Source organism: Ovis aries, chromosome 4 (genome assembly GCF_016772045.2).
Source record: "Ovis aries strain OAR_USU_Benz2616 breed Rambouillet chromosome 4, ARS-UI_Ramb_v3.0, whole genome shotgun sequence".
NCBI lineage: Eukaryota > Metazoa > Chordata > Mammalia > Artiodactyla > Bovidae > Ovis > Ovis aries.
In genome coordinates, this window is record NC_056057.1 from 42,279,453 (window position 1) to 42,423,631 (window position 144,179).

Consider the following 144,179-nt stretch of genomic DNA (forward strand, 5'->3'; position numbering starts at 1 on the left):
GCTTGGAGAATTTTGAGCATTATTTTACTAGCATGTGAGATGAATGCAATTGTGCAGTAGTTTGAGCATTCTTTGGAATTGCCTTTCTTTGGGATTGGATTGAAAATGGACCTGTTCCATTTTGTTCCATTGATCTATATGTCTGTCTTTGTGCCAGTACCATACTGTCTTGATGACCGTGGCTTTGTAGTAGAGCCTGAAGTCAGGCAAGTTGATTCCTCCAGTTCCATTCTTCTTTCTCAAGATTGCTTTGGCTATTCGAGGTTTTTTGTATTTCCATACAAATCTTGAAATTATTTGTTCTAGTTCTGTGAAAAATGTGGCTGGTAGCTTGATAGGGATTGCATTGAATTTGTAAATTGCTTTGGGTAGTATACTCATTTTCACTATATTGATTCTTCCAATCCATGAACATGGTATATTTCTCCATCTATTAGTGTCCTCTTTGATTTCTTTCATCAGTGTTTTATAGTTTTCTATATATAGGTCTTTAGTTTCTTTAGGTAGATATATTCCTAAGTATTTTATTCTTTTCGTTGCAATGGTGAATGGAATTGTTTCCTTAATTTCTTTTTCTACTTTCTCATTATTCGTGTATAGGAATGCAAGGGATTTCTGTGTGTTGATTTTATATCCTGCAACTTTACTATATTCATTGATTAGCTCTAGTAATTTTCTGGTGGAGTCTTTAGGGTTTTCCATGTAGAGGATCATGTCATCTGCAAACAGTGAGAGTTTTACTTCTTCTTTTCCAATTTGGATTCCTTTTATTTCTTTTTCTGCTCTGATTGCTGTGGCCAAAACTTCCAGAACTATGTTGAATAGTAGCGGTGAAAGTGGACACCCTTGTCTTGTTCCTGACTTTAGGGGAAATGCTTTCAATTTTTCACCATTGAGGATAATGTTTGCTGTGGGTTTGTCATAGATAGCTTTTATTATGTTGAGGTATGTTCCTTCTATTCCTACGACCCTGTATGCAAGACAGGGAAAGAGACACAGATGTGTATAACGGACTTTTGGACTCGGAGGGAGAGGGAGAGGGTGGGATGATTTGAGAGAATGACATTCTAACATGTATACTATCATGTGAATTGAATCGCCAGTCTATGTCTGACGCAGGATGCAGCATGCTTGGGGCTGGTTCATGGGGATGACCCAGAAAGATGTTATGGGGAGGGAGGTGGGAGGGGGGTTCATGTTTGGGAATGCATGTAAGAATTAAAGATTTTAAAATTTAAAAAAAAAAAAAATAAAAAAAAAAAACAACTAAAAAAAAAAAAAAAAAGAACAAAAAAAAAAAAAAAGAAAATGGACCTGTTCCAGTCCTGTGGCCACTGCTTACTTTTCCAAATTTGCTGGCATATTGAGTGCAGCACTTTCACAGCATCATCTTTCAGGATTTGAAAGAGCTCAACTGGAATTCCAATACCTCCACTAGCTTTGTTCGTAGTGATGCTTTCTAAGGTCCACTTGACTTCACATTCCAGGATGCCTGGCTCTAGATGAGTGATCACACCATCGTGATTATCTGGGTGGTGAAGATATTTTTTGTACAGTTCTTCTGTGTATTCTTGCCACCTCTTCTTAATATCTTCTGCTTCTGTTAGGTCCATACCATTTCTGTCCTTTATCGAGCCCATGTTTGCAAGACCATCCCCATGGAAAAGAAATGCAAAAAAGCAAAATGGCTGTCTGGGGAGGCCTTACAAATAGCTGTGAAAAGAGGAGAGGTGAAAAGCAAAGAAAAAAAGGAAAGATATAAGCATCTGAATGCAGAGTTCCAAAGAATAGCAAGGAAAGATAAGAAAGCCTTCTTCAGTGATCAATGCAAAGAAATAGAGGAAAAGAACTGATTGGGAAAGACTAGAGATCTCTTCAAAATTCAGAGTTACTCTCCTTGAATCTATTGCTGCTGCTAAGTCACTTCTGTCGTGTCCGACTCTGTGCGACCCCATAGACAGCAGCCCACCAGGCTCCGACGTCCCCTGGATTCTCCAGGCAAGAACACTGGAGTGGGTTGCCATTTCCTTCTCCAATGCATGAAAGTGAAAAGTGAAAGTGAAGTCGCTCAGCTGTGTCCGACTCTTCGCGACCCCATGGACTGCAGCCCACCAGGCTCCTCCCTCCATGGGCTTTTCCAGGCAAGAGCACTGGAGTGGGTGCCATTGCCTTCTCCGCTCCTTTAATCTTCTCCACTGTGTATGCAGGTATCACCCAGCCCTCCTTTCATTGTCCTGTGGGATTTGTGTCTGGCGGAACCAATGCAAATGTTTGTTCTCTAACTTTTCCTGTTGCTGTAAATAATAAAGTCCTTCATCGCTGACCCAGGAGTTTGATGTCTTTTACCAGCTCCTATAGAACAGAGGGATGCTTCCCTGGTGGTTCAGTAGGTAAAGAATCTGCCTGCAATGCAGGAGATGTAAGAGATGTGAATTCGATCCCTGGGTCAGAAAGATCCCCTGGGGAAAAAAAAATGGCAACCCACTCCAGTATTCTTGCCTGGGAAATCCCATGGACAAAGGAGCCTGGCAGGCTACAGTCCATGGGCTCCAAGAAGTGGACATGGCTTAACGATTAAAGTACCATGCATAAAACAAAGGCAGGCTAATTTGTTAACGTGCAAGTAGGGAAAATTTCAGATCTTTTCAGTTTTTGATACCAAAGGTCATATCTCATAGGAGGATCTTTGTTTCTACAAAACAGGTGGCGGGGGGGTGGGGGGCTGGGGGGGTGGGAAACAAGCAAAGATAAATAAACTTGCTAAAAAAAATCATCTAACAGCTTTTTAAAAAATACAAGTATTAAAAAGGATATTTCAGGTTTTTGGTTCATTTTTTTTTCATACCTCATTAATTTTGCCTGGAGAATCCCAGGGATGGGGGAGCCTGGTGGGCTGCCGTCTCTGGGGTCGCACAGAGTCAGACATGACTGCAGTGACTTAGCAACAGCAGCATTAATTTTATCTTTTGGTGTTGGTTTAGTCCCTAAGTCCTGTCTGATTCTTGTGACTGCATGGACTGTAGCCTACCAGGCTCTGCTGTCCATGGTATCTCCCAGGCAAGAATATTGGAGTGGGCTGCCATTTCCTTCCAGACCTAGGGATCAAGGGATTGAACCCGTCTCTCCTGCAATGCAGAAAGATTTTTTTACTGACAGAGCCACCAGAGAAGCTTATTTTACCTTTCATCTTTATTAAATCCTCACTTATATATTCTCAATCACAATGTACAATTTATAGACTCATTGAACAACGAAATTCTTATGCTCTATTAGGCTTTGAGTTTAAAATTATGAGCAAAAATATACATTGACTCTACTCCACTGGAATTTTTCTTTATTGTTTTTTCCTAACTCCTTAAGTTGAATGCTTTAGATATTTTAAAACTGCTGCTGCTGCTAAGTCACATCAGTCGTGCCTGACTCTGTGTGACCCCAAAGACGGCAGCCCACCAGGCTCCCTCGTCCCTGGGATTCTCCAGGCAAGAACACTGGAGTGGGTTGCCATTTCCTTCTCCAATGCATGAAAGTGAAGTCGCTCCGTCATGTCCAACTCTTAGTGACCCCATGGACTGCAGCCTTCTAGGCTCCTCCATCCATGGGATTTTCCAGGCAAGATTACTGGAGTGGGGTGCCATTGCCTTCTCCGATTTTAAAACTAATTATGACTTTAGTTACATTGCACATTTATTTGAAATATCCTTATTTTCATAAATTTCTTAGTTGTCTTCTATAATTTTATTTCTTCTTCTAAGCAACATTTTTAGAAAACTGTTTTTGTGATTCTCCTTTCATTTCTTAAATGTGAAAGATATTTGCACAAACTGCTTGTCATGCTAAATGTAAAGGAGTAGGGAACAGATTCTCTGAAATAACTGAAAACTTTTTTGAGTTTGAGTAAAAATGAATTTTTTCAAAGAAGTACACATCAAAATATACAATATTTCAAGAATGGATTTTTTTTTTTACCTTTTCCTTGCCCTAGAGTGGTAGAATTTCTTGTTTCCATTCTCCCAGCATACTTCTGATTTTAAATTCATATAGACTTTATGCTGGGACATTTAGCAACATAAACAAAAAGTCAACATTTTCACATTGTTTAACCAAGAAATTCTAATTCTAATACTATAAAGAAATAATTGTACATGTTGGCAAATATGTGTGTGTGTGTGTGTGTGTGTGTGTGTGTGTGTGTGTATATATTCAGGATAATGGCCACTGTTGAGTTATTAGTGAAAAATCAGGCAGAACCCTAAAAATGCCCATTAACAGATATTGAGTAAAAATGAATAAATATACATATTGAAATTATATGTATCATTGAGAATGAAGATAAACGTGTTAACAGGGAATGGCACAGTCTTCATGGTAGAGGATTGTTAGTAGTAGGTAATGAAAGGAGGTTTAGTTCCAATATCCAATTTAAAATGTATATATTTTTTGTAATTATATATATATATGAATTATGAAGTCTTTACACCAAAATGGTATTAGTTATTTTTCTGAGTGTTTAGAAAATAGGTGATTTTTCCTCTTAGTTTATTTTCTACTTTTTTCTAAATATATATATACCTCCCATTGGCTATATATATATATATATATATATATATACACACACACACACACACACACACACATATATATCTCCCAGGTGGCACTAATGGTAAAAACCCACCTGCCAGTGCAGGAGATATAAGAGACATGGGTTTGATCCCTGGGTTGGGCAGATCCTCTGGAGGAGGAAATGGCAACCTACTCCAGCATTCTTACCTGGAAAATCCCATGGGCAGAGGAGCCTGGCTGGCTATAGTCCATAGGGTTACAAAGAATCAGACACAAATGAAGGAACTTTGCACCCACATGCACACATATATTTTCAGTTAAGTTCAGTCGCTCAGTCATGTCCAACTCTTTGTGACCCCCTGAACTGCAGCACTCCAGGCTTCCCTAACCATCACTAACTCCCAGAGATTGCTCAAACACATATCCATCAAGTCAGTGATGCCATCCAACCATATCATCCTCTGCCATCCCCTTATCTTACTGCCTTCAATCTTTCCCAGCCTCAGGGTCTTTTCAAAGTTTTCAATGAGTCAGTTTGCATCAGGTGGCCAACGTATTGGAGTTTCATCTTCAGCATCAGTCCTTCCAATGAATATTCAGGACTCATTTCCTTTAGGATGGACTGGTTGGATCTCCTTGCAGTCCAAGGGACTCTCAAGAGTCTTCTCCAGCACCACATTCAAAAGCATCAGTTCTTCAGTGCTCAGCTTTCTTAACAGTCCAACTCTCACATCCATACACGAGTACTGGAAAAACCATAGATGTTACTAATCATGGTGTAAAACATCACTTTTGAGACCTGTTCTACTCCAGAATTGATAATGAAAAAGGTCAGAACACAGTACAGACATCTCTTTATAAGATAACTCAAAGAAGCCAAAAGATATCGCCAGAGTGTACTATAATCTTAAGTCCCAGTCATGTATATTGTTTTGCTGACCACAGGAAGCCTAAGGAAACCCTAAAAATGTCTGGCTAAAACCCTAAAGTTGTTTGGCTATAGGTGGGTAATGACACCATCATGGTTATCTGGGTCGCTAAGACCGCTTTTGTATAGTTCTTCTGTGTATTCTTGCTACTTCTTAATATCTTCTGCTTCTGATAGGTCCATACCATTTCTGTCGTTTATTGAGCCCATCTTTACATGAAATGTTCCCTTGGTATCTCTAATTTTCTTGAAGTGTTCTCTAGTCTTTCCCATTCTGTTGCTTTCCTCTATGTCTCTGTACTGATGACTGAAGAAGGCTTTCTTATCTCTCCTTGCTATTCTTTGGACATTCAAATGGGTATATCTTTCCTTTTCTCCTTTCCCTTTCACTTCTCTTCTTTTCTCAGCTATTTGTAAGGCCTCTTCAGACCACCATTTTGCCTTTTTACATTTATTTTTCTTGGGGATGGTCTTGATCACTGCCTCCTGTACAATGTCACGAACCTCTGTCCATAGTTCTTCAGGCACTCTTATCAGATCTAATCCCTTGAATCTATTTGTCACTTCCACTGTATAATTGTAAGGGATTTGATTTAGCTCATACCTGAGTGTTCTGTTACATATATTTATATATTATTTGTATGATATAAGCAACATTAACAACAAAATTCCTCTGTATGGTGTTGTGTTTTCAGTATGTGTAGGACATTCCCAGCTGTTGCACATGCGGAGGTAAAGGAGATAGAGTGTACTGATTAGTGAAAGTGAAAGTCACTCAGTGGTGCCCAGCTCTTTGCAACCCCATGGACTGTATAGTCCCTGGAATTTTCCACGCCAGAATACTAGAGTGGGTAGGCTATCCCTTCTCCAGCAGATCTTCCTGACCCAGGAATCAAATAGGGGTCTCCTGCATTGCAGGCAGATTCTTTACCAACTGAGCAATGAAGGAAGCCTGTAGATGCCTCACTAGATGAAGATTTTATTCTAAAAACAACAATAACACTTTGTCCAAGCAATCTACACGATCACAAACAAGATTTTCTTGTGTTAAGCAAGACCTACTCTCTGTGTTAAGCAATCTAAAATTCTTTGAAGATGCTAAAGCAATTGTATTAAAGAATACTTTACTTCTAACTTAGTTAATACTAGATTTTAAGAATGGGGGTGGTAGGAGTTGGGTCAGGGCACTTCTCAGTTCCAAGCCTGAGGGGAAGAGTTGCACAATTTGGGAAATAGAATCTAATTCTTCTCTGCTTTCTTTTATATGAGTTAATTAAAAAATATAGTAATCTGAAAAGGGTTCCATTACTAAGTGAATGCTGCTGATCTAGGATATTCAGCGTCGAAACAGCACGGCTGTTGTTCTCCCTGAAAGGTAGATTTCCTGTTTTCAGAAAATTTAGGCATGATTCTCAAGCCTCCTTTGTAGATGAGAGCACCTAATTGTCTAAGCTTTTACCTTGTGCTTTCATCTTTCTGAAGCATCATTTCCTAGGATATTGGTCTTGATTCCTGCTGAGTCAAATTCCACTGGCACCAACCCATACATCAGAGGCATTATAAACTTGCACACGAATTCAGGATTCTCTTCATACTTCCTTCATGGGATCACTCTCATTTTCTCCACAGCCTTTGGATACTGGCAAACTGCCTGTGACTTTCTTTTAATTACATGTCCTTTGCCACCCATTCATAAACTAGTTTCTGTGTTACAATTAATCACAGATTACTATCAATAAGATCTCCCTCAATATCATTAGCATCACACAATCTTTTATTGGCTTAGAGATTATTCTTGGCTGCTGAGAATAAAAAAAAAAAAAACAATGAAAAGAAACAAACAACAATGGCAACAAAAACCCTTAATCTCTTTTCATTCTGTTTCTCCTTCATAGAATACAGTAGTTGAATTAATTTTACAACATAATTTCAGAAATAAAAAGTTATATAATACATTTCTTTTGATGCTGACCCCAGTGATCAACCAAATATAAGACAATAGAATATGTAATAGCAATTATCTTTCTTAAAGTCAAAAATGTAAAAAAAATTTCTGAAAGAGAAACTAGACCCTTCCCACAGGCTTAACTTTTCACCAATGAAATAATTTCTTCCAAGCAGTCCTGTGGAATCTCTTTCCTTAGTTTTGGTAGACAGATGGCTCCCTTTGTCAAAGAAAAACCAGAGTCTGATAGTAGTGAAGATGATAATAATAAAAACAAAGATTTCACTCCAGAACCATTGCAATAGGAGAAAAGAAACCTCAGTATAGCACTAGGCTCAATTCTGAATACAAGAAAAAGTGGGACTTTCCAGCCAAAGAGAAGATGGATGGAAGGTAGTGGGGGTGGACACTTACTAAGAGGAAACAGGACAGGCAAAAGGGATTCTGGTTAAACCCATCTAACAAGGATTCTCAGTGAAGTCAGCCAGCAGCCAGGGTGACCAGACATCAACTATCGAGGGTGATCAGATACCAAGGGTCAGTGGGTTCTGGGTAAAACTGGGCTGTTGGGCAACATGCCCAAGAATGGGGCTTTGTCTGGCTCAGAAGAACTAGACTAAAGTTTGGTGAAGGAGTGAATCCTTGTCAGTCTCTCCTCTTGTTCACGGAAAGAAGAATGTCTCTTCTAACTTAAGACCATTTCTCATTGGTTGAATTTTATCCATAAAGATCAAATGAAGCATCTGCTGGCATTTGTTAGCAGAGGATATTTGCTGGGTGATACTACCAGTCAAGCATTTAATGAAGGCATTTTCTATACAAATAGAAGAAGAGCAAACATTAATAATTGGAAAGCCAGTTTCTGAGTCCAGAGCACAGTCAGTTGAGATTTCTGGATGCTGGACTCAGAGACAGCAGTGGCCAGCCAGTGGATCTCCTGGTTTGCAGTTTGAATGTCTTTGGTGATGGCATTGGTTGTTCCGCTAAACTTTCTGAGTTGCCCACATAGTAGCAGGCCTGAGGGTTGTTCATATATGATCTGTTGTGATTAATTTGAAGTTTATATCAAGTGCTCCAGCTTCAGCCTCCAGGTTTCAGGGGAAACGGCAGGAAAAAGGGCAATTTTTGTTCTCAGTTCTGCCAAGTAATGACAGTAGATGAAGAAATAGAAACTTTAATTTGGAAAGTTGTCACCAGATAGCAGAGAAAACTAGAAGAATTGAGAACCCACAGATGAAGGAAGGAGATGATCCAAAATTTTGAGTGAAAACACTGAGCATGTGTGTGGGATTTTTGAACTTTAAAATTTGACTAGGTGAATGAATCACAAGTATTAGAGCCTTTATTCCTTTCCTTTTGAGCTGGTCACCTTCCCCAGAGTGTTCTCTTCATCTCCTACTTGGTGGGTAAAGTTCTAGCTCTAAGAATTCTGGGAGTTCAGCAGAAAAAAAAGCTGGGGACTTTACCCAGCCTGAAGATGCCTCTAGTCACTGCATCTCCTACTGTCTATGTGATACCAACATTTTCATTCAATGCACTTGATGCTCATTCCGAAGATCCTCAGTCTTACCTTTTCCAGGGAAATGAGTCCTTTGTCTTCTATCCAGTGGGATAGCAGGGAAGAGGGACTAGAGTTCCAACTACTTTGTAGTTTCCCCCAGTTTTCTTCATTTTAGCTTCTCTCGCTTCACTTTTATTTCTGGAGGCATGTGGTGTTACCTGCTCCTAACTGTTTTGATAATTCTCTGCTTTAAATCAGGAGGCTTCTCAGGCCTCAGAACACCGCTTCCTTAGGATTCCTCTTTTTCAGGTATGCTCAGCCAGTCCATCTGTTTTCCAGCTTGCAAATTTTGTTGCTGTTGGCTTGGTAAATGTCACGAATTGCTGAGGCTATAAGTCTTACTTCCTTTATCCCAGTTAAACTGCTTAAGATCTGCATATTTCCCTGAGATCCTTTATTGGTCATCTGAGAATATACTCCTGGAAGTATATCCCTGAGCTACCCAATTTGTATGCAGCACAGCATGGGTTGCCACAAAAGAGTTCTGGGTGTGCCGTGAAATATAGATCACTGAAGTCCTTTCTCCCTGAGTTTCTCAGACAATGGTCCAGGCAGAGCAAACAAGCCAGAAAGTGTGCCCAAGGTCGCTGTGAACAGTGAACACATAAAACCTCCAGTAGGTACTGCTCTATAATAAGAATGCAAATCCTCTACCACTGGGACATCTACATCAGCAGCCACTCTGGGTGTGCAGTCCATTGAGCTGCTGCATGTTGTATGTTCCAGGCACACAAAAGAGCATGATATATAGGCCAAGGTCAGGGCTAGTACGGAGAAGGCAATAGCACCCCACTCCAGTACTCTTGCCTGGAAAATCCCATTGACGGAGAAGCCTGGTAGGCTACAGTCCATGGGGTCGCTGAGTCAGACACAACTGAGCGACTTCTCTTTGACTTCTCACTTTCATGCATTGGAGAAGGAAATGGCAACCCACTCCAGTGTTCTTGCCTGGAGAATCCCAGGGATGGGGGAGCCTGGTGGGCTGCTGTCTATGGGGTCGCACAGAGTCGGACACGACTGAAGTGACTTAGCAGCAGCAGCAGCAGCAGCAGGGCTAGTATCTTAAACTGTCTTTACATACATTATGTTCCTCTTGCAATCCAAGTGCAATTTTAGAGTCATCTAAGCTAGCAGCCGGGTTACAGTCCTAGCAATGTATTTGTATTCTATATTTGAAATATTCACCTTATTTTGAAATTATTGATTTGAAAAAGTTTGAATGAATTTGAAATCTACTACAGTTATTATAAAAAATTTTATCATTAAAGTATTAATGAAGGAAACAATCTATTTAATAGCTTTAAACATAATTTCAATAGTTTTGAATTTTTAAACAGTTTTTAAATATATTTAAATGGTATCTCATATACCTGTATGAACAAAGGTTTTCCTTAATGGTGACTATCAGTAATTTGAAAAGATCATCATTAAAAGGTCTTGATAAGGAGTTGTAGATAGCCCTTTCAAGCATAAAGAAAAAAAATTTAAGTACTTCTTTAAACAGACATGAGCCCAAGTTTCTAAGTTTTCAGTGAATGTTATTTGCATGTGTCATATTTCTTCAGTATCAAAATTTACCCCCAAATTTTGTACTTATTTCCTTTCATATAAAAACTTTACTTAAGAAATAATTGTAAGTGGAAAGTAACCTTAAAATTGCATAAAATTTAAAATTTTTAATTAAAAATAAATGTTTTTAAAACGAGAGTGAAACAACTCAATAAAAATTGGGCAGAAGACCTAAACAGACATTTCTCCAAACACATACAGATGACCAATAAACATGAAAAACTGCTCATTGTCATTATTAGAGAAATACAAATCAAAACAACAAAGAGGTATCATCTCACACCAGTCAGAATGGCCATGGTCAAAAAATCTACAAACAATAATGGTGGCAAGGATATGGAGAAAAGGAAACACTCTTGCACTGTTGGTGGGGATGTAAATTGATACAGCCACTATGGAGAACAGTATGGAAGTTCCTTAAAAAGCTAAGATTAAAACTAACATATGATGTAGCAATTCCACTCCCAGGCATATACACTGAGAAAATCATAATTGAAAATAGATACGTGTACTCCAAAGTTCATTGCAGCACTATTTACAATAGCCAGGATGCCAAAGCAATCTAGACGTCCATCGACAGATGAATGGATAATGAAGATGTAGTACATATATACAACAGAATACTACTCAACCATAAAAGGGACGAATTTGAGTCAGTTCTAGTGAAGTGAATAAACCTAGAGCCTCTTATACCAAGTGAAGTAAGTTCAGAAAGAGAAAAAAAATATTGTATATTAATCTATATATGGAATCTAAAAAAAATGGTACTGATGAATCTATTTGCAGGGCAGGAATAGAGACACAGACATAGAGAACAGACTGTGGACACAGTGGGGGAAGGATAGGGTGGGACGAGTTGAGAGAGTACCATCAAAACATATATATCACCATATGTACAACAGATCACAGGAAGTTGCTGTATAACACAAGGAGCTCAAGCTAATGCTCTGTGACAGCCTAGAGGGGTGGGCTGGGGTGGGAGTGAGGTTAAGAGGTAAGGGGACATTGTATACTTATGGCTGATTCACACTGTTGTATGATAGAAACCAATACAGCACTGAAAACCAATAATCCTCCAATTAAAAATCAAATTTTTTTAAAAGTGAAAAGACAACCCACATAATGAGAAAAAATATCTGCCAATCATGTACCTCAAAAGGAATTTTTGCCCAAAATATATAAAGAAATCTTGCAACTCAATAATAAAAAAAAAATAGAGAGAGAGAATCCAATTTTAAAAATGGACAGAGAATCTAAATAGATGTTTCTCCAAAGAAGATATACAAATAGCCAATTAGCACATGAAGAAAAAAAGTCTGCACTTAATTTTCACCAAGCTTCTTAGGTAATCACTCGACTTCCTTCAGTATATCTGTGTTAGACTGGATCCCTGGAAATGCATTACAAGATGGAGAATTTCGGGCAGAATGTTTGCCAGGAAAGGTCGTCAGGAGACACACCTGTAAGGAATTAAGGGTGGAGGCAACAAGGGGCAGGAGCTGACCAATCGCGCATTTACAGCCAAGGCCTCAGGTGATCTCACTTGGAGGTATGGAGTTGTGATGGCCTTTCAGAGTTGTCTCTATTTGATGTGAAGGGCTGGGCCTATGTGTTCTCTCTTCAGTCATTCATTGCACCTGCTCCGAGGATATATAACATTGAGTGAGACACACTGTGAGTCGGTGGAATTTTGTTTCTCTACCAACTTGGAGAGGGGTAAGTCAGCCCTGGGCAGGGAGCTGCAGAATTTGCCACACTGTGAGTTATCACAGATACTGACTTAATTTCTTTAACTTCCTTGGGATTCTCCTGGCGACATTCATTTGGGTTATTTACATTCAGCCTACTTTTCCAGGTTATTTACATTGGGCCTACTCTGTACCTCCTGAGATTTCATTAACATTGTGGATATTGGTACTCTATACTTTTTATAGCATTTACTACTATCTAATATTATAAATTAATTTATGTGCAGTCACATCTTTGTGGGCTTCCCAGGTAGCAGAGTGATAAATAACTCAGCTGCTAATGCAGGAGACACAAGAGACATGGGTTTGATCCCTGGGTCAGGAAGGTCCCCTAGAACAGGAAATTGCAACCCACTGCAGTATTCTCACCTGGATAATCCTATGGACAGAGGAGGCTACAGTCCATGGGGTTGCCAAGAGTCAGACATGATTGAACATGCCTGCACATCTTCATTGCTACTATAAAACCTGAGAGGATGACAGCTTCATTAATTATTGTATCACCAGCACCTAGAGCACTGACTGGAATATAAGCAGGCACTCGGTAAACATTTACTAAATTAGTGATAAAAATAAATGAATGAGTGAGAGGGTTCCTGAATCCAATTCCGACATGTGTGTTTGGAGGCTTCCACACCAACAAGCAATTCTCAGATGCCAGCAGGATGTTGGAGAACTCATTGTTGACACTGTACTTAGCGATGGAGTCAGACTCCATAGCTAGATGCCTCAATTCCACAAAACCACTCTTCACTTCAGATGCTAGTTGCAAGCCCAGGTTTTTACCTGTGCTTCTGAGATACCGGCTCTAGGTCAGTAGTCTCCTCGACCCTCTCCTTGGGTTCAATTAATTTGCTAGAATGGCTCACTCAGAAACTTAAAATCTGTTTACTCATACAGTAACCAATTTATTGTAAAAGGGTATTAAATTATACAAATCAACAACCAGGTAAAGAGATACATAGGTCCCAAACAAAGAATCGTGCATCCTTGTGGAAGCTGGGGCTCAGCATAGTGGCAAGTGGAAGTGTTCTGGCTCCCTAGTGTGGAAACTCTCTGAAAAGGGCCAAAGAGCTGTCCTTTTGGGTTTTATAGAGGCTACACTATATAGTCGCATGCATGTGCGTGCTCAGTCATGTCCAACTCTTTGCAACCCATGGATTGTAGCCTGCCAGGCTCCTCTGTCCATGGAATTTTCCAGACAAGAATACTGGAATGGATTGATATTTTATGCTTATATAGTTATGATTGACTAAGTCATTGATTGAACCTCAAGCCTTGCTTTCCCCTCCTGGAAAATCAGGTGATGGGACTGAAAGTTCCAATTCTCTATTCACATGATTGGTTCTCCTGGCAACCGGCCCCCCCTGGGGTGGGATCCAAAAGTCACCTTCGTTAACTAAACCCAATTGTGATGGGAGAAAACCCAAGGGTTTGGGGAGCTGTGTGGCAAGAACTATGAATGAAGACCAAATATATCTGAGAAATGTATTTTGGTCATCTGATGAGTATCACAATTGATGAATTCATTAATTTCTCTTTCTTCCCCTCCCTGCCCCCTTTACTTCTTCTTACTTATTTTCTGCTTCTTAGTATCTCATTCTGCTATGAAATGTATTTGAGTGGCAATGTCATAAGGTCAATCAATCCTGGTAACTCCTGTGGACATCAAAGGAGTTTACACATTCTTGAAATATCACCTGATGAGATGTCCTGTCTAAGAATTTACTGTTTACATTTTAAGGAACATCATTTTCTTAATTTCAATCTTTTAAGTGATTTTTTTCTATTATAATTTATATGTAAGAAGAGAATTGTCAGTTCTACAGAAAATGAAGTCCCATGTCCAAACATTTTTCAACAAATTGCTATTGTCTGTGAGTATATTTAGAACTTAGGCACATAGACTCAATAATATTTTCCGTCTCTTATCTTTTTCAGGATGTTGTCTTACTCTGATAATTCTCTAACTCTCTTAGTAGGGTTATAAATTTCCCTTGGGTGTTGATAACTTATCTGAAAAAGTTACGGTACATTTTATACCTTCTGTGTGGACTTTTGCTATTAATCTGTTCAGAAATTACTTCAACTACTTCTGTATCACTGGAGACAAATGGTCACAGCACTGTTTTTTGTTTTGTTTCTTCCGGTTTTTAATCAGGCCATAAGTTTAAAATAAGTTCCAATTTTTCCATTTCTTTCCTATAATTATCTGATTGGTTAGTAACTTAGGACCTCTTTTTTCTGCAGTCCATAATGCATGTTTCACCTCAAATGTTATGGAACTTGTGATATGTCTTGGGGACAAATTTAATGATATAGCTTACACTTTCCCAATACAAAAAACAAATTTCTTTAGATTGAGGATATTTCTGTTGTCAAATGAATTTCTTTGTTTTCTGAACTTGTCTCTGTCTTGATGTTCTTGGGTGTATGTCCAAAATGACCGCTTCCCTATACTTTGTCTCCCTTATACACAGTTGGTGATCTTTCATATATACACCTTTTTGTTCCTATTATTTTTAGGGCTGGCCTTTGTTTCAAACAAATGTAATCAGTTACATTTCCAGTTTCAAACAGCTTAATTCAAACAAAGTTCTAGAGTCAAGCACCATTTAAAAGAAGACCTATCTTTTATAAGATTAAATGTTTCAATGTTTATCTTTCTATGAATATATTAAATTCCTTAGAAAGGATCAGTTAGAGTTGTCCCTGTCCTGATTCTGTTTAGATCTGCCTTTTCTTGTCTGTGAGTTGTTTTTCCTATGTTTTTATAACCCGTAACAGTGATTTGTTGATGTCCTAGTATTAGGAGTTTCTATTTGCTTAAAAATTTCTCATTAATTGTGATGCATAATTATTAACATTTATTAGTACTGTGTTTCAAGTGCTTCTAGTTTGTAGATTACTTCATTATGTCCTTTGATCTTTTTTACATTCCTTACAAAATATTTTTTGAATGAAGAAACTAAAATCAGATTGGCTCAGGAACTGTTTCAAATCTTTGTTTATCTGTGATACTTGACTGCCTCATAAATGTGACATTTTAAAAAATATCGATTTCTTTCCTCCATTGAAGACCTCAAATCGTAATTCCATTGGTCTTGTAATTCCTATGAAAGCATGCAATGCCATAACTGCTAGAGATATGAGTCTTGCTTGTAACTTTGTTCAGTGCAAATATTCTATACCATGTTAGTGTGATCGCAAGCAAATTTCCCCAGGTAAAGAAATTTCTTGCTCTTGGGGCTAAGAATACTTAAATTAGTAATACATCTGAACTTACCAGTTAAACATTTCATGTCTTCCCAGTATAAGATATTAATTCTTTATTGCTACCACTCTTGCTTTAAAGAAAAAATCTGTATTCAATTGTCCATTTTTCAAGTTGCATGAACTCAGAACAACTTTTGCAATGTCTTTCTGAACTCCTGCCCAATGTTAACTCTTATTCATCTAAGGTGCTCTGTACAAACAGTTCTATAATTTCTCAGTCCAGTATGTACTATTTCTGGCAACATAATGACTTCTTACAAGTTGGAGATAAATGTTAAAAATAAGGCAGAACAAATAAAGTAAATAGAAATGAAACAGGAAAAAACATTGGGAATATTGATGGGGGGTGAGGATTTATTGAGCTTATCTGGAAAAATTAAATGAGACTTGTGAATCATGTTAAGGAAGGAATTATGCTATTGGATTATAAACTTTATTTTGAAGATGCAATAAGTAATACAGTCAGGTAGTGTCTTAAAGAAGTGAGAGACAGATACTAGAGAAACCCTAGGGTAAATACTAGAATCTCAATATAGGGTTTAAAATGTCACAGATCCATAAGAAAAGGATGTATTATACTTAACATTGTGTTGGAAAAACTATTTTGAAAACAAAAGCCAATTCTCAGTTGGCATTACATCTAAAACATATTGAAATGATGAAAAGTTTAAAAGTAGCATCTAAAACTATAAAATACATGCAGATTTTTCAGTGTGGAAGATAAGAACCTTCTAAGAATGAAATCATTATAATATGTATGAAGACAAAATAGATTTGCCTATTACATACAATTTAAACCTTTAATATATCAAATATTAACATTTTCTATTCTATTAAAATGTTTAATTCCTTTTACATCTAAATCCTTAATATAAATCGGTAAGCAAAATGGCCAAACGCGACTAATTATTTTGTCATATATCTAATAGATATATAAAAATCCAACTCATTATAATCAGAGAAATACAAATAAAAGCTTCACAGTTCAGTTCAGTTCCTCAGTTGTGTCCAACTCTTTGCAACCCCAGGTATTACAGCATGCCAGGCCTCCCTGTCTACCACCAACTCCCGGAGTTTACTCAAACTCAATGCCGTCTACCCATCTCATCCTCTCTCGTCCCCTTCTCCTGCCTTCAATCTTTTCCAAATGAGTCAACTGTTTGCATCAGGTGGCCAAAGTATTGGAATTTCAGCTTCAACATCAGTCCTTCCAACACATATTCAGGATTGATTTCCCTTAGGATGGACTGATTGGATCTCCCTGCAGTCCAAGGGACTCTCAAGAGTCTTCTCCAACACCACAGTTCAAAAGCATCAATTCTTCAGCACTCAGCCTTCTTCACAGTCCAACTCTCACATCCATACATGACCACAGGAAAACCATAGCCTTGACTAGACGGACCTTAGTCGGCAAAGTAATGTCTCTGCTTCTGAATATGCTATCTAGGCTGGTCATAACTTTTATTCCAAGGAGTAAGCGTCTTTTAATTTCATAACTTTTCTTAGAAGGAGCAAGCGTCTTTTAATTTCATGGCTGCAGTCACTATATACAATGATTTTGGAGCTCAAAAATTAGTCTGTCATTGTTTCTACTGTTTCCCATCTATTTGCCGTGAAGTGTTGGGACTGGATGCCAAGATGTTAGTTTTCTGAATGTTGAGCTTTAAGCCAACTTTTTCACTTTCCCTCTTTCACTTTCATCAAGAGCCTCTTTAGTTCTTTGCCTTTTGCCATAAGGGTGGTGTCATCTGCATGTCTGAGGTTATTGATATTTCTCCCGGCAATCTTGATTCCAATTGTGCATCATCAAGCCCAGTGTTTCTCATGATGTACTCTGCATATAAGTTAAATATGCAGGGCAACAATATACAGCCTCGATGTACTCATTTCCTTATTGGGAAACAGTCTGTGGTTCCATGTCTGGTTCGAACTATTGCTTCTTGACCTGCATACAGATTTCTCAGGATGCAGGTAGGAGGTGTGATACTCCCATCTCTTTCAGAATTTTCCACAGTTTGTTGTGATCCACACAGTCAAAGACTTTGGCATAGTCAATAAAGCAGAAATAGACATTTTTCTGGAACTCTCTTGCTTTTTCCATGATCCAGCAGATGTTGGCATTTTGCTTCTTGTTCCTCTGCCTTTTCCAAAACCAGCTTGAACATCTGGAATTTTACAGTTCACGTACTATTGAAGCCTGGCTTGGAGAATTTTGAGCATTACTGTACTAGCATGTGAGATGAGTGCAATTGGACGGTAGTTTGAGCATTTTTTGGCATTCTGTTCTTTGGGATTGGGTTGAAAACTTACCTCTTCCAGTCCTGTGGCCACTGCTGAGTTTTCCAAATCTACTGGTATATTGAGTGCAGCACTTTCACAGCATCATCTTTCAGGGTTTGAAATAGCTCAATAGGAATTCCATCACCTCCAATAACTTTGTTCATAGTGATGCTTCCTAAGGCCCACTTGACTTCCATCCAGGATGTCTGGCTCTAGGTGAGTGATCATACCATCATCATTATCTGGGTCATGAAGATCTTTTTTATATAGTTTTTCTGTGTATTATTGCCACCTCTTCTAAATGTATTCTGCTTCTGTTAGGTTGATAACATTTCTGTCGTTTATTGAGCCCATCTTTGCATGAAATGTTCCCTTGGTATCTCTAATTTTCTTGAAGAAATCGTTAGTCTTTCCCATTCTATTGTTTTCCTAGGTTTCTTTGCACTGTTCACTCAGGAAGGCTTTCTTATCTCTCCTTGCTGTTCTTTGGAACTCTGCATTCAAATGATCATATCTTTTTTTCCTTTTTGCTTTTCACTTCTCTTCTTTGCACAGATATTTGTAAGGCCTTCTCAGACAACCATTTTGCTTTTTTGCATTTATTTTTCTTGGGGATGGTCTTGATCCCTGTCTCCTGTACAATGTCATGAACCTCTGTCCATGGTTCATTAGGCACTCAATCAGATCTAATCCCTTAAATCTATTTCTCACTTCCACTCTATAATCCTAAGGGATTTGATTTAGGTCATACCTGAATGGTCTTTCTTCAATTTAATCTGAATTTGGCAATAAGGAGTTCATGATCTGAGCTACAGTCTTGTTTTTGCTGACTGTATAGAGCTTCTCCATCTTTTGCTGCAAAGAATATAATCAATATGATTTCGGTGTTGACCATCTGGTGATGTCCATGTGTAGAGTCTTCTCTTGTATTGTTGGAAGAGGGTGTTTGCTATGACCAGCGCATTCTCTTGGCAAAACTCTATTAGCCTTTGCCCTGCTTCATTCTGTATGCCAAGGCCCAATTTGCCTATTACTCCAGGTGTTTCTTGACTTCCTACTTTTGCATTCCAGTCTCTATAATGAACATCTTTTTTTGGTGTTACTTCCAGAAGGTCTTGTAGGCCTTCATAGAACCGTTCAACCTCAGCTGCTTCAGCCTTACTGGCCAGGGCATAGACTTGGATTACTGTAATATTGAATGGTTTGCCTTGGAAACAGAGATCAGTCTGTTTTTGAGATTGCATCCAGGTACTGCATTTCAGACTCTTTTTTTGACTATAAGGGCGACTCCATTTCTTCTAAGGGATTCTTGCCCACAGTAGTAGATATAGTTTTCACCTGAATTAAATTCACCCATTCCAGTCTATTTTAGTTTGCTGATTCCTATAATGTCAACGTTCACTCTTGCCTTCTGTTTGACCACTTCCAATTTACCTTGATTCATGGACCTAACATTCAGGTTCCTATGCAATATTGCTCTTTACAGCATCAGCCTTTGCTTCCACCACGTGTCACAGCCACAACTGGGTGTTGTTTTTGCTTTGGCTCTGTCTCTCCTTCTGTCTGGAGTTATTTCTCCACTGATCTCCAGTAGCATACCTACTGACCTGGGGAGTTTCTCTTTCAGTCTCCTATCTTTTTGCCTTTGCATACTGTTCATGGGGTTCTCAAGAATACTGAAGTGGTTTGCCATTCCCTTCTCCCGTGGACCACATTTTGTCAGAACTCTCCACTGTGACCAGTCCATCTTGGCCCTACCGAGCATGGCTCACGGTTTCATTGAGTTAGACAAGGCTGTGGTCCATGTGATCAGATTGTTTAGTTTTCTGTGTTTGTGGTTTTCAGTCTGTCTGAAAGGAGACTGAAGGAGAAGGATAAAAGGGTTATGGAAGCTTCCTGATGGGAGAGACTGACTGAGGGAGAAACTGGGTCTTTTTCTGATGGGTGGGACCGTTCTCAGTAAATCCTTAATCCAGTTTTCAGTTGAAGGGTGGGGCTGGGTTTCCTCCCTGCTATATACCTGTAGGGCTTTAAGGAGATACCCCTTGCCCAATGGCAAAGGAGAAGCCCCAGCAAGAAGGTAGGACAGGCGAATTTGAATTTAGAATCAAACCCCATTCTAGAGATGCTCAGAGGGCTCTAACTGACCTTGTGCGCACCAGGACCCAGGGACCCCACAGAGACTGAGACGGAACTGTGTTTGAGCATCTCCTGTGGAGGTACAGGTCAGCAGTGGACTGCCACAGGGACAAGGGGCTCTGGGTGCAGCAGACTTGGGTATGGCATAAGCTCTCTTAGAGGACATCGCCATTAATCCCACCATAGAGCTGCCAGAACTTAGCGGGACTGGGAAATAGACTCTTGGAGGGCACAAACAGAACCTTATGTGCACCAGGACCCAGGAGAAAGAAGCAGTGACCCCACAAGAGACTGACCCAAACTTGCCCAGGAGTGTCCAGGAGTCCCCAGCAGAGGTGTGAGTCAGTGGGGGCCTGCTGCAGGGCTGGGGGCACTGAGTGTAGCAGTGCACGCATGGGATCTTTTGAAGGAGGTCGCCATTATCTTCATTACCTCCACTATAACTTGGCCGCAGATAAAAGCTTGACAATTTCCTAGAATAGCCTATAAATTGGCACCAAGAAATACATAGTACTGACTGACTGTTTACCACCTCAACCAAAGTTGGCATCAGAAGGTAGCAAGTAAGAGGCCCAAGAAATGAGAATACAAGGGTTTGCCTGAAAGCAGTGAATGCAGGAAAAAGTAAATACTATTGGTCCATATAATTTATGGATCCACTTCTCCACTAGTTTGAGGGGTAGAACAGGGGCAATTTCAAAACAATTAAATCACGCTTAAGACAGAGTGCTCTGGCATTCGAAACACGAATATCAAGCTTTGGAGCACGTGTAGGTGGTGTCTTAGTCTTTCCAGGCTGCTTCTAACACTACTGTAGACTGAGTGGCTTATAAATAATCGAAATTTATTTCTCATAGTTTGGGAGGCTGGGCCGTTCAAGATCAAGGCGCCAGCAGATTATGCATCTGGAGAGGTCCTCCTTCCTGGTTCACACACTATAGTCTTTTCTCTTTGTCCACACATGCTAAAAGGGGAAAGGGATCTCTCTGGGGTCTCTTCTTAACAGAACACTAATCCCATTTATGAAGGTTCCATCTTCATGACCTCACTAACTCCCAAAGGCCCCATCTTCATATATCATTACATTGGGGGTTAGATTTTAATATATGAATTCTGAGGAACACAAATAGTCTATAGCAGGTGGTAACTATTTATAGATATTATAAATATTATATGCCTATATGTAATATATATTTATATTTAAGTCTGTACAGATATAAAAGCAATGACTACTCTTTTAAGATTCATTGATGCCTATAAACGCCAGTATTTCACAAATGTATGTCAAGTTTAAAAATGCATAGCCTGGTCAGAACACAGACATACTAAATATCTTTATATATTATTTAAATTGAAAAACAATCATAGTTAAACTAATGCATGGCTTTCCTTTTCAATTTTAATATAAACATTATGCCAGCTCATTAATTTTTCTTCCATAGCTTCAACATTTTAGTTGAGCCACAGAAATACAAAGTGAATACTACGTATATATTTTTAAATAGAATATTTTTTCCAGGTTGTGTTTCTACCAGAATCTTTTGTTCCAAGTCATTGAATACATTTCATAAGAATGAGTCACTTCAAAATGAGATTTCTTGGGTTATAAGCATAATGTGCATGCATTTGGAAAAAAATAAGAAGGAAAAAAAAATTTTTTTTAAGCCAGATGAGTAAGTTAGCATAGCCAAAGGGCAGCAACATCTGATGTGGTGACAAGCTTTGCATGCTTCATGTATTAATGCAGTTTCCATAGCAGCCACCATATCACATGATAGTTCAAAATAATTTATAATTGCCAAGAATCCTTAAAGGGAAACATATCCAACTCTGACATAATTTAAAAAGATCAACTAAGTGTTTCTGAATCTAGATCCTGACTCAGGCCCCAAAATGAAACTTGATGGGTACCGCAACCTCCAAGTGTCTACCTCTCTATCCATAAAAAAATAAAGATAAAAATATATGCCATGCCTGTCCCAAATAGGATCAATGATTAACAGTTACGAACATGCTTTGAACAGTGGAACCTGATGGACAAATACTAGGCACAGTCAATTTGCAGAATCATAGTCTTACAACCGGTAGAAACATTAGAGGTCGCCTGGTCCCAGCCCTCACTTCACAAGCGTAGTAAAGGCACTAAACTTGTCTGCAAGGTCACATTAGATGAGCAGCACAGTCATCACTAGCACTCGGTAGGTCATTTGTTTCCAGGTCCAGTGCTCTTGGCCTTTGCCCCTCTCTGTCTCTGTGGCCAGCTGCTGCTGTTTGAGAGCCACCACCCCCGCCTCCCCGAGTCTCCACACTGATTACTATGGTGGAAAGTAATTGCTCTAATCTTCAGAGGACACAGTCTGCTCGCATCTGGTCGTATAGAACTTCAGTATGTATTGAGATCTTTTTGCACAGCTGAAATCTTCCTATTAATTCCACACTGAGTCCTTAGCATACTCTTATCCTAAGCTCTTTCAACTGTCTGAGTGTTTATGAATGACCTTTTGCTATAACAGGGATTTTTAATAGGACTTTGAAGATTCTAGCTAACTTTCAAGTGTCTAGGCATCATGTAAATCAGAAAGGGAAGAGACTCCATCTCCTGAAAGAGTTCTTGTCTGAGTTGTCAGTTGAAATGTAGCATTCATAGCCGATTTTCATTGTGTGTGGTATATTTTAGTTTGGGGGCAATTTCATTTACAGATCTAATGTAATACTTAAACTCTCTTGGAGGAAGGTTACCCCCATTTTGCTGTTGGAAAAAAAACTGCTTTTCGGAGAAATTAACCTTTTATTGTGACAGTGATGTTGGAGCCAGGATTTGAACTTAGGTTTTTGTTTTGCTTTGTTTTTAATCAGATGCTTTTTCTATTTCTCAGCAGTGGGTGCTTTTGATCAGACTTGCTCACTGACTTGGTGTCCGCAGACTGTAGGGCCTAGAAGGAATGAAGCCTGACACAGCGACCAAATACTTACACAGGATCTGATATTTACTAACCCATTTGAACTTGAAGTCTTAGTCCATATCTTCTGCCTTAGCTGCTAGCCTTGCCTTTTCAACTTGACCCGTAGTCTCTCAACTCTTGGCTGTAACACTGATTACAACAATCTTAATTTGATCCCATAAACTGTCTTCACCTACCCTGTCCAGACACCTGATAGATAAAAACTGCTAAGGATGAATTGACATGCCAACTGTGATCAGCTAGGGCATGATCAAACATAAACTGCAGTGTCAGACTCAGCAGCTTGGCATCCCTAGACTACTAATATAATTTTCTAATGACTTCATTTACTTTATAAATTGCCTTTTCATTGTATGTCCATATCCACAAACTATCACCACCATCCTTCTCAATCCTCCCAATCTTTCTTTACAATATACCTCTTATTTATAAAGAACTTAAATATTAGAAATAGTCTCTTCTATAGATCATTGAACCCAACCCCACCATTATACATAATTCTGGATTTTAAATATTACAGGAAATGTAAGGTCATCCAGATTATTGGTGGTAAAGTCCCTGACAATCAGCTATCAGTCTACTCTCTTTCTGAAATGTAGGTGTTTAATTTATTCATTCCTGTTGTTAGCTTCTCCCCTTTCTACAAAGAATACATCAAGAATACCATGTTGAACAAAGTTCACAGGTAAATTTTCCTAGTTAATGTGATGTCATCTTCCTGCCCAGAATGTAATCACTGAGAGAAATAGTAACAACTCTACCAATTTACAAGACAGGGATAGTTACTCATATAAGGTTGGCATGTCTTGGCATACTCAAACATTAATAATAGTCCAAGAATGCTTTGGCAGAGAGTGCAGGATTCACATCTGCAGCTAGTCAGAATACATGGGAAAGAACTTATCATCTGATAGTCAATCTCCATGGGCTTTAGATGGTCCTAATTAATGGTGCTCCCTGGACTTCATGCTTCATGGTATCAGACAAACTCTACATCCCAAGGGGACAGTAATAACATCTCAAGGGGGAGATATCCTTCAGTTTAACTCTAAACTTCACGTGTTAGTTGCTCAGTTGTGTCCAACTCTGCGACCCTATGGACTGTCGCCCATCTAGCTCCTTTGTCCGTGGAATTCTCCAGGCAAGAATTGTGAAATGGATAGCCATCCCCTCTCCAGGGGGTCTTCCCAACCCAGGAATGGGAACCTGGATCTCCTGCATTGCAAGCACTCTGAGCTGAGTGTTCAGTAAATATGGGTGGTTGACTAACTCACCGAATATGGAAAGTAATGGTAAAGGATATGAACCCTGGAATCTAACTACCTGAATCCTGTGTTTCTCTCACTTTTTGTAATTTAGACAAGTTATTCGTTTTCTGATCCTCAGTTTCCTTGTCTTTAAAACAGAGCTAATAATACCTCAAAGGATTATTGCAGCCAATAGTGAGATATTTCAGCAAAGAGCTTAAAAGTTCCCTGACACAGAGGGAGCACTTGATAAATGTCAGCTATTACGTTTAAATCACCAAAAATTTCTTTTTCATAGACATGAGACAAATGACAGATTCTGTTCTTTTTCAGAAAAAGGAATCCATTCATCTTCAGGAAAAAAAAGTGACTGATTTTACAAGCACAGCCCAGGTCTGAGTTCTAGCCACCGCCCGGTTGTGTGATCTTAGCCAAGTAAGTTAACCTTCCTGTTTCTGTTTTATTATATTTAATATCAATATCATAGTGCTGGCTACTTTGTGGTGTTATGAGGTTTATATGAGTCACCACATATGAAAGACTGAATTACTAAATTGGCCTATGGTTAACACATTGAAAACATTTGCTGTTATTCTGGATCTTACGCATAAGAGGATATGGTTAGATTAGGATTATTCCAATCCACAGATTTACTTGAATGTGAATAGGTTTTCCAGCCATTTTCATCATTCTTTGAATCAAAATATTTTGGTTCTTATTGTACCCAGTAGCTATTACTCTCTTTGACAGGAAATGGTGTGAGATGAGAATGCCTATAAATCACACTTATTTATTTATTTATTTTTGAGTCTGCTGTTGAATTACTGATTTGGCCTTTCAGGATTGTGTTAGATTAGTAGAATAACACGCCACTACCAACCAGACCACCACCCAATTTCCACTCAGGTTTTCTGTGGATTTGTGTGTTGGTGAGTAGAAGAGATTAATTAAATTACAGAAGAGTACAGATGTCAAAAGTGTTATGCAAGCAGTATTTCTGCTAGGTGGACTATATCAGGCATCCCAGTTCAGGAACCCTTAGAAACAAAGGTTACCATATTCTGGGCCACAAGAAGGGACAAAGAGCTATTGCTGTAATGCAGGTTAGATGAGTGAGAAAAAAACATAATGCCGCCAAAAGTCTAGATTTCCCCTCCCCTTACTGCCAGGATACCTTGATCTTTGGTGTTTTAGGCTCTATCAGATATCATGTATGTGTGTGTGTGTGTGTGTGTACAAAAAATAAATAATTATACATCTATATCTTTTTTAAGAAGTTTAAAAGAAAAACTTTTACAGCTCCATCATGCAAGACATTTTTCTCTTTGTCTTCCTGTTTGCTTATGTATACTTTGTTATAGTAGTGAAATTATATATGTGTGTGTGTGTATATCATGATTTTTACTGTTAAAATACTGTATTTTCACATGACATAATTTGACAAATACCAGGAATGCTGTCCCTTGCCTGTGTGCAAAGCATGGTCCTTTAAGTCTATTTGATTAATTTTCTGTCATAACTATTCCCAAGAGGATGAATGAGCTATTCTTTTAAATATATTGAGTTCCTAACACCTTACACACTATCCAAACACTTTGCTCTAGCAGTGACAGGAAATTTGGGGCCTCACATTCACACCCTTTACAAGCAGGCAAGGAAGAAAAATTAAAGGAAGAAAATAAGACTAGCAAGCAGGCAACACAAATTATAAGTCTTTCCTACTTCCATAGCTGCTCAAGCTGTGTTCTAAATAGGATATTTCTCTGGAAGTCCAAAGAAATAAGAACTTTATTTTCTCTTCCAAAATGGAAACAAAATACTTCCATAGCTTGGAATAACTAACCGTAAATTACACATAGTCTATACTTACCCTACTCCACTGCCTATTCATTTGCCTGTCATGGGGTGACCTAAACACATCACTGGGGCCATCTTATTTTATAACATTGCTCTCTCTTTTTCTTAATCCAGAGAAGCATAACAAAAGAATCTTTACTTCCATGACCAATCAAGAAACCATCTCTCTATATAGTATTTTCCCTGGAGAAGGGATAGGCTACCCACTCCAGTATTCTTGGACTTCCCTTGTGGCTCAGCTGGCAAAAAATTCACCTGCAGTGCGGCAGACCTGGGTTTGATCCCTGGGTTGGGAAGATCCCCTGAAGAAGGGAAAGGCTACCCACTGCAGTATTATGGCCTGGTATATTCCACGGACTATCCATGGAGTCGCGAAGAATCGGACACGACTGAGCGACTTTCACTCACTCATATAGTATTTCCACAGGTTACTCTTCAAAAACAAAGAATCTGCTATAAAAACAGTCATGAGTTAATTCTGTTTGGGAACACAGTGTTGACTGTGCACTTGGCTGAATTAGTGCTAATGGAAATGAGGTCATGAGTTTAAGTCTCATGAGGCTTCTCTTTGTTCTGTGGTTGTCCTAACCTCACCTGGTTTGCTGGCTTGCAAAACGAAAAGGAACCTCACAAGCTCCTCTCCATATGAATGGAGCTCTGCTAGACCTAGACTTTTGAGAGTGTCGGGATGGATAAAACTTGTGAGTCTCCTTGGGATCCCCAAAGACCTACACATGCCTTGGCAAAGTGTAACGTGTGACTTTAGGAGGTCAGAGCTGCCCAGCCCAGGGACCTGGAAAAGTTTCCCAAAGCAAAATACATCTCAACTGCCATCCAAAAGGGGCCCTCGAGGTCAGCTTTTCCTTAAAGCTGGAGTTTGGCCACCTTTAGGAGCCCATAAGGCTGCTGCTTCCTCCTCTCTATGAGAGGAACATTTAGGCAGGCTCCATGGAAACAGAAACTTCTGCTTGTTTCTCTGAGTCAAAAGAGCCAGTGCATTTTGATCTTCTCTAAAGACTTTTCAAGATTCCTTTTCATTTCTTCTATTTGACATTGGTTACAGAAGTTTCTGGAATATGCAGACAGTCCTTTTCTCCCTGTGTCCTTGTGAGACAAAAGGACTCTTTCCAGCAAGAAGGAGAGACCAGAGGCTCTCATGGAGGGAGCGTACCACATGTGAAGCCCCTCTGAGGATGACTAGGTAGTGATTTTCTCCTGTAGGTGGCCCTTCCCCTCCAACAGTCTGAGATGGTTGACTCATCATCTGAGAGTCAATAAACTGCTGGAGCACAAAAAGCCCTCTCCCTCCCTACCATAGCACTCGACATCTAGACGAAGCCCATTCTGACTATAACATGGAGTGATAGTCTCTACTCTTTTCCTTTGGGAGGTGGAAGGACACAGTCGTGTACATCTTATGGGATGGAGAATTTAAAATTGCTATGAAAAGTACAAATATAAATGAGGTTATACACTAACCTATGAATATGAATAGCATCATAGGAAACAGTTATTATTTATAGTTGGTCATATTCTGTGGGGGATTTTCCACTCTGGGAAAATTACCATACCAAGATTGTACATCCATTTGTTTCTGAGTAAAGAGTAGTGAATAAACTTGAGGGAAACCTCAAAAAATGCAAAACAATAGCAACAAATTGTTATACAATTATCATTGGACATTTTATACAGTGTGATCCAGATACTAGCAGATATTCTGGTATAGGTTTGTGAGCTTACTCATATGTAGAATGAAACACGCACATGCTCTGATCAACCTCCTGAGACAGTCTGTGAAGGAGCCTTGCCCATGAGACTGAGTTAAACCATCTGGTCTCTAACTTCATACACGTCCAAGGTGGGCCAGCTTTGTTCAGTGAGTGTGTACTATGGTCATCCCTTCCTTTAAGGCTGAGAACAAGCAATGGGAAAACCTGAAATATGTGCCCTTAGACACCAAATTATCCAAAGTGTAATTATGTTTATTACAGCTGAACCAGCATGAAGAAAGAATAGTTAGGTGTCCTATTTCTCTCTCTTCAAACTCACAGCAGCCTTAGATATAAATGAGAGTAGCTGAGTGTTAAAAGAGAAGGTCAGGTCATGGAAGGTTTAAAATGCCCACTGGAATGTCCCATCTCTACAATCCAAATTTTACCATGTATTACACAGCAAAGATCCCAAAGCCAGAACATGTTGAACAAAATTGCTGAGAAATAAAAGTTTAGATAGCTAAAAAAAAATGACCTTGAGTAGAAGGTGTGGTGAGTAGGAGTGTTACGAGGGCTCTTCAAAATGTTTAGGAAAATGATAAATTGATAAATAAGGGGTTAAAAGTTAAAACAAAAGACAAATTGATAAAAGGACCATCTTCTATCATATTTGTTTAAATTTTCAGAGATGAAAATGACAATTCCAACCCCCCAGATAATTTAAGCAAGCCAAATCCCAAAGCTGTGAAATAATGTATCCATGTTGATACTGCAGGCATAGCTCATCTCTTTGGACTCTTAGTCCAGGGCTCTTAAACTCATCTTAAACTCATCTCTTGAACTCTTAGTCTAGTGTTCTTTCCATCATCCTCTACTGACAGTAAAGAACAGCACTTTATCATGACTTTTGGAAAAAATCTTATGAAGTTTCCAGTATAGTACCCACAATTTCCATATTAGCCTGTCTTGAGACACAGATCTTATCACAACCAGTGTGTGCTTTCTGAGGGCTCCAAAAATTCAGAGGGTGAATTTGAAGATGATATACTTCTGAAGATGATATTATCACCAGACAATAACAAAGACATAAGTAGACTTTCCTCACTAGAATTTTGTAAAAGCTATGACTAAGTGACTAATCTAAGCATGCATAAAACTCTCTGGCAAAAACGGGTGATACATAATTTGCTAGTGAATGTTCCTTGAGATGAGAAAGGGAAATTAAAAAGAGAGTTCAAATAGGTATTTAAGAGAGATGGTTTGATATAAGTGCTGTATTTACATCTTTTAGGAATCCTGTTTTCACATTTCTGTAAAACATGATTGATAATAGAAAAGGAACATTGTAGTGCCTAGTGAATACAGAGCCTGAAAAGAATCACTTGTTTTCTTCAAACTGGATTGGTATCTTTTGTATATCTAATTTGTTCTGCTTCATGACTTGGAGCTGGAGGTTCTGTTAGTAAGCAAAAACAATTTTTGAATAACTTAAGATGAACATTTTTTATTTCTCATCAAAGAATTCAGCATGAGAATTATGCTTAAAACATATTTTTAACATGTTTTTTTAGAATAGATTTGCATTCCATGCATACTACAAATTTCCTACATTTTCCCCTAGTCCCACTTTCATCAAATAGAGAAATGACCCACTTTCCTTCTATAGAGGGTCATTTGTCAGGCTAGGAGATGTGAGAGTGCAAGAATCCTGGGGTCAGCTTCAGTCAACTGTTCACTTGAATTCCCCTGGAGAATGTGAGCTATGATTTGTGGAAATGTAAGGGTCAAAATCAAAATTATATCAAGTTTCAATAATAAATTTGGAGCTGGAAATGAATTTATTGCTTAGCAAGTGTTTGGGAAGAAGTAGAAGGGGAAAAGCAAGATGAGCAGATCAGGTATAATTGCCCCAGCTGGGAGATGATTTGTCTGACAACCATCTTTAATGACTAGTGACTCACCATATATGAATAGCTGAGATTGACTTAATGGTACACCACTCCCTTTTTCCATGTCTCACAACTAGGCACAGTTTTTCCAAGACTTCCATCAGCAACTTCCGAAAATTTACTATATCCTCTAGTGTTTTCTAGAGATAGGAAAGTAGCTCTCACACATTGTGTCTGAATGCATCTTGGCTTTATGAGTACTTTGGGTAGCAATTTTAGCACACTTAATCTGAAAAGTAGGGCTAATAATACCTATTCTACACAGCTGTTTTGAAGATTAATAAGATAATGTACATGCTACTACTATAGGGTTTGGCCTTGAGTAAGTCTAGCCAAAGCTATGGTTTTTCCTGTGGTCATGTATGGATGTGAGAGTTGGACTGTGAAGAAGGCTGAGCACTGAAGAATTGATGCTTTTGAACTGTGGTGTTGGAGAAGGCTCTTGAGAGTCCCTTGGACTGTAAGGAGATCCAACCAGTCCATTCTGAAGGAGATCGTCCCTGGGATTTCTTAGGAAGGAATGATGCTAAAGCTGAAACTCCAGTACCTTGGCCACCTCATGCGAAGAGTTGACTCATTGGAAAAGACTCTGATGCTGGGAGGGATTGGGGGCAGGAGGAGAAGGGGATGACAGAGGATGAGATGGCTGGATGGCATCACCGACTCGATGGACATGAGTCTGAGTGAACTCCGGGAGTTGGTGATGGACAGGGAGGTCTGGCGTGCTGTGATTCATGGGGTTGCAGAGTCGGATAGGACTGAGCGGCTGAACTGAACTGAAGTAGTCGATGAATGATGGATGCTGTTACAAACTACTGCCATTATACTTTTTATACCTTTATGCTGAGACTTCAGAATAAAGTATAATGGTAGTAGTTGGTAGTAGCATCTATCATTGACTGAGCACTTATTCAAGGCTACGCCCTTGGTAGTGACCTGTATGTTATCTTAGCCACCGGACCACCAGGAAATTCCTTCATTCTATATCTTAAAACCTGACTTCCTCTCTGGGATTTCTGGTAGAGATGGCAAGGGCATAAAGCAGACATTATGCTCCCCAGGAATAAGAGGAATTATCAGAAGTCTGAGTTGACGGATGTTCACAATCTCTATGATTTTGAAGGGGGAGATAAAGTGGCTTCCAAGTTATCCAGGGAAATTTTAAATAGTCTGTGGCTGGGAAAAGATCACCCAAACCTTCAAAATTTACAATATTATATTGTCATCTTATTTCATGCTTACTAGATTCTCTACCAAGAAACTTAACTACTTGACATATGGTAGAGATTCAGGAAATATTTGCTAAAAGGTAGACATTTTCAAAGAAATTAAGTTATATTTATTTGCAGGGAAAGCAAAACCACTATAGTAAGCTGCTGTGTCTACTGTGCTTCCTCTGATGGTCCATTGCTCTCTGTGATCAAACTGACTCATAAAATTATGCTTATCATGTTTAGTTCTGTTTTGAATGTTGATTGGTGTTCGAAACGTTTCTGGAGTTGGGTAGGTCTGGTCTCAAAACAGTGCTGTTACTTCTCAGTTGTCTCTAAATAATAATATCATTATCAAGAACACATACACTTCCCTGACCTAATAAATGCACCGAGTGTGTCTGTATTACTATGAAAAGCAAGCAGAGCTGCAGAGTATAGGCATGTATTTTACTAGCCTACTATAGCTTTCATTTGGGGAATTCTTTCATTCGTCTTATCCTTTCAATTGTGTCTCAACATTTGATTGAACTTTTGCACAACCACCATGTCCTTTGACCACGATCACATTTATATTCTGTAGGGACGTTTCTAATAATGCCGAGCATGAAAGCATCTTGAAAAAGCTTGATGCTTCATGGTCAGACCTTAACACAGTCACCTGACAGATATCACACTTCCTTTACTAAGCTGTAAACTCTTATGAAGCCTGGCTTACTTCACTGTTTGGTTTCTATTGTTAAAAAGCAAAATAACCGAGTAAATTGTAAAGATCTAACTGGCTTTACTCAATGATTCATGAATAGAGCAGCATCCCACCTAGGAAATGAAAAGAACTCCAGAGAGCTCTACAAAATGATGGACTTTCATAGGCAGAGGCAGGTGCGACAAGGAAATTGCTAACAAAGAGTAGATTGTTTCAGGCAAGGTCACTTTCTTTTGGGAGAACAGCAGGGTCTATCAGGCAGATTACTTCACTAGTGTTGATCAGGAAATGTCAGACTGACTGGTTAAGATTTCACTCCTGGGAGAGGCTGACACTGCTGTTACATTATATATTAAGCCTGGGTTTGGTGAGGTGAGCTTAGCACAAGTGACACAATTGAGGCCTGTTATCTATTTTTTAATGTTTAAGGAATATATTTATGAAATCATGGCATTTTATTTTGGTTGTTAATGTGTGCCAACCAAAGGTACTTATTTGCTATATTTTCCCTGTGGTACTTGAATATCACTATAGTGTACATGTCTCATTGTCAAATTAAGAAAATTGGCAAGACTATGGGATTTTCATGTTCTTTGTGGTCATGATTGCAAGTATGGAATGCCCTACCTGTTCATGGATAATAGCTGGGTTTCTCTCCAGTTTGGGTTGCATGATGCACTAGAAAAATCATGTCTCGAACACCAAGTATTTGTCTTTATAAAGATCAAATGATTCTGAACCAACATTAATTTTCTAAAGTCAAATTTATTTCAAAGATAAATTAATAGATACTGTAATCAGCATTATAATAAGAAGCAAGTAAGATATATTCTAGCCCTATACAGAAAGATAATATGGCATGATCCCACTTATATGTGGAATATAAAAAATTTGAATTCATATTAATAGAGAATAGAATGATTGTTACCAGGGGAAGAGGGAATAGTGAAGTATAGGGGAAATGAGATGTTGATTAAAGGGTACAGATTTTCAATCTCAGAATAAATAAGTTCTGAAGGCATAATTTATAGGATGGGGACTATGGTTAATAATAATGTACTATATACTTGATATTTGGTAACAAAGAAGATCCCAGTGTTCTCACCACCCACACACAAAATGGTGACTATATGCTGTGAGGAGTATGCTGATATCTTGATTGTGGTAATCATTTCACATTACATACATTTATCAAAACATCACATTATATACCTTCAGTAAATACAATTATTATCAGTCGTGTCTTAATTAAGCTGGGAAAGTGATATACTTATTTCTGCTGAAATTATCCTACTTTGTCCTTCAAAATGCCCAAATAATGATGAATAAACAAAATATATCTACAGTATAAATTTTATATTAGCAAAGACCATATACATAAATTTCTACAAAACAATAACATTATCTACTATTTCAATATTGGGCTTCCCTGATTGCCCAAATAGTAAAGAATCTGCCTGCAATGCAGGAGACCTGGTTTCAATCCCTGGGTCAGGAAGATCCCCTGGAGAAGGGCATGGCAACCCACTCCAGTATTCTTGCCTGCAGAATCCCATGGACAGAGGAGCCTGGCGGGCTATAGTCCATAGGATCGGGACATGACTGAAGCAGCTTAGAGTGCACTGAGGCACACACTCATTATGATAAGTATCCCAGAGATATCTCGACAGCTCAGTAGTAAACTCCTTGGCGGTGGCAGCACCTACAAGTTTGAGAGTGATGTATCTGTTGGGCACCTTAGGAGGATCCCAGCTTCCGTTTACTTCAGGTAATATCTAGTTTCCCTTTTTCTCCAAGGCAAGAACTTAATTGGTTTTATCTGGTAGAGATGATAGAGTAAAATGATAGGGGAACGACTGAGAAAAGGGGAGATACAGTTATGAAAACTATTTCAGAAAGCTCCTTCGAGAGATCAGGGAAAGACGGAGGGACAGAAGGATGGAAAGAAAGAAGGAAGGAAGCTTCTCACTTGCCACAGTGAAAAGACCATTGCTATTCCACTTCACATAGATATGAGTAAGGTAAAAAAAAAAAAATCTGTATTTGTCTTTGTTTTCTAGTTTTGTTTGTACAAACTGATGGCACAAACTCATGGGCTCTTATGCTAATCTTTCAGGGAACCACTTTTTTTGTTTCACAAAAGCATAGTAGTTGATATGCACAAAAAAGAAAAAAAATATTCTCATTTTCTCCTGAGGGCAATCTGCTTGGTTCCTCATGTATGAGCCCTAGGAAAAACAACATTAAGCCCTAGAAAAAGCTTCTAAAACCCAAACTCATTCAAGACTGACTTGTGACTGAAAACTAATTTCACCATTTAAACTAAAATTACATCATTTTAAAGAAAAATTGAACACAGTTGCTCATATGATTTAGTTACACATAATTAGTAAAACTTCCAAATTTCTGCTCAAAATTCAATATTACCTCAGGAATAAAGCTTCAGTTAGATGTTAATCTCACTTGTGATACCTGTAATCTAAGCACTTTCTATTTACCACATAAATCAGTTCAACATATCCTGCTACAAGTTGTCCCCTGCCCCTTCTTTTTAAATTAAATGCCTTGTTAATAGTGGTTTGAGCATTGTCTCAACTGAAATCTTTGATAGTTGTTGCCGTAAGCAGAAAGTCATGGATCAGATATTAATTTTAGAACTGAATATATTTATATAGGCTTATTAATTTAATAGCCAACATGTGTTTAATGTGGAAAAGGAAATGGCAACCCACTCCAGTATCCTTGCCTGGAGAATCCTATGGATAGAGGAACCCTGCAGACTGCAGTCCATGGGGTCGCAAGAGCTGGACACGACTGAGTGACGTTGACTATGTGTTTAATGAACATCTGTTATGTGTAAGAAATTATTTCTGTAAATTATTTTGTCTTACTACCAGTAAGAAAGGTAAAAATTCATATTATTCTAATATTAATTCATATATTGGGCTTAAAAAATGGAGGCCACTCCAATGACCTCATGTTTAGCCCATTGTCAGAAATCTGAAACTAAATCAGTCTGCACTGACAGGAAACAGCTGTCAAAGAATCCTAATGGACATCTTTCACCATCCTCCAACTCAGCTAAGGTAGCTCACCTTACCCGAGAAAATAGGACCTGCTAGTCTCAAAGGGTGGAGAAGGCAATGGCACCCCACTCCAGCACTCTTGCCTGGAAAATCCCATGGATGGAAGAGCCTGGAAGGCTGCAGTCCATGGGGTCGCTGAGTCGGACACGACTGAGCGACTTCACTTTGACTTCTCACTTTCATACATTGGAGAAGGAAATGGCAACCCACTCCAGCGTTCTTGTCTTGAGAATCCCAGGGATGGGGGAGCCTGGTGGGCTGCCGTCTATGGGGTCGCACAGAGTCCGACACGACTGAAGTGACTTAGTAGTAGTAGTAGTAGTAGTCTTAAAGGGAAATGCCTGAACTCTTGACCAATCATGCCCTGTCTCCAGTCTGCCTCTTCTGAGGGATTCTTCTGTAGAATTTTCTCTTGCTCAAAATCCCCAGATAAAAGCACTCCACTGTTTGTGAGGCTCTGTAGTCCTCTATCCATGGGCTGTTTTCCACTGAATAAAAGACATCAAACTCATTACTAAATGTGTTAACTTTGTCATTTGACAATCCCAAGTATCATAACTAATAAGATAGTAAATGAAATGATTCATCTATTTCATTTAAGTACCCATTGTGCTTAATACCCAGAGACATCTCAACAGCTCAGTAATAACAGTAAAATATCCAAATTTCTGCTCAGAATTTCTGAGGAATTCTGTATTACCTCAAGAATAAAGCTTCAGTTAGATGTTAATCTCTTGTGATACCTATCACCTAAGCACTTGACTCTATTTACCATGTAAATCAGTTCAACATATCCTGCTACAATGTGTCCCCTGTCCTAATAAAATAGATAAATTTAAAAGTCTTCAAATATGTTTTAAACTGATTGCCAAAGTTTTTATAACTGTTTCTCTTGAGTTTTCCCTTGGCTGACTTGCTAGTATTTGAGCTCTTTGTCTGTTAAGCACCCCTTTCAAGAGAAAGCCTTCCCACCTTCCTTCCTTCTCCTGATTTATTGAAGGAACTTTCTGAAACGGTTTTCATGGTTGTTTATCCCCTTCCTCCATCATTCTCCTATCATTTTGCTCCACAATCTCTGTCAGATATAACCAACTAAGTTCTTGCTTTGGAGAAAGAGGGAAAATAGGTATTGCCTGAAGTGAGTGGAAGCTGAGGTCCTCCTAAGGTGCCCAATAGAGACATCACTGCAAAGCTCGTAGGTTCTGTTGCTAATGAGATTATTACTGAGCTGTTCAGATGTCTCTGGGAAACTTATCACCATGGATATTTAAATGTAATAGATGAATCATTTCATTTGCTTTCTTAAAAGCATATGAATATTAGGATACCCTAATATTGAAATAGACAATATTGTTATTGTTTTCTAGAAGTTTATATAAATGGTTATGGTCAATATTTTGCTTCTGTATATATTAAATGATAGCAATTTTACTTATGAAATTTTAAGCTAAGAAAACATAAAATCTTGAAACCTGAAATACACTTGCTTTTGAACTTTTCCAAAGAATGAATTATGTTATGTCTTTTTAGTACTCTTTTGATGAATATTTATTGTGATTTTAAAAGTAATCCATGCTCAGGGTAAACAAAAATAATTGATTAATAATGAGAAAAGTAAAAGGCTTCATCTCCATAACTCCTTGGTCTCTAAGAATAGCCAGTGTTGACTGTTCCATGGGTACCCTTAAGAAAATATCAGTGAGTTGACAAGCATATACGTATGTGTATTGTAGAGGAAGATACACTGTTCAACAGTCTTAGGATATCTGGCTGGGTCTGAAAATTAAACTGACACAAACAGATTGACAGCAGAAAAGTATACTAATTTATTTATTTTATGTGACATGAGAGCCTGCATGAGGAAATGAAGTCCCAAAGGAATAGTTATACCTGAGCATTTTATGCCAGGTTTGGTGAAGTGCAAGGCAGTGGAGGAATCTGATAACTTACAAAACGTGAGGCTATTGCAGTAAATGGGGAAACAACAAGACCTGTTGGTTAGGATTCTTCTCAGCATCCCTTTGTCTTCAGAGATAAGGATGCTGCTTCCCTCTGGGTATAGGTAGAGTTCCTCACACATGACTGTTTCTTTGCCTGACTCAGGGAAGAAGTATGATGGACTGGAGGTCACAATGACTTTCCTACTTCTGCCATTTTGTCAAAGTCCTTCAACTTAAGGTATTTAATATGTCAAAGTGTCATATTTTGGAGCCCCATCAATATATATGTATGTGGGCTTATCCATCATAGTCACCTGTCCTTAGTAGCACACAGACAACTACCTCATGAATTGGTCTTCCCTGTAGCTCAAATGGTAAAGAATCTGCCTGCAATGCAGGAGGCCCGGGTTTGATCCCTGGGTCAGGAAGATCCTCTGGAGAAGGGAATGGCAGTCCACTCCAGTACTCTTGCCTGGAGAATCCCATGGACAGAGGAGCCTGGCGGGCTACAGTCTGTGAGATCACAGCGCGTCGGACACGACTGAGCGACTACCACTACTAACCATTCCTCTACAAGTGAACATTTAGTTTGGTTTCATTGTTTGGTTAGCACCATCAATACTGCAGTAAACCACCTGGTACCGTTGAATACTTGTGCAAATTGCTAGCAGTGGATTTTCTGGGCTAAGTTTTATATGCACTTAAAAATTTGATAAGATTATTAAATAAGATCTGAAAGGCTGAAACAATTTACATGTCTACCAGGACTGTCTGAGCATACCTCACCAACGCTGGGTATGATCAAGCTAAGTTTTACCTCCGTCCTGAATTTAAAAAAATAAAAAGATTCTGCGCTGTTGTGGTGTTCTCTTTTCCTTATATGCCACTGTTAAGGAAAGGTTAAGTAGCTAAAATCAATGGTCAAATGTTGGATAAGGAAATTAGACTAGTCCTGATGGTTTTCTGTGTTGTTAATCTGGAAGAGTGAAGTAAACAGAGGAAGGAGAAACACTCAATTACATTTGACTGCACTAGGTTGGAAAATATTCAAGGCACATAGAATGTGAAGACAAGCTCTAAAAACTAAGCCTGTCTTTTGTTCCACAAATGTACTATAATATGCACTAGTCAAAATAAAATCTGTCTTGGAGCGCATTGAAATTTTCAGCAGCATTAATTATCTCTGTGTATTTCATTTTCTACTTTAGGAAAAGCTTATGATGCATGCAGAGTGCACATCTGAGTTTTACAGATGTGATCTAAATTACTCAGATGTCAAGCCCTTTTATCTGGCTACTGCTGGGTCAATTGCCAGACATAGAAAAGAACAGAGTGACATGAGTTTTCAAAGAGTTTGAAACTGAATTGAGCTTACAGTCTAGCTTTGCCTTTGAAGACACTATGTAATGCAGTGAAACTCTACTCAAAGCGAAAGGGAGAATGTTTACTACTTCCTATTCTGTGTCTTTACCAAAGAAAATAAACAGCAAAAATGCTCTGACAAACATTAGGCTCAACTAACTAATAATCAAAGTAACTGACCTATTGTCATTACTTAAAAAAAAAATAATAGAAGAATTCTAACACAAAAATATTTGTACCTACATAACTAGAGAACAGCAACTATAAAAGAAACATAATTCTTCATTGATGTACAATTATTGCCATGTATAGGTACTCTACAAAAGAATACTTGAGTTAAAAGAAACCGTCAGGATTCAGATTTTGTTCAAGTTTTATCAAGTGTAACTGACATATAAAAAATTATATTACTTTGGCCATGTAACTATTACATTAAATTATTTATCAAATAACTATGGATTTCCACATTTTTGCATTCTAAATTTTTTCACTTACATATTATTCTGATTTTGAAAATCCAAAATTCTTGGGATAATTTTGGGGAAAATTATTTTTGATAAAATTGAGAAATTCAAGTTACTTTTACCACACTCTGGTAAAAGTAAAAACAGATACCTTCTCAAGTACCTGTGTCCAATTTAACAAAATTCATGGTCAATTTGCTCAAATTATTGGTTAATTAAAGCAAAATTTGGTTGATTTGTTTGAAGGCCCTTTTAGTGAATATAACTGACTGGTTCATCCAAAACTGAAAAATCAACTTAAATTATACCATTCTACAGTCTCCTCCCTATGACTTCCATGACTCCAAACTGGGTCATAAAGTTAGTTGGTTCTTCAGTTTATTTAATATAATTGTAACTTTTGTTCCATTATTATCTCTTTCTGAGTGTGATCTGTCTCGTGTTTAGACTTTCACTGCTTTCCACATTTATCTCCCTGATTCTTAGTCTTACAAATTGTGTACTGCATACTAATATAAGATTAATATATTTTTTAAAAAGACTGTTTTTTAGAGCAGTTTTAGGTTTACAACAAAATTGAGAAGGTGATATAGAGATTTCACATATACTCCTTGCCCCACACATACACAACCTCCTCTGTTATCAACATCACATTAAAAAATGGTATATTTGCGATCAAGGCTGAACCTGCATTCACATATCACTATCATCCAAGTCCGTTTGGGCTCACTCTTGGTGCTGTACATTCTGAGTCTGAGCAACTGTCTAATGACATACATCCATCGTTATGCATATTTTACAGAGTGTTTTCATTGTCCCAAAATCCTCTGTTCTTCTATTCATCCCTCCCTTCCTTTGTGTCAACCACGAATCTTTATTATCTGCACAGTTTCACCTCTTACAGAATGTCATATGAAATTGTATGGAATTCCATATGGAATCCATACATTGCATATGGAATCCATTCCATATGGAATCACACAATATGTAGCCTTTTCAGATAGGCCTCCTTCACTTAGTCATGCTTAAATGTCTTTTAATTTAATAGCTTGATAGCTCATTTCTTTTTAGCACTGAATAATATTTCATTATCTGGGTATAACACAGCTTATTCATCCATTCACCTACTTAAAGACACTTTGGTGTCTTTACTTCCAAGTTTTCTGGGCTTCCCAGGTAGTGCACAGTGGTAAAGAATCTGCCTGCCAATGCAGGAGACACAAGAGATGTGGGTTCTATCCCCAAGTTGGGAAGATCCCCTGGAAAAAAAAGGCACCCCACACCAGCATTTCTTGCCTGGGAAATCGCATGGACAGAGGAGCCTGGCAGGCTACAGTCCATGGGGTCACAGAAGAGTTGGACACAACTTAACAGCTAAACGACAACAACATCTGAGCTCTTTACTCTGTTCTCTTAATCTCCGTTCTTTCATCAATCCATGCTTCTTGAATAGAAATAGCTTTATAGAAAGTTTTAAAGGTGGATAATATCAGTTTTCCAACTTGGTTTTTCTCCTTTAATATTGAACTGGCTATTCTGGGTCTTTGCCTCTCTACATAAATCCTAGAATCAGCTTTTCAATATTCATAAAATAAATCACTGAAATTTTTATTGGATTTGCAACTTGATCTATAGATCAGTTTGGGGAAAGCTGATATCTTGAAAATATGAGTCTTATATCCATGAATATTCTCCAATTATTTTTTATTTATCCAATAATTATCCAATTATTTAGTTCTTTGCTGATCTCAAGTTTTTCAGTTTTTCTCATCTTATATAGATTTCCTTATACATATCTTCTCATATAGATTCTCATATCTATTTTGTTAGATATCTAATTATTTCAATTTTGAGGTGCTAATGTAAATGACATTGTATTTTTAATTTCAAATTATATTTGTTTATTATTAGAATATAGGAAAGCAACTGCTGTTTGTGTATTAACCTTGTATCCTACTACCTGGATATAATTGCTTATCTCTTACATCTTATTGGAGAACTGAGCCCTTTGTCTACTTCTTTGTCCCTGATAACTTTTGAAGTTCTGTCTGAAATTAATGTAACTAATTCTGCTTTATGTTCTTTAGGGATAGTGTGGTATATTTCTCTCCATCTATTTATCTTTAATCCATAATTTCTTTATATCTAAAGTGAGTTACTTGTAGACAACAGGTATTAGAGTTAGTCCACTCTGATTTGAAAAGACCCTGATGCTGGGAAAGATTGAGGGCAGGAGGAGAAGGGGATGACAGAGGATAAGATGGTTGGATGGCATCACCAACTCAGTGGACATGGGTTTGGATAGACTCTGGCAGTTGGTGATGGACAGGGAGGCCTAGCATGCTATGGTTCATGGGATCGCAAAGAGTCAGACACAACTGAGCGACTGAACTAAATTGAACCACTCTGATAAACTGGCTTTTAAATGATACATTTAGAAACTGACATTCTAAGTAATCATTGCTCTAGTTGAATTATAGCTACCATATTTGTTCCCGTTTTCCATCTGATGCTCCTGTTTTTTGTCCCTATGTGTCTTCCACTCTTTTTCTGCCTTATCGTCTTGCATACTGCTATGCTATTCATTAGAGTCTTTAGCATATTAATCATAGTTGTTTTAAATTCCCAATCTGATAATTCCAACATCTCTGTCATGTCTGGTCCTGATGCTCATTTTGTCTCTTCCACCTTTGGTGTGCCTTTTAATTTTTAATTTTTGATGGGCGGGCCTAGTGTACTGGACAAAAGCCATTTAGGAGGTAAATAGGCCTTTTGTAATGTGATACTGAGGTATGAGGAAAGGGGAAGCATTTTATAGTTTTCTGATTAAACTTCAGTCTTTTCGGTGAAAACATGCCTCTACAGTGGAACTTAACAAGTGTTTTTCAGTTTTTTCTCCTCCATCTGTCCTTTAGGAGTAGGACAAAAAGGCTAGAATTGGGTAATTTTCTTCTCCAGGTCCCTATTATCTGGCTCTGAATACCCTAGCAGATTAGGCTATGGTTACATGGTTTCTCCTGAAGGCAGGCCTTGTTTAGAAGAACAGAGTGCTCTGATATATTTCAAAATGATTACTTTTCACTTCCCCCTTCAGGAAGCAGAAGGGGATTGTTCTCAGATACCTACTGTGGTAACGTAGTCAAGCTCCAGGAGATAAATCTCACAGTACTGTAGCAGCCTCGCATATGCCTCTCCCTGGAGTTAATAGATCTCAGATTTGTCGACACTGACCCTCCAGCAACTCTTCAATGCCAGTGCAGGTTTTCCTTCTCTGGCTCTGGTTGATGTAGTAGTTTCTGCCCCTGAATCTCTGCCCTGCGAAGCTGGGACTTCTTGTATTCACTTGTCTGCCTCTCCAATCTTGGGGACAGAAATTTTCCACGTGTTTTCCCTTCTTTTATGGTTCCTAGAAGAACTGATTTTTCACTCTACTAAACTTTTTACTTATTGGTAGCATGGAGTGACAATTTCCAAGTTTCTTATATGAGAACAAGGCAAGATTAATATTCCTAAAAGATTATTTTCTTCACTTCATTACTTCCCAAAAACACATTGCACTAGATTTTTAGTAGCTATGTTCCAACTGCTTAGGTTAGCATTCAGGGCCCTTCAAAACCTGAAACAAACCTTTCTTTCATGTGTTATTTCTACCTACATGTTGATAGCTTCCTAATATCCATTTTCCCCTTTAACTCCTGTACATTTTGTCCGAGCCCTTTCTCACCTGATATAATTGTTACATCTCCCAGTCACTTCTGTAGCCTGATGTGGCCATGAGACTAAATTTCGTCCTGTCAGTTGTTAGCAGAAGAGTGCCATGGGGTGTCTATGGCAGCTCCTTAAAGAACAGATATATGCAGAAATTAGATCCAATGGATAAATGTATCCCTTTTGCTCTCCTGCATTTTCTTCTTCCATCCTTCCTTTCTTCATTTTGTTCTAGGCATTGAAAACTTAGTGCTCACATTAAGCTTATATCCTAGTGCTTTTTAGAATTTAATGTGATGGCTGGAGCTCCAGCAGTCACATGATACCAGAAAGAAAATTTAAGGATAGAAATTATGTGTGTAGAGAAGAAAAAAGGACAGAAATCATGGGCTTTAATGACTTCATGAAACATTAACTGGAACCATAATCCCAACCACATGTGTCACAACTTCTAAACTTCTTTCACCCTAGGCCATAAACTCTTCTGTGTTTAAGCCTTTTTGAGTCTTTAAAACTAGTAACCAAAACTCAACTTTCCTGATACTCAATTTTCAAAGAATACCTCACATTTCCCTCTGCAGTCTTTGCATTATTATTTACCTTATCATTTGTAAATTTTAGTCCTTTGTCTTTATTCTAAATAACTTAAGAAAAGGTAAAAGGTTTATTCAGTCTTGGGATTTCTCAAGGCAAAATGTAATAGTACCTTGTAATCAATATTTAATAAGAAAATGAAAGAACACATGGTTTTGCTACATGATTACCACATAGTAGGTAAATATTGAAATAGGAAGATTTTTCTCTGGGTTTCTGCTTATATTTTACATTAGATGATGTCTAGATAAGAGGGTTCTAATCTAACAGGTGTTCTTTCAGTTCAGTCAAATAAAATGCTAGTGTCTATTTTATAGCAGGCAGGAAATAGAGTAACATAATTTATTCCATCAATGATCTTACAGATCAAAAGGAGAAATGGATATTTAACAAATAATTATAATAAAGAATAAAAAGTATTACAGTAGATGGAGCAAAGGGTTTAGTGGAACAGAGAACTGGGAAACCATATGTGTTAGGTGAGAAAAGAGCTCTTTCAAGATGTGATAAATAAGCTGAAATCCAACAGTGAGTATTTTTAGTATTTTGATTCAGATCTGACATGCAATCACACCATATGCAACACAGTTCATGTGGCTACAGAAATCCAAGAAATACAAGCATGTCCCCAGGCAAAGCTGATGCTGAGAAAAAAAGTGAAAGAGAAAAAGAAGGAAAGAGGAGGGAAGGAAATGTCACTAAGGATATATAAGAGGTTAAGTTGGAAATGTTTTAGATTAAGAAAGAGAAGATGGGAAAGGAGAGAAGAAGAGGAAAAGAGAAAGATAGGAGAAATAGGAAGAGAAGAAGGGCAGGAGGAGGAGGAAGAAAAGGAGAAAAAGGGAGAAAGAGGAGGAGGAGGAGACCCCTCTGAGAGAGCCTTGATACAAATCAATCTGAGGACAAAGTCCAAACATGAGAGTCTTTAATCTCTTCCAGATCTATGATTGATTGTCTAGATATTTTTACTCACAAAAATATGCCTTTTGAATTAAGAAACATACATTCTTTAAAACTTCATAAGGTATAGTTGATATAGCTCACATAAAATAACTTGGATACTTGTACAATTCGATGAGTTTTAACTTGTATATTCATCCATGAAACCATCAACACAACCAAGTGAATGAACGTATGTGACCCTCAGAAGTCTTACCTATGTTCCACTGACGAGCGTCCCGCTGTAATCTTTTACCCCTGCCGTTCCTTACATCCCTCACCCTTGTCTGCAGTTTCCTTTCTGTACCTTCATTTGCATTTTTCCAGAATATTATATAAACAGAATCATATAACATATACTATCATGTTTTTCACTTGAAATAATCATTTGGATTGTTACTTGGATTGTTGCAGGTATCAATAGAGCTGAGTAGTAATCAGTTTGTAGATGTATTATACTATGATGTGTTTATGTACTTACCTTTGAAGGCTTCTTGGGTTTTTCCAGTTTATGACTATTAAAAATAAAGCTGCTATAAACATTCTTATACAAGCATTTGTATAGATAGAAGCTTTCATTTCTCTAAGGTTAAATGCCTAGGAATGCAATGACTAGATTATATAATAGGTATATGTTAGTAATTTTAAGAAGCTGACAGTTTTGCGAAGTGGTTGTACTGTTTAACATTCCCACTAGCAGTTCACAAGAGTTCCACTTCCTCCACACTCTCCCTAACACTTGATCTTTTACATTTTAAACACGCTAGTAGATAGCCTAGTGATAATCTCTTTTGGTTTTAGTCACATTTTCTCAATGGCTGATAATGTTGAGCATATTTTCATGTGCTTCTTTAATGAAGTATCTTTTCAAATATTATGACTATTTCTATTGAACTATTTTTTTTCTTATTACTGAGTTTTGAGAGTTCTTTATATATTCCAAATACAAATTGTTGATTCTTTTTTTTTTTTTTTTTGGAGGGAAATTGTTTTATTTTATTTTATTTTATTTTTTTTTTTTAATTTTTTAAATTTTAAAATCTTTAATTCTTACATGCATTCCCAAACATGAACCCCTCCCACCTCCCTCCCATAACATCTTTCTGGGTCATCCCCATGCACTAGCCCCAAGCATGCTGCATCCTGCGTCAGACATAGACTGGCGATTCAATTCACATGATAGTATACATGTTAGAATGTCATTCTCCAAATCATTCCACCTCTCCTCTCCTCTGAGTCCAAAAGTCCGTTATACACATCTGTGTCTCTTTCCCTGTCTTGCATACAGGGTCGTCATTGCCATCTTCCTAAATTCCATATATATGTGTTAGTATACTGTATTGGTGTTTTTCTGGCTTACTTCACTCTGTATAATCGGCTCCAGTTTCATCCATCTCAACAGAACTGATTCAAATGAATTCTTTTTAACTGCTGAGTAATACTCCATTGTGTATATGTACCAAAGCTTTCTTATCCATTCATCTGCTGATGGACATCTAGGTTGTTTCCATGTCCTGGCTATTATAAAAAATTGTTGATTCTTAGTAGGGTATATTTCAACAAATATTTGCCTGCCTTAAGTGGAAAGATAAATATTTAGGAGATTTTGTGTTTATTTAAAATAATGCAAAACAGGAAAGCAACAATAAATCTGAGAAGTGTTTATTAGAAATAATATATAAGTATATCTTTGTCTATGCATACATATATGTATTTGTGCATCTGTGTATACAAACAAACCAAAAGAAAAGTCATTGAGCCGGTAAATTGTCTATCATTAAAATAAAAGACACCAGAGGCAAGAAGTGAGAAGCTGCTGCATTAAGAGCTGTCTCATCCTCTTGCTTGCTGCAGCTCTTCTCTCCACTCATTTCTGACTGATCATGGATAGTGGCCCACAGTTTACATCATTAGCTATTAATGACTTGGTTAAAATTTCCGGTTACTCAATCCACACAGCCTTCTAAAGATCCATTTTAAGCTCCTATTAAAGACAGTGCAGGAAGAAGATTTACTATTTATGGAACAACCTTGAACATATTTTCTGGCAGGCATCTTCAGAGGCAAGAGTTGCATTAGTAGCAGTTCCACAATTTCAGTGCTTAATCTTACTAACTACCCTAAATGATAACTCTTCAACAAGAAATTGATAAGCATGCTTTGCTGATGGCTAATCTAATCATTTAATGGGAAAACAGGAAAAAAAAAATACCTGAGATAGTAGTTTGTTCCCTCCCTAGGGCACAAAACAATATCAATAACATAGTTACAAAGGAAAACATATTCATTCAGATAGTTTTATAAATCATTTCCTTCCTAAGATAAAAATTAAAAGGTCAATAAAAGTTTTTATTACAAAAGAAATTCAATTTGGCATCCTGCTGTGCAACACCCTAATAAAATCAGTAAAAATATGTTAGCATGAGGAAATTTAAAATTTTATAAATTTAACTGAGAAAAATATGTACATTGACAAACTAGTCTGGGGTTCCCATTGTTAAAATTAAAAGGTTCCAAATCTGAACTTCACGATATTATGATTCTAGTTTATATTCCACTTTGCAGGTATGAGCATATATATTCAGAAATCCTTATAGCAAAATTCAGACTTAAATCAAAGAAAGTAGGGAAAACCATTCAGGTATGACCGAAATCAAATCCCTTACTATTATACAGTGGAAGTGACAAATAGATTCAAAGCATTCGATCTGATAGGCAGAGTGCCTGAAGAACTATGAATGAGGTTCGTGACATTGTACAGGAGGCAAGGATCAAGACCATCCCCAAGAAAAAGAAATGTAAAAAGGCAAAATGGTTGTCTGAGGAGGGCTTACAAAGAGCTGAGAGAAGAAGAGAAGCTAAAGGCAAGGAGAAAAGACAGTGCAAGTGAAAGTTGCTCAGTCGTGTTCGACTCTTTGAGACCCGATAGACTATGCAGTCCATGGCATTCTCCAGGCCAGAATACCAGAGTAAGTAGCTGTCCTACTCTCCAGGGGATTGGCCCAACCCAGGGATCGAACCCAGGTCTCCTGCATTGCGGGCGGATTCTTTACCAGCTGAGCACCAGGGAAGCCCTGGTGGGAAGCCACCAAAGAAGGCAAAGGAGAAAAGAAAAGATATACCCATTTGAATGCAGAGTTCCAAAGAATAGCAAGGAGAAATAAGAAAGGCTTCCTAGGTAATCAGTGCAAAGACATAGAAGGAAAAAAAAATAGAATGGAAAACTAGAGATCTCTTCAAGAAAATTAGGGATACCAAGGGAATATTCGTGCAAAGATGGGCACAATAAAGGACAGAAATTGTATGGACCTAACAGAAGCAGAAGATATTAAGAGGTGGCAAGAATACACACAGAAGAACTATACAAAGATCTTCTTGACCCAGATAATCACGATGGTGTGATCACTCACCTAGAGCCAGAGATCCTGAAATGTGAAGTCAAGTGGGCCTTAGGAAACCTCATTATGGACAAAGCTAGTGAAAGTGATAGAATTCCAACTGAGCTATTTCACATCCTGAAAGATGATGCTGTGAAAGTGCTGCACTCAATATGCCAGCAAATTTGGAAAACTCAGCAGTGGCCACAGGACTGGAAAAGGTCAGTTTTCATTTCAATCCCAAAGAAAGGCAATGCCAAAGAATGTTCAAACTACCACCCAACTGCCTTCATCTTACATGCTACCAAAGTAATGCTCAAAATTCTCCAAGCCAGGCTTCAGCAATACGTGAACTGTGAACTTCCAGATGTTCAAGTTGGTTTTAGAAAAGGCAGAGGAACCAGAGACCAAATTGCCAACATCTGCTGGATCATCAAAAAAGCACGAGAGTTCCAGGAAAACATCTACTTCTGCTTTATTGACTATGCCAAAGCATTTGACTGTGTGCATCATAATAAACTATGGAAAAGTCAAAGAGATGGGAATACCAGACCACCTGACCTGCCTCCTGAGAAATCTGTATGCAGGTCAGGAAGCAAGCGTTAGAACCAGACATGGAACAACAAATTGATTCCAAATTGGGAAAGGAGTATGTCAGGCTGTATATTGTCACCCTGCTTATTTAACTTATATGCAGAATACATTATAGAAATGCTGGGCTGGATGAAACACAAGCTGGAATCAAGATTGCTGGGAAAAATATCAATAACCTCAGATACACAGATGACACCACTCTTATGGCACAAAGTGAAGAACTAAAGAGCCTCTTGATGAAAGTGAAAGAGGAGAGTTGAAAACGTTGGCTTAAAACTCAACATTCAGAAAGCGAAGGTCATGGCATCTGGTTCCATCACTTCATGGCAGACAGCTGGGGAAACAATGAAAACAGTGAGAGACTTTATTTATTTATTTATTTATTTATTTTTGAGCTCTAAAATCACTGTAGGTGGTGACCACAGTCATGACATTAAAAGATGTTTGCTCCTTTGAAGAAAAGCTATTGCCAACCTAGACAGAATATTAAAAAGCAGAGACATGACTTTGCCAACAAAGGTCTATGTAGTCAAAGCTATGATTTTTTTTTTTCAGTAGTCATGTATGGATGTGAGAGTTGGACTATAGAGAAAGCTGAGCTCCAAAGAATTGATGCTTTTGAACTGTGGTGTTGGAGAGGACTCTTGAGAGTCCCTTGAACTGCAAGGAGATCAAGCCAATCAATCCTGAAGGAAATCAGTCCTGAATATTCATTGGAAGGACTGGTGTTGAAGCTGAAACTCTAATACTTTGGCCACCTGATGCAAAGAACTGACTCATTGGAAAAAACCCTGAGGCTAGGAAAGATTGAAGACAGGAGGAAAAGTGGATGACTGAGGATGAGATGGTGGGATGGCATCACCGACTTGATGAACATGAGTTTGAGTAAGCTTTGGGAGTTGGGGAGTGACAGGAAGCCTGGCGTGCTGCAGTCCATGGGGACACAAAAAGTTGGACATGACTGAGCAACGAACTGATGAAACAAATGAAAGAGACATAGAACATGTCATGGTGCTGTTCACTCCCTCAGTGTAAGTTACTGCTAGTGTGTGATGTGTATGTTTCTGTCTAGCATTTCACTAGCCTAGATTCTGTTTTGTAGTCCTGTTTTTAGTTTTGACCATGTAAACCAAAGAAAAAATGAGCTACCTCCTGAAATATCTCTATTTACTTTTCATTAAAATCTTGATATCAAAACTTTTCACAATGTCAGTAAAATATTATTATCATACCAAGTAGATAAGAAGCCAAATGCACTCTTCTAAAAAAAATTGCCAAATGCACACTTCTAAAGATTAATATCCATAAAAACCTGAAATTGCATTCTTGGAACAACCTTAACAATAGTAATGTCATAATTATCATAACACATTCAGTCACTCCCCAATAACTTTTCAGAAAAGCATAGTATTTGATTTCAGAAAAACACATTTAACCTGTTTATTTTGTTGTTTGAATTTTTTTAAAAAATTTGTCTCTACTTTGACAACAGAAGCATCAAATGTAAAGGCTGGATGCAAACTAGAGTTCATTAACTAGCTATTGAATCCAGAACACCAGCATACGGAGTTCAAACAAGAAATTAAAACCTATAGGAGCTAACGAACATTGTTCAATATTGCAAAATCTTGTTTCTTTACCTTGGAAAAACTAAAGTAAATATGAATCAGTTTTGAAAATCAGAGCATCAGACTTCAGGCACAAATCTCGTCCTCATCTTTATAAATTAGAGTTCTATATAATAAATATCCTTGCTTACTTTTTAAATTAATCCTTTCTGTATTGTGGCCCAAGAATAACTGATCTCATACTAAAAGTTATTTTATGAGAATCATTATGTTCTAGAATGTGTTCAGTGTACTGCTTTTTTTCAATAAAAATCTCCTCTCATCTAGCAATTATCTTTGCAGTTAAAAATTGTTCTGCATACCTATTTGCAGAATGTATATCCACAAATTTTAGTATTACCCTAATATAAAAGTTTTACAAGTGTGTTTTATTAAGGGAAGAAGAGTGAATTTGTTGTTTATACTAACAAGCCGTAAATAGGCTGTAAACATTTGTTGAAAAAATGAGTCACTAAGAAAAAAATTCAAGTAACAAGATAAAATCTAGATGAAAACCTAAATTAAGTTATTTTTAACTTATTTATCTGTAAGTTTTTTATACCAGGATCAAACAAGCACATACTAGAATTAAGTTTGAATGCACTTTGAAGGCCTAGTCATTGGGTAATATACAGTGACTTGAAACAGTGAATAAATATCACCAAAATAAGTAAGGTCAACTTGGAAATAGGACATGGGGACAGTGACAGGCACCTGGGACACTGGGTTTCTGGCCAAGCAGTTGGGGGAGTTTGCCCCCTGAGTGATCAAGACTTGGCGTATGACCACTACTCCAAATATCTACTGCTTCCTTATAGCACCCATCTTTTGCCCTATCTCCCCAAGAAAATGTATTCATACACTACCTGTGTTGTGTCCAATTTTGTTGTTATGTAAGCATAAAATTTGATAGCTTACTGTGTTAAAAGTTAATAAAAATTCACCTTTAATTCAAGCTTTGACCATAAGTAAGAATTGTTTATTTCTTTGAGGTAAGAAAGAACTTTAATTTATGGCCAGACTACTTCCTTAGGCCCCAAACCTCTTCCTTCATTTCTTGAGGAAACCATTTCCTTTTGCCTAAGTAGCATGAACTTGGAATTCCCTGGGCTCTGCCTGCAGAATTACACTGTACTCTCTTTTCCTTTTTCTGACACTATTCCTCAGATTGCCAAGACAGCTTGGAAATCTCTCAGACAGCTTCCTTATGTTATTAACTGCTTTATCTCTTGTGTACCCTCATAATTTCTATAAAATCAGTCAATACTTTTCCCCAAAATCTTCCTTTCCAGGCTCACTAGTCTCCTTAATTGACTTGAATCTCACATGCATTTGTCACTGTTATTACTAGGCCAACAGAATTATAAATGTGTATATACTCTGTCCATAAAATGTTTGTACTTTGATTTGACCTAGCTTAAGGCAGCTTACTCCCAAAGCTCACAAAATTAGAAAGGTGGCTTTAAAAGAATTTGATTTCTTTATTTGGCTGCACCAGGTCTTAGTTGCAACAAGCAGGATTTTCATTCAGTTTGTGGGTTCTTCAGTTGCAGCATGTGGTTTTTTAGTTACGGCATGAAGCTTCTTTAGTTGCAGAGTGCAAACTCTTAGTTGCAGCATATGGAATCTAGTGTCCCACCCAAGATTCAGCCCGAGCCCTGACACTGAAAGTATAGAGTGTTAGCCTTCGGGCCATCAGGGAAGTCTCTCGAGGAGCGGCTGTTCTGTTTTGTTTGCACCTCTCTGAAGTTCAGATTCTAACCTAACCCAGCAGTTCTCTAAATGTAGTCTGGGAACATGTCACTGTCTGAAAATTTTAGGGTATCTGCAAGACCAAAATCATACATAGGTAAAAGATCTATTCAGAGTTCTAGATACAGTAATGGATTTTATGCTGCAGATTAAGAAATGTTTATTGAAATGGTTTCAGATTCCACATTGCAACTAACCTTTAAGGAACTAACACGTGTTTTTTAAACAGATTTATTCACAGATACAATGCACATACTATAATTCCAATATTAAAAGTGTATACTCCAATGGCTTTTAGTATATTAACAGATATGTGAAACCACCTCTACAGTAAATTTTAGAATACTTCCAATCATTGCAAGAAGAAACCTCATACCCTTTAGCTAGTACCATGTTTTGTTCCATTCACCCAGACCTAAACAACCACTAATGTGTTTCCTGTCTCAATAGATTTACCTATTGTAGACATTTCATATAAATTTCATATAAATGAAATCATACACGTGACCCTTCATATTTGGCTTTTTTGCACTTAGAACAACATTTTCAAGGTGAATACATGTCATAGCATATATTAATACCCCATTCCCTTTTATGGTCAAATAATATTCCATTGTATGGATAGGCCACATTTTATTTATTCATTCATACATCGATGGATGTTTATTTCTACCTCTTAACGATTATGCTGTTATAAACATTGTTATAAACATTTATATAACTGGATAATGTTGTTATAAACATTTATATAGAAGTTTTTGTGTGAGCATATGTTTACTTTTGGGTATATCACTAGGACTGAAATTGCTGGGTCATGTGGTAACTTTAGGCTTACTTATTTGAGGAATCGTCAGACAATTTTCCAAAGTGGCTGTGTCATTTTAGATTTCCATGAGCAGGTTGAGGGTTCCAATTTCTCCACATTTTGTCAGCACTCATTATGTGTCTTTTTTATTATAGCCAGTGGGTATGAAGTAGTATCTCACTGTGATTTTGATTTGCATCTCCCTGATGAAAAATAATGTCAAGAATCTATTCATGTGTTTGTAGGCCACTTCTGTATCTTATTTGCAGATATGTCTGTCCAGATCCTTAGTCTATTTTAAAATTACGTCAAATTTCCTTTTATTTAGTTGTAAGAGTGCTTCATATATTCTGTATACCAGGTCTTATCAGATACATGATTTGTAAAAATTTTTTCCATTCTGTGGGGTACTTGTCACTTTTCTGATAGTGTCTTTGCTAAAGCTGAAACTCCAGTACTTCGGCCACCTCATGCGAAGAGTTGACTCATTGGAAAAGACTCTGATGCTGGGAAGGATTGGGGGCAGGAGGAGAAGGGGACGACAGAGAATGAGATGGCTGGATGGCATCCCCGACTCGATGGACGTGAGTCTGAGTGAACTCCGGGAGTTGGTGATGGACAGGGAGGCCTAGCGTGCTGCGATTCAAGGGGTCGCAAAGAGTCGGACATGACTGAGCGACTGAACTGAACTGACTGAACTTGAAGCACAAATTTTTAAAGTTTTGATGAAATCTGATTTTTCCAGTTTTCCATGTTACTCATGTTTTGATGTTACATTATTCATGGCAAACCCAAAGTCATGAGATTTACCCCTATTTTTTTCCTAAGTGTTTTATAGTTCAGTGCTTGCTTTTAGATCTTTGTTCCATTTTGACTTGATTTTCCATATATGGTATGGCAAGAGTCCAATTTCTTTCTTTCTTTTTTTTTTTTTTTTTTTTGCATGTGGCTTGTCTCAGTACCATTTGTTGAAAAGGCCATTCTTTCTCTCACTGAATGATCTTGGCACTCTTGTTGAGTGTCAGCTGACCATAACCATATGGATTGACTTCTGGACTGTTGGTTATATTCTGTTGATTTCTAGGTCTACCTTGTGTCAGTATCACTCTGTCTTTATTACTGTTGCTTTGTGGGAAGTTTTGAACTCAAGAAGCACTAGTCTTTCAACTTTGTTTTTCAAGATTGTTTTAGTTAGTTTGGGGTCCTTTGCAATTCCTTATGAATTTATAATCAGCTTGTCAAGTTTAACAAAGAAACAAGCTGTAGTTTTTATAGGAATTGAGTGGAATCTGTAGATCAATTTGGTAGGTATTGCCATCTTAATAGTATTAAGTCCTCCCATCCAATTATTGAGTTTTTTATGTAGTCCCAAAAAAGAATATCTGCAATTATCTGAAGTAGTTATGAAAAGACTAATAAGAGACTCCTTCCTTTTCCAAATATTTATGTTGTGAGGCCCCCATGAATCACAGCAAGCCAGGCCTCCCTCTCCATCACCAACTCCCGGAGTTCACTCAGACTCACGTCCATCGAGTCGGGGATGCCATCCAGCCATCTCATTCTCTGTCGTCCCCTTCTCCTCCTGCCCCCAATCCCTCCCAGCATCAGTCTTTTCCAATGACTCAACTCTTCACATGAGGTGGCAAAAGTATTGGAGTTTCAGCTTTAGCATCATTCCTTCCAAAGAAATCCCAGGATTGATCTCCTTCAGAATGGACTGGTTGGATCTCCTTGCAGTCCAAGGGACTCTCAAGAGTCTTCTCCAACACCACAGTTCAAAAGCATCAATTCTTTGGCGCTCAGCCTTCTTCACAGTCCAACTCTCACATCCATACATGACCACAGGAAAAACCATAGCCTTGACTAGACAGACCCTAATCAGCAAAGTAATGTCTCTGCTTTTGAATATGCTATCTAGGTTGGTCATAACTTTTCTTCCAAGGAGTAAGCGTCTTTTAATTTCATGGCTGCAATCACCATCTGCAGTGATTTTGGAGCCCAAAAAATTGAAGTCCGACAGTTTCCACTGTTTCCCCATCTATTTGCCATGAAGTGATGGGACCGGATGCCATGATCTTTGTTTTCTGAATATTGAGCTTTAAGCCAACTTTTTCACTCTCCCCTTTCACTTTCATCAAGAGGCCTTTTAGTTCCTCTTCACTCTCTGCCATAAGAGTGGTGTCATCTGCATATCTGAGGTTATTGATATTTCTCCCGGCAATCTTGATTCCAGCTTGTGTTTCTTCCAGTCCAGAGTTTCTTATGATGTACCCTGCATATAAGTTAACTAAGCAGGGTGACAATATACAGCATTGATGTACTCCTTTTCCTATTTGGAACCAGTCTGTTGTTCCATGTCCAATTCCAACTGTTGCTTCCTGACCTGCATACAGATTCCTCAAGAGGCAGGTCACGGGGTCTGGTATTCCCATCTCTTTCAGAATTTTCCACAAGCTAGACATTAAAGTGAAAGTGAAGTCACTCAGTCATGTCCTACCAGGCTCCTCTGTCCATGGGAATTTCCAGGCAAGCCCACCGGAGTTTCCAATGGAGTGGGTTGCCATTTCCTTCTCCAGGGTATCTTCCCAACCCGGGGATCAAACCCAGGTCTCCTGCATTTCAGATGCTTTACCGTCTGAGCCACCAGGGAAGCCAAGCTAGACATTAAGGAGATCTGCAAAAAAGTAAAACTTACCCCACAATTTTTTGGGGGGGTAAATATAGTTATTTTTCATAAAATTTGTTTATGTAATATGAAATGGGGTTCTTGTTATTTTCCAATAGATTAACAAACATTTTTAAAATTCCGTCACTTGAATTCTGATATGAAACTAGCAAAGATATGTAACACATGTGACCAAATGTTCTTTGGAGGCCTCAGTAAAGGGGTCCTGAGGCCAAAATGTGAACTGTTGGCTTAATACATGACGTCCTTCATTGATGGGTCTGGTCGATTTTTCTGTCCATATTCTCCTATGCTGACCAAAATGCTTGTCACAATACACTTGTCACATCAGTCATAAAAAATGACTTGCATTTCTTTTGATGTATCATGTTTTTCCAAACTTCTGTGCTTTTTCATTTGTTGATGCTTCTGCCTGGAACAAATGGCCCATTGCTGCCCCCTCCTCCCAATTTGTAATATGTCAAAACTTCCAAACTTCACTCAAGCCCCAAATTCTCCAGATCTGAGTTCTTTCCATGTGACCACTCTGCTCTGTTCTTTGGACTTCTGAGTTGTTTTTTTTTTTTTTCCCCCTCTAAATACTGTATATGCTCCTGGAATAGGAGACTCCATCGTATTCACTCTAATACATGTCCTTAGCACACAATAAGTGATCAGTTTATGCTGCAGTGTGCTTAGTCGCTCAGTCGTGTCCAGCTCTTTATGACCCTATGGACTGTAGCACACCAGGTTCCTCTGTCCATGGAGATTCTCCAGGCAAGGATACTAGAGTGGGTTGCCATGCCTCTACCAAAGGATCTTTCCAATCCAGGGATCAAACCCAGGTCTCCCACATTGCAGGCAGATTCTTTACCATTGGAGCCACCAGGGAAGCCCAAGAATACTGGAGTGGGTAGCCTATCCCTTCTCAAGGGGAATTTCCTGACCCAGGAATCAAACTGGGGTTTCCTGTATTGCAGGTGGATTCTCTACCAGCTGAGCTGCCTGGGAAGCTCAAGTGATCAGTTAATATTTGCTGACAAAGTATATAATCCTATGGTACCATTAGAAAATTGTCAAACCTATCAGAAACTAGCCTCATACAATGTATTGTTGAATGTTTTATTTCCTATAAAGAATAAACACTTAGAAGTATAATTATTTAGAATTTATAAAAATTAATGCTTCCAGAATAAAAAGTACTACATGAAAAAATTGTTACAGGATTTTTCAATTCATGAAATATAATCCTTTGATATTCTGTTACCTTCGTGATGTCCAGACCCATTATCATTCACAGAGGGGCTTCCCAGGTAGAGCCGTGAAAGAATCCACCTGCCAGTGCAGTAGACACGAGAGATGCAGGGTCAGCCCCTGGGTTGGGAAGGTCCACTGGAGCAGGAAATGGCAACCCACGCCAGTATTCTTGCCTGGAAAATTCCATGGACAGAAGAGTCTGGTTGGCTGTAGTCCATGGATCACAAAGAGCTGGACACGACTGAGCATGCTTGCACACATGCGTAGATGCACACAGCTTAGATAAATAGATTAGCTTAACTAAAATCATTTTTCTGAAAAGTAATTATAAAAGTACTTCAATTTAATGGGAATGGGTTCTAAATTGTTTGCTTAGGATATGGGGATATAGTGAATTGACAGCCACTTCCCCTTTAATAAAACATATATGAATATTTTGTTACAATTTTCCTTAAAAATCATTATATTTCTTTATAGTCATAAATCTTCCTTTTCACATAAAACTTTTCAATTCCCAAATATTCAGTTACAATAAAACTGTAAATTAGCTATATGGCTACAATGTATTTTGTGAGTAAGTTCAATGAAATCAAATAAGCACCAAAGATACTATTTTAACATGACTTGAAATTATATAGATTCAAATATCCTAGATTTCAAATAATAGTTGCAAAACCACAATAGGAAGTGATGTATGTAACACTGCGTTTAGCCTATGATATGGGTGTTATATCCCTTTTTAGCATAATAATGAGATGATGTATTTCCTTTATAAATTCCTGAGAAGTCACTAGATAGAGAACAGTTTGCATTTTGATGGTAAGGAGATAGCTTCAGAATACAAGCTTTGGAAAGTCAAAGTCTTCTGAAGCATCATGTTAAGGGGAGACAACTGAGCACGCAGGGTGACAGACGTTAACTAGACTTGCAGTGATCATTTCAGAAGAGAAACAAGTATCGGATCACTGTGTTGAACACCTGAAAGTGAAACAATGTTATAGGTCAATTATACCTCAGTAAAATAATAATAACCATTTGTACTCAAAACTAACTGCAATATAACTTCTAATAAAAATATAATTGCAATGGCATTTAAATAAACCAGATCTTTTAATAAATGGAATGATTCCTAATTTAACTTTACTATAATATCTTAAGATAAAAGTAATACGAACAGGAAAATCTATGAACTAACTTGACTATTGATTAAAGATGCAAACATTCTAAATTTTAATAAATTTAGGGTAAAAGTATTCCATTCACAGTAACAACAAAACTACGATAATTCATTTTATCTGGTTTACCACTGATCCACCTGGGTTGGGAGACATTAAAATGTGAAAGTAATGTGCATGGCATCCTAGAATCAATGAAATATATAAAAGGACTAGAAATATACCTAACTATGCCTAGTTTTAGAAAAACTTAAATCTTAAATTAAAAAACTATAAAATCTTACTGAGTACTCAAATATATCCTTAGATTTATTTACAACAGATTCTATATTGAAAGGTCCCTGATAGATTCCTGAATACAGCCAAATTGGAAAACTCTTGCATTTAAAGGTAGAAATGAAGGGGGTGAGAGGGGATATAGATTGCTGCTTCTTTATATAAGTTTATATTGAAATATGTCACTTACTAAAGCAAGCATTATTATATCGAATTTGAAAGTAGAATTTTCTTTTTACTTTCAACATTTTACGAAAAGAACGAAACTGGGAGGTATTATTGGATCAGTAATTAGACACTTAAAATACAGATGAAGGGAAAGAGCAAAAAGGCAAATGAAAAATGAAGCTTTAGAGAGGAAAATAGGCTTCTATATCTGTTCTCACTCACAGAAAGGGCTTCCTTCCTCTGTACGTTGCTTAATCTGCATGTTAATGAGGAACAATTGGTACTCCAAGTTTTTATTTATAAAATTTGAAGGTATAAGGATGGAGTTGCCCAGAATTTAGGTCTTAACTCTCATTGATAGGGATAAAATATGAATTATAAGATCCTTCTTCAAAAGAGTAAATTGAGGAAATTATATTAAAAACTTGGAGGAAAGAGATTCTAGAAGAATAAACCAGAGATAAGAGAAGAAATTCAGAAAGATGCAAAAAAAGAAAATGTGCTAGTTTTCTCCTTTAGTAATTTGCAGCTTTTAGACTATGAGTTCAATAAAGAAAGAATTCTTAAAAGCAAGCTTGACGTTACACTTAAGCAGGGTAAAGACCAGAGGACAGTCTATACAAAATTAGTTTAGGGAGCTGGGAGATCTCCTCTAAATATTTCCTATCTATATTTCATATTTGAAATGTTTTTAGTAGGGAAAAAACACTTAATTTTGTAATTAATTAGAGGCAAATATTATAATGTGTACATTCCTTGGGAAAATTAAATATTGAATAAAATTCATGTTATAATAAAATAAAATAATGTCAAATCTTCTGATAATTATAGGAAGATGAAAAGGATATGTTTGTGTGGTGGGGGGCAGGGGGTTCTGTGGTGAAGGATGATCGGAGAGATCACAGTGGAGTATAAGGTCAAAGGAGGAAATTGGTAAAATGGAAAGCTCGTGATTTGTCCAGGGCAGGCCCTACCAAGTATCTTCAAGTTCAATCTACAATGTTCCAAATGCAACCAAGAAATAAGTCCACAGTCTCTTTGTCTTTTCATTCTCTTATGTTTGATTGGAGTGTTTGAAAGGAATAGAAAAAATGTTAAGGTTAGTTATGGGAAACAATGTATGGAGGCTCTCACTATGCTTCATAGTACTCTGACGCACAGAATGCACACAACTACCTACCTTAGCAGAGTGCTGAAAAGCGCACAGGACATAGGGGAAGAAAGCCTGTCAGGTTCCTTATTGCCTGTAGTTTTGTATCCAGATCCGTTCTAGAGATAGCAGTGATGCATTTTATCACTGGCTTCCAGGAGGGATACTCCTGGGAAAGGAGCATAAACTATATTCTTCACCTAGCGACTAATAACTTGGCAGAAACTTGCTGGCTGAGATACAGGAAGTATGCTTTAAAGTGGTGTTTATCAGTCCTTTTTATTTACCTTTTTAGCCATTTTTCCCTAACCACTTCCCATGAAATTTTAATGCCACAGATATACTGTGTTTTTATTCTATGTATCATGGTCTGTGCGTGGGTTGGGAAAGGAATTTCCAGACATGAGGCAAAATGAGAGAAGAATGGCGTTTATTAGAGTGGGAGATGCTGTTAGAACAGTGGGTCAGCTCAGAGGAGAGCTGAATGCTTTTGCAGGCTTGCAACCAATTTTTGTAGCCTCAAGACAGAAAATTCTTACTGGAATGGTGGCATTAGGTGATTGGTTAGGATGCTATAGGGTGGATAGTAGGGTATATGGGGTCAGGGAACTTGTTGGTTTAGATCCAGAGGCTCATGGCAACTGTTGCTAAGGGGCTTCGTCAGTTCCGGAGATTTTTATCCTGTGACCTTGGTACAGGGCTCCATACCTTTGGTATAGGGCTCCATAGTATGCATGCCTATCATTTATACACAGATATTTTTCCTTCCCCAAGAACTAAGTTATGCTCCATTGAAGGAGATATTGCTTCCATTGAGAATATTTGTCTTAAAGTAGTATCTTTGAATGTTATTATTGCATGAGGCAGCTAGTATTTCCTTTTTCTTAATTTGTGAAACTACAATAGGCCATTAAAATTTGTTTTTATCCTTTAGAAAAAGACTCAACACCATCTTCATGAAACTACTGTAGAGAAATCACTTAGATTAAGCAGTTAAGGAGGATGAGTCAATTGCTAAGACACTTTCACATCTTCCCACTACTAGAATTTGAAAGAAAACGTCTCATGCCTTTAGAACTAATCTACATGTAATTAGTAAGTCATTTATGTTACAAACACTGCATAGTCTTATATACATTGTTTAGAACAAAGAATTGGGATTTTATAGAATCAAATTAAACCAAAGAGGCAATTCTGCCTCCAGGATGGGGTCACATGACATTTACATGTTTAACTGATGTACTTAAATGTTCTCCATAGTAATATTTACTTCACTACACATTTTGAAAATAATATCAAGAAAAATATATATGCATCTTATTTCTGCACACACATAGACACACAGGTTCTCTCCTCTGTTGCTAAATTATTTTATTCTTCTCTGGCATAACAACTCTGCCTTCAGTACTCCAGTAATGGACTATGCCCTTTACAAGGTAGAAAGACAAGTTTTATCCAATTTTACTTGGGAAGGGAAGAAGTAGGAACCCTATACCTTCCATCCAGGACTGCTCAGCCTGTTCATTTATGAAGTGTCTTCCACCTGCTGCAAGGTAGAAGCATACAAGATTTATGGAGGGCCTTGAAGGTACTGAAAATAAACTAGGTATGCAGCACCCATACCAATGGAATTGTTTCATTAATGTTTGCATATTAAACATGGCATGTATCTTACAAATTTGTTGAAAAATAAATATAATTCAAATAATTATAGTGATTGATGGTATCTAACTTTAAAAATAAGTTAGATAATGATAGGCAAAGAATATTTGCACAGATTAATAAATTAAAGTCGCCAGAAATAGATTTAAAATTATATCACCTTACTGCAAGATAAGGGTAATTCATGTCATTAGGGAAATGACAAACAAGAGCTGATAACTAAAGAGGATCCCTCCCTCCTGCCTTTATTTTTAAAATGCCAAAGGGATCAAAGATATAAATGTAGGATATGTAATGATAGAAGTTGTAGAAGAAAATATGAAATAACTGGAGACTGGAAAAATGACTGATCAACTCAACTACACAAAAATAAGACATAACTACAGAGCACAAATATCCTGAATATAGTCAGGATAAATTCAAAATTGTAAAAAAATTATAATGATTGTAACAGATGATTATAGAAATAATTAGACTTAAAAGAGCTTCTAAAATTAACAGAAAAAATCAATAACCCAATTAAAATAAGGATATTGATAAATCATTCACCAGAAAAGGAAATATAAATGTCTTTTAAATGTGAAAAGATTTCCATCTTCAATAAATTATAGTACATCTATATAATGGTAGCTCTGTATAAACTATGAAACCATTTCAAAGACGCATTGTTAAATTTTCAAAACAAGGTTAAAAACCAAGAATTTTTAATCTATAGATAAAAATGAATATGTGCATTAGTGCTTATGTGTGTATATGCTTGTATATGCATAGATTACAGCTAGAGAAAGATATAGGTGTTTGTCTGTCACTCAGTCGTGTCCGGATTGCAACCCCAAAGACTGTAGGCTGCCAGGCTCCTCTGTCCACCAAGTTCTCCACGCAAAAATACTGGAGGGTTGCTATGCCCTTCTCCAGGAGAAAGAGATATAAGTTATCTATAATCATGGTGTCCCTTGATGGGGGAGGAAATGGTTATTGAGAATGGATGATTACTTTTCACCACAAACCCTTTCATATTTTCTGAATTTTGTGCCTTATGCATTTATTAATTATTTTTAAAAGTTGGTTATATAAGTCGATTATTTTCACCATTACTATGATTTTAGATGATCATTTACATCATTTTAATAGCTCTTAGAATTCCAGTATAAATGCGCGTGCACACACACACACACACACACACAATAGTTTAATCATTTCTCTATTGGTGAACATTTTTTCTTAATTTTTTTTTAAAGATTTCACGATTGTATATAGTATTTTTCTTTCATGTGCGTTAGCTAGCCAAGCTGGTCTCTACATAGTATTTTTCTTTCCATCAATTTCATGTGCCTTCACCAGCTTCTTCTCAAGACTTTTAAATCAAATTCATCTTTTAAACCCTATTTTCTTTTTTCACTCTGGCCCTGAATTTTTTCTTTAATTTTATTCCCTATATATTTATTATCACTCTATACCTATTTTGCTTCATCAATAAAATAGGAATAATAATATCAATCTCTTGGAGAAGGCAATGGCACCCCACTCCAGTACTCTTGCCTGAAAAATTCCATGGATGGAGGAGCCTGGTAGGCTGCAGTCCATGGGGTCGCTAAGAGTCGGACACAACTAAGCGACTTCATTTTCACTTTTCACTTTCATGCCTTGGAGAAGGAAATGGCAACCCACTCCAGTGTTCTTGCCTGGAGAATCCCAGGGACGGCGGAGCCTGGTGGGCTGCCGTCTATGGGGTCGCACAGAGTCAGGCACGACTGAAGTGACTTAGCAGCAGCAGCAGCAATATCGATCTCAGAGTTTTTGTGAACATTAAATTAATGCAGGAAACATGTATAAGTGATTAAATGCTACAAAAACATTAACGATACCATTCATATTTTGTACTTTATTATAGTTATTTCCTATATTATTTGCACTAGTGTCATTATTATATTATCATCATCTTGGGCACCTCATGTGTATGTACACACTACCTCTTTTACTAGCTTTGAGTACTTTAAAGAAGGATTTACTGTGCATCTGTGTATCTTCTACTAGCCTATATCATTGGCATTTTTGACTGAGTGGTCCTCAATAATGTTGATAGTACAATAAATGCAATAGACAGAATCCGATTGATTCCTCTATTTGGATTTGGAGTTAACAATTCCATAATTTTTTTAATTCCACAATTAGAGTATAAATGATAGTCCGTAACTTATATATAATGCTGCTTTAAGAGAAATGTTCAACCAAAGGGGACACTTTTCTTGCCTTGGTATGTCCCGATCTGCCACCAGCTCGTGTAAGATCACATCTTGAAGGAGGCTATTGAATCTACTATAAAACACAATTCAGATCCCAAATTCTCTAAGGGACCTATGAACCTCTCAGACATAATCACATTCCCTCTGACTTATTACTATGCCACCTATTTTATCTATAGACTTTGCCTTACCTATTGTCCTGCACATTATTATTCATTTTCATGAATTTTTCCTCTATCATATGGTGACTCTTTGAGCATAGCAACCACGATTTTTCATCCTCATATTCCTAGTCCCTACCACAGTGCCTGGCACATGATACGTCTAGAAATAGTCATTAAATTAGAATTAGGCTAATTTGAGGGAATGAATCACTTCTATTGCATTATAACTGCAAAAATGACTTTGGAACAGATTTGATTAGGTGAAAAATATATATGTTTTATGCAATTCTTATCATAATATCTGTGGTAAATTTAGTAGTAATGAGAAAACCCAAAGATGATATATTACAATCAAGTACAGAGTTGAAAAACAATTGCACAGTGTCACTTAATATAATCCAGTTAACATCTATTTGTGGTGCCATTATTACTACCTACTGGCTAGTGTTCAACAATGATCAGTAAATTAGTAGGTTGTATTCCTGATGATACATCTATTTTCTGCCTAATGGTATATTAACTTAGCTGAACTTGGCTGTCCTGATTAGAAAAAATTCACCCATCAGAACATTGTTTATTGAGAATGTCAAATATTTGCCCTAACTTCTTTGCTTTCCCCTCTTTAAAAAATGATGAGTTAAGGAGGCCTAGTAAGAAATTTAAATGATTCTGTTCAGAGCAAGAGCATCTTCAGTCCCAATCAAATCTGTATATTTATATATAAATATATTATAACTTATAGATGTTGAAAAACTAGTGAAAATTTTAACTAAGATAAAACGTAAGTAGGGCATAGAGATTATACTATAACAGAAACACTTTTGGTTAACATAAGAAGTTGGCTCTCAGTTATAAATTCATAGTCAATTGAACACTGTGTTGTATGCACTAAAGCAGGATGTGGGAAAACTCGTCCTTAAAAGTAGTTTGATGTATTGGTTTTTCTCCATTTAACTTTTCCTCGCACCTGCTTTAAACTTTTCAATGGGCAGTACTCCTGGGTGCACCTGCTGTCTGGCTTATGATTGAGTCTGGTCCCACAAGGCACTGTCAGGCAATGAGAGAAAGGAGGAGTCTAAAGCCTTTATTCCCTTTGCCCCTTTCATCCTGAGATAGTGTTGATTACACCTGTACTGTTTTTATGGTCAAGGTTCTTTCAGGGAGTCTTACTTCCATGACTCTCTCTTCCGTCGAGTTCTAACAGCACTATGGGACTTCTAGTTTCAAGAAAGTGGACTGAACATTTATGCCAAAATTTCTGGCTCCTCTTCGAAACTGACATTGTAGCGTTAAGTTTAATACAGACACTACATTAAGTTTATAAAAGTAAATAAATATTAATATATAATTACCTTGAGAGGGAGATGGGCTAAAATATTTTGTTATCAGTGAAGTCATGGACAAAGGGTACTGCTACTCCTAGATGTAAACCAACGACATCACCAAGAAGGTGACTACTAGGAAAAGCCATGGTGTCAGCCAGTGGTCATAACTGAGGACATAGAATCAAGACCCACCAAGAATCATCAGGCATCTGAGAAAGGCTACAAATTCTGAGGCAACAAATTCATAAATCAAAGGCTTTATATTCAATAACATAGAGATAATATAAAACTATCAAAAGGAATTAGAATACATATAGTTCCTATTCATAAAGAAATAAATAAAAATATACCCATGACACAAAAGTAAATAGCTATAAAATAAAATGTTACAGTTGTGGGAAAAGAACTTAGAGATCACAGAAATGCCAACTTGTTGGAAATTGGTTAAAAAAAAAAAAAGAAAAACTCATTATAGTCAGGTTAAATAACAAACTGAACCTAGCTAAACAACACAGTAGTTCACACATGTAAAATCTGCATCTTTCCCTCTAGGAACAATTGCTCAGTATTGCTAATTCAAGATTCCCGGAGACTTTATACAGTATATTACCAGGAATAACAAGAGTTGGGTGGATGGGCAGGCATGGAGGAGGAGGAAGTGGGATCTTGGTGGCGGGCCAAGCCTGGAGGCTGAAGGACTCCACAGGACCTTGGCAGGATGGGGATTTTACTGGGGCTGGGTGCATTGACCAGGTGGAGATGTCTATCACAGGAGCCACTTAGGCATCTGGGAAATGCAGCTCACATGTATTGATATTTACAATGCAGTGGATTTGTTTATGAAGACAAAAGACAATAGAAACAGAGAGCCCACCTCCAAGCAAGGTGTTTGTGCTTATTCAGTTCAGTGCTGGAATCACTTTGGTGTTTGCTTTACTTGCAGGTTCCCTTCTAGGTTTGCGCTGCGGTGAGATTTCATTCTCTACATTTAAAGAACATCCTTTCTGAGCTGCTGTGAATAAATTTTCAGTGGTACTGTATATCTTCATCTAATGGAGAATTAGCTGTACCTTGAATAAAAACTGTGGACAACTTGATACTATTACTCACAATGTCATCGGACTGGAGCCAGAATCCCAGTGAACTGAATCATGTTGGCATTGACAAGCTCTGGGATAACATCAGAGCGGGAATCCAGCAAGTGTATTCCAGACAAAGTATGGGGAAATCCAGATACATAGAACTCTACACTCTTCTTTATAACCACTGTTTATATGTGTCCCCTCAAGATCAGACTGAATCAAAAAAGGAGCAGAAGCGGAGGGAAGATGAGAATGTTGGCTTAGAATTATACAAACGAATTAAAGAATTTTTGAAGAATCACTTGACAAATCTGCCTAAGGATGGAGAAAATTTAACGGATATAGGAATACTGAAGTTCTATACTCAACAATGGGAAGATTACCGGTTTTCGAGCAAAGTGCTGAATGGGATTTGTGCCCGCCTCAATAAACATTTACTTAATATGAAAAATAAAGGACACAAAGTTTGTGAAATATATTCTCTTGCAATGGTGACTTGGAGAGATTGTCTTTTCAGGCCATTGAATAAACAAGTAACAAAGGCTATTTTAAAACTGATTGAAAAGAAAAGAAATGGTGAATCCATCAATACAAGACTGATAAGTGGGGCTATACAGTCTTACATGGAACTGGGGGTGAATGAAGATGATCAGTTTGAGGAGGGCCCTATGCTAACAGTGTACAAAGAAGCCTTTGAATCTCAGTTTTTGGCTGAAACAGAGAGATACTATACCAGAAAGAGTACTGAATTGTTGCAGCAGAACCCAGTTACCGAATATATGAAAGAGGTAGAGGCTTTTCTGCTGGAGGAGCGGCGGAGGGCCCAGGCCTACCTTCACCAGAGCACCAAGGGCAAGCTAGTCAGGAAATGCAGGCAGGTGCTTGTGGAGAAACACTTAGAGATTTTCCTCACAGAATTTCAGAATTTACTGAACGCCAACAAGTGTGAAGATTTGGGTCGCATGTATAAGCTCATATATAGAATCAAGAATGGCCTGGGAGAATTTAAAAAACTCCTGGAGACACACATTCATAATCAGGGTCTTTTAGCAATTGAGAAGTGTGGAGAAGCTGCTTTAAATGACCCCAGAATGTATGTAGAGATAGTGTTGAATATCCATAAAAAATACAATACCCTGGTGATATCAGCATTCAGGAACCATGCTGACTTCATAGCTGCACTGGACAAGGCTTGCAGTGGCTTCATAAACAACAATGCAGTTACCAAAATGGCTCAGACATCCAGCAAATCCCCCGAGTTGCTGGCTCAATACTGTGACTCCTTGTTGAAGAAGAGTTCCAAGAACCCAGAAGAAGCAGAACTAGAAGACACACTTAACCACGTGATGACAGTCTTCAAGTATATGGACGACAAAGATGTGGTTCAGAAGTTCTACACGAAAATGCTGGCCAAAAGGCTTGTCTGTCAGAACAGTGCAAGTGACGACGCTGAAGCAAGCATGATCTCAAAGTTAAAGCAAGCTTGTGGTTTTGAGTATACCTCCAAACTTCAGCGGATGTTTCAAGACATTGGTGTAAGCAAAGCTTTGAATGCGCAGTTCAAAAAGCACCTGATGGATTCAGAGCCTTTGGACTTAGATTTCAGTATTCACGTTCTGAGTTATGGATGGTGGCCCTTTGAGGAATCTTGTACAATCCTTTTGCCATCAGAGCTGGAACCATGTTATCAGCGCTTCACAGCATTTTATGCCAGCTATTACAGTGACAGAAAGTTGTCATGGGCATATCAACTGTCTGAAGGAGAATTAGTAACAAACTACTTCAAAAACAACTACACTTTGCATGCATCTACATTCCAGATGGCTGTCCTGCTCCAGTACAACATGGAAGATGCTTACACCGTTCAACAGTTGACAGACAGCACTCAGATCAAAATGGACATTTTGGTACAAGTCTTACAGATTTTATTGAAGTTTAAGTTACTGGTTTTGGAAGACAAAAGTGCAAATGTTGATGAGGTGGAATTGAAGCCAGATACCTTAATAAAATTACATTTTGGTTATAAAAGTAAGAAATTAAGGGTTAATATCAGCTTGCCAATGAAAATTGAACAGAAGCGGGAACAAGAAACCATTTACAAAAACATTGAGGAAGATCGCAAACTGCTGATCCAGGCGGCTATTGTGAGAATAATGAAAATGAGGAAGGTTGTGAAACACCAGCAGTTACTTGGAGAAGTAGTGACTCAGTTGTCCTCAATATTCAAGCCTCAGATCTCAGTGATTAAGAAATGCATTGACATTCTGATCGAGAAAGAATATTTGGAGCGAGTGGGTGATGAAAAGGACACATACAGTTACTTGGCTTAACCCTCCTGGAAGGGTCTGACTGCAGGCACAGCCCCTCGTCCCCTTAGGAAGGAGGGAGACAAGCTCACAGTGGTGGCAGAGTCACTCCGACCTCCTCCTTGGCCCCAGGTCCAGGTACCCATTGCTGGCTCCGACAACTGCTTAGAATAGCCACACCTCACATCTGTAAATATGGACGCTGATGCCATTTAACCTAATTGAATAGACCAGAGGAGGGGGAACTTGCCACCCTGAGGGCTGCATGCTTTTGCATCCAGATCAACCCATTGGCCACATGAATAATAGCTGCTAGCTGGGCAGCCCCTTGGAGGCTGACAGCACCTTGAGAGCAGGTCTGAATGGACCCACTTGTAATCTGTTATGAAAACCCATTTGTCTATGTGCTTCATTTTTTTAAACTGTGGAAATAAAGAAAATTAAAGGGAAAAAAAATGAGTTGATTCTAGAAAGTGTCAAAGAATGTTCAGAAGCATGGAGAATAAATCCAGAAGTTCAAATTTTAATTTCAATAGAATTTCAGAGTAAAGTAATAGAGACAAATCAAAGAAAGTCAATATTTGAAGAAATAATGGGAAATAATTTCTCAGAATTATAGAAATGTATGATTCCACACATTACAAAAGTCCAGTTAATGCAAAGCAAATAAAAACAAATTTTAAAAGCAAGAAATCAATGAAACCACACCTGAACATGCGGTAGAGTAGCTTCCACATGTTAAGGATAAAGGGAAACTTTGAAAGTCATCAGAGGGGAAAAGCAATATAATAAAGTGTAAAAATCCATTTTCATGAGCTATTAGACACGTGACATGAGGTTTGTTCGCTACATGACATCAATAGAGCAGTGCTTCCAAGTTACTGAGGCAGAGTTCTATTTCTGCAATTGCTCACTAATGGTTTCAGACCAACCTTCCAACCAAGGAAAACTTAAAAGTACAGACAGCATTCAAAATGGAAAGAGAAAGCTGAAAATGGCAGTTAAGCGTTAACCAACGGGCTTGGAGTGTTCAAAACTGTCACATTCCAAGGAAAGGATTGGTTCCTGAGTGAAAAGTCTTTAAAATACCCTTTCTGTTAAGAGTGTATGTACATACATGAGGTCTTGGGGGCATGCCAAATAGTTCTGCTAATAATGTGACATGGTGGGGTACTTGGACCATACTTTCAGTTTGACCTCTGGAGTTGCTGGAAAATAAGTAACCAAAGTCAGCCACTTAGACAATAAACCATGTCTACTTGACCGACTCTTAATAGAAACCTTGACACCAAGACTCCTATGAAATAGGCTGTTTGACAAAAGTTCATACACCTTAACACATAAGTTGCTGGGAAATTAAATGCTATTCAATGACTCTAGGAAAGAGAACAGTTGGAAGCTTGTTCCTAATCTCTTCTTGACCCTGGCCTTTGCACCTTTTGCCTTGACTGAGTTTAATTTGTATCCTTTGGTGTAGGAAACTGTGGCTGAGTAAAACAGCTTTTCCAAGTTCTCTTGAGTCTTTCTAGCAAATCATCAAACCTGTGGATGGTCTTGGGGATATTCAACATAGAAGGATTTTCAAGGCAGTAGAGACAAACAAAATAGAAAATTCTGAAGATCAAGCGTAAGTGGGAATTTGACGTGTTTGAAAGTTGTATGACAAATTAGCAGTTGGAATGATTAATTATTATTGGTTCTAGTTCTCCACATGGACAAATATATTTAAATAGAATGCATTTATTTTATTAATTACCTCAAACACAAATTCCAGATGAATAAATCTAAAAAGAGAAACATGACTTTTAATAAAGAAAACAGTCTCTATGATATTGACCCCTTTAATTAAAATTTTTCCAAGGTAAAATTAGTTAAAAAAAGCTTGAAAAAATGATGTGGCTATCTCAAAAGTGCTAATAATCATTGACAAAAGACAGCACCAACAAAATTAACAGATGGAGAAAAGCTGGAAGAAAAAATTGTAAGATATTATAAATATACAAAATATATATTACAAAATAAAGGACTAGTACATAGCATAAAGAACATCTATAAGTCAGTAAGAAAGGTGCAAACAACTAGGATACTGGGAAAGGACAGTTTTTCAAAAAATCAAAACAGTTGACTTTTAAATATATTAAAAAGTATCCAAAGACAGTAATAATTAAATAAATGTGATTTGAAAGAATAGGAGTATATCATTTTTCACTCATGAAATTTACTTTTTCCTAAGTCAACAATGGTTTAAATGTTTGAGTCTTGGAAAACTTTCTCAGAGTACTGATTTTACACTGGGGCAGACAGTTTTCAGGGCAACTTGAGTTTCTTAAAATATGAAAGGTGCATACTGTATAACTTAGTCTTTCTGTTTCTAGGTGCCTGCTTTAGGGATGATCTACGCATGCATGTCAAAGTAAACACTTAAAGATTGCTCTTTCTTAATATAACTTGTTTACTGGCTTTCAAGGACATCACACTCTATTTTGTTCTCTTTTGTCACTGTTCGCTCCTAATTCTGCACTATGGTTTTCTCTTTCCTGGTGGTGTAAGGTTGAAGTAGCCCCAGTCTCAGCCCCTGCTGCTATTTTCTTCTCCAGCTGCACTCACCTTCTTAGTTATCTCAGATGGCTCAAAGCTTTAATCAGCATCTATAGGCGGATAACTCCAACCTATCTATCTCCAGATCAGATCACTCGCCCAAACTAGACTCATATATCCAGTGTCCTACTCATTCACAACTGTATAGTTAGACAAAAATCTTCTGTGTCTCCTCAAAGTCCCTTGGCCACCTTTTCATTTACAAAGATGCCTTCTTCCCTGTGGGTCACGCTGCTGCTGCCTTTGCCATGCCCCTTGCCAAGATTTCTCTGCTGGCTGGTGGTCAAGCTGAGGTCCCAGACCGTTACGTCTCTCGTGTCCAACAAACCAATCCCCATCCACTTGCATACTGCAATAAAAAATGGGAGTGTGGGATTTGTCGTCCTTATTATTGACCACCAAGGTGCTGACCAGTAACATCCAGTAAAGCAGGGCATTGCTCTTGACTAATGGGAATCGAGAGATGGGAGGAAACTGAGTAGAAAAATTCTGTCTCTTCTCTCTTCTAAACTATTCTGAGGCGTAGTTTCTTGGGGTTACTAAATTCCAACTGGGAGGAGATGAGAGAAATCCCTGCCCTTAAAAAGTGAAACGCGCCTGTGAGCAAGTCAAAGCAGACCTGTAGTCAGTCACACATTTGTGGCTCCTCCTCCAGCATCAGCCCACACTCATCACTTCCTCCTCCAAAGTCTTAAACTGAGTCTAGATGTCTTCTTCTCACATATCCCCATGGTATCTAGCATCTTGCTGAACACACATTAAAAGCTCTCTAAAATGTCTTCTTAAAAGAAAGACAATGAGAATGGGAGATAGGATATGTGAAAGAAGAAAAAGGAAAGAAAAGAAAAAAAATCAGTTCAGACCAACATATCAGCTATTCTCTCTCTACACAGTTGTGAAGAACTACTACTGTTTTATTCTTTCTCTAAGTAACAAAATCCCAATAATTTATGCAGTTAAGAGAAGTCAGTGTTCTTCTGGCAAAGGACCTCAAACCAATATTAAAGTTTAGATTTATCTGAGTAAAAGCAATTAGCTTCTTGGCAAGTATTGAAACAGTAATTGTGCAACTTAAGTATCCTAACCTCTCTTTCCCCTCATTTGGAATTTGCCCAATTTATAACTGACAGGTTGCACTTCATAAATGTTGCTGTCTTTGGGCCACTTCCCTGTACAAAGACTACATTTGTCCTCAAGAGTTTTTTGTATCAGGTCTATACTCTTATTCCAGGATTTATGATCTACTCTTTAACCTTATCCTAACAATACTCTAACCTTCCTGCAAAGAATTTTATGTTTTATAATTGCCCTAAACAATACCCACTTTGGTCAGAAAGTCTTAACATTCTTCTTTTTATGTCTTTACACTCAAGGTAATGCTGCTTTCTCTCCATAGATTTCTTTTTCCTTCCCACATCTAGTATGTTACCATTATAAGAACTTCCTCTTCTTAGTGACTATAGACCTCGTAGTCATGGAATTAAAAAAGGAAAAGGAAGAGATAGGTCTGGATTCCAGAATTCAATAATTTAATTGATCTCATGTTAACTGTCACCATCAAGAGATGCTGCAGTGCAGGTGGTACTATGACCCAACTATACCTCAAACAAACCTTGATAAGACATATAAGATTGCTTTTTCATTGTCATCATAGGTGAGCCGTCTGTAACTGCCTCTATAACGTCTCTTCTACTACAAATGTGTCAGCACTAGTCATTCAAAACATTTCTCCATTGGCAGTTTTTATGTCAAATGATATTAAGACACTGAGGATTCATTCATGATCAAGATAAACCTCATCCCTGCCCTTTTAGAACTTCTATTTCAATGAAGAGAATTAATACATAAAGGAGATATTTTTAGTGCCATCAAAAAAGCTAAGATGATGTGACAGTAAATTGGACAAAGGAGAGACAATTATAGATTGAGTCACCTATCAGAGAAGATTTGCTGATGTTGTGAAACGTTGAGTTGAAGCTTCATTAAAAGACGGTATTTCAAGAGACTAGGAAAGAGGTTGCCAAGTAGTGGGACTGACAAGAACAAATTTCTTAACTGTGAAATGATGTTGGTGTACCTGGGCAGTGAGTGTGTTCAGTGTGGTTGCAGTATAGCAAGGAAGAGAGAAAATGGCACATTAAGAAAAGAGGAAACGAGTACAAAGCATTCAGACCTTGTGGACCAAGATATGGAATTTACATTTTATTGAAAATAAAATGAGAAGCTGCTAGAGAATTTTGGCAAGGGATTAACATCCAATTTTCATGTCAAAATTGTTCTGCTTCCTCCATGGAGAAGGGAGAAGAGAACACATCAGTTCCACCTTTGTTCCAACTTCAGAGATAGGTTCTCGAAAACATTATCAGTTTTGGAATAAAGTGACTTTTTATATCTGCTGATGATCACCTAAAAGTTTCTAGGTAGACCTTTGTTCTCTTGACGTATTAGCACTAAAGGTATTGTCTGCACATTTAACATCAGTAATCAAATAACAACCAAACATTTGAAAGTGATAAATACAAGCAGATAGAGCTGAAGAAAAATAAGAGAAAGTTCTGATTATTATTGCATAGGCCAGCTTATCAGACAAGGACGTAATAAGGCTGAAACAATGCCTAGTTACAAATGCACTAACCAGGGCAATTTTGTCTTTATGTGGAAAACATGGCTCAACTTCTCCAGTTCTTATTGACTGCACTTGATTTCAACTTTCAACAACTAGGCATAACTCATTTTATTCTGCTCTGTTTTATTGGGCTTTGCAGATAATGTGTTTTTTTACAACACAAATTGAGATTGTGACAACCCTGTGTCAAGCAGGTGTATGGGCACCATTTTTTCAAAAGCATTTGCTTACTTGTCCTCACATTTTGTTAGTTCTTGCAACATTTCAAGCGTTTCCACTATTATTATATTTGTTATGGGCTTCCCTGGTGGCTCAGTGGATAAGGAATCTGCCTGCAATGCAGGAGACACAGGTTTGATCCCTGGGTCAGGAATATCCTCTGGAGAAGGAAACAGCAATTCACTCCAGTATTCTTGCCTAGGAAATCCCATAAGCAGAGGAGCCTGGCAAGCTACTGTCCATGGGGTTGCAAGAGTTGGACACATCTTAGCGACTAGAGACTAAACCACAATGTTTGTTATAGTGATCAGTGATTGGCAATCTTTGATGTTACTATTGCAAAAGAAAATTCACAGCTGGTTGAAGGCTTAGATAGTGATTAGCATATTGTAGCAATGAAGTATTTTTAAATTAAGATACGTATGCTGTTTTATAGACATAATGCCATTGCACACTTATACTACAGTATAAACATAACTTGTATGCACTGGGAAGCCAAGAAGTTCATGTGACTCACTGTATGCGATAGTTGCTTTATTGTGGTGGTCTGGAACTAAATCCATGATATCTCTGAGGTGTGCTTCCTAGGTGGTTCTAGCGGTAAACAACTTGCCTGCCAATGCAGGAGACATAAGAGATAGAGGTTCAATCCCTAGGTCTGGAAGATCCCCTGGAGGAGGGCGTGGCAACCTACTCCAGTATTCTTGCCTAGAGAATCCCATGGACAGAGGAGCCTGGTGGGCTACAGTCCATGGGGTTGCAAAGAGTTGGACATGACTGAAGCAACTTAGCATGCACACATGCACACACACACACACACACACACACACATGTTTTATGTCATGTATGTGCTGAATGTATACTCCTGCTAGAACTACAGCCTTTGCAATGAAGCAAAATAGGGAATTTTGACAATTTACTTTTGGCCAATATCTGTCCTCAGAATGTATTGCTAACAAAACCAGATAGTATTCAATAAAGGAAATGAGCCAGGTTGTATTCAACCTGTTCAAACATGTTCAGAAAATTATATAACCCTAGTAGGTAATAAGTGGGAAATACTGAGTGGTTGTACTGACAAGATACTGAGCACAAGGAAGGCGAAAGTTCTGATTAGAAAAATAGGTCAGAGATATGTAAGTCCAAAAGTGAATGGGAGCAGGGGTAAACTAGAAAGAGCTGGGGAATGTATGCTCTCTACCATCAGTAGTTATTAAACCTGGCTGAATGGGGTATGCTGCTGCTGCTGCTGCTAAGTCGTTTCAGTTGTGTTCAACTCTGTGAGACCCCATAGACGGCAGCCCACCAGGCTCCCCTGTCCCTGGGATTCTCCAGGCAAGAACACTAGAGTGGGTTGCTATTTCCCTCTCCAATGCATGAAAGTGAAAAGTGAAACTGAAGTCACTCAGTCGCATCCGACTTAGCGACCTCATGGACTGCAGCGCACCAGGCTCCTCCGCCCATGGGATTCTCCAGGCAAGAGTGTTGGAGTGGGGTGCCACTGCCTTCTCCTGATAGAGCTCTAGTAGATATTTAATGTTTTTCTTCACGTTGCCTAGCATTTAAGTTTCTACTTCCTGTTAGAATCTTATCTCCCTGTTTTCAAAGTCCCCATTTGTGTAGCTTTGATGAAAGATCAGCTCCATAGATACCAAAGTGGGTGATATTTCTCATTCCAGTAGAGCTAAGAGACAGCACGTGATTCAGGAGTGCCCATTTTGACGTCAGCGGCAGTCTGAACCAGTCCCTTACTGCCATATAACCTTGTCATTCGTCCATTAACTAGCTTTTTAGAACCCCTCTGGCCTTTGTTCATTTCCCAAATCAAATCCCCAAGGCCATCAAGAATATTTTGAGCCTCCAATTCCCCTCTTATATATATTTGCTCAGAATAGACAAAATTTAGTTCTAATGCTTGATTAATACTGACTCAGGCAATGTTTAATCATTTTTTCCTGGTGTCCAAACTCCACCTACTAACCAGTTCAGTGGAAGTTTCTGCTGTCTTCCCAAGGTGCACAGCACCCCAAGTTTTCTTCCAACTCAGAATCCACCCTTAGGATACAAAAAATTATTAAGAAAAGTTTGAAGCCAAAGCTAGAACAGTTATTCTTAAATTTAGTACTTTTAGAATCTGATATGGTGTTCATTGAAAGTGTAGTTTCAGAGACTACACTAACTCAAAAGTAAAGCATGGGAGAAGCCCAGGGATTTACATTTTTTATAAGCATGGAGCCAAGGAGCTAGAATTCTGTTTGGTGAGCACATTTGTGTCCATTTGGCTTTGAAGGAGAAGAACCGCATTTGGATGGTTCTCCATCCCATCATGTATTTCATATTTCCTTCATATTTACCTCACTGGCTGATTTCCAGAGAAATTTGTGATTTCTTTGGCCTTCAATGTATGATTTGCTCTGATTTGTCTGTGCCTTCTTGGGAATTTCTTGTTACCATTTAAAGTTTATTTATTTATTTTGTTGAAGTGTCTAGCTTCTTATAATCAACTTTAGAGCATTTTGCAAAGGTCAATGTAATCACTGCTCTACTGAAACAACTTAAATTCTGCTCTTCTAAAGAATGCTTCCTCTCAGTTTGGGGATTGTAAACATTTTCATTAGCAACCAGTTGCCAAGGAGTCCTGTTATAAGTTGAGAAATAATAGCTACCGCTTTATATCTTCCCTTGTGAATCTGCCTGCAATGCGGAAGACCTGGGTTTGATCCCTGGGTTGGGAAGATCCCCTGGAAAAGAGAAAGGGAACACACTCCAGTATTCTGGCCTAGAGAATTCCATGGACTGTATAGTCCATGGGGTTGCAAAGAGTCGGACACAACTGAGTGACTTTCACTTCATGCCTCAGAGAACACAGAAATGTGTTTCCTTTTACTCCATCAAAACTACTGACTATTGAGAATGAAACATCTTCAGAGTAAATTGCAATTAAATTTTATTCTTTTGAAGATAATTGTACATTTACTGTACTGAGTAGAACTTCCATGAGAAGGAAAAAACTCAAAACATTTTACTCTAAGATTCATATAGTTTTCATATGGCTATATGATAACAATAATCCTGGCTGGAGGTTGACAATATAAGTTTTAATTATGAATCTAACTATTTTTATTCTTATAATTTAAATATTCATTTTTTTCATCTATTAAATGGGTATAATTCTACCTGGCCTAATTATATAGGACAAGATTAAACTTCATAAACTATAAAAACACTTCACAAACAGAAATTACTGGTAAATATGATGCAAATATGACATTCAATTTAAACAGTGTTAAGAGGTAACAAGAACAACAGCAGTGGTTTATATAGTTTCATATATTTGGCTTTATTTTAAGCTCTATGTGTGCATGAGTCTAAGGAGAAAAAGCAAGAGAGTGATTGATTTAACACTCAGAAACACCCTATGAAATTGATCTTTCTCAGATGAGAAGCTGAGGCATAGAGAAGTTAAAAAACCTTTCAAAGACCCCATAGATTTTTCACAGGTACTTTACAGAAATGCAGCAAGAACAAAAGATTTTTTAATTTATTTATTTTAATTGGAGGCTAATTACTTTATAATATTGTAGTGGTTTTTGCCATACATTTACATGAATCAGCCATGGGTATACATGTGTCCCCTATCCCGAACCCCCCTACCACCTCCCTCCCCATCCCATCCCTCAGGGTCATCCCAGTGCACTGTCCCTGAGCGCCCTGTTTCATGCATCGAACCTGGACTGGCGATCTATTTCACATATGATAATATACATGTTTCAATGCTATTCTCTCAAATCAGCCCACCCTCACCTTCTCCCACATAGTCCAAAAGTGTGTTCTTTACATCTGTGTCTCTTTTGCTGTCTCACAAATAGGGTCATCATTACCATCTTTCTCAATTCCATATATATGTGTTAGTATACTGTACTCGTGGTTTTTTTTTTTTCTTCTGACTTACTTCACTCTGTATAATAGGCTCCAGTTTCATCCACCTCATTAGAACTGATTCAAATGCATTATTTTTAAAAGCTGAGTAATATTCTATTGTGTATATGTACTACAGCTTTCTTATCCATTCATCTGCTGTGATGAACATCTAGGTTGCTTCCATGTCCTGGCTATTATAAACAGTGCTGCAATGAACACTGGGGTACACGTTTCTCTTTCTATTCTGGTTTCCTTAGTGTGTATGCCCAGAAGTGGGATTGCTGGGTCATATAGCAGTTGTATTTCCAGTTTTTTAAGGAATCTCCACACTGTTCTCCATAGTGGCTGTACTAGTTTGCATTCCCTCCAACAGTGTAAGAGGTTTCTCTTTTCTCCAGACCCTCTCCAGCATTTATTGCTTATAAACTTTTTGACAGCAGCCATTCTGACCAACGAGAGATGGTACCTCATTGTGGTTTTGATTTGCATTTCTCTGATAATGAGTGATGTTGAGCATCTTTTCATGTGTTTGTTAGCCATCTGCACGTCTTCTTTGGAGAAACGTCTGTTTAGTTCTTTGGCCCAGTTTTTGATTGGGTCATTTATTTTTCTGGAATTGAGCTGCATGAGCCTCTTATATATTTTTGAGATTAATTCTTTGTCAGTTGCTTCAATTGCTATTATTTTCTCCTATTCTGAAGGCTGTCTTTTCACCTTGCTTATAGTTTCCTTCGTTGTGCAAAAGCTTTTAAGTTTAATTAGCTCTCATTTGTTTATTTTTGCTTTTATTAATGAACATACCAATATTCACAAATGTTTTGCATTGATCCTGCATCTTGATAGTGCCATGACATAAATATACATTTTCCTTTTTATGAAACTCAAAAAAAGTGCATTTGATTTAGCTCAGTGGAGTTTGTACTATTCTCACTTCCTTTCCAAATCCTATGACTCTAAGATGATTGCCTGCCTTTACGCAAATAGTAAAAATAGACAACTGGAATGCCATGTAATTGCTGGAATTTTAATTGGATGGGAAAGAGGAGCATAAAATAGTATTACAGTCAGAGCCAGCCTAGATTTAAAGACAGTGACTATTTAAGTTTGTGATTTCTGAGGCTTCTTCAGAATCCTCACCAGAGAACTACACCTACACCTTTCCTTACCTAATCTCAAATTCCCACCAACATCATTCTATGTTATATCACTTTTAAATCAAATCTGTTTTGATAAAAGGCATAGAAATTATGCTCATTGTATAGCATCGTAAATTATGATTAATAGTAACCATGAAATTACAGCAATGATTTTGTGCTCACTAGATTATGACATCCTTAGCAGGGTTATGGGGATTCCCTTGTGGCTCAGCTGGTAAAGAATCTGCCTGCAATGCGGTAGACCTGGGTTTAATCCCTGGGTTGGGAAGATCCCCTGGAGAAGGGAAAGGCTACACACTCCAGTATTCTGGCCTAGAAATATTCTGGCTCCTGTATAGTCCATGGGGTTGCAAAGAGTCAGACATGACTGAGCAACTTTCACTTCACTTTAGCAGGGTCATAAGAGGTTAAAAGTATAAAATTTGATTTATCAGTTTTATCTGCCTCTAGAATTAGGAAAAAGGCTGCCACTACTGGATTAAGTCCAAGAATAGTCAAGTTCAGCAAGAGATCTTTAGAGTTCCCAGGATGAATGCAGGAAACCTGGAGAATCTGATGGCCCTGTGATCATGATATTCAACCCGTCCGTGCAAAAAGGGCAGCAGAACAGGAGCTGAAGGGGGCTGGGCAGTCCCATGAGGGGTTACAAACAAGAGATACCAGCCTCAGCCAGGTATCAATATGAAGGCCCCTGGGCCCTGGTTCAGGGCAGGAAGTAGGGCCACATTCTGGAAAAAGAGCCATGTTGGAATGGGATGTGTCAGGAAAGCAAAATCATTGCCACTCTTTTGAAACAATATAGGAGGCATTTATTTCATGCCAGATTCTTTGTCAAGGATCTCATGCTCCTGAGCTGTCTTTTAGTGAGGAAGTATTTTTAGCTGGAATAGCCCTTCTAGTCTCCTTCTAGTCACTGGACAAGCATGACTTATATAATTAGTAATTTTGTGAGGAGGAGATAGTCATAGCCCAAAAGATATGCAGTCTCTGTGTCTTGCAGGTCTGCCAACTTTTGGACAGAGCAACTCTGTGACCTCAACTGTGTGATTAGTGTCTGCCCCTACAAAGGGGGTTGGGGGGTGGTGGCGCTCAGGTCATTTTACTGTGTGGATGACTAAAAATATGACTTTATTCCCTGAGTGAAGAATTAGCCCATGGTGAGCACATACCGAGGCCATATCAACCAAGTCAGCCTTTATCAGCAATAACACTAGTTTTTAGTTTTCCACTTGTCTTTTGTGTCTTATTTCTCAGATGCTTCTAAATTTGGAGATGAAAGGGATGTGATTTATTGACTCCCTGGAGTCCTAATCCATATGTCAACTCCTTTAACTCTTGCAATATTATTGGTACTCTTGTTAGTTTCCATTGTGGTTATAACAACCGCAAACACAGCACTTTTAAACAACACAAATTGATTACCTCATCATTTCTGTAGGTCAGAAGCATAGCACAATGTGGCTGAATTCTCTGCTCAGCGTCTCCATGATGAAATTAAAGTACTCACTGGAGCTGCAGTCCTCAACTTGGACTCCAGATCCTCTAGAAATATAGCTGATCATTGCAGGAACTCATTCATTCTCTTGTTTTCCATGGGCCCCTCCATCATCAAACATTTCCAGGCTTCAGATCCCTCTGAATTGCTCTTTTGCCTTTTTTCTTTTTAAGGTTTCATGTGGCCCAACCTAGATGATTCAGGATCATCTCCCAATCTTAAACTTGACATAATAGGCACATTAATTATAGCCACAAAGTCCCTTTTCATCACGTCAGAGGGTGTGACTCCTGGGAACAAAAATCATGAGGGCTATATTTCTGCTAACCACAGTTAGATAATAACATTCCTATTTTGGAAATAAGAAAGTTGAGACTCAGAAAAGATAAAGAACTGGTCATAAATCACACAGATGGTAAATGGCAAAGCTAGAATCAAAGGGCGAGTGTCTCTGAGTTCAGGTTCAGTAGGGCCCTTGATCTCAAATTTCCTACGTTCTTGCCCACTGTTCACCTTGGACAAATGATGCATAATCAAACACAGCATTTTTCTTTATAACAAGGAACAGAAAGACATGTTCATTGTGTTTCCAAACCCCTCTCTTTCCTTCATCTTTTTTTTTTCTGTTTTCACTCCCATCTGATAAATGTTCCCACTTCCTCACAAATGAGAAATGATTAGGAAGAGAAAAATAAAGGGTCAATAATAAAACAAGGAAATAAGAGAGAGAGGTACAACAGGGGAGAAAAAAAAAGGATGGAGGCAAGAAAGAGAGAGAAAGTGAAAAGAAAAAAGTCAAGAAAAAGGAAGGCACAGGTAGAGATGACACTGAAGTGACTCAAATAAATTCGCTATATTCTAGGATAATGATTTAGGCACTGAGAGATCAGTTAAAATTTTCCCCACTACTCCGTTTATATTCCCAAGTAAAGCCTGCATATTGCTGGCCCCAAACAAAACACACAATCTGGCATTAAAGAGCTCAAGATTCTTTAGCTGTTGTAATATTTTAATGACTTGAGGCCAGAATTTCAGCTTGAGGCCATGTCAGCCTGCTTTGCTTCTCACCCTTGTCCTAGCGAACTGTCCTCAAGGCCAATCCCTCAGGCCCTCTCTACTACAGTACACCCATCCCAGTATCCACAACTTACTTTTTTGATTACATCTTTGCCATCTTGTCTCCTGAAACCCCTATTTTACTGGAAATGTACCCTCAACCTTTTTTTTTTTTCCTTTTTAATAAAATGTTCCCTTTGCAAGCAGATCTCCCTAAAGGTCAGTTCCTTTCATCACTTACTATGTGGAAGACACTGTTCTAATGCTGAGGACAGGAAAACATAAAAAGACATGCTCATTGTCTCTGTAGATTTTACAGCCTGGCAATTAAGTAGGACAGAAAATAAGTAGATAATGTTAATGTTGAAAGGTTAAAGGGAATAATAATTGACACCGTGATTTTTTTTTTTTTTTTGCCTTCCATTCCTATTTCAAACCATCACTCTTCCACTCTCAAGAATCTCTTTCTTTAAGATATTTACTGTGCCAATATATTTTGCCTACCCTCAAGGCTACCCAGGGATACTTCTAAATATCTCCAACCCACTCATTTTTCTTTTCCCTTCAGGGAGCTTCCCAGGTTTTTCTCTTCTTCATGAGTGTCCTCCCTCTACTTCTGTTTACCTCCTCCTCTCAGGTACTTAAACTTCCTCAACCCCAGGTTTAAAAAAATAAATAAATAATTCAATTTGTAGACTTCCTTTTTTGATTCCCTCTTAATGGATCAGATCAAGGCTAATTCTTCCTCATGTTCTTTAGATTTATTGCTTTGTGCTTAACAGAAACTGTGATTCATCAGTGATCTCTGATTTCCTCTTTGAGCAACATTCAAACACTAACAAGCCCCAGCCTCCTTAAACAAAAAAAAGCTTGCCCTATATCCCATCTTAATCCTTAGTTAACTGCTTATCTCTCTTCTATATTTTGTTATACACCTTCGTGAAGAAGGAGTACTGGCTACTATCATCACTAGCTCAGCTTTAATTTAATCTAGGACTCAAGAAAATGAAACTAATAATATTTCACTGAAATGCTCAGCAGGTGTGACTTCATAGCTAGATACACACACATGGAAAAAAGGTAACATTTCTTATTTTCTATCAGTAAGAGTAATACCTATCAGAATGGCTCTCATCCAAAAGAACACAAATAAAAAGTGTTGGCAAGGATACAAAGAAAAGGGAATACTTATGTACTGTTGGTTGGAATGTAATGCAGACACTGTTTTTAACCAGTATGAAGATTTCTTACAGAACCAAAAATAGTTTTTAGCAATTCTACTCTTGGGTGTATATCAAAGAACAAAAAACACAGATCCATAAAGATACACACATCCCAGTGTCCATAGCAACATTATTTACAGTAGCCAAGACATGGAAGCAACCTAAGTGTCCATCAACAGATAAAGAAGTTGTGGTATAGATATACAATCGAATATTACTCAGCCATTTAAAAGGATGAAATTTTACCATTTGCAGCAGCATAGATGGATTTGGAGGGCATTATGCAAAGTGAAATAAGAGAAAGACAAATACTATATGATATCACTTATATGTATAATCTAAAAAAATACAACAAGCTGGTACATATAACAAAAAAGAAACATATTCATAGACACAGAGAATACATTAGAGGTTACCAATGGGGAGGGGGAGGAGATGGTACCAATTATTGGGTGTAAGATAGACTCAAGAATGAGTAAATACCCCCCAGGATGTCGGGAAATCCAATCTTTGCTTTCCTAAGGGCTCCCTGCTTCCTAGGGTCACACTGAACTGAAAAGTTTATGCATTATCTGGGAAACAAAGGCTCCATTTGTATAATCATTTCTTCACTACCAGCTGCCAGTCTCGCCTCCCACCACTTCCTGTTCGCCCTTTTGCAATAGTCTTATCACCTACTTGCTGTGATGCTCATTACTGAATCTAATCCTTCACTAATCCTGTTTTCTATACAGGGGTTGTCCTTTTCTTCCTTCCTTGCTTGGATCTCTCCTGTTTATTCTGCAGAACTGAGTTCAAGTTGTCCTTCTTCCTTCTTTGAACACTCCCTGACCCACAGAATGATTTACACACCCTCATTGCCATTGCATTCTGCACAAACTTTGAGTAATTATTCCTAGATTCTTGATTAGGCCAGAGAATATATTAGGCTCCCAAAGAACTGATAATCTGGAGAAGTATCTAAATGGGGAGAAAAGGTGATTGCAATGCTCTCTGTGATGTTTGGCAGTAGTAATTAAAGAACCTAGGAAATTTTTTAAATAGTTAACATATTCAATGTTTTATGTGTCACATATAATCTAAATATTTCGTATGTTACCTCATTTAATTCTTACCAAAAACTATGAACAAAAAACTTGTACCCATTTAGTAACTTGTCCAAGGACTCATGGCTAATGCACAGACCAATGGAAGTCTGGCTTCAGGACATATTCTGTTAATCTACATACTACATTATTTCACTGTGTTTGATAGCATTGCCTCAACAGTGAGTATTGGCTAGGACATAAGAACTAAGATGAGATTACCTAGTCAAAGGGTAGGTGCAAAGAGAAACTATGGAAATTGAAGAGTGGTGAGAAATGAGCCTGCAAAGATAAGGAGTGTCTGAATAATAAAGGGACCAGGGAATTCTATAAGAATTTTGCATTCATCATGGCAACAAAGGGAAGTCACTGGGATGTCCTCCACAAGGATGGATCATAACCAGTAGTCGTTGGACTGGGCTGCCTTGTGCATGGTGGTGCCCTGCAACTGAAGACAGCTGCCTATGGGGATGGTGACTGTTGGCTATGGATGGAGTGACTGGCCTACAGTGGGGACCTGGGTGGAACCACAGTATCTGCCACAACTCAGCTCTGAGGGGCTTACAACCACTTGCTTTCTAGGTGATTTCTCCCCATCAGGGAAAAGCTTTGCTAGGGGTCTGGTTAACCTGATTTCTTGGAGGGAAATTTTGTGAGAGAAGGGTTGGTAGGATGAACTACAGCCCCTGTTGCAGAGTTTGATCTCAGAACTAAAACTGATACTCACCATCTCTCTCCTTCACCACCCATTCCAGACTCCTGCTTCCCTTAGCCAACACTTCTTCTGGTCCAGGCAGTTTGCCTGTATGGATGTGAGCTCCATCATTTCTGAAGTTCTGGAGCCCCTGGTCACTGTGCCATTTCCAGGCTGTGGCTGTTTCTCTACACGCCATTGACACCAGGCATGGCAGTGCCACAGGCATCCCAGTGGATCAGCTAAGGGCCGGACACATTCATCCCTCCTGCCCTGGGTAACAGCTGCCCTGCCTCCCCCTGAAGATGGGATCCGTCACCAGTGCTGGGAGCGTGGCTCCTTTCTTTCCCTGCTGGCCTCATGACAGGAGGATCCTGGACGACTAGGTGGCAGCAAGAGTATAAATGTCAGTGCTGCCGTTCCTGGGAACCAGAGCTTCTAAGTCTGTGGAATCTACACTGTGTGGGTGGAAAACACAAATTTCCTCCAGGAAACTAGGCCGACCAGAATCCTGGCAAAGCTTTCCCTGATGGGGAGAAATTACCTAGAAAGCAAGTGGTTGTGAGCCCCTCAGAAATGGAGTGGATACTGTGGTTCCACCCAGGTCCCTGCTGTAGGGCCAGTCACTCCATCCTCAGCCGAGGGTCACCATCACTACAGGCAGCTGTCCTCAGTTGCAGGACACCACCCACATAAAGCAGCCCAGCCCAGCAACTGATGTGGGGTTTTAAAGGCCCGGCCTTCTTGTGTGAGTTTGGAAGGATTCAGTGCTCCCCACAGGATCAACTGGGGCCTCAGCAGGAACTATTAATACACTGTAGGCCACTTTCTCCATCTGCTCAATCCTGCCCCTTCACTTCCTTACTAGTGCATCTCCTGAGAGAACATCCTCAAACCCCTTTAGTCCAGAATTCTCTGGTCACAGATTCTGTTTCCAGAGGCCCAGTGTGAGTCCTGAGGTCTGAAGGCAGGCTGCTGCAGGAGGGGGAGCCGGAGGGGAAGAGGCACAGACGGTAACAGTGGCAGCTCTTCCCATCAAGGAAACCAGTGCGGCGGTAGCTCCAAGAAGCAGGTGGGCTTGAGAGTTTTTCTTCTGTTGTTACTGGCTGTTTAAGCCTTAAGTATGCCTCATTTTTGACAGAAAAGAGAGGGAGAAGAGGAACATACCCTAAAGATGATGAAAATGAACATTGAGTTTGTGGAGGTGAAAGGAAGGATGAAAATCAAAGGCGTAAGTAGCGAGAGTTAACCTTGTTTTAGTGCATCGTTGTTCAGTCACTCAGCTGTGTCCGACTCTGTGCAAACCCATGCACTACAGCACACCACTCTTCCCTGTCCTTCACAGTCTCCCTGTGTTTGCTAAATCCATGTCCATTGAGTCGATTAGGCCATTCAACCTTCTCATCCTCTGGGTCTCCTTCTCTTCCCACCCTCAAACTTTCCCAGGATCAGTCTTTTCCAGTGAGTTGGCTCTTCACATCAGGTGGAGCTTCAGCTTCAGCATCAGTCCTTCCAATGAATATTTAGGCTTGATTTCTTTTAGGACTGACTGGTTTGATGTAGTGTACTGTATGACTTATGAATCTGACTGAAGTTTTTGCAAATGGTTAGTCACTCATTTCGGCACTAATTTTGACTAGTTCATTCTTTTCATATTTATATCAATTGCTGCTTTTTTCACAAAGTAATCCTCATATAGTCCTGAGCCTGTCTTTAGACTCTTCTATTTCATAACTTTTTCTATTTCTCATCTAATACTAAATTGATACAATTACTACAGTTTATATGACATTTCAATAAATGGGAGGACAAAACCATCTGCCTCAGTGCCCTGAAATATTTTTAAATATTTCAAAATTTGTCATATATATCATGAATTTTACTTTGCTTTTTAGGTTTACCTCCAGGATGTATTTTTTTTTTTTGTTGCAAGACAGAATTTTTACATTGTATTTTCATATTTGTGTTGTTGAGATGAAGAGGGCTATAGATTTTATTGTATTGATCTTTTATTAATCCCTGTATGAAATTTTTACACGTTTTTGCACTTATTCACTTAGATTTTTTCAGAGAGCAATTTTCTTTTTTCAATAATTTATATCTAATTTATTTCTTATTAACCTTATTAGCTACAACCTATTATATTATTCTCTGAGATGGGGCTTCCCTGAGGATCAGCAGTAAAGAATCCACCTGCCAATGCAGGAGGCGCAGTTTTGATCCCCGGATCAGGAAAAGCCCCTAGAGATGGACATGCAACCCACTCCAGTATTCTTGCCTGGAAAATTACATGGACAGAGAATCCTGGTGGACTGCGATCTATGAGGTCGCAAAAGAGTTGGGGACGACAGAGTGACTAAACAACAATAACATCTTCTGAGATAAAGATTTGAGTGCAAGAGGATTTGGGAGTAGTGCTCTTGGAGTCAATACCTGTTGAAGCGAAGAGAAGGAAATAAGACTGAGCACAAAGATAAGGTGGGTTGCTATGTAGTAAGGATAAAGCAACCACATAAAGTCCTTAGCAACCTACATGGAGCGCTAAAGCTTATAAGATCCTTTCAGAGTTTTGGCAGGGACCTCAGATGTCCAGTCACTGGATTCTGGCTATTCCTGAAGCGGGGCAGAGCCTGAGGCCAGGTGACTCACATCAACTGATGCAATTCCTGGCAGCACTCTCAGCAACAACCCCAGGAGCGAGGAAGTAAGTGTGCCTTTTCTGAGGGCTATTTGGGTAGCATGTTACAGCATTCACAACTTCTGTGAAAGATGAGGTAATTTTGTGTTTTTAAAAAAATTATTTATGTGGTTGTGCCAGGTCTTTGGAGAAGGCAATGGCACCCCACTCCAGTACTCTTGCCTGGAAAATCCCATGGATGGAGAAGCCTGGTAGGCTGCAGTCTATGGGGTCGCTGAGGGTCGGACACAACTGAGCAACTTCACTTTCACTTTTCACTTTCATGCATTGGAGAAGGAAATGGCAACCCACTCCAGTGTTCTTGCCTGGAGAATCCCAGGGACGGGGGAGCCTGGTGGGCTGCCATCTATGGAGTCGCACAGAGTCGGACACTTCTGAAGTGACTTAGCAGCAGTGACTTAGCAGCAGCCAGGTCTTAGTTGCGGCTTGCGAGATCTTCTATCTTCTTTGCTGCATTCCGGATCTTCATTATCACATGCGAGCTCAGTTGTGGCATGTGGGTTCTACTTCCCAGACCAGAGACTGAATAGGGCCCCCTGCCCTGGGAGCTGCAGTTTTAGTTACAGGACCACCAAGGAAGTCCCTGTGTCTGTTCCCAACATGATCATGGATTAACTAGTTTATACAATTTGGGGGCAAACTACTACTAAAACGTATCTGCATATTTGCATTATCTTTCGTGTTTGCAATTAGCAGGATTTCCCCTCTCCTGCTTCCCATCGGCAGCTCTTCTTCACTCTGGCCGTGCTGCCCCTTCTCCCCCCAGAGGCCTGGGAACTCCATGGGCCAGAATCTCACCCAGGAAGTTTGCGTCCAGGTTTCGGGAATTGGAAGCACCTGCTCCAGGCTTGAAAACAGCAGCGGCCACCATTTTCTTGTTCTTCAGGCAGCAGGAGCAGAAGCCCGGGTTTCAGTAGAGAAATTGCAGCGGCTTCTGGGCGTTTTCCTGTGAATCTTCTGCCTCGGTTTGCAGAGCACAGTCTAGCCCAGAGGTTCGCAAGGAATCATCATCACCTGGGAGCCTGAAACAGTACAAATTCTCAGACCTACTGCAGACCGACCCATCCAGAAGCTCTGGAGGTAAGCGTTTTCCTGAGTTCCCTGGTTGAGAACCGTCGAAACTGGTATGCATACAACAGATCGTGACAGAGTTTGCAAACTGGGTTTGGTTAACAGAATTACCAGGAGTTATTCGGAAAATTACACATTCTTGGGTCCCACCACATATCAACCTGGTAAGACTCTCCAGAAAAAGGCCCCATGAATATATATATGTATATAATTTTGTCTGCACTGCCCAACATGTGGGATCTTAGTTTCCCAACCTCCCCAACGAGGGACCCAGGGGGTGCCCCCTGTATAGGCAGCGGAGTCTCAACTACTGGACCACCAAGACAGTCCGCCATCAATGTGTATAGTCTTAACAAGTATCCGCGGTGATTCTGCATTTGTGGAAAACTGGTCAGGTGTTTCTTTGTGGTCTCTACAGTTCCTTGTTTAAACACCATTCCCTCTTCCTTATAGTGTCAATGGAAGGGAAAAACAGTTATATTTAATGAAAAAAAGTTGTAACTTGTTTGGAAAACCTGCTTACTCAGCATTAACATCCATTTTAAAAACTTGCAGTTGTAGGTTTTATATTTCTCACTCTTACTCAAACTAACCAAGGATGACTTCATCACAGTCACCGCTGAAATTTCAGACATCTAGACTCCGTTTAGACTTTATTGAATTGGATCTCTGAGAATGGGGCATGCTCAACAAACACACCAGCACCCCAAAATTTTGAGAACCACCAAACAATTTCTCCCTAGTTTATAGTAGACCACATTAGACCACATGTATCACCAGATGTGCTAGCTATACTGCAAGCCAACTTGGGAAATGGATACCTACAAAGAGTCCTACTATTAACTCTGGGTTTTAGTTTATTCATTGGTAGGTGAGGGTGTGGAACAAGATTATTTCTAATTTCTCTTCCTGTTCTAAAGTGTTTTGATGAAATTGGGTATTTATCAATCTGTACACATAGCTACTTCCAAAGTTTTATCGTTTTCCTTGGGCCTTCTGATGACCACATCATTTACTGCATTGGCTAGAGGCAGATATTTCAATTTTAAAATTTGATAAAATTTTATCTCAATTTTGCACCCTTTTGGTGCAAAACATAGGGGTAAGAGAAAGAGGAGTGCTATAAATATTTCATTCATACTCTGATCCACTTCTTACAAATTTATTGCTTTTTTCCTAAATATTTTTAAAATGATGACCACATTCTTGAACAGTCTTACAAGATGACTGATTTAGATTTTGCTTCCAGATGAAAACATTTAAATTTGCACAACATCACCAAGTTAATAATATACAAAAACATTCAGTTTTAATTCAATGTCTACTTTTAGCTAAGTATTCTTTATTGTAAAAACACAGTCTATATATATTTTTAATGTTATTGAAGTACAGTTGATTTACAATGTGTTGATTTCTGCTGTACAGCAAAGTGATTATTATATATATATATACACACACATTGTTTTTCATATTCCTTTCCATTATGGTTTGTCACAGGATGTTGAATGTAGTTGTCTGTGCTGTACAGTAGGATGTTGCTATTAATCCATCCTATATATTGATGTAGCAATAATAGTTTGCATCTGCTAACCCCTAACTCCCAGTCCTTCCCTCTCCCAACTTCTCTTCCCCTTGGCAACCACAAGTCTGTTCTGTATATCTGTCAGTCTGTTTCTTTCTGTTTCATAGATATATTCACTTGTGTCTTATTTTAGATTTCATATACAAGTGATATCATATAATATTTAGCTTTCTCTTTGACTTACTTTGGTTAGTATGATAATCTCTAGGTCCATTCATCTTATTGAAAATGACATTATTTTGTTCTTTTTTGTAGCTAAATAATGTTCCATTGTCTGTATATATCTTTTTTATCCATTCCTCTGCTGATGGTCATTTGGGTTGTTTCCATGTATTTGCTATTGTGAATAATGCTGCTGTGAACGCTGGGGTGCACGTGTCTTTTCAGATCATGGTTTTGTCTGGGTATATGCCTGAGAGTGGGATTGCTGGATCATATGGCAACTCTGATTTTTTGAAGCCTTCATACTGTTTTCTGTAGTGGCTGCACTAACTTACATTCCCACCAACAGTGTAGAAAGGCTCCCTTTTCTCCGCACCCTCTTTAGCACTTGTTATTTGTAGACATTTTAGTGCTGTCCATTCTCACTGGTCTGAGGTGGTGCCTCACTATAATTTCGATTTGCATTTCTCTAATAATTAGTGATGCTGAAAATCTTTTGGTGTGATTGCATATCTCTTTTGGAAATGTCTGTTTAGGTCTTCTGCCCATTTCTTGATTGGGGTATTTGTTTCTGTTGTTGTTGAATTGAATGAGCTGTTAAAATACAATCTATATTAATGGTTAACATGAATACATGTTTAACCATTCAGGCTTTTTATTGTTGCTTTGAGTTAAAATATGTCCTGTATTGTACTATGAATAAGTGATGATAATGTATACTCTTGAAGAAAAACGAAACCTGTGTTGAGCAGCATTAATACCATGTCTTGCCTTAGTATTTACTAAATGTTTCTTGAATGGTGATTAGTTCCTTTGCCAATTATTTCTGGCACAAATGATGATTTTTAAAAACCTTTTTGCATGACTTGGATAGTAAATAGTAAATCCTTCTATGGGCTTACAGATGCTTTAGGTCTTTTGTCTATAATTTTAATGTATCTTAAAATAATTTCCCATTATCTGAAATGCTAAAATTGCTCTGGATAAATAAGAGTTCTTAAGGACGTGAAAGTGGCACCTGTGAGATTACAGCAGAAACCACATTATTTCTTTTGTGATTTTGATACATGCAAGGACCATGTCATTGAATGCAGGTGCATCAATAAAAATTGGGGTAAGGAAAAATCCATTAACCACATAAATTTGATTAAGAGTTCTTACATTGTTTGGTGACTTAATCTTGAATGATAAATAAAAAGTGTTGATTTGCTGACTTTTCCTGTCTGTTTTCAAGATGCTCCCCAAAGCTAACTTAAGAGTTACCTTACTTCTAGAGTATTCCAGTCTGGTAAAATGTTCTGAGTTACTGACAAGGAAAGGGCAGAGCCATGGCAGTGGTCATGGTCCAACAAACCCAAATCTGTTCCACTTCAGGGTTCAGTTCAGGATCCAATTTGTTTAGCCAGATTGTTTTCCTAATTGAAGTCAGTCATCTCCTTAACTTCAAAACTGCATTATTTAATTTAGATGGTTTTACTCTTATATTCATAATTCTGGTGATGTTTGATTTTGGTACTTTTTTATATTGGTGCTGCTGCTAAGTCACTTCAGTCTTGTCCAATTCTGTGTGACCCCATAGACGGCAGCCCACCAGGCTTCCCCAGGCTTCCTGGGATTCTCCAGGCAAGAACAGTGGTGTGGGTTGCCATTTCCTCCTCCAATGCATGAAAGCAAAAAGTGAAAGTGAAGTCGCTCAGTTGTGTCCGACTCTTCCGCGACCCCGTGGACTGCAGCCTACCAGGCTCCTCCAGCCATGGGATCTTCCAGGCAAGAGTACTGGAGTGGGGTGCCATTGCCTTCTCCTTTTATATTGGTACATTTTTATTAATAAAATTCTATGATGATTATTATATTTTTGAACTTTGAGTAGATTTCATTTTGATACTGTTAAAGATAATACTGGTGTAATAAAATATATGCTTGTATAAAACATGCCAAACATTTTAAAACATGTAGTTTTTATAAATTACTCGATATAAAAATTCCTTGCTTTCCAAAAATTTATTCACCAGCTGGCATAAGAAGTAAGAAATGTTCATGTGCTAAGCAGAAAGAATAGTATTAAGGCCTTTGACATTGTGGGGCCTGAGTGTTTTTTAAAGAATAAAAGTTACTGTATGTAAAAAATTAAATTCCTATGGTAAGTTATGTTTGATATGATTAAACAATGCAAAGTTTGTTTTTTTTAAAGTAGATTTTACTTTTTAACAAGAACTTTGAGATGATTTGTGTATATTTGAGAAGCACATCAGGCTTGACTATAAAATCAAATTTTCCTTGGTAATATTTTGCTGGAAGAAAAAAGGTATTTTGTAAAGTAACCAGTGTTCCTAGAAAATTGAAAGAACAATCATGCCACATAAAGAATAATGAGTCAGCAGGATCAGAGCAAGATGTACTTGATTCTGACTCTGAGTTATGAGATAGCTGACCAGCTCCAGGTCCTGGGCTTGTCATTAGTTACAGATTCATTTCAGACAGAAACATAGGTCAGTCATGATTACAGAGGATAAGTTTTTTCTAAATCATGAACAATAGCAGACCATCAGATTATTTTGCATTCTGTCATTGTATATGCCTTGTTCTGAAAATATGGTTTTTCTCCCTTATTTGAATCAGAATAAAAATTTTAAAAAGCAGAAAGATCACCACAAAAAGTACTTAGAGGAAATTCTTCAAAAGTTTGTGTTTACTTCACACATATACAAATAAAATAAAAGTGTGCCATAGTTTCTTCACCTTTGTTTATTTTTTAGTGTTTTTACACACAAGGTGTGAAACTAAAAAGACCCCACATTCCTTAATTAACTAAAGAATAAGAAAAGTTAGTTTCTCCAGCAAAAATCATTCTTAAAAATTCTGATTTCCTAAATGATTGGACTATTGTTTCTCAGAATCTGGTTTCTGGAACAGCAGCAGCACCTTAGTACTTAGAAGTACAGATTCTAGAGTAAAGATTCAGTACTTAGAAACACAGATTCTCAGGTCCCACCCAGACCTACTGAATCAGCACCTCTGAAAGTGGAGCCCATCACAGTCTTGACAAGCTTCCCATGGAATTCTGATGCCTACTAAAGTTTGAGATCAACCACTTTTGACTCTGGAACCTAAATACACAAGCTGAAATAGATAGGCCTGAATTTCTGGGTAGACTCATTGGTCCTTGTTGGATCTCAGTCTTGCCTGCTGATCCCTCTTGGGGATGTTTTCAAGGCCCCAGCTCAGATCAATTAAATCTGAATCTGCCTTAGCATCTGCATTTTAAAAGTCCTCTGGTGGTGCTGATGAGCAGCCGGATGGAAAGATGCTGTTGCAGGTCAGCAACTTAGTGCAGGTTTACCATAGACTAACCTGTGGTTGTTCCTGTGCCTTTTCTGTTGACCCTGCTTTTCTGCTTTACTGCATTGGCTGAAATACATGAGCCAAAGAGGATGTGGATTAACTGCCAGTGTAGCTTAGATAAGACTTATTTCCATGTGGGAACCTTTGTATTCAATTTAAAAATCAACCCACTATCCCTTGGATTATTAAAGACTCCACTACTGATTCCCTTGCTCTTGGACTTAACCTTTTCAATCCACTCTCCACATTATATTCAGTGTTATCTTTCTAAAATGCAAATCTGATCATGTCCAGACTCTTAAGAATGGCTTGCAAGGCTGTGCATAAACTTCTGTTTTGTCTATTCACTATATCCTCCCCAAATTCCTTTTGTGTTTTTGTGTTGTAGCCATTCTAATGTTTAGTTTAGTACGTTAGTTTGACCAAGCTTGTCTTCTCTCTCCTCCTATCATAGAACGTGTTATTCTCTTTTCTTGAAACACTGCTCCCTGACAGATGGTCATCTCACCATCACACGTTCATCCAAGTCTTTGATATGATTTCTTCCAAGAAAGGAATTATTTGGTGGCTCAGACGGTTAAGCATCTGCCTACAATGCAAGAGACCTGGGTTCGATCTCTGGGTCTGGAAGATCCTCTGGAAAAGGAAATGGCAACCCACCCCAGTACTCTTGCTTGGAATATCCCATGGACGGAAGAGCATAGTGGGGTACAGTCCATGGGGTCAAAAAGAGTCAGACATGACTGAGCAACTTCACTTTCACTTCCAAGAAAACTTAACTGATTATCCAAGCTTGAGAGAACACTCTTTGAGGAACCTTGAAATCTTTATTTCAATACTGTTATAACTTGCTTATGTCTCTGAAATTCCCAGTAGACTGGAAAACTAAAGAAGTTATTCTTCATATTTTATCACTGAATTTTTATTTCTACATCTAGCCCAGAGCCTATCCATAAAAGTTTTCCATAAATCTTTATTGAGTGAATGAAGGGATTATTTTAAAATAATCTCAACACAGATAACAAAACCAAATAGCTAATTAAAAGTAAACAAATCATGAACAAAAATTTTTCTTGAAAAGGTAATCTATAATCAGGAGTTTTCCAAATGGTTGGCATATTGAATGCAGCACATTCACAGCATCATCTTTTAGGATTTGAAATAGCTCGACTGGAATTCCATTACTTACACTAGCTTTGTTCATAGTGATGATTCCTAAGGCCCACTTGACTTTGCATTCCAGGATGTCTGGCTGTAGATGAGTGATCAGACCATCGTGGATATCTGGGTCATGAAGACCTCTTCTGTATAGTTCTGTATATTCTTGCCACCTCCTCTTAATATCTTCTGCTTGTTAGATCCATACCATTTGTGTAATTTATTGTGGCTATCTTTGAATGAAATGTTCCCTTTGTATCTCTAATTTTCTTGAAGTCTCTAGTTTTTCCCATCCTATTGTTCTCTAGTCTTTCCCATCCTATTGTTTTCCTCTATTTCTTTGCATTGATCACTGAGGAAGGCTTTCTTATCCCTCCTTGCTCTTCTTTGGAACTCTGCATTCAAATGGGTATATCTTTCCTTTTCTCCTTTAGCTGCTCTTCTTTGAGAGCTATTTGTAAGGCCTCCTCAGACAACCATTTTGCCTTTTTGCATTTCTTTTTCTTGAGGATGGTCTTGATCCCTACCTCCTGTACAGTGTCATGAACCTCCATCCATAGTTCTTCAGGCACTCTATCAGATCTAATCTCTTGAATCTGTTTGTCATTTCCAGTGTATAATCATAAGGGATTTGATTTAGGTCATAACTGAATGGGCTAGTGGTTTCCCCTACTTTCTTTAATTTAAGTCTGAATTTGGCAATAAGGCGTTCATGATCTGAGCCACAGTCAGCTCCCAGTCTTGTTTTTGCTGACTGTATAGAGCATCTCCATCTTTGGCTGCAAAGAATATAATCAAGGCGGGATGAACATGGCGGTGTGTCGGGGCCAGGGGTTCCCAGTTGTGCTCTCAGGGCTCGCCATTGCAGCTGGGAATGCTGGTTTCATGGGCTCCTGGGTCCCCGTCGATTGGTATCCAGCGAGCAGAGCGGAGGGCTGTGGACCACAGAACTTGGGCTCTGGAGCATGCAAACTTCAAGAGTTGTTCAAGGGCTTTGTTGCCCCTGGGCATGTGGAATCTTCTACACAGGAATTCCCGTGTTCCCTGCATCGGCATTCTGAATTGGGATCCTTCTTGGGGGCACACGCATCACTCAGCTGAGATGGATTCCAGCGAAGTGGATCCTGGGAGTAGGTCATCCAGAGGACCCAAGACATGGTGGTTACTAATAGACTTCCCACAGTACTTCTTCATTCCACATGGACTCCTTCAAGGGCAGTGGGCATCGTAGCTTCCCTTGAACTTCGTCTGGGATCATTTTAAAAGGAAAAGTATGTGTGTATGAGTTAGAGCTCTGATCCCAAGAGTCCATGTAGAAGCTTCCCCTGAGAAATGTATCATTTTTTGCACCAATGCTACTGAAATGTGTGAATGTGGTATACCACGCATCCCAATAAGTGTAAACAGCTTCACATGCTACTTATTTGAAATGACCAGTACTCATGACATTCCATTCATCTGAGGACTAAATATAGCCAACTTAGGCTGTGTTTGCCAAATAGACTTTGAAGTATTCTTCACAGAGTCCTTCATTGACGCCAGTTTTCAGATCAAAGAAACCCTTGCTCCATGAAGTTTGTGAACACATATACTCATGTTTTGTTTGAGATTTTAAAGTCATTCTTCAGTTTTGTTGGAGGAATGGTTCTGTATATGCCCCGTGGATCCCCAAATCCACTGATGTTCATGTGTCTTGGGGCTTCCCAGGTGGTTCTAGTGGTAAAGAACATGCAGAACATACCCATGCAGGAGACATGGGAGATATGGATTCGATCCCTGGGGCAGGAAGATCTCCTGAGGGAGAGCATGGCAACCCAGTCCAGTATCCTTGCCTAGAGAATCTCATGGAGAGAGGAGCCTGGTGGGGCCTAGTCCATATGATCCCAAAGAGTTGGACACAATGTAAGTGACTTCGCACAGCACATGATTCATTGTCATAGCTAGTATAATGAAGATGACATAAAAAGAAGCACCAGCGGGCGAAAGTCAATATCCATCACTTTTAAACTTTGGAATGTATTGTGATATTTTACATCCATATTTGTATGACTTGGTAGTTGGAGAATCGATGCATATGAAGGCCTGATTGTGTTATATGTATGTTGAGGGAAGATATATTTTTATGTGGTTTGACATATAGGTCCCATTTCATTCGTAGACATATGCATACTCATCACTTATCATCATTTTTTTTGAAAAGACCATTGTTTGGAAAGGTTGTTGTCTAACCATGAAAGATGCTTGAATTCTTGGGCTCCTTAGAGGAAGAATTCAACCCGGGGCCAGTGATGAGGCTTGATCACTCAGAGCTTTTGTGTCCCAACGTTTTATTAAAGTATAAAAGAGAGAAAGCTTCTGACATAGACATCAGAAGGGGGCAGAAAGAGTGTCCCCTACTCATCTTTAGCTGGATGTTATCTAGCTACTAGCAGTCTACTCATTAGAGAAAGGAATGGCAGCAGACCCCTCACCCACAAGATATATGGAGATGACCGTGGCACCAGTTGAGTCATCCTGGGCCATAAAACGATTGATATGAGCAAATAGATAGCTTCATTCACATAGATCAGGAGAACCATGTATGAGTAAAGCATATTGGTTTGTCAAGTCAGTTCTGAGCCTTTAGGCAGAACCTACTTGAAGATAGAGTCTAGGGTAAATACATAGTACATTCACATAGCTTAAGGCAAACCTTTCCATAAGAAAAATGCCTTGGTCAGCTCAAAGTATGAGAAAAGTGAAGTTCAGGCGGAACCAGGTGTCATTATAGCAACACAGAATTGTAAGAGAAAACCTCTTTTTAAATTTGTATCGAGAAGGGGAAAAAAGATAACAGCTTGTTTCCTCCTGCCTCGGAAGTGACAGATAACAACTGTCTGACACTTGCACCCCATTTCCTCCCTTTGGAGACCCCTGGCCTTCCTGGCTGTTACCCTCTCAGTTTCATTCATTGAGTGTTTTCTGCCTTGTGAAACATTGGGCATAGAAGTATGTGTTTATTTAGGGTATTTCATCCAATTTCATTTAAATGCATATGTGAATTAGAAAGTTTGACATGCTGTTGCTTTGTATACCTATTGGGAAATGTGAGTCTCCAAGTTTAATTTAGTTTTTCATGTTCATTTTTCTTTTTAGGGGTACAAAGAAAAATAATATGACTGTTAAGATCAGCTTTCGTATTTTTTGCCAAATATGAATTGAGATCACATTGATCGGAGATGAGTCTGTCCATGAAAGCCCTAATAACTAATGTTAATTGACTTCACTACCATGGGATGTTTTCATATCTATTGAGGATTTACTTCATGTATTTCGATTTTAACTTTCTGTCTTACAGCCTTGTTTGTAGATCAAAGCTATTTGAAATTGTCATCTGGTTTTAAATGGCTTGTGAGGTTATTCATGAGTGGTTTATAAAACCGAATGCATTGTACGTGGCCATACTTTGTTGTCATTCTATGAATTTGAAGAATGTCTGAAGAATGTCTGCAGTTATGCCTTAAAGATTCATGCAATTGATGTCCAGTATTTATCTCAATAGACTTGCTTTCAATTTGTAGTTTCCTATGCATATGTCTTTCTTTATGGATTTGGGTAGAACTTGTATTGGAACACTGAAAAATCTGTTATATCAACCGTGCTGACCTTCTTTCTGGTGGTCATCATTAAGATTTTCACGCTCACTGTCACTTTGTGCAATGCTATGGATCCTAGTGGAAACAGGTGCTGTTCATCCTACTTTTGTGAAGATTGAACTCATCGAAGAAAGTGGAATTTGTTGAAATATTTATGGTATAAATAAATCTTGTGTATATATAAAAAATATATAATCAATCTGATTTCCGTATTGATCATCTGGTGATGTCCATGTGTAGAGTTGTCTCTTGTGTTGTTGGAAGAAGGTGTTTGTTATGACCATTGTGTTCTCTTGGCAAAACTCTGTTAGCGTTTACCTTGCTTCATTTTGTACTAAAAGGCCAAACGTGCATGTTACTCCAAGTATCTCTTGACTTCCTCCTTTTGCATCCCAGGCCCTATAATAAAAAGGACATCTATTTTGGGTGTTAGTTATAGAAGGTCTTGTAGGTCTTCATAGAAGCATTCAACTTCAGCTTCTTCAGCATTCCTGATTGAGGCATAGACTTGGATTATTGTGATATTGAATTGTTTGCCTTGGAAATGAACAGAGATCATTCTGTCATTTTTGAGATTGTATCCAAGTACTGCATTTCAGACTCTTTTGTTGACAATGAGGGCTACTCCATTTCTTCTAAGGGATTCTTGCTCACAGTAGTAGATATAAAGGTCATCTGTTTCAAATCCTGAAAGATGATGTTGTTAAAGTGCTGCATTCAATATGCCAGCAAATTTGGAAAACTCAGCAATGGCCACAGGACTGGAAAAGCTCAGTTTTCATTCCAATTCCAAAGAAAGGCAAAGCAAAAGAATGCTCAAACTACCGCACAATTGCACTCATCTCACATGCTAGTAAAGTAATGCTCAAAATTCTCCAAGCCAGGCTTCAGCAATACGTGAACCATGAACTCCCTGTTCAAGCTGGTTTTAGAAAAGGCAGAGGAACCAGAGATCAAATTGCCAACATCCACTGGATCATGGAAAAAGCAAGAGAGTTCCAGAAAAACATCTATTTCTGCTTTATTGACTATACCAAAGCCTTTGACTGTGTGGATCACAATTAACTGTGGAAAATTCTGAAAGAGATGGGAATACTAGATGACCTGACTTGCCTCTTGAGAAACCTATATGCTGGTCAGGAAGCAACAGTTAGAACTAGACATGGAACAACAGACTGGTTCCAAATAGGAAAAGGAGTACGTCAAGGCTGTATATTGTCACCCTGCTTATTTAACTTATATGCAGAGCACATCATGAGAAACGCTGGACTGGAAGAAACACAAGCTAGAATCAAGATTGCCAGGAGAAATATCAATAACCTCAGATATGCAGATGACACCACCCTTATGGCAGAAAGTGAAGAGGAACTAAAAAACCTTTTGATGACAGTGAAAGAGGAGAGCGAAAAAGGTGGCTTAAAGCTCAGCATTCAGAAAATGAAGATCATGGCATCCGGTCCCATCACTTCATGGGAAATAGTGGGGAAACAGTGGAAACATTGTCAGACTTTAATTTTTTGGGCTCCAAAATCACTGCAGATGGTGACTGCAGCCATGAAATTAAAAGACGCTTACTCCTTGGAAGAAAAGTGATGACCAACCTAGATAGTATATTCAAAAGCAGAGACATTACTTTGCCGACTAAGGACCATCTAGTCAAGGCTATGGTTTTTCCTGTGGTCGTGTATGGATGTGAGAGTTGGACTGTGAAGAAGGCTGAGTGCTGAAGAATTGATGCTTTTGAACTGTGGTGTTGGAAAAGACTCTTGAGAGTCCCTTGGACTGCAAGGAGATCCAACCAGTCCATTCTGAAGGAGATCAACCCTGGGATTTCTTTGGAAAGAATGATGCTAAAGCTGAAGCTCCAGTACTTTGGCCACCTCATGCGAAGAGTTGACTCACTGGAAAAGCCTCTGATGCTGGGAGAGATTGGGAGCAGGAGGAGAATGGGATGACCAAGGATGAGATGGCTGGATGGCATCACAGACTTGATGGATGTGAGTCTGAGTGAACTCCGGGAGAATGGTGATGGACAGAGAGGCCTGGCGTGCTGCGATTCATGGAGTCGCAAAGAGTTGGACATGACTAACAGACTGAACTGAACTGAACTGGGTCAAATCCACCCATTCCAGTCCATTTTAGTTCACTGATTCGTAAAATGTCGATGTTCACTCTTGCCATCTCCTGTTTGACCACATCCAATGTGCCTTGATTCATAGACCTAACATTCTAGGTTCCTATGCAATATTGTTCTTTACAGAATCAGACTTTAGTTCCATTACCAGTCACAGCCACAGCTGGGTGTTGTTTTTACTTTGGCTCTGTCTCTTCATCCTGGAGTTATTTCTCCCCTGATCTCCAGTAGTATATTGGGCACCTGCTGACCTGGGGAGTTATTCTTTCAGTGTCCTATCTTTTGCCTTTTCATACCGTTCATGGAGTCCTCAAGGCAAGAATACTGAAGTGGTTTGCCATTCCCTGCTTCAGTGGACCAAATTTTGTCAGAACTCTTCAGCATGAGCTGTCCGTCTTTGGTGGCCTGACACGGCATGGCTCATAGTTTCATTGAGTTATGGCTGTGGTCCATGTGATCAGTTTAATTAATTTTCTGTGGTTGTGGTATTCATTCTGTCTATGCTCTGATGGATAAGGATAAGAGGTTTATGGAAGCTTCCTGATGGCAGAGACTGACTGAGGGGAAACTGAGTCTTGTTCTGATGGGTGGGACCCTGCTCAGTAAATCTTTAATCCAGTTATTTGTTGATGATGCTATTAAAGTGCTGCACTCAATATGCCAACAAATTTGGAAAACTCAGCAGTGGCCACAGGACTGGAAAAGGTCAGTTTTCATTCCAATCCCGAAGAAAGGCAATGTCAAAGAATGGTTGAGCTATCACCCAGTTGCACTCATCTCACATGCTAGCAAAGTAATGTGCAAAATTCTCCAAGCCAGGCTTCAACAGTATGTGAACTGTGAAATTCCAGATATTCAAGCTGGATTTAGAAAAGACAGAGGAACCAGAGATTAAATTGCCAACATTCTTTGGATCACTGAAAAAGCAAAAGAGTTCCAGAAAAACATCTACTTCTGTTTTACTGACTACGCCAAAGCCTTTGACTGTGAATGACGACAAACTGTGGAAGATTCTTAAAGAGATGAGAATACCAGACCACCTGACTTGCCTCCTGAGAAATCTGTATGCAGGTCAAGAAGCAACAGTTAGAACTGGACATGAAACAACAGACTGGTTCCAAACAGGAAAAGGAGTACGTCAAGGCTGTATATTGTCACCCTGCTTATTTAACTTATATGCAGAGTACATCATGAGAAACACTGGGCTGGATGAAGCACAAGCTGGAATCAAGATTGCCGGGAGAAATATCAGTAACCTCAGATATGCAGATGACACCACCCTTATGGCAGAAAGTGAAGAAGAACTAAAGATCCTCTGGATGAAAATGAAAGAGGAAGGTGAAAAAGTTGGCTTAAAGCTCAACATTCAGAAAACGAAGATCATGGCATCTGGTCCCATCACTTCATGGGAAATAGATGGGAAACAGTGTCAGACCTTATTTTTTTGGCCTCCAAAATCACTGTAGATGGTGACTGCAGCCATGAAATTAAAAGGTGTTTGCTCTTTGGAAGAAAAGCTTTTGCCAACCTAGACGGTGTTTTAAAAAGCAGAGATGTTACTTTGCCAACAAAGGTCAGTCTATTCAAAGCTATGGTTTGTCCAGTAGTCACATATGGATGTGACAGTTGGACTATAAAGAAAGCTGAGCACTGAAGGATTGATTCTTTTCAACTGTGGTGGTGGAGAAGACTCTTGAGAGTCCCTTGGACTGCAAGGAGATCTAACCAGTCAATTGTAAAGGAAATCAGTCCTGAATATTCATTGGAAGGACTGATGCTGAAGCTGAAACTCCAATATTTTGGCCACCTGATGTGAAGAACTGACTCATTTGAAAAGATTATGATGCTGGGAAAAGTTGAAGGAGGGAGAAGGGGATGACAGAGAATGAGATGGTTGGATGGCATCACCGACTCGATGGACATGAGTTTGAGCAAGCTCCTGGAGTTGGTGATGGACAGGGAAGCCTGGCATGTTGCCGTCCATGGGATCGCAAAGAGTCAGACATGACTAAGTGACTGAACTGAATAATCAGGAGTATTAAACCATGTGTGCGTATGTGTCCTCAGTCCCTTGAGTCATGTCTGACTCTTTTGTGACCCTATGGACTATAGCCTGCCAGGCTCCTCAGTCCATGGGATGCTCCAGGGAGGAATACTGGAGTAGGTTGCCATGTCCTACCTCCAGGGAATCTTGCTAACCCAGGATTGAACCTGTGTCTCTTGAGTCTCCTGCATTGCAGGTAGTTTCTTTACCACTGAGCCACCGGGGAAGCCCCTCTCTTAAACCATCCAGACACTTTAATCTTTTATTTTGCATCTTGTGGAAAGTAAGTATTTTCTGACAGAACATTTCAGCGATGCTGTTGTGTTATTAAAGAGATGTCCACACCCCTTAGTTTTTCGTATAGAAGTATTCTGTAGTCGAATGAGTTTGGGAGGTATAAAGTTAAGCAGCTTTCTTTAGTGCAACTCATTCAGGATCTTTATTATGCTAATATGCTTTGCAAATCTCTGAAAGAAAAAAATAATATTTCTTTGAAATATTTTGAGGGACATGTTCAGAATTAATTGTTAATTTATTGAAGTACTTTGAGAAACTACTTAGCTTAAAACTATCAGTAAATGTTTTACTTCAAGAAAGTTAAAGGAAAACAGGAATGGGGGTGTTAATAATTTTCTCCATTTCTTCAGGAAGCTAATCGATCAGAATTATTTTCTGAACTCTGTAAACTTAATGAACTCCAAAAAGGGGAAAAAAATGTATACATGTGTGTGACCAATTTAAAAAGTGACCAATTTATGTATATATATTTAAGACTATTTGAAAGTATACATTATTGTGTACAGAACACAACATGGTAAGTATTAGATACTGATTTTTCTTGGTATGTTCAGCTGTGATATTCTTGTTGATCATACAATTCACTGTGGTACTTATGTTTTTTAATTGTGAATTTTATAAATAAACAGTAGCTTAGAGAAAAAGTGTGGCAATGTCAGCTGAAAGAGAAAAGGAAAACAAAGATAAAGGAGGAAACTAAGTGGGCCCTGAAAGAAGATAATGTGGGATGTTTCTGGAATCTTGGAGTCAGGGGGGTCAGATATGTTGAACAGTAGAATGAGGCATCCTTTGTTTCCAAAGTTAGTCTTTGAATTTAGTGGATGCCGCTCCCTCTTGAATGCATTTAGACCTAGGAGCTTCTGGGAGAAATGGTACTGACACCTTGATGGCTGTGATTTAAAGGTGTAAAAGTGTATCTGATTGATTAAAGTGGAACTGGCTGAGTGAAGCTTGCCGTTTTCAAGCTTGAGTTCCTCAAAAAGAGATTCTGTGCAGCAGGAGAAGCTGGGCCAGTGGACAGTACTGAATGCCAAAGTCTAAGTAATGCGAGGAAAGTGAATTTCAGCCCCACTGTGCACTGAATTCCAGAACCTCTCTAGCTGCCACTCTGGCTGAGAGGACATCGGGAGACTGTCGAGTACTGTAACAGAGAGCCATTGAAGAGCTCCCCTACATGGGGCCGTGGGGCCTGTTGGTGTAGCGCCCCCGCATGGGGCCATGGGGCCTGTTGGTGTAGCGCCCCCACATTGGGCCGTGGGACTTGTTGGTGTAGTGCCCCTAACTGGGGCTGGCTTAGAGGGGCCTAGTAGAAGTTTGGTGTGTGTGCTCATGAACCTACATGGGCAGGTGTGCACATGCATTCATGCTTCATCACTGCTGTTTCCACTGGGAACTGTTCCCCTTCCATTCCATGTAGTTCTGAGAGGGTCTATCAATCTCGTAGTCCACCGTTGCCTAGCAACAAGGCTGGGCTCACTTCTAGCCTAGCTCATCAGGATAGTCTACCTGCCTAGTCAACAGGGGTAATAGTTCAGGGGTGGACGTGCAACCCAAGCAGGATCTACCTGAGTGCTTCATGAGTTGAATACACTCATGAAAGAGTGGAAAGAAACATTTGCTTACTTGCAAATACCAGCATGAATTTGTGTTTGGTTTCCCTTTTATTGTTTCAATTGTTATGTTATATTGGAGTGTAGTTGATTAACAATGTTGTGTTAGTTTCAGGCATACAGCTGCTGCTGCTGCTAAGTCACTTCAGTCACGTCCAACTCTGTGCAACCCCATTAGATGGCAGCCCACCAGGTCCTCTGTCCACAGCATTCTCTAGGCAAGAATACTGGAGTGGGTTGCCATTTCCTTCTCCCAATTTTTTTTAGTGGCTGAGTAATACTCCATTGTGCATATGTACCTCACCTTCTCTATGCATTCCTTCATTCCTTCTATATGGATATTTAGGTCGCTGCCATGTCTTGGCTATTATAAACATTACTACAGTGAACATTGGGGTACATATGTCCTTAAGAATCATGGTTGTCTGTGGATATATGTCCAGGAGTGGGATTGCTGGATTATATGGTAGCTCAACTGTTAGTTTAAGGAACCTCCATACTATTCTCCGTAGTGACTGTACCAGTTTTACTTTCCCACCAACAGTGAATAAGGATTCTTTTTTTCCCCACCCTCTCCAGCATTTATTATTTGTGTACTTTTTGACAATGACCATTCTGACTGGTGTGGAGTGATATCTCATTGTAGTTTTGATTTGCATTTCTCTAATGATTAACAATGTTGAGCATATTTTCATGGGCCTCTTGGCCATCTGTTTGGAGAAATGTCTATGTGGGTCTTCTGCTCATTTTTTGATTGGGTTGTTTGTTTTCTAGATACTGAGTTATATGAGCTGCTTGTAAATTTTGGAGGTTAATCCCTTGTCAGTCACATTGTTTGCAAGTATTCTTGCAAAAAAAAAAAAACTCAGTGGGGTTTTTTTGCTTTGTTTTGTTTTTTGTTTCCTTTGTTAAGCAAAAGCTTTTGAGTTTAATTAGGTCTCATTAGCTTTATTTTTGTTTTTATTTCCATTACTCTGGGAGACAGATCAAAAAAGATATTGGTGCAATTTATGTCAAAGGATGTTCTGCCTATATTTTCCTCAAAGAGTTTTATAGTGTCCAATCTTACATTTAGATCTTGAATCCATTTTGAGTTTATTTTTGCGGTGGCTCACATGGTAAAGAATCTGCTTGCAATGCAGGAGACCTGGGTTCAATCCCTGGGTCAGGAAGACCCCCCTGGAGATGGGAATGACAACCCACTCCAGTATTCTTGCCTGGAGAATTCCATGGGCAGAGAAACCTGGCAGGATATAGTCCATGGGATCGCAAAGAGTTGGATATGACTGAGCAACTAACTCTTTCACTTTCATATGATGTTAAAGACTGTATTTGTTTCATTCTTTTACATGGAGCTGTCCAGTTTTCCTAGCATCACTTACTAAAGAAACTATCTTTCCTCCATTATGTAGTCTTACCTCCTTTGTCATAGATTAATTGACCATAGGTGCGTGGGTTTATTTCTGGGTTTCTATCCTGTCCCATTGATCTGTTTCCAATTTTGTGTTAGTACCATGCTGTTTTGATGACTGTCTTTGTAGTATAATCTATAGTCAGAGAGCCTGATTGCTCTAGCTCCATTTTTCTTAAGATTGCTTTGGCTATTTGGGGGTCTTTTGTGTCTCTATAAATTTAAACAGTTTTTGTTCTAGTTCTGTGAAAAACATCATTGGTAATTTAATAGGGATTGCATTGAATCTGTAGATTGCCTTGAGTAGTACAGTCATTTTGACAGTATTGATTCTTTTAATCAAAGATCCTGGTACATCTTTCTGTTTGTGTCAACTTTAGTTTCTTTCATCAGTGTCTTATAGCTTTCTGAGTACAGGTCTTTTGTCTCCTTAGGTATTTTATTCTTTTTGATAACAATGGTAAATGGGATTGTTTCCTTAATTTCTCATTCTAATTGTTCATTGTTAGTATATAGGAATACAAGAGATATCTGTGCATTAATTTTGTATACTACAGTTTTACCAAATTTACTGGTAACCTCTAGTAGTTTTCTGGTAAAGCAGCTTTAGAATTTTCTTTGTATGGTATCATGTCATCTGCAAACAGCGACCATTTTACTTCTTTTCTAATTTGTATTCCTTTGACTTCCTTTTCTTCTGTGATTGCTGTGGCCAGGACTCCAAAGCTATGTTGAATTAAAGTGGTAGGTGAGAGTTGACATCCTTGTCTGGTTCCTGATCTCAGAGGAAATACTTTCAGTTTTTCACCCCTGAGTATGTTAATTGTAGGTTTGCCATATATGGCCTTTATTATCTTGAGGCATGTTCCTTCTGTACCCACTTTCTGGAGAATTTTTATCATAAGTTGGTATTTAATTTTGTCAGAAGCTTTTTCTGCATCTATTGAGATTATATAGTTTTTATCCTTCAGTTTGTTGTAGTGTATGAAACTGGCTGATTTGCAGATATTGAAAAATCCTTGCATCCCTGGAATAAATCACACTTAATCATTGTATCTACCTGCATTGCAGGAGACCTGGGTTCAATCCCTGGGTCAGGAAGATCCCCTGAAGAAGGAAATGGCAACCCACCACAGTATTCTTGCCTGGAGAACCCCATGGTCAGAGAAGCCTAGTAGGCTAGAGTCCACGGGGTTGCAAAGAGACGTGACTGAGTGATTTCACTTCTTCACTTCAATCATGGTATATGATCCTTTTGGGACTTCCTAGGTAGTGCTGCTAGTGGTAAAGATCCTACCTGCTAGTTCAGGAGACGTAATAAATGTGGGTTCGATCCCTGGGTCAGGAAGATCCCCTGGAGGGAGGGCCTGGCAACCCACTCCAGTTTCTTGCCTGAAGAATCCCATGGGCAGACAAGCCTTGTGGACTGTGGCCATAAGGTTACAAAGAGTTAGAGTGAATTGCCTTAGCACACACAGCACAGCAAGATCCTTTTAATGTTAGATTTGGGTTGCTAGTCCTTTGTTGAGAATTTTTCCATCTATGTTTATCAGTGATATTGACCTATAATTTTCTTTTTGTGTCATCTTTGGTTTTGGTATCATAGAATGAATCATAGACTAGAATGATTCTATAGAATAGAATGATTCATTCACTCGTAGAATGAATTTGGGGTTTTTCCTTCCTCTGCAATTTTTTAAGAACAGTTTCAGAAGGATGGGTGATGACTTTTCTCTAAATGTTTGATAGAATTTACCTGTAAAGCCATCTCATCCTGGACTTTAGATGGTTGGGAGTTTTAAAATCACAGTTTCAATGTCAGTATTTGTGGTTGGTCTGTTAATATTTTCTCTTTCTGGTCCAGTCTTGGGAGATTGTACCTTTCTAGGAATTTGTCCATTTCTTCTAGGTTATCCATTTTATTGGCATATAGCTGCTTGTAGTAGTCTCTTAAGATCCTTTGTATTTTCATGGTGTTCACTGTAACTTCTTTTTGTGTAAACAGTTTTTTGATAACTGTATTTATTTTAGGCTGTCTTGGGTCTTTGTTGCTGTGCAGGTGTTTCTTTAGTTGTGGTAAGTGGTTGCTGCTTTCTAGTTGTGGTGTGTAGGCTTCTCACTGTGGTGGCTTCCCTTGTTGCTCAGCAGTCTCTAAAGCATACAGACTTCAGTTGTTGTGGCTCCTGGGCTCTAGAGCACAGGCTTGATGGTTGTGCTGCACAGGCTTGGTTGCTGTGCGGATTGTGGGATCTTCCCAGATCAGGAATTGAACCTGAGTCTCCCTCATTGGCAAGAGGATTCTTTACCACTGAGCCAGTTCTTGTTTGTATTCTTGCCATCTCTTCTTAATATCTTCATCTTCCGTTAGGTCCCTACTATTTCTGTCCTTTATTAAGCCCATCTTTGCATGAAATGTTCCCTTGGTATCTCTAATTTTCTGGAAGAGATCTCTAGTCTTTCCCATTCTACTGTTTTCCTCTACATCTTTGCATTGATCGCTGAAGAAGGCTTTCTTATCTCTCCTTGCTATTCTTTGGAACTCTGCATTTAAATGTGTATATCTTTGCAAGCAAATGTTGGAAATTTCTATAAAAGTGATTGTCTTACAAATACTGAAATTTCTATGAGCACGAGCAGTGGGTAGTACTGCTATTATGATTTAAGATACAGTTTTAAGTGTAATTTCAGACTACTTAAATTGAGAAAGAAGTGTGAAGAAAGGCGATTCCAGGAAGAGGAAAATATTGCCAGTGAAACGTTGGTGTATTCATAGGGTTTGAGAATATCAAGCTGATTACACAAGGCGAAACTTTGGACAAGGTTGTGTGAAATAAGGCTGGCTAATTACAAGAAGATTAGGTTATGGTACAGCTTGTCAGAGAAGTTTACATTTGGTTTAGTATGAAATAAGAGGTAACTGGAGGGGTTTTTATACTTATTCAACTTATTTTCAATCTAGGTAAAATCATACTTCTTATTTTCCAGTTAGTCATTTGAGTTTTCACATTTCCTTATATAGCATAGGGTCCTCTATTTCTTTTTTTTTTAAGATATTCCCCTACATTCCTGCCCCAACCACTCACTAATTTGTCTGAGAAGCAAGGGACTTACCCAATACAAAGTAGATTAGTTCTGCTTCCAGACACAAGACAAGAAGTGAGGACTATACAGTCCTCTGAAAAATACTGAGTTTGAATTATGACCAAGAATGTTCTCGCAGAAAAGGAGTTAAACATATGTTTTCTGCATCCACCATTGGTTTGGTCACAGACATTTCACCCAGACAAATGATGTTTCTCCCCTCCTGTAGGGGTGCCCTTGTTAGTCCTGATATCTGATCAGAATAGAGGTGGGATTATCTTTGAGAATCAAGGATACAAATCTTAGATAAATATTTTGTCAGACATTGTTTCCTAAAACAGGACACTCTACCACAGTGGCTGGGTCTGAATTCATGCTGACTCACAAGGGAGCAAGAGTGCAGAGATATTCTTAGTGGGAGTACTCAAAATTCCACAAGCTCCACCTCCCAGCCGCTGATCATGAAATAAACTTTGCTGCCCTGCTGCAAATTAGTTTCAAGTTTAACAATACCCAGTGTTTCTGAGGATGTGAATAATCTGTTAGCTTTATAGAATTCTGGTAGGAGTACAAATTGCTACACCCACCTTGCAAAACAGTTTCATGTCTAGCAAAGTTCAGGAATTTGCTTGTACTCAGAAATTCCATTTTCTAAGTATATACTCAAGAAGAGCATGTTCATGACAGTGTTGGCAAAAGCAGGCAAAATAGTCGAGATGTACAGTAATGGAGCATGACTACATAAATTGTAATATGGTCACGGAGTGGATTAAAATTCAGCAGTGAAAATAAATGAACAAGAGCTGCACATGTCAACATGGATAAATCTCACAGATTATGTTGAACAATTACAAAGGCAAGTCATAGAAGAACACATGCAGTTTGAGGCCATATACATCATTTCAAAAATATTAAAAACCAAGCAACATGCAGTTAAAGGATATGTACATTTGCAGTAACTTCATAAACACAAGGGAATAATAAACACAAACTTCAGAATCCTAGTTCACACTTGAGGGAATGGAGAATGCTGTGACCGAAGACAGGCATATGGGAAGCTCCAAATATATTTTGACTTTATACAGTATAGTAAGAGGCTTACCCATCAGCTCTGTATCTGTTGAACATTTCTACTCTTCCAGCTTTTATCTTTCTCTCTTCCTTTTTTCACCTACTTCCTTTTTTTTTTTAACTTTTCATTCTCTATTTGCCACATCTCAAAGCTCAAAGTAATAGAGAAAGGTCAAGTACAAAGGAAGAGAAAAAGAGAAGGAAATAAATTTTTTTTTAAGTTCTAAATGTACTCATATTGTCTTTTCAGGCATTTGCTTAACTTCCCTTAATAAAGTATAACAGTTATTATGAAAAAGTGTTTTGTTTTCTAGCAGGATTTATCAGAGTTCTTGACACTCTTAAGAGGAAGATTATAGTATATTGTTTATTTCCAAATTTGTTTGATAGGAAATTTCCCTGTTTTCTAAATGTCTGTCTTGGATAATACTGTATTCAGTGGAAAAATTATGGAAAATACTGAGTTTGAATTATGACCAAGAATTTTCTCGCAGAAAAGGAGTTAAACATATGTTTTCTGCATTACACATTAGTCTTAAATATTTCAATTGGATTGTCCTACTTTCTACAATGGATTCTTTGTCGATATGGATAATACAAATTCTTTATGGCAAATTCCGCAATTTAGTGAAGTACATAATCCCCTTTTTAAAATGTTATATCATGCTTTCTCCTCCAATACTGAATGAGTTCCTACTCTGAATCTAAGTGGTAGGGACACAGTAGTAAACTTTTACTTAGATATAATTAGCAATCTTATGGAAAACATTTGTAAGAAAAATTATTATAAATTAATCATCCCTCTATTAAATGTACTTAATATAATAATAAAATAAGAAGCAAAAGTTTCAAAGGCAACCTGAATGTGATTTTTAGTCCCAGGTATATTTTTCAAAATTATTGCAACTTTATGCAGGTAAAGCCTGTGTGTTCATTATGCATTTGAGTTCCCCTTAGTAAAATATTGCTTAGGGAAGGAAAAGTTATCATATGATGAAAATTTCATTTAGAACTTTTGATTCAGTTAGTTTCTGCCCAAATATTCCTTCTTCTGTTAATAGGACTACATTGATCACCAATGACAGCAATATCCTTACCCATTCAAGCTTTTAATTTCACATTTGTATTTTATGATCTGATGTTCTATGCTATGATTCAAACTGTGAAATAAAAATACCAATGTCATTTAGTCTGAGACTTAATGTAATTGATGAAAATAATGTTGGAAAAATACCGTAAACAAATCCTTGTTAAAAAAAATGAAAATCTGGCAGAAAAGAATTGTTAGCAAATAAAGGAAAATATGAGTAACAAAATAGATTATTCAGGCATGAATTATTAAGAGAGATGCTTGAAAATTTCAGTATACTGTCAAATATGTTTTTAAAAAGGATTCTTTAAGATTATCCACAAAAGCCAAATAGAAAGGCAGTCATACTCTAACTCTCTAACTCATTTTTTGCAAAATATGCTATATCAGGAGTCAACTCTTTTGCTTTACTCTTTGTTCAACAAACTAGAACACAACTAAAGTATAATCTAAATGTTGTTAAACATGTATAGTTTTAGAATTTTCCATTTCATCTGTCAAGAAAACATCCAGCCAGCCTTATTTATCACTATTTATTATGAGGAAAATTCATAATCTTACAAAAACAATATCTTAAAGGCTTTTACTTTAATATAATGGTCAGTTATACTCAGATAATGAAGATTTCCTACACTGGTGTTCTCTTAGTCAAAGCATACATCTCAAAGTCACACTGAAGTCTGGAGCCCTGTTTTCTCAATAAATGAGTTCCTGATTCTGGTTTTGAAAATTAGAGTTAGTAGACTTAGCCATGTGCCTGAGATTGTTAAAACAGTTAATCTTTCATCTTTAATAGAATTATATTTATTTCCAAGTACTATGCTCTTGAGGAGCTTCCCCGGTGGCTCAGAAGGTAAAGAATCCACCTGCAATTCAGGAGACCACCTGCAATGCAGGAGATCCAGTTTCAATCCCCAGGTCGGGAAGATCCTTTGGAAAAGGAAATGGCTACCCACTCCAGTACTCTTGCCTGGGAAATCTCATGGACAGAGGGGCCTGACAGGCTATAGTCCATGGGGTCACAAGAGTTGAACATGACTTAGCAACTAAATCACAACCACTCACTATGCTCTTGGCACCAAAGCAGTGAAAACAGCAAATGATGATGGCTCCTGTGTTTCTCATCCTTGGAGCCAGCATTTTATTTTACATGATAAAAATAACTTGCAGATGTAATTACATTAAGGATCCTAAAATGTGGGAGAGGATCCAGTATTAACCAGATAGGGACCCATTTAATCACAAAGGTCCTTAAAAGAGAGAAGCAGGAGGGTCAGAACATCTTTATTTAGAAAATGTAAGGATGGAAACTGAATTCAGAGAGAAGAGATTAGGCTGCAGGTCTTGAAGTTAGAGGAAGGGGTCATGGGTCAAGAAATGCAGGCAACCTCTAGAAGCTGGAAAAGGCAAGGAAACAGTCTCCTCAGAGCCTTCTGATGATATGTAATCCTGTGGATCCAATTTAGACTTCTGATGTCCTGAATTTTAAGAGTATATATTTGTGTTGTTTGAAGGCACTAATTTGGTAATGATTTGCTACAGCAGCAAGATGAAACCAATACAGTTTCATCTGGAGTTTTTAAAAATTTTTATTGGATACAGTTGATTTACAATGTTGTATTAGTTTCAGGTATACAGCAAAGTGAATCAGTTATATATATATATCTATTCTTTATTTAGATTCTTTTCCCATATGGGCCATTATAGAGTATTGAATAGAGTTCCCTGGACTATAACAGAAGTTTCTTGTTAGTTATGTGTTTTATATATATGTATGTATATGTGTGTGTGTGTGTGTGTGTGTGTGTGCGCGCGCACACAAAGAAATAGAGGAAAACAACAGAATGGGAAAGACTAGAGATCACTTTAAGAAAATTAGAGATACCAAGGGAATATTTCATGCAAAGATGGGCTCAATAAAGGACAGAAATGGTATGGACTTAACAGAAGCAGAAGATATTAAGAAGAGGTGGCAAGAATACACGGAAGAACTGTACAAAAAAGATCTTTACCACCCAGATAATCATGATGATGTGATCACTAATCTAGAGCCAGACATCTTGGACTGTGAAGTCAAGTGGGCCTTAGAAAGCATCACTATGAACAAAGCTAGTGGAGGTGATGGAATTCCAGTAGAGCTGTTTCAAATCCTGAAAGATGATGCTGTGAAAGTGCTGCACTCAATATGCCAGCAAATTTGGAAAAGTAAGCAGTGGCCACAGGATTGGAAAAGGTCAGTTTTCATTCCAATTCCAAAGAAAGGCAAAGCAAAAGAATGCTCAAACTACTGCACAGTTGCACTCATCCCACATGCTAGTAAAGTAATGCTCAAAATTCTCCAAGCCAGGCTTCAGCAGTACGTGAACCATGAACTTCCAGATGTTCAAGCTGGTTCTCGAAAAGGCAGAGGAACCAGAGATCAAATTGCCAACATCCACTGGATCATCGAAAAGGCAAGAGAGTTCCAGAAAAACATCTATTTCTGCTTTATTGACTATGCCAAAGCCTTTAACTGTGTGGATCACAATAAACTGTGGAACATTCTGAAAGAGATGGGAATACCAGACCACCTAACCTGCCTCTGGAAAAATCTGTATGCCGGTCAGGAAGCAACAGTTAGAATTGGACATGAAACAACAGACTGGTTCCAAATAGGAAAAGGAGTACATCAAGGCTGTATATTGTCACCCTGCTTATTTAACTTATATGCTGAGTACATCATGAGAAATGCTGGACTGGAAGAAGGACAAGCTGGAATAAAGACTGCCAGGAGAAATATCAATAACCTCATATATGCAGATGACACCACCCTTATGGCAGAAAGTGAAGAGGAGCTAAAAAGCCTCTTGATGAAAGTGAAAGAAGAAAAATTTGGCTTAAAGCTCAACATTCAGAAAACGAAGATCATGGCATCTGGTCCCATCACTTCTGGGAAATAGATGGGAAACAGTGGAAACAGTGTCAGACTTTATTTTTTGGAGCTCCAAAATCACTGCAGACGGTGACTGCAGCCATGAAATTAAAAGGCGCTTACTCCTTGGAAGAAAAGTGATGACCAACCTAGATAGCATATTCAAAAGCAGAGACATTACTTTGCTGATTGGGTCCGTCTAGTCAAGGCTATGGTTTTTCCTGTGGTCATGTATGGATGTGAGAGTTGGACTGTGAAGAAGGCTGAGCGCCAAAGAATTGATGCTTTTGAACTGTGGTGGTGGAGAAGACTCTTGAGAGTCCCTTGGACTGCAAGGAGATCCAACCAGTCCATTCTGAAGGAGATCAACCCTGGGGTTTCTTTGGAGGGAATGATGCTAAAGCTGAAGCTCCAGTACTTTGGCCACCTCATGCGAAGAGTTGACTCATTGGAAAAGACTCTGATGCTGGGAGGGATTGGGGGCAGGAGGAGAAGGGGACGACCAAAGATGAGATGGCTGGATGGCATCACAGACTCGATGGACATGAGTCTGAGTGAACTCTGGGAGATGGTGATGGACAGGGAAGCCTGGGGTGCTGCGATTCATGGGGTTGCAAAGAGTCAGACATGACTGAGCGAGTGAACTGAACTGAACTCTGTGTGTGTGTGTGTGTGTGTGTGTGTGTGTGTACATATACATATAGTAGTGTATATATGGCAATCCCAGTCTCCCAATTTACCTCGGCTTTGTATCCTTTATTTAGATTCCACATATAAGTGATATCATATGATATTTGTTTTTCTTTGTCTGAATTCACTCAGTATGGCAGTATGTAGGTCCATCCATGTTGCAGCAAATGGCATTATTTCATTCTCTTTATGTCTGTTAATATTCCATTTTATACACACACCCCCCTCAACATCATCTTTATCTCTGTGGATGGACAATTTGGTTGCTTCCATGTCCTAGATATTGTAAATAGTGCTGCAGTGAACATTTGGGTGCGTGTATCTTTTTGAATTATGGTTTTCTCTGCATATATGCCTCTGCATATATTACTGGATCATATGGTAGCTTTGTTGTTGTTTAGTCACCAAGTTGTGTCCGACTTTTGCGACCCCATGCACTGTAGCCCGCCAGGCTCCTCTGTCCATGGGATTTCCCAGGCAAGAATATTGGAGTGGGTTGTCATTTCCTTCTCCAGGGACTCTTTCTGACCCAGTGACTAAACCCACATCTCCTGCACTGTCAGGCTAATTCTTTTCCACTGAGCCATGTGGGAAGCCCTATGGCAGCTCCACTCAGTGTTTTAAGGAACCTCCATACTGTTCTCCATAGTGTTTGTACCAAATTACTTTCCCACCGACAATATGGGAGGGTTCCCTTTTTCTCCAAACCCTTTCCAGCATTTATTGTTTGTAGACTGATTAATGATGGCCATTCTGACAGGAGTGAAGTGATACCTTATTGTAGTTTTGATTTCTATTTCTCTAATAATTAGTGATGTTGAGCATCTTTTCATGTGTTTTTTTTGTTTGTTTGTTTTCAGGCAAGGCCCCTGCTACAGCAGAGGGAGGGCAAGAACTAACGCAGTCCCTTGTTGACTCACTCCCTGAGAGGTGGACGAACTTGTTCCTTACATGGGGTGAACATAGGAGTCTTCCCAGGGGGCGGGCTGGAGGGTTGGCTTAGTTGTTTGCCCGCTCCTTGTGGAATTGTGTGTAGTGAGCATCCCCAGGACCCTGATTTTACTCCTGACTCCCTGCTTTTGCTCTGGGCTTTTCAAAACTGGCAGTTGGATTTTTGGCTTCTTTGTATCTTTTGACCAGAATTTGCCTCAACTTCTCATGCATGCAGTTTCTTTGTATTTTGTTGCTTGAGGAGAGTTGTGTCCAGGTGCAAGCATTGCCACACTTGCAGCAAAGGGTCCCACGTCCCATCCTGTTTCATCCCCCCCCTGAGAAACTCTGCACTTTTATTCTTAAGGGGTAAGGGGCCAAAGGCCTCTTCTTCTGAAACTTCTTCCTACTGGGCAGGGGCCATAGACCCTAGCCCACTCTAGAGGTGTAAAAGTCCCTTGCTGATTGTTTGAGGACCTATAGAGACCTGGGCCACTTTCCACTATAATGGGCTGAATTCCTTGAGCCATTATGAGCCTTACTTCAAACTGTTGAAGCCTAAAAAACACAAACTTAACCAAAAGGTTAAACAAGAGCGAAAAAGGAGAGGAGCAATAATACCCATTAAAAGGCCTAGAAAGGGAGGGAACCAGGTTAACTTTGACTTCCTTAACTGTTGACTGGACAAGGGAGGCAATATCAACCCTGCCAAAATTATCAAGCCACTCTTTCTGGGTCTATATTTCCTTAATAATAATTTTAACATGTCCTGTCACATTGATCCAAGTGCAGCAGGAAACGTTAGTTGTCCCACAAACTCTACCTTGTTCTGCCAGAAGGAACTCAAGGGTCAGATGGTTGTCAAGAGACATATCAGCCAAAGATACAAGAATGGTTCCAAGTCTCATTAAGATTTCAGATAATCCTTCCCCAACCCACCATATAATTTTACTTACCTGTTCATGGTGCCATCTTTTGAATAGGTATCTCATGTTTTGTTCTTTTGTTGTGACCTATGAGGCTTCTAGAGGTAAAAGCTTTAGTCTGGGCAAATGTTACTGTTCAGTTGCTCAGTCATGTCCAGCTCTTTGCAACCCCATGGACTGCAGCACACCAGGTTTCCCTATCCATCATCTCCTGGAGCTTGCTCAAACTCATGTCCTTTGAGATGGTGATGCCAGCAACCATCTTGTGCTCTGTTGTCACCTTCTCTGCCTTCAGTCTTTCCCAGCATCAGGGTCTTTTCCAATGAGCCAGCTCTTCACATTAGGTGGCTAAAGTATTGGAGCTTCAGATCAGTCCTCCAGTGAATATTCAGGATTGATAGACTTTAGGATTTACTGGTTTGATCTCCTTGCAGTCCAAGGGTCTCTCAAGAGTCTTCTCCAACACCACAGTTCTAAATCATCAACTCTTTAGCACTCAGCCTTCTTTATGATCCAACTCTCAGGAGTACATGTCTCCTGGAAAAATCAGGTGTGTGCTCAGTCACTTCAGTTGTGACCACTGCTGTGTGACCCTATGGACTTTAGCCTGCCAGGCTCCTCTGTCTGTGGGATTCTCTAGGCAAGAATACTGGAGTGGATTGCCATGCCCTCTCCCAGGGGATCTTCCTGACCCAGGGATTGAACCTGTGTCTCTTAAATCTCCTGCATTGTAGGTGGATTCTTTACCACCGAGCCACCAGGGAAGCCTAGCTTTGACTATATGGACCATTGTCAGCAAAGTAATGCCTTTGCTTTTTAATCCTCTGTCTAGGTTTGTCATAACTTCTTCCAAGGAGCAAGTGTCTTTTAATTTCATGGCTGCAGTCATTGTCCACAGCAATTTTAGAGCCCAAGAAAGTAAAGTCTGTCACTGTTTCCATTGTTTCCCCACTGTTTGCTTTGAAGTGATGGAGCTGGCTGCCATGATTTTCATTTTTTGAATGTTGAGTTTTAAGCCAGTTTTGTCACTCCTCTTTCACCTTCATCAAGAGGCTCTTTAGTTCCTTTTTTGCTTTCTGATATAAAGGTGGTGTCATCTGCATATCTGAGGTTATTGATGTTTCTCCCTGTACTCTAGATTCCAGCTTGTGTTTCATCCAGCCCAGCATTTCACATGATGTACTCTTAAGTTAAATAAGCAGGGTGACAATATATAGCCTTGACATACTCCTTTTCCAATTTTGAACCAGTCCATTGTTCCATATCCAGTTCTTTTTTGTTTGTTTGTTTCATTTTTAATTTTTTAAATTTATTTATTTTAATTGGAGGTTAATTACTTCACAATATTGTATTGGTTTTGCTATACATCAACATTAATCTGCCACGGGTATACACGTGTTCCCCATCCTGAACCCCCCTCCCACCACCCTCCTTGTACCATCCCTCTGGGTCATCCCAGTGCACCAGCCCCAAGCATCCTGTATCATGCATCACACCTCGACTGGTGATTCATTTCATATATGATATTATACAGGTTTCAATGCCATTCTCCCAAATCAACCCACCCTCTCCCTCTCCAACAGAGTCCAAAAGACTGTTCTATACATCTGTGTCTCTTTTGCTGTCTCACATACAGGGTTATCATTACCATCTTTCTAAATTCCATATATATGTGTTAGTATACTGTATTGGTGTTTTTCTTTCTGGCTTACTTCACTCTGTATAATAGGCTCCAGTTTCATCCACCTCATTAGAACTGATTCAAATGCATTATTTTTAAAAGCTGAGTAATACTCCATTGTGTATATGTACTACAGCTTTCTTATCCATTCGTCTGCTGATGGACATCTAGGTTGCTTCCATGTCCTGGCTATTATAAACAGTGCTGCAATGAACATTGGGGTACATGTGTCTCTTTCAATTCTGGTTTCCTTGGTGTGTATGCCCAGCAGTGGGATTGCTGGGTCATAAGCAGTTCTATTTCCAGTTTTTAAGGACTCTCCACACTGTTCTCCATAGTGGCTGTACTAGTTTGCATTCCCACCAACAGTGTAAGAGGGTTCCTTTTCTCCACACCCTCTCCAGCATTTATTGCTTGTAGACGTGTGGATAGCAGCCATTCTGACTGGCGTGAAATGGTACCTCATAGTGGTTTTGATTTGCATTTCTCTGATAATGAGTGATGTTGAGCATCTTTTCATGTGTTTGTTAGCCCCATCTGCACGTCTTCTTTGGAGAAATGTCTGTTTAGTTCTTCGGCCCATTTTTTAATTGGGTCGTTTATCTTTCTGGAATTGAGCTGCAGGAGTTGCTTGTATATTTTTGAGATTAATTCTTTGTCAGTTGCTTCATTTGCTATTATTTTCTCCCATTCTGAAGGCTGTCTTTTCACCTTGCTTATAGTTTCCTTTGTTGTGCAGAACCTTTTAATTTTAATTAAGTCCCATTTGAATTTTTTGCTTTTATTTCCAATATTCTGGGAGATGGATCATAGAGGATCCTGCTGATTTATGTTGGAGAGTGTTTTACCTGTGTTCTCCTCTAGGAGTTTTATAGTTTCTGGTCTTACATTTAGATCCTTAATCCATTTTGAGTTTATTTTTGTGCATGGTGTTAGAAAGTGTTCTAGTTTCATTCTTTTACAAGTGGCTGACCAGTTTTCCCAGCACCACTTGTTAAAGAGATTGTCTTTTCTCCATTGTATATTCTTGCCTCCTTTGTCAAAGATAAGGTGTCTGTAGCTCCATGGATTTATCTCTGGACTTTCTATTTTGTTCCATTGGTCTATATGTCTGTCTTTGTGCCAGTACCATACTGTTTTGATGACTATGGCTTTGTAGTAGAGCCTGAAGTCAGGCAGGTTTATTCCTCCAGTTCCATTCTTCTTTCTCAATATTGCTTTGGCTATTCGAGGTTTTTTGTATTTCCAATTGTGAAATTATTTGTTCTAGCTCTGTGAAAAATACTGTTGGTAGCTTGGTAGAGATTGCATTGAATCTATAGATTGCTTTGGGTAGTATACTCATTTTCACTATATTGATTCTTCCAATCCATGAACATGGTATATTTCTCCATCTATTAGTGTCCTCTTTGATTTCTTTCACCAGTGTTTTATAGTTTTCTATATATAGGTCTTTAGTTTCTTTAGGTAGATATATTCCTAAGTATTTTATTCTTTTCGTTGCAATGGTGAATGGAATTGTTTCCTTAATTTCTCTTTCTATTTTCTCATTATTAATGTATAGGAATGCAAGGGATTTCTGTGTGTTGGTTTTATATCCTGCAACTTTACTATATTCATTGATTAACTCTAGTAATTTCCTGGTGGAGTCTTTAGGGTTTTCTATGTAGAGGATCATGTCATCTACAAACAGTGAGAGTTTTACTTCTTTTCCAATTTTGATTCCTTTTATTTCTCTTTCTGCTCTGATTGCTGTGGCCAAAACTTCCAGAATTATGTTGAATAATAGTGGTGAGAGTGGTCACCCTAGTCTTGTTCCTGACTTTAGGGGAAATGCTTTCAATTTTTCACCATTGAGGATATGTTTGCTGTGGGTTTGTCATACATAGCTTTTATTGTGTTGAGGTGTGTTTCTTCTATTCCTGCTTTCTGGAGAGTTTTTATAATAAATCGATGTTAAATTTTGTCAAAGGCCTTCTCTGCATCTATTGAGATAATCGTATGGCTTTTATTTTTCAGTTTGTTAATGTGGTGTATCACATTGATTTGTGGATATTGAAGAATCCTTGCATCCCTGGGATAAAGCCCACTTGGTCATGGTGTATGATCTTTTTAATGTGTTGTTGGATTCTGATTGCTAGAATTTTGTTGAGGATTTTTGCATCTATGTTCATCAGTGATATTGGCCTGTAGTTTTCTTTTTTGTGTGTGGCATCTTTGTCAGGTTTTGGTATTAGGGTGATGGTGGTCTCATAGAATGAGTTTGGAAGTTTACCTTCTTCTGAAATTTTCTGGAAGAGTTTGAGTAGGATAGGTGTTAGCTCTTCTCAAAATTTTTGGTAGAATTCAGCTGTGAAGCCATCTGGACCTGGGCTTTTGTTTGCTGGAAGATTTCTGACTACAGTTTCAATTTCCATGCTTCTGATGGGTCTGTTAAGATTCTCTATTTTTTCCTGGTTCAGTTTTGGAAAGTGGTACTTTTCTAAGAATTTGTCCATTTCTTCCAAGTTGTCCATGTTATTGGCATATAATTGCTGATAGTAGTCTCTTATGATCCTTTGTATTTCTGTGTTGTCTGTTGTGGTCTCTCCATTTTCATTTCTAATTTTATTGATTTGATTTTTCTCCCTTTGTTTCTTGATGAGTCTGGCTAATGGTTTGTCAATTTTATTTATCCTTTCAAGGAACCAGCTTTTGGCTTTGTTGATTTTTGCTATGGTCTCTTGTTTTTTGTTTGTTTGTTTGTTTGTTTGCATTTATTTCTGCCCTAATTTTTAAGATTTCTTTCCTTCTAACCCTGGGGTTCTCCATTTCTTCCTTTTCTAGTTGCTTTACATGTAGAGTTAGGTTGTTTATTTGACTTTTTTCTTGTTTCTTGAGGTATGCCTGTATTGCTATGAACCTTCCCCTTAGCACTGCTTTTATAGTGTCCCATAGGTTTTGGGTTGTATTTTCATTTTCAATCATTTCTATGCATATTTTTATTTCTTTTTGATTTCTTCTGTGATTTGTTGGTTATTCAGAAGTGTGTTGTTCAGCCTCCATATGTTGGAATTTTTAATAGTTTTCTCCTGTAATTGAGATCTAATCTTACTGCATTGTGGTCAGAAAAGATGCTTGGAATGATTTCAATTTTTTTGAATTTACCAAGGCTAGATTTATGGCCCAGGATGTGATCTGTCCTGGAGAAGGTTCCATGTGCGCTTAAGAAAAAGGTGAAATTCATTGTTTTGGGGTGAAATGTCCTATAGATATCAATTAGGTCTGACTGGTCTATTGTATCATTTAAAGTTTGTGTTTCTTTGTTAATTTTCTGTTTAGTTGATCTGTCCATAGATGTGAGTGGAGTATTACAGTCTCCCACTATTATTGTGTTATTGTTAATTTCCCTTTCATACTTGTTAGCGTTTGTCTTACATATTGCGGTGCTCCTATGTTGGGTGCATATATATTTATAATTGTTATATCTTCTTCTTGGATTGATCCTTTGATCATTATGTAGTGATCTTCTTTGTCTCTTTTCACAGCCTTTGTCTTAAAGTCTATTTTATCTGATATGAGTATTGCTACTCCTGCTTTCTTTTGGTCTCTATTTACGTGGAATAACTTTTTCCAGCCTTACACTTTCAGTCTGTATGTGTCCCCTGTTTTGAGGTGGGTCTCTTGTAGACAACATATATAGGGGCTTGTTTTTGTATCCAATCAGCCAGTCTTTGTCTTTTTGGTTGGGGCATTCAACCCTTTTACATTTAAGGTAATTATTGATAAGTATGCTCCTGTTGCCATTTACTTTATTGTTTTGGGTTCAAGTTTATACACCCTTGTTGTGTTTCCTGTCTAGAGAAGATCCTTTAGCATTTGTTGGAGAGCTGGTTTGGTGGTGCTGAATTCTCTCAGCTTTTGCTTGTCTGTAAAGCTTTTGATTTCTCCTTCATATTTGAAAGAGATCCTTGCTGGTACAGTAATCTGGGCTCTAGGTTATTTTCTTTCATCACTTTAAGTATGTCCTGCTATTCCCTCCTGGCCTGAAGAGTTTCTATTGACAGATCTGCAGTTATCCTTATGGGAATCCCCTTGTGTGTTATTTTGTTTTTCCCTTGCTGCTTTTAATATTTGTTCTTTGTGTTTGATCTTTGTTAATTTGATTAATATTTGTCTTGGGGTGTTTCACCTTGGATATATCCTGTTTGGGACTCTCTGGGTTTCTTGGACTTGGGTGATTATTTCATTCCCCATTTTAGGGAAGTTTTCAACTATTATCTCCTCAAGTATTTTCTCATGGTCTTTCTTTTTGTCTTCTTCTTCTGGGACTCCTATGATTCGAATGTTGGGGCATTTAACATGGTCCTGGAGGTCTCTGAGATTGTCCTCATTTCTTTTAATTCATTTTTCTTTATTCCTGATTCATTTATTTCTACTATTCTATCTTCTACTTCACTAATCCTATCTCCTGCCTCTGTTATTCTACTATTTGTTGCCTCCAGAGTGTTTTTGATCTCATTTATTGCATTATTCATTATATATTGACTCTTTTTTATTTCTTCTAGGTCCTTGTTAAAACTTTCTTGCATCTTCTCAATCCTTGTCTCCAGGCTATTTATCTGTGATTCCATTTTTATTTCAAGATTTTGGATCATTTTTACTATCATTATTCAGAATTCTTTATCAGGTAGATTCTCTATCTCTTCCTCTTTTGTTTGGTATGGTGGGCATTTCTCCTGTTCCTTTACCTGCTGGGTATTCCTCTATCTCTCCATCCTGTTTATATTGCTGTGTTTGGGGTGGCCTTTCTGTATTCTGGCAGTTTGTGGAGTTCTCTTTATTGTGGAGTTTCCTCGCTGTGGGTGGGGTTGTACAGGTGGCTTGTCAAGGTTTTCTGATTAGGGAAGCTTGTGTCGATGTTCTGGTGGGTGGACCTGGATTTCTTCTCTCTGGAGTGCAATGAAGTGTCCAGTAATGAGTTATGAGATGTCAGTGGGTTTGGAGTGACTTTGGGCAGCCTGTATATTGAAGCTCAGGGCTGTGTTCCTGTGTTGCTGGAGAATTTGTGTGGTTTGTCTTGCTCTGGAACTTGTTGGCCCTTGGGTGGTGCTTGGTTTCAGTATAGGTATGGAGGCGTTTGATGAGCTCCTGTCGATTAATGTTCCCTGGAGCCGGGAGTTCTCTGGTGTTCTCAGGATTTGGACTTAAACCTCCCACTTCTAGTTTTCAGTCTTATTTTTACAGTAGCCTCAAGACTTCTCCATCAATACAGCAGCATTGATAAAACCTCTAGGTTAAAGATGAAAAGTTTCTCCACAGTGAGGGACACCCAAAGAGGTTCACAGAGTTACATGGAGAAGAGAAGAGGGAGGAGGGAGTTAGAGGTGACCAAAATGAGATGAGGTGGAATCAAAAGAGGAGAGAGCAAGCTAGCCAGTAATCACTTCCTTATGTGCACTCCACAGTCTGGACTACTCAGAGATGTTCACGGAATTATACAGAGAAGAGAAGAGGAAGGAAGGAGACAGAGGTGGCCAGGAGGATAAAGGGGAGGGGGATCAAAAGGAGAGAGACAGATCCAGCCAGTGATCAGTACCCTAAGTGTTTTCCACTGTCTGGAACATACAAAGAGATTCACAGAATTGGGTAGAGAAGAGAAGGGGGAAAGAGGAGATAGAGGTGACCTGGTGGAGAAAAAGGAAAGTCCAAAGGGGGAGAGAGCAGTCAAGCCAGTAATCTTGCTCCCAAGTAAAAATGGGCATTGAAGATTGGGTTCTTAGAGGTACAAAATTGATAACGAATACCGAAAAGGAAAGATTAAAAATCTAGAGAAGAGGTTGGATTTTCAAAAATACAATATTAAAGAACAGAAAAAAGAAAAAAAGTCACAAAAATTATAAAAAATATATATATATGAAGCTTGCTTTAAAAAATAGGGTCTCTTTTTTTTGCAGAGTAATAGTAGGTTATAAAAATGAAAATTAAAGGAGTAATAGAGGACTTAAAATTTTAAAAAATTTAAGAAATGATAGTAAAAATAGTGAAAATATATCTAGGGCTATCTCTGGTGGTGTTGTGGGCAGTGTCGGGTCAGTTTATTTTCAGCTAGTCCCTTGGTCTGGCTTCTATTTCTCAAGATCTATAGACCCCTTCCTATGTAGTTGGTACTAAATACTCAGTTTTAATCTATTGCACTTGTCACTTCCAAGATGGTTCCCTCTGTTTTAGCTTCTTCTGTTTGCTGGTCTCTTCAGTATCTGATTTCCACCCTGACGCAAGGGGGTGGTTGTGGGTACTTTTTTAGGCTTACTTGTTCAGTCACGCTGTGGGTAGGGAGGGACGCTGCAAACAAATAACACTGGCATGTGCTCGCAGTGCCTCAGCCACACTGGGCCTGCCCCTGCTCATGGCACGTGTCCCTCCCTGCCCACACTGCTCAGGCTCTAGGTTGCTCCGCCGGGAACCGTCAGAGGCCGGCCCTGGGCTGCATGCACCTCCCCAGGTCTAAGCCGTTCAGGTTCAGGCACTCGGGTAGTCCTCAGAGGCACAGACTCGGATGGGCCTGCATTTTGTGCCCTTCCCAGGTCCAAGCAGCTCAGGTGATGAGGTGTTTGGTGAGTGCAGTTGCTGCGACTTATCACCTCCCCCGTCCCTGCCACTTGGTTTTCTGGGTGTGCAACTGGGGTGCCTTCTCTGGCGGATGTTGACCATCCAGAACCCCAAGAAGTCTTAGTTAGCAAAGAAGCCTGCTTGCAATTTGTAGATAATGCCTCTCTGGAGCTGTGATTGCCCTCTTCTGGCTGTGGCTGCCTGTCACCGGAGGGGAATGGTCTGCAGTCGGCTATCTCTTTTCAGTCCTTTGTTCTGTGAGCAGACCTGCCTGCGTCTTAGGTTAGGGCTTTTCCCGTGGTAGCTATTCCACAGTCTGGTTTGCTCGCCCAAGTTAGTTTCCTCTGATTGCGCTTGGGGCATTCAGCCCTGGTTCTTACTCTAAGCAAAGCAGCCCGTGCCTCCCTGCCCAGCCCCCACTTGCTAGTGGTGGGTACAGGCATCTGTGCTGCTTCTCTGCTGAGGGGAGTTACCATTAGACACATAATTTGTGGGATTTAATTATTTATTTACTCTTCCTCCCAGTTATGTTGCCCTCTGAGGTTCCGAGGCTCGCCACAGACTTGGCAGTGAGAGTGTTTCCTGGTGTTTGGAAACTTCTCTCTTTTTAAGACTCCCTTCCTGGGACAGAGCTCTGTCCCTATCTTTTTTGTCTTTCGTATTTTTTCTTACCTCCTTTCGAAGACAATGGGCTGCTTTTCTGGGTGCCTGATGACCTCTGCCAGCATTAAGAAGTTGTTTTTTTGGAATTTATTCAGCGTTTAAATGTTCTTTTGGTGAATTTGTTGGGGAGAAAGTGCTTTCTCCGTCCTATTCCTCCGCCATCTTAGGACCGCCTCCCCATGTCCAGTTCTAACTATCGCTTCTTGACCTGCATATAGGTTTCTCAGGAGGCAGAAAAGGTGGTCTGGTGTTCCCATCTCTTTAAGAATTTTCCACAATTTGTTGTGATCCACATAGTCTAAGTGTTTCCTGTATGTAGTCAATGAAGCAGAAGTAGATGTTTTTCTGGAATTCTTTTGCTTTTTCTATGATCCAACGGATGTTGGCAATTTGGTCTCTGGTTCCCCTGTTTCTTCTAAATCTAACTTTTACATCTGGAAGTTCTCAGTTTGCATACTGTTGAAGCCTAGCTTGGAGGATTTTGAGCATTGCCTTACTAGCATGCGAAATTAGTGCAATTTTGCAGTAATTTGAGCATTCTTTGGCATCATCCTTTGAGATTGGGATGAAAACTGACCTTTTCCAGTTCTGTGGCCACTGCTGAGTTTTCCAAATTTGTTGGCATATTGAGTGCAGCACTTTCACAGCATCATCTTTTAGCACTTGAAATAGCTCAGCTGGAATTCCATCACCTCCACTAGCTTTGTTCATAGTGATGCTTCCTAAGGCCCACTTGACTTCTCACTCCAGGATGTCTGGCTTGAGGTGAGTGATCACATCATCATGGTTATCTGGGTCATGAAGATCTTTTTTGTATAGTTCTGTGTGTTCTTGCCACCTCTTCTTAATATCTTCTGCTTCTGTTAGATCCATACCGTTTCTGTCCTTCATTGTGCTATTTTTGCATGAAATGTTCCCTTGGTTTTTCTAATTTTCTTGAAGAGATCTCTAGTCTTTCCCATTCATATTGTTCTCCTCTATTTCTTTGCATTGCTCACTTAGGAAGGCTTTCTTATTTCTCCTGCTGTTTTTGGGGACTCTGCATACAGATGGGTGTATCTTTTGTTTTCTCCTTTGCCTTCCACTTCTCTACTTTTCTCAGCTATTTGTAAGGCCTCCTCAGACAACCACTTTGCCTTTTTACATTTCTTTTTCTTGGGGATGATTTTGATCACTGCTTCCTGTATAGTATTATGAACCTCTGTCCATAGTTCTTCAGGCAATCTGTCTATCAGATCTAATCCTTTGAATCTATTTGTCACTTCCACTGTATAATCATCAGGGATTTGATTTAGGTCATACCTGAATGGTCTAGTGGTTCTCCCTACTTTCTTCAATTTAAGTCTAAATTTTGCAATAAGGAGTTCATGATCTGAGCCACAGTCAGCTTCAGGGCTTATTTTTACTGACTATATAGAGCTTCTCCATCTTCAGCTGCAGAGAATGTAATCAGTCTGGTTTCAGTATTGACCATCTGGTGATGTCCATGAGTAGAGTTGTCCCTTGAGTTGTTGGAAGAGGGCATTTGCTATGACCATTGTGTCCTCTTGGCAAAACTCTATTAGCATTTGCCCTGCTTCATTTTGTACTCCAACGCCAAATTTTCCTGTTACTCCAGATGCTTCTTGACTTCCTACTTGTGCATTCCAGTCCCCTGTGATGAAAAGGACATCTTTTTTGTTGTTAGTTCCAGAAGGTCTTGTAGATCTTCATAGAAATGTTCAACTTTAAGCTTCTTTGTCTTTAGTGGAGGGACAAACACAGACTTGGAGTACTATGATATTGAATGGTTTGCCTTGGAAACGAACAGAGCTCATTCTGTGGTTTTTGAGATTGCATCCAAATACTGCATTTTGAACTCTTTTGTTGACTGTGAGGACTATTACATTTCTTCTAAGGGATATTTGCCCACTGTAATATATATAATGGTCATCTGAATTATTTGCCCACTCCCATCCATTTTAGTTCCCTGATTTCTAGAATGCTGATGTTCAGTCTTGCCATCTCTTATTTGGCCACTTCCAATTTGCCTTGATTCATGGACCTAACATTCCTGGTTCCTATTCAATATTGTTCTTTACAGCATTGGACTTTACATTCACCACCACAGCTTAGCATTGTTTCCTCTTTGGCTCAGCCTCTTCATTCCTTCTGGAGCTATTTCTCCATTTCTCCACTCTTCTCCAGCATATTGAGCACCTTCCAACCTGAGGAGTTCATCTTTCAGTGTCATATCTTTTTGCCTTTTCATACTGCTTATGGAATTCTCAGAGCAAGAATGCTGAAGTGCTTTGGCATTCCCTTCTCCAGTGGACCACGTTTTGTCAGAACTCTCCACCATGACCCATCTGTCTTGGGTGGCCGTTCATGACATGGCTCATAATTTAATTGAATTTGACAAGTCTGTGATCCATGTGATCTGTTTGAGTAGTGTTCTGTGACTTTGGTTTTCATTCTGTCTGCCCTGTGATGGCTAAGGATAAGAGACTGATGAAAGCTTCCTGATGGGAGGGACTGGCTGTGGAGAAAACTGGGTCTTGCTCTGATGGGCAAGACCATCCTCAGTAAATTTTTAATCCAATTTTCTGCTGATGTGTGCAGCTGTGTTCCTTCCCATTTGTGTGCCGGAGGTGAAACTATTGTAGGGGTAATGGTGACGTCCTCCAAAATGCCTTATGCAGCATGCCATACCTCCTAGGACTGTTGCAGTCAGTGTCCCTGACCCCGAGGCAGGCCAGTGTCTACCCAGGTCTCACTGAAGACTCCTGAACACTCACAGGCAAGTCTACTCAGTCTCTTTTGGGTCACTGCTCCTTTCTCTGGGTCCTGGTGCACACAAGATTTTGTTTGTGCCCTCCAAGAGTCTCTGTTTCCCGAGTCCTGTGGAAGTTCTGTAATCAAGTCCCACTGGTGTTCAAAGTCAAATTCCCTTGGGGTTCTCGGTCCCTTTGCCAGATCTCCAGGTTGGTAAATCTATTGTGGGACCTAGAACTTTTGCAACAGTGTAAGAACTTCTTTGTTATAATTGTTCTCCAGTTTGTGGGTTGCTTGCTCTGCAGCTCTATAATGGAGCTAATGGCAACCTCTTCCAAGAGGACGTATACCACACCACATTTCCCAGGTCTGCTGCAGCGAGAGCCTCTGTCCCTGCGGCTGATCACTACTGACCTGTGCCTCCACAGGAGACACTGAGACACTCAAACGAGGTCTGGCTCAGTCTCTTGTGGAGGTCACTGCTCCTTTCCCTGGGTCCTGGTGTGCACAAGGTTTTGTTTGCACCCTCTAAATGTCTCTGACGGCTGTGAGGTTTGATATTAAATGCTATTGCACCCCTCCTGCTGTCTTGTTGTGGCTCCCCTTTTCCCTTTGTTTGGTGGGATCCAGCAGTCTCCTGTCATTGGTTGTTCAGCAGCTAGTTGCAATTCTGGTGTTCTCAAAAGGTAAGAGGAACGCACGTCCTTCTACTCCGCCATCTTGCCTGTTAGGACAAATGTACCCAACTAGATATTCCCAACAGCTTGACAGCAGTGGGGTTGGTTAAAATCACTTTATAGGGACCCTTCTCTTTAGCAATAATTGGTCTTTGGGGATCCCCTCTTTCCAGCTTTTAAGAAGAACTTGGTCCTCAGGGTTTATTTGTGAAGGAACTGTTCCTTCCTCTAGTTTTTAGTGGGAATTGGCAGTGCCTTGTGGGCTGAGACCTGGATTGCGTTCTGAACTTGTCCTATGTTAATATGTCTCAGGGCCTGGCTCACTTCCTTATCCTGTAGAATGTCAGTAGTAAGAGAAGGCCTCCCATAGGTCATTTCAAGTGGGCTAAGTCTCAGACCACTCCTGGGGGCTACACAGACCCTGTGGAGTACCAGAAGAAACAAGCTGGCCCAGGTTCATGAGTTTCTTGGCAGAGCTTTGCTGAAGTTTTCTTTAAAGTATGGCTCATTTTGTCTACCTTCCCTGAAGACAGGTGGTGCCAAGAGACGTGTCACTTGTAGTCTATCCCTAGGGCCGCTGTAAGCCCTTGTCTGATTTTGGCTATCAAAGAGGGCCCATTAGTGCTGTGGATGGACATTGGAAGTCCAAACCAAGGAATTACTCCTTTTAAAAGGGACTTATAGACGTCCGTAGCTGTTTCAGAACAGGTGGGGAAGATTTCGCCCCATCTTGTGAAAGTATGGACAAATACCAGAAGATATTTGCATTCTGATCATGGAGGCATTTGAGTGAAACCTGACCATCTTTCCCCGAATATGTCCCTTGGCATTGAATTGACCTGAGTAATGAAGGGGAAATTAGATGAGTTTGTGGTTTATTATAGGCACAGAAACCACAGGCGTGTGTTACTTGTTTTACTGTTCTTTTAAGCCCCTTCCCTGGGGAGGAGAAATGGCCTTTTGCATCGAGTACCACAGTGCATCCCTTCCATAGCAGGCAGCATCATGTAAGCTCTCAGTGAGTTTCCACTGTTGGGACTCAGGGGTTAGAACATTATCCTCCTTTTTATACCAGCCTGTGCTTCCCTTCTCATAGCCCCATTTTCAGCATTTTGTTGTTCCTGTGGGGAATACTGGGGAAGACTAGGGGGTTTAGGGAGGCCAATCACTAGAGCTATAACTTGTTTAGGTTCCTGCAGTCAAGCTGCTTGTTTTGCGGTTTGATCAGCTTTCCTGATCCCTTGGCTCACCAAAGATCCCTCCCTCTCTGGCCTCTACAGTGGATTACTGCTCCCTGGTGGGAGGCTGTACTACTTCTAAAAGAGCCAGAATCAAATCTTTATATTTCAGGAGGGAATTTCTAGCAGTTCACATTTGTCTATCTTTCCATATGGCAACGTGAGCATGTAACACTAGAACCCACATTTAGTCAGCAAAAATATTTAATTTCCTATCCTTCCCTAATTGCACAACTCTCATTAATACCATTAGTTCAGGCTTCTGGGCCAATGTCTGGGGTGGCAGGGCCTTGGCTTCTAGACTTCATCTAGACTAACGATGGCATACCCTGCCTATCAGGTTCCCATTTCTACAAAACTCCTCCCATCAGTGAACCATTCCATCTCAGGACTGTCAGGAGGTTCATCTGGAAGAGTAAGTTTGTTCTGTGGTTTCTATATACTGATGCAGTAAGTCTCCACCCTTGACCACTGGAAAGAGGGTTGCTGGGTTTGGCACACCTTTAAGGTAATGTCAGGAGTGTCCATTAGGAGCGCCTGCTAGCTCATTATCCTTCCTCCAGTCAACCAATGATGCCCTTTGACTTCCAGCACAGACTGTACCTGATGAAGGTTTCATACACCTAAGTGTTGTCCCAGGGTCAGTTTGGAAGCCTCATTACCAACAGGACTGTGGCTGTGACTGTCTATGGCAGCTTGGCCATCTGGGCCACTAAGTTCAGTTGTTTTGAAAAATAAGCCAACTTTTGGGTCAGGACTCCTAGTGCTGTTCCTGATTGCTCGTGAATGTATAGGGAAAAGGTTTTGTCCAAATTTGGAAGCCCCAGTGCTGGTGTCTGCTCAATTCAGTCTTTAGAGTCTTGAAGACCCATGGGTGTCCTTATTCCATTGACAGGATTCTTTTTCTCCTCTCTTTAGAGCCTCATAGAGGGTTTTGCTATAAGGCTGTGATTTGGAATCTAGGTGCGACAGAACCCAGCCATCCCAAGATACCCAAGAAAGTCTTGGAGCTGCCTCTTTGTGGTTGGAGTTGGTAATACACTAACTACTGTTTTTCTATCTATGGCCAAGGCTCGTACCCCTAGGGGTCAAAACAAATCCTAAATATTGAATCCATTGCTGTGAGGGCTGAGCCTTGGTTGGAGAGACTTTTTATCCCTTTTGTCCAGAAAATCTAGGACTGTAGCAGTATTTTGATCTGAATCTTAGTTGGTCTTACTACTTATCAATTAACTATCAACATATTGTAGCAGAGATCCATTCTTCAGGCTCGGTTCCCTCAGCTCCCTTGTTAATGCATTTCCAGAAAAGTGGGTGCTATCCTGAAAATCCTGTGAAAGCACTGTCCTGGTATATATTGGGGAGCCTCCAGGCTGTCAGGGTCTCTTCACTCAAAGGCCAAAAGCTATTGAGAGCCTGGATGTAGGGGAATACAGAAAAATGCATCTCTGAGGTCCAAAACAGAAATACTGGGCACTTCCTGGCATTTGGGTGAGGAGAGTATATGGGTTTGGCACAAGTGGGTGAATAGGGGTGACTGCCTCATTCACGGCTCCTAAGTCTTGCACAAACTGATTCTCCCCACTAGGCTTCGCACAGGAAGAATTGGGGTGTTGCAAGGGAATTGGCACGGCCTAATGAGTCCGTGTTTCTGAAATTTGCTGAGCCATGGTTCGATACCCCTCAGGGCTTCAGACTTTAAAGGATATCATCTTTTCCAAGGGCATTTTCCCCAGGCCTTGACTGTATTTTTATTAGGGAAGGATGTTTTGCCCTTCCTGCACCAAGGTGTCCAAAACAGTAGGATCTACCTGTTCTCTAATTTCTTGGAGAGTATCTTAGGGATATCTTCCCTAAGGGCTCAGATGGTAAAGAATCTACCTGTAATTCGATCAGCCTGTAGGTTCAATCCCTGGGTTGGGAGATCCCCAAGAGAAGCGTGGTATGCTCTAGTCCATGGGGTCGCAAAGAGTTGAACATGACTGAGTGACTAACACTTTCACTTTCATCTTAGGGAATATTTTGATGGCCAACCAGTGGATCTTTTAGATTAAAATAGATACAATAGGTACAATAGATACATATACAGATAGATACATCTGTCTGTTCAGATTCTATACTTCCTTGGATTGCACCCTGTCCTAAGAGTATACTGGTTTCTAACTTATTTAGCAAATATCTTCCAAGGAGGGGAACAGAGCATTCTGGTATACACAAAAAGGAGGGAGTAATAATGATGGACCTAATTCTGCAAGCAAGGGGAGATCTAAATCACTTTACCTTTGACTGTTCATCAACTCTTGTCACAATACAGTCACAGTTGGAAAAGGGAGCTAGTTGGCTAAGCCAGAACAAAGCACGTGGCTCCAAGGTATACAAGAAATTCAGTTTTTCTGCCTGCTCCATCTAGGGTGACCTGAGGCTCCACTGGAGTAATGATGATGGATCTGGAGCTGGGCAGGACCCTGTCAGTCAAAGGAATCCCTCATCCGAGAGATTTGCAAGGAACTAGGGCATGTTGGGGTTCTCTCTTGGGCATCCCACAGGAGGGTGCTCAGGGGATCCCCCCTGCCAGTGCCTCTCCCTCTGACAGAAGGCTCACTGGTTAGGGCCCAGGTGGCTTCTTGGTAGACTGTCCTGCCTCGGCACTCCAAGGTTTCCTTAAGGTGGTGCATGAATCAGAGCAGCCAAAAGCTGCATTCTCTTCACTAGCCTCCTATCCTCATTGGTCTCCGCCACTAAATCTTGGTTGTTAGAGACCTTGAAGGCCTCCTCTACCAAGGCTGACTGTGGGATTTGGGGTCCAGCCTCAAGTGTTTGAAATTTTCTCCAGATATCAGGAGTAGCCTGGGTGATAAAATGCCTGGCCAGTAGTGCCCTCCCTCCTGTGGACTCAGGATGTATATCAGTGTCCTTCCGGAATGTCTCTGTCACCCAGCTCAGGAAGACTGCTAGGTTTTCATGTTTTTGCTGTGTAACCTCACAAATCTAATCATAATTTATAGGCTTCATCATATGCCTTTTCATTCCTTCTGATGACAAGTAATATCATATCTCATCCTAACTGGCTTACTCGATCTTCATAGTTCCAGTGTAGGTCACGTTCTGGCATTGCACCTCCACCCAGCTGATAAATGTGGTGTGGACTGGTGGCCAGGAGGCCATCTGTTTGCTCCCTACCCTTTCTCAGTATACCTTCCTTTTCATCTGGGGTGCAGCAGAGGGCCAGAGTAAGCATGACATAAAGATCACTAAAAGACATAGGAACTCACACAATCTGCTACCAAAAGCAGCATTCCAGGAAAACTTGTTCTCTTACAAGAGAGAAATCAAATCCAGTCTTGCATCAGCCTACTCTTAATAAAATCCGTTTACCTACTTAACTTTAATCTAACCATAGAAAATAATGGCACATACAAAATTCTTTCCTCAGTGTTTGTCTTCTGTAAAACTTCTGCAACTTCCTATAACCATATTTTGTCCTTTATTCTTTCCACATTCAGAAATGGCCAGCACTGAGACTAAACCACCCCTATTCCTTTCAGCAAACTGTATTTCTATTCTTCATACCTTCTTTTCTGAAAACACGCATCCCACTTTCCATGAACTGCTTTCCACATTAACATTCTGTAAACTGGTAAGAGAACACCTCAAGGCAGCACCGAACAGCTTCATTTCTCTCTCCCACGAAGACAAAAGTAAGTAAATTGAGACCTGTTTAGCAATTAATATTCCAATATTCTATCAAGCATTCCTGCTTGAATTCAAAATGGCCCTCTTTCTAATTTTTCATCAGTCTGGGGGACTGGAGATGAATCAGGCAGTCCTAAGAGCCCAGGCAGAATAGTCTCACTGCAAGAGCAGAGGAGGGAAATGTTCAAGCTCCTGCCTTTTCTTTAAAATCCCACTCCACTCAGTGACCCAAGGCTGGAGTCTCAGGCAGCGTGGGCTGTGTATTTCAAGGCTGAAGTGCTCTGTCATGCCCACAGTGTTGGCAGAGACTTGCAGGAGCAGTTGGACACATAAAACTGCAGCACAAAGATGCCAACCACAAAACTTGAAGACCCAGACAAATTTGCAAGGTAAATGGGGCAGGAGTGCAGGAATGAGGACCAGGGGAGAGGTAAAAAGAGGAGGGACACAAAAGAGACAAAAAAGAGAAAGAAAGAGATCGCTGTTTCAGACCGCCCTGCTGTGGGTCTCTATTCAGGCACCACCCATGTGCTTCCAGAAGACACTAGTGAATCACAGGAGTGATCAAGCCTGGAAACCAGGCAGTTGTATGTTTTCTGTGGGTCCCGTACCCATAGGTGGGACTCTCACCCATGTGAACACCAGTGTACAGAATCTGCCACTTCAGCCCATTCTCAGTAGGATTTTTCTTACTGGCAGAGAAAATAACGGTGAGAATACTGAGATGATCGTACTTCCAGCCACGACACTATATGAGGTTTTGTTAGCAGAAGAGACTCTGCAAACCCCTCCTTTCCTGGTCCTCAGTTCTTGGTGAGGATGCAGAGATGAATCTGAGGTCTTACCTATTGTGAGAGAGTTTATTGAAAATAAGGACAGAACAGAGAGAGCACCTCAGAAGAGAGGGGGGCCAGGCCAAGGAGTGCAATGGCACTAAAGGACAGGGGTGTAGAGTTTTTAAGGTAAAGTTTTTCCATTATCCAGGAGGCTATTGTTTGACAGTCTTAATTGACAGCTACAGGTTGTATAACGAGACTGGTGTGCATGTCTTACCCATAATTCAGTCTGTTATAATTGGATGTACTCACAGAATATTTATGAACATTTAATGAGCCCAGTGGCCACCAAAGGATATCTAAGGACACGATAGCATGAAGTGTGTGCATGTACCAGAGTGGGGAAAGTCCTTCCAATTGGCCAGTGGGGAATTTTCCTGGGCCCCTGACCATTTTAGAATACTGATGGGGGCATGTTTGGGGCAGGGTTGGCGAATAGCTTGGCAAAATTGGGCAGCTATTGGACATTCAATCAATAGGGCCGCCTTTCGTTGCTCATGGCTAACGTTCTGCCTAATAGTTTGAACCTCTATCATTCTCACAAATGTTTGGCCAGGGAGAGCTTGCTGGACCAAGGTATGCTATGGTGTGAGGCTAGCCTCTCCCACCTTCCTGTCACCTGTCAGCGTGAGCCATTGCTGGCCAGAGGGAGCAGGTGTCACAGGCTGAGAGGAATGAGGCTGCAGCTGCCCAATGGCCGCTCTCTCAGGACAGGACAGAAGGGGAAGAGGACAGAGAGCGGAGAAGTAGAGATTTTAGGAGAGGGAAGGAGGCAAAAGGGCAAGAGAAAGTGGTGAGGGAAGATGGACAGAGGGAGAGTGAAAGAAAGCATTGCCTGAAGCAGGGTTCTCAGTCCCCAGGGGCCAGGAAGGCAGACTTACCTTGTGACTCGGAAACATGAGGCTCAGGTGGCCGTTTGTCACCCACGGGGAAGCTGTGTTCAGTGATTCCAGAGGTGTCCAGATCCTTTCTCTAAACTGGACAAAGCCTGCATCAGGCACCGCTAAGTTTGTTACCAACCAGGGCTCTTGTTCCTCCTTCATCAGTAAAAATTGATCAGAGGCCAGAGAGGAAATTCAGGCAAGGTTTTATGGGGCCCCTGCTGCCGGGCCCCCATATCGGGAAAGCAAGAGAGAACAACAGGTTCCCTTGCTGGCTCACTCCTCCTGTGCTTCTGAGCCATCTATATGTCTCTTTTGGTAAAATGTCTATCAGAACTTTGCCCATTTTTGGATTTGGTTGTTTGCTTTCTGATCCTCAGGTACATGAGCTGTTTGTATTTTGGAGATTAATTCCTTGTCGGTTGCTTCGTTTGCAAATAGTTTCTGCCGTTCTGAGGGTTGTCTTTTTATTTTGTTTATGGTTTCCTTTGCTGAGCAAAATCTTTAAGTTTAATTATGTCCCAATTGTTTGTTTGTGTTTTTATTTTTACTACTCTAGGAGGTGGATTTAAAAAAAGATCTTACAGAATTTTTATCCTTTGTGCTTTGCTGAAAACTCAAGGAAAAGTTAGTCCTCCCCTGCCCATTTCCATTTCACAGAAATGGCTTTCCTTTCCTAACCATTCCTTTTATGGGTCAGGTCAGAAGTCTTTTCCTCTTTTGAGTCCTGAGGTCTATCTCCTAGCCTCTCATAGCAGCTTGTCTTTATTTACAGTGACCATAGGTCAGTTCTGAAGGTGAAGTGGAATGAAGTTAACAATTATGCTACAACAGAGACAAACTGGAATACCGCTGGGGTAGATGGTCCCCCTACTTACATATCTACTACAGTACTCATTTTGTTTTTGAATTATGAATAAATACTTGTCCTTTTCCCCATCTCCTTCCTTCTTCCGCTAGAGGTAAGGGAAGCTTTCCTCTTTAGCTCTTTTCTCTGTAATACATCTAATGTCATCATTGCCAGCAGCAGTAGCAGCACCGCCAGCAGCAGCAGCAGCATGACCACCATCGCTATCCTCACATTACAATAGCTGAATCTTCCGTTACATTTACTACATGTCAGGTACATAGTCACATTATGTATAATGACTCACTGAATCCTTGCAACAGTTATAGGAAGGTGACATTATGTTATCCTTGTTTTAGAGAGAAATTATTTGAAGCTTAGAGAGGCTCACATGCTCAGGGCCACATAGTAAGGAGCAGTGGGGCCAGGATTCAGTTTCAGACAGTTTGACTTCTTTATTACCATTGCCCTCAAATAGGACTTTACACAGAGAACATGTAAAGTAGTCATTTGAAAAGTAAGGGATCCCTGGATTCACATGCTTCCACCCCTAATTCCAAATTTTAATAGAGGAAAGGGTTTAGGAAATAAACAATTTCACTTATAATAATAATCTGTCTTATGTCTATTACAGATATTAAAAAAACAAAACAGGTTTCCACACAGAATGTTGCCTCTGGTCTTCTGATAAATTAAACTTGTTAGAACTAATTCAGGGAAATAAGAGTTATTGGAGGGAACAAATGCATTTTTATTTATTTTACAGTTTTGTTGAGGTATATATAATTGATGTACAGTTCTGAGTTTAAGGTATACAGAATAATGATTTGACTTACATATATTGTGAAATGATCACTACAATAAGTTTAGATAACATCTATCTTCTCATATTGAAACACAAAAAAAGGATGTTTTGCTTCTGATGAGAACTGTTAGAATCTCCTCTCTTAGCAACTATCAAATATACTCCACAGCAGTGCTGATTGCAGTTACCAAGTTGTGCATAGTGATTTTTATTTATTCATCTTTTAACTGCAAGTTTATACCTGTTGATCACCTCTGTCTACCCTGTTTCCCCCATTTCTGATAACTATAAATCTGATCTCTTTTTCCATGAGTTTGGTTAGGGTTTGTGGGTTTTTAGTTTCTCCAAATAACTAAGATTATATAAAATTGGTCTTCCTCTGTTTAATTTACTTATCCTAATTAACCTCAAAGGCTTCAGATTTTAGGATTGCCTTCTTTTATGGCCGACTAATATCTATCTTGTATTTATGTATCTCATTTTCTTTATCCATTTAGCCATCAATGGACAGTTAGGTTACTTCCTTCCAACCCGTGGTAAATAATGCTTGCTATGAACTTGAGAGTGCAAGTGATATCTCTTCCACGTAGTGTTTTCATCTCCTTAAAATATGTTTGTACAAGTGGAGTTGGTCCTCTGGAGAAGGGAATGGCTACTCATTCCAGTATTCTTACCTGGAGAATCCCATGGACTGAGAAGCTTGGTGAGCTAGCATTCATGGGATCTCAAAGAATCGGACTTGACTGAAGTGACATGGCATGGCATGGCATGGCATGGCAGTTAAATTTTTAATTTTTTGAGGAACATCCATACTGTTTTCCATACTGGCTGTGCCAATTTATAATCCCACCATCAGTACATAGGACTCTTCTCCACATCTTCTCTAGCATTTATCTCTTGTCTTTTTGATGCTAGCCATTGTAACAATCTTTAGATGTTATCTCATTGAGATTTTTGATTTGCCTTTCCCTGCTGATTAGTGATATAAGCACCTTTTCGTATTCATACATCTTCTTTGGGAAAATGTCTATTCAGCTTCTTTGTCCATTTTTAAATTGAATTGTTTGATTTTTTGCTATTGAATTGTATGAATTCTTTACATATTTTTGTTACTAGCTTCTCTGTTATATGGCTTACAAATAGTTTTTTCCCATTCTGTAGGTTGTCTTCATTTTGTTGACTGCTTTGCGGTGCAGAAGCTTTTCAGTTTGTTGTAACCCTACTTGTTTATTTGTGATTTTGTTGCTGTGCTTTAGGTATCATATATATGTGTGTGTGTGTGTGTGTGTATATATATATATATATATATATATATATATATATGTGTGTGTGTGTGTGTGTATATATATGTATAAAATCAGTGCTAAGGCTGATTCCCATTGCCTATATTTTCTTCTAGGAGTTTTGTTCTTTCCAGTCATACATTTAAGTCTGTAATGCATTTTGAGTTAGTTTTTGTGAGTGCTGTAAGATAGGCAATCTATCAGTAGTTTCATTGTTTTACATGTGAATGTTTGGTTTTCTAAGCTCTGTTTACTAAAGAGATTGTCTTTGTGGAGTTTTTTTGGCACCCTTGTCAAATGTTGGTTTACTGTATGAAAGTGAAAGTATTAGGTGCTCAGTCGTGTCCTACTCTCTGCAACCCCATGGTCTACTGTAGTCCACCAGGCTCCTCTGTCCATGGAATTCTTCAGGCAAGAATACTGGAGTGGGCAGCCATTTCCTTCTCAAAGGGAGCTTTCCAACCCAGGGATCAAACCTGGGTTTCCTGGATTGCAGGTGGGAATGCAATTCCCACAGGTGGTGGTAATTTCTTTACCAACTGGGAAACCCAGTTTACTGTATATGCATGGGTTTATCCTGTTCCACTGACCTGTATGTCTATTTTTATGCCAGTACCATATTTTTTCCCTTTATATTGAAGTATAGCTGATTAACAATGTTGTGTTAGTTTCAGGTGTACAGCAAAGTGATTCAGTTATACACACACTTGAATCTATTCATCTTCAAATTCCTTTCCCATCTAGGTTGTTACATAACATTGAACAGAGTTCTCTTTGCTGTACAGTAGCCAGTCCTGGTTAGCCAGTACCTTATTTTGATTACTATAGCTTTATAATATAGCTTGAAACCAGGAAGTGTGATGTCTCCCACTCTGTTCTTCTCTCTCAGGACTGATTTGGCTATTTGGGTTCTTTTGTGGTTCCATATAAATATTAGAATTGTTTTTTATACTTCTGTTTAAAAAATACTATTGGAGTCTTGATAGGAATTGCATTGAATTTATGGATGATGAAGAGCTGATTCATTGGAAAAGACCCTGATGCTAGGAAAGATTGAAGGCAGAAGGAGATGGGGAGGCAGATGAGATGGTCGGATGGCACCACCAATTTAATGCACATGAATTTGAGCAAATTCCAAGAGATGGTGAAGGATAGCGGGACCTGATATGCTGCAGTTCATGGGGTCACAAAGAGTCAGACATGACTTAGGGACTCAATAACAACAACAAATAGATGGCTTTCAGTAGTATGAACATTTTAACAGTATTTTTCCCATCAGTGAAAACATTGAAAATATTTTTCTGTTTATTTGTGTCTTTGATTTCTTTCACTAATGTCTTGCAGTTTTCGGTATAGAAATCTTTACCTTCCTTGGTTAAATTTATTCCTAAGTATTTTATTGATTAATGCTATTGTAAATGTGATCATTTTATTTCTTTTTGAGATAATTCATGTTACTGCATAGAAATGCTCCTAATTTATGTATGCTTATTTTTTATTCTGCAACATTAATGAATTTGTTGGTTCTAAGTATTTTATTGACTTATGTTACTGTAAATGTGATCATTTTATTTCTTTTTCAAATAATTCATTGTTACTGTGTAGAAATGCTCCTAATTTTTGGATGCTTATTTTATGTATTTTGCAGCTTCACTGAATTAGTTGGTTAGCTCAAACAGGGTTTATTTTTTAGCACTGACTTTAGGATTTTCTATATATAAAACCATGTCATCTGTAAATAGAGACAATTTTACTTGTTCCTTTGCATTTCTTTTTTTTTTAATTGGAGTATAATTGCTTTACAATGTTGTTAGTTTCTGCTGTACAACAATGTGAATCAGCTATGCATGTTTGCTAAGTTGCTTCAGTCGTGTCTGATTCTTTGCGACCCTAAGGATTGTAGCCCGCCAGGCTCCCCTGTCCATGAGATTCTCTAGGCAGGAATACTGGAGTGGGTTGCCATGCCCTCCTTCAGGGGATCTTTGTGACCCAGGGACTGAACCCACATCTCTTATGTCTCCAGCATTGGCAAGCAGGTTCTTTACCACTAGCGCCATCTGGGAAACACTGAAATCTCCTATCTATAGGTGTATATGCCCTCCCTCTTGTGTCTCCTTCCCACCCGCCAGCCCACCCCTTGAGGTCACCACAGCACACCTGGCTGGGCTGCCTGTGCCATATAGCAGCTTCTCACTAGCTACTGATTTTATGCATGATAGTGTCTGTGTCAATGCTACTGTCTCAATTTGTCCTGTCCTCTTCTTCTTTGCCATGAAGTGACGGGATCAGATGCCATAATCCTAGTTTATTGAATGTTGAATTTTAAACCAGCTTTTTCACTCTCCTCTTTCACTTTCATCAAGAGGCTCTTTAGTTCTTCGCTTTCTGCCATAAGGATGGTATCATCTACATATCTGAGGTTGTTCATATCTTTCCCAGAAATCTTGATTCCAGCTTGTGATTCATCCAGCCCAGGATTTTACATGATGTACTCTGCATAGAAGTTAAATAAGCAGGGTGACAATATAAAGCCTTAATATACTCCTTTCCCAATTTTGAACCAGTCAGTTTTTCCATTTCTGGTTCTAACTGTTGATTCTTATCCTGCATATAGGTTTCTCAGGACAGGTAAGGTGGCCTGGTATTCTCATCTCTTTAAGAATTTTCCAGTTTTTTGTGATGCATACAGCCAAAGACTTTAGCATCAATGAAGTCAATGAAGCAGAAGTAAGTAAATGGGTTTTTCTTTTTTTTTTTTTTAATTCTTTTGCTTTTTCTATGATCCAACAAATGTTAGCAATTCGATCTCTGGTTTCTCTGCCTTTTCTACACCCAGATTGTACATTTGGAAGTTCACATAGTGCTAAGTCTAGTTTGAAGGATTTTGAGTGTTACCTTGCTAGCATGTGAAATGAGCCTAATTATACATTAGTTTGAACATTCTTTGGCATTACCTTTCTTTGGGATTGGAATGAAAACTGACTTTTCCAGTCCTGTGGTCACTGCTGAGTTTTCCAAATTTGCTGGAATATTGACTGTAGCACTTTAACAGCATCATATATTAGGATTTGGAATAACTCCGCTGGAATCCCATCACTTCCACTAGCTTTGTTTGTAGTGATGCTTTCTAAGGCCCACTTGACTTCACACTCCAGGATGTCTAGCTCTAGATGAGTGACCACACCATTGTAGTAATCTGGGTCATGAAGACCTATTTTTGTACAGTTCTTCTGTGTATTCTTGCTACCTCTTCTTAATCTCTTCTGCTTCTGTTAGGTCCTTACCATTTCTGTCCTTTATCATGCCATCTTTGCATGTAATGTTCCTTTGATATCTCCAGTTTGCTTGACGAGATCTCTAGTCTTTCCCATTCTCTTGTTCTCCTAATTGTTTGCACTGTTCACTTAAGAAGGCTTTCTCATCTCTCTTTCCTATTCTCTGGAGTCCTCTGTACTGTTCACCATAGCGATAGTATCAATGTACCTTTCCACCAACATTGAAAGAGAGTTCCCTTTTCTCCACACCCTTTTCAGCACTTGTTGTTTGTAGATTTTTTGATGATGGCCATTCTGACCTATGTGAGATAATATCTCATTGTAGCTTTTTTCTAATAATTGTAGTATTTTTCTAATAATGAATGATATTGAGCATCTTTTCATGTGTTTGTTGGCTATCTGCATGTCTTCTTTGGAGAAATGTCTGTTTAGGTAGTCTGCCCATTTTTTTATTGAGTTGTTTGTTTTTTATATTGAGCTGCATGAGCTGTTTGTATATTTTGGAAATTAATTCTTTATCAGTTGTCTCATTTGCAGATATTTTCTCCAATTCTGAGTTGTCTTTTCATCTTATTTATGGTTTCCTTTGCTGTGCACAAGCTCTTAAGTTTAATTAGGTACCATTTGTTTATTTCTGTTACTTTATTTCATTACTTTAGGAGGTGGGTCAAAAAGGATCTTGCTGTGGTTTATGTGAAAGAATGTTCTGCCTGTGTTTCCCTGTAAGAGTTTATAGTGTTTGGCCTTACATTTAGGCCTTGAATCCATTTTGAGTTTATTTTTGTATATGGTGTTAGGAATTATTCTAATATCATTCTTTTACATGTAGCTGTCCAGTTTTCCCAGCACCACTTATTGAAAAGACTGTCTTTTCTCCATTGTATATTCTTGCCTCCTTTGTCTTTGACTTTAGGTGTGTGGGTTTATCTGGGTTTTCTCTCTGTTCCATTAATCTGTGTTCTGTTTTGCGCTAGTATGCTGTCCCATACTGTCTTTGATTGCTGTAGTTCTGTGTTATAGTCTGAAATCAGGGAGGCTGATTCCTGACTGTTTTTCTTTCTCAAGATTGCTTTAGCAATTTGGAGTCTTTTGTGTTTCCATAGAAATTGTGAAATTTTTTGTTCTAGTTCTGTGAAAAGTACTGTTGGTAGTTTGATAAGTATTGCATAGAATCTGTAGATTGCTTTGGATAGTATAGTCATTTTCACAGTGTTGATTCTTCCAATCCAAGAACATGTTGTATCTCTCTGTGTATGTCATCTTTGATTTCTTTCATCAATGTCTTATAGTTTTCTGCATACAGGTCTTTTTGTCACTTCAGGTAGGTTTATTCCTGGGTATTTTATTCTTTTTGTAGCAATGGTGAATGGAATTGTTTCCTTAATTTCTCCTTTGATTTTTCATTGTTAATGTATAAGAGATTTATGTATACTCATTTTGTATACTGTGACTTTACTAAATTCATTGATTAGCTCTAGTAGTTTTCTGGTGGCATCTTTAGGATTTTTTTATGCACAGTATCATGTCATCTGCAAACAGTAGCAGTTTTACTTCTTTTTCAATCTGGATTCCTTTTATTTCTTCTCTGATTGCTGTGGCTAGGACTTCTAAAACTATGTTGAATGATAGCAGTAGGAGTGAGCACCCTTCTCTTATTCCTGATATTAAGGAAATGCTGTCAGTTTTTTACCATGTTTGAGAATGTTTGCTGTGGGATTGGCATATATGGCCTTTATTATGTTGCGGTAGGTTCCTTCTATGCCCACTTTCTGGAGAGTTCTTTTTTTTTTTCCATAAATGGGTTTTGAATTTTGTCAAATGCTTTTCCTGCGTCTATTGAGATTATCATATGGTTTTTATCTTTCAGTTTGTTAATATTGTGTATCACATTGGTCAATTTGCATATATCAAAGAATACTTGCATCCCTGAGATAAACCCCACTTGATCATGGTGTATGACTCTTTTGATGTGTTGTTCGATTCTGTGCTGGTATTTTGTTGAGGATTTTTGCATCTATGTTGATCAGTGATACTGGCCTGTGATTGTCTGTTTCTCCCTCAGCAGTTTTTGGGAAGAGTTTTAGAAGAATAGATGTTACCTATTCCCTAAACATCTGATAAAATTTGCCTGTGATGCCATCTGGCCCTGGGCTTTTGTTTATTGGACGATTTTTAAAAGGTAATTTTATTTGTTTTTGGCTGTGCTGGGTTTTCATTGCTGTGTGCAAGGTTTCTCTAGCTGTGGCGAGTGGGGGCTACTCTCTAATTGTGTTGCACAGGCTTCTCTTGTTGCAGAGCACAGGCTCTTGCCTGCACGGGATCAATAGTTGTGTTTTGTAGGCTGTAGCGTGGGCCCAGTAGTTGTGATGGGCTTAATTGCTCTGTGGCCTCTGGAATGTTCCCAGAGCAGGGATTGAATCCATGTCTCCTCCACTGGCAAGTGTATTCTTAACCACTGGACCACCAGAGAAGTCCAAAGAGCCAACACTTAGTTTTGATAATCTTTTTATGCTGTTTTCCTATTCTTGATTTCACTTATTTCTGCCCAGATTTTCAATTTTCTTCCTTCTGGTGACTTTGGGTCTTTTATTTTTTTCCTAGTTCTTTGAGACATATGGTTATGTTGTTTATTTTGGATCTTTCTTTTTTCTTAATGTAAGTGATTATTGCTATGAGCTTCCCTCTTAGAACTGCTTTTTCTGCATCCCATAAGTTTTGGTATGTTGTGTTTTCAATTTCCTTTATCTCAAGATGCTTTTTAATTTCCTTTTTAATTTCTCCTTTAATTGGTTGCTCAGGAGAGTGTTATTTAATTTCCATGTATTTGTGAGTTTTGAAAGTTTTCCTCCTGTTACTGAATTCTAATTTCATCCCATGGTAGTCAAAGAAGATATTTGGTTTGATTTCAGTCTTCTTGAATTTACTAAGACTTGTTTTGTGACCTAATATTGTGATCTGTAATACATAATGCTCCATGTGTGCTTAAGCATTATGTATATTCCGCTGTTGTTGAGTAGAATATATATGTCTATTAGATCCATTTCATCTATAGTGTTGTTCAAATCTGTTATTTCTCTATTGATTCTGTCTGAATGATCTATTCATTGCTGAGAATTCGGTATCTAAGTCCCCAACTATTATTGTATTTGTGTTTATTTCTCCTTTAGCTCTGTTCATTTTTGCTTTATTTAGGTGCCCCAATGTTGGGTAAATAAATATTTAAAGTTGTTAAATTTTCTTGATTGTTCCCTTTATCATTATATAATTATCTTCTTTGTATCTTTTTACCATTTTCAGTTTAAAGTCTATCTTTTCTGACATAACCTTCATGCTGGTGGCTTAGATGGTAAAGTGTCTGCCTACAATGTGGGAGACCTGGGTTTAATCCCTGGGTTGGGAAGATCTCCTGGAGAAGGAAATGGCAATCCACTCCAGTATTCTTGCCTGGAAAATCCCATGGACGGAAGAGCCTGGTAGGCTACACTCTCCATGGGGTCGCAAAGAGTCAGACATGACTGAGTGACTTCACTTTCACTTTCACTTTTCTGACCTAAGTATAGCAACTACTGCTTTTGGAGGGGATGGTTTCTGTTTGCTTGAAATATCTTTTTTTATCCCTTCATTCTCAATCTGTCTGTGTCTTATCTTTAAGTCTAAAGTGAGTCTTTTGTAGGCAGCATATGGTT

The 144,179-nt window shown here is 39.0% G+C and overlaps 1 protein-coding gene across 1 annotated transcript; it reads left to right on the forward strand.

Annotated features, from left to right (window-relative positions):
- Positions 1-24,548: 24,548 nt before the first annotated feature.
- LOC101115786 (cullin-1-like) lies at positions 24,549-67,773 on the forward strand. Its single transcript, XM_042249159.2, has 2 exons — positions 24,549-24,651; positions 64,908-67,773. Exon 2 carries the CDS (start codon positions 65,076-65,078, stop codon positions 67,374-67,376), a length of 2,301 nt encoding a protein of 766 aa, XP_042105093.1. The 5' UTR covers positions 24,549-24,651; positions 64,908-65,075; the 3' UTR covers positions 67,377-67,773.
- Positions 67,774-144,179: the final 76,406 nt, after the last annotated feature.

Excerpts from the sequence above, each read along its gene's own strand:
- LOC101115786 (XM_042249159.2), top strand. The coding sequence starts at position 65,076 with ATGTCATCGGACTGGAGCCAGAATCCCAGTGAACTGAATCATGTTGGC.